This window comes from Bos taurus, chromosome 7, assembly GCF_002263795.3.
Source record: "Bos taurus isolate L1 Dominette 01449 registration number 42190680 breed Hereford chromosome 7, ARS-UCD2.0, whole genome shotgun sequence".
Lineage (NCBI taxonomy): Eukaryota > Metazoa > Chordata > Mammalia > Artiodactyla > Bovidae > Bos > Bos taurus.
Window position 1 is genome coordinate 61,792,255 of NC_037334.1, and position 135,563 is coordinate 61,927,817.

The 135,563-nt window shown below is 47.8% G+C and overlaps 1 protein-coding gene, 1 long non-coding RNA gene, 1 other non-coding gene and 1 pseudogene across 6 annotated transcripts in view; 3 read left to right on the plus strand and 1 right to left on the minus strand.

The window, feature by feature from the left end:
• LOC112447454 (uncharacterized) overlaps positions 1 to 10,147 on the minus strand; it is a 12,424-nt gene extending 2,277 nt beyond the window's left edge. For both annotated transcript variants that reach the window (XR_003035664.2, XR_009495308.1), the window contains exons 1-3: positions 10,052 to 10,147; positions 9,503 to 9,626; positions 3,145 to 3,282 (exon numbers count right to left, since the gene is read on the minus strand). This is a non-coding gene — a long non-coding RNA (uncharacterized lncRNA). The remainder of the gene's footprint in view (positions 1 to 3,144; positions 3,283 to 9,502; positions 9,627 to 10,051) is intronic.
• A 12,615-nt stretch (positions 10,148 to 22,762) lies between these two features.
• NDST1 (N-deacetylase and N-sulfotransferase 1) lies at positions 22,763 to 110,680 on the plus strand. 3 transcript variants are annotated; one of them, NM_001192361.3, is made up of 16 exons: positions 22,763 to 22,855; positions 23,735 to 23,793; positions 52,189 to 53,076; positions 61,432 to 61,926; positions 64,784 to 64,871; positions 82,075 to 82,229; positions 82,886 to 83,071; positions 84,820 to 84,948; positions 85,771 to 85,953; positions 89,973 to 90,069; positions 91,402 to 91,525; positions 93,672 to 93,846; positions 98,719 to 98,889; positions 99,479 to 99,588; positions 100,952 to 101,054; positions 105,968 to 107,213. In NM_001192361.3, the coding sequence occupies exons 3-16, from the start codon at positions 52,564 to 52,566 to the stop codon at positions 106,085 to 106,087; spliced, it is 2,649 nt and encodes an 882-aa protein (NP_001179290.1). In that variant the 5' UTR covers positions 22,763 to 22,855; positions 23,735 to 23,793; positions 52,189 to 52,563; the 3' UTR covers positions 106,088 to 107,213. The 3 variants fall into 3 exon arrangements, with proteins under 3 accessions (NP_001179290.1, XP_024849957.1, XP_059744117.1); XM_024994189.2 differs by lacking the exon at positions 22,763 to 22,855 and adding an exon at positions 23,179 to 23,300 and having other exon boundaries at positions 105,968 to 110,680; XM_059888134.1 differs by lacking the exons at positions 22,763 to 22,855; positions 23,735 to 23,793 and adding an exon at positions 35,369 to 45,829 and having other exon boundaries at positions 105,968 to 110,680.
• Positions 93,493 to 93,574, plus strand: MIR2461 (microRNA mir-2461). Its single transcript, NR_031213.1, has one exon. It is a non-coding gene; the product is annotated as a microRNA mir-2461 (primary transcript).
• A 3,963-nt stretch (positions 110,681 to 114,643) lies between the features above and the next one.
• On the plus strand, positions 114,644 to 121,631 carry LOC132345771 (large ribosomal subunit protein uL22-like; annotated as a pseudogene).
• Positions 121,632 to 135,563: the final 13,932 nt, after the last annotated feature.

Sequence of the window (135,563 nt, forward strand, 5' to 3'; positions counted from 1 at the left end):
ACAGAAAAAAATATTGTACAAAACAAATGCTAAAAAAAAGTCTTTGTCTAAGGAGGAATATAGATGTGAGAGTTGGACCATAAAGAAGGCTGAGGACCGAAGAACTGATGCTTTTGAACTATGGTGTTGGAGAAGACTCTTGAGAGTCCTTTGGACAGCGAGGAGATCAAACCAGCCAATCTTAAAGGAAATCAATCCTGAATATTCATTGGCAGGACTGATGCTGAAGCTGAAGCTCCAATACTTTGGCCACCTGATGCGAAGAACTAACTCATTTGAAAAGACCATGATGCTGGGAAAGATTGAGGGCAGGAGGAGAAGGGGGCAACAGAGGATGAGATGGTTGGATGGCATCACTAGCTCAATGGACATGAGTTTGAGCAAGCTCCGGGAGTTGGTGATGGACAGGGAGGCCTGGTGTGCTGCAATCCATGGGGTCACAAAGGGTCAGACACGACTGAGCGACTGAACAGTAACAACAAAGGATAAATACGGGCAAGAAACAACAGTGTGTGCATCAGGTTTAGCAACAGGCGGTGAGGGGGCCTATGGGGTCCCCGGGGGCAGCTCTGGCTTGGTCAGGGGCCTCCAGGCAGGTGCCTAGAGTAGGGGTGCAGAGGACGAGCAAGGGTCAGCCAAGACAGAAAGAAGAAGGTGGGGAGAGCTCCCAGGCTGAGATAACAGCCTGTGGGAAGCTTGAAGTGTGGGGAGGTGGGCCCTCAGGGCTTCGGGGTTAGGCCTCTGTGCTGTTGGGGAGAGGCTGAGGGCCTTGACGGGCAATGAGCAGCTCCTCCACTCCTAGGCCTAGCCATTTCTGCTGGGTGAGGATGGTCCCAAAGAAAGGCAGTGCCAAAGAATGCTCAAACTACCGCACAATTGCACTCCTCTCACACGCTAGTAAAGTAAAGCTCAAAATTCTTCAAGCTAGGCTTCAGCAATACGTGAACCGTAAACCGCCAGATGTTCGAGCTGGTTTTAGAAAAGGCAGAGGAACCAGAGATCAAATTGCCAACATCCGCTGGATCATGGAAAAAGCAAGAGAGTTCCAGAAAAGCATCTATTTCTGCTTTATTGACTATGCCAAAGCCTTTGACTGTGTGGATCACAATAAACTGTGGAAAATTCTGAAAGAGATGGGAATACCAGACCACCTGACCTGCCTCTTGAGAAACTTGTATGCAGGTCAGGAAGCAACAGTTAGAACTGGACATGGAACAACAGACTGGTTCCAAATAGGAAAAGGAGTACATCAAGGCTGTATATTGTCACCCTGCTTATTTAACTTGTATGCAGAGTACATCATGAGAAACGCTGGACTGGAAGAAGCACAAGCTGGAATCAAGATTGCCGGGAGAAATATGAATAACCTCAGATATGCAGATGACGCCACTCTTATGGCAGAAAGTGAAGAGGAACTCAAAAGCCTCTTGATGAAAGTGAAAGAGGAGAGTGAAAAAGTTGGCTTAAAGCTCAACATTCAGAAAACTGAGATCATGGCATCTGGTCCCATCACTTCATGGGAAATAGATGGGGAAACAGTGGAAACAGTGTCAGACTTTATTTTTTGGGGCTCCAAAATCACTGCAGATGGTGATTGCAGCCATGAATTAAAAGATGCTTACTCCTTGGAGGAAAGTTATGACCAACCTAGATAGCATATTCAAAAGCAGAGACATTACTTTGCCAACAAAGGTCTGTCTAGTCAAGGCTGTGGTTTTTCCAGTAGTCCTGTATGGATGTGAGAGTTGGACTGTGAAGAAGGCTGAGCACCGAAGAATTGATGCTTTTGAGATGTGGTGTTGGAGAAGACTCTTGAGAGTCCCTTGGACTGCAGGAGATCCAACCAGTCCGTTCTAAAGGAGATCAGTCCTGGGATTTCTTTGGAAGGAATGATGCTAAAGCTGAAACTCCAGTACTTTGGCCACCTCATGCGAAGAGTTGACTCATTAGAAAAGACGCTGATGCTGGGAGGGATTGAGGGCAGGAGGAAAAGGGGACGACAGAGGATGAGACGGCTGGATGGCATCACTAGCTCAATGGACATGAGTTTGAGTGAGCTCCAGGAGTTGGTGATGGACAGGGAGGCCTGGCGTGATGCAATTCATGGGGTCACAAAGAGTCGGACACGACGGAGCGACTGAACTGAACTGAACTGAGGATGGTCAGGGTGGGGTCCCAGGGAGCTGCCCCGCCCACCGTGAGGACTGCAGAGGGCTGGAATGATGTCTTTCCCCTGGGTGTCCACTAGATGGCGCCCGATCACCAGGCCTCTGGGGGGACAGAAAGGCTTTGGCTGGGGCTGGTACACTGGAGTGAGGAGTGGGGCGGCGGTAAGCTTTGTAATATCCGAGCCCCGAGCTTGCTTGGGGAGTGTAAACGTAAGTCAGCGTGTGTGTAAATCTTCACGTTTGTCAGGATATCTACTTGGGACACGGCTGTGATTCGGCTTTAGTGTACATTCTCCCTTAGGGCCTTGTCACAGCTCAGGAGCTCAGACTATTACTTCTCCAAAGTGGAACTGAGACAGAAGAAGGTTAGTGCCATGCCCAAGGTCACTTGGCTGGTTCAAAGTGGAGTAAATAGTGATTGCCACCAGGCGTCCTAGGACAGATACCAGCCACGTGGCAGGACCCACTGGTGAAGGACTTGCTCTGAGTCACTCTGAATGGAAGAACAGAGTCCAATGGGTTGGTGGTACTGGGATACGAATCCTGGGCATTTATCCATTTAGCATGTTTGTTGAACACCTACTACCATGTGCCAGGCACCGTGCTGGGCATTGGTGAACAATAAAGCAACTGGTAACAGACATGGAGGCTGTCAGGGAGACAGCCGGAGTTAGCCAGCTGATAAGCAGACCCAAGAAGGTTGGGGGGTTGGTGAGGGAGCCTCAGTCTTAGAAGGGCAGCAACAGGACTCAGGGTCAGAAGGTGCAACCATGAGGCGGGCAGAGAAACAGTTGAAGCAGAGGCTACAGCTCATGCAAAAGCTGCCAAGGCGGAAAAGTGTTGAGCGACTGCAGGGAGATGGGGGGCTTGGGGGGAGAGGGGAGGGAGGGGAGGTCATCCCTGGGGCGGAGTTGGGGGGTGGGGGGAGAGGGTGTCTGATGACTCTGGTGAGGGGTGTGTATTATCATCTACATACCGTAAGAAGGGAGAGGAGCTTTAAGTAGGGCTTGCACAGTGTGATTTGCGTTTCAAAGTCCACTCTGGCTTTGTTTAGGATTCGGGTGAAGATGACCACACAGGTGAGAGAAGATGGTGGCTCAGAGCATGCTGGCAGCTGCAAAGGTGGAGGACAGTATCTAGGTTTGAGAGGTACTTTGGAAGTAGAATCAGCAGGATTTTCAGATGGATTGCATGCAGGGGTGAGGATGATTCCAGGTTCCAAGCATGAGCAACGGGTGGACAGTGGGGCCATTTCCCAAGGTGGGAGAGCCTGGGGGAGGGCCTGAGCTGGGTGGAAGATGGGAAACAAGGTCAGGCTCTGTTATTTTTGAAGCCATCCCTGTGAAATCCTAGTAGAAAGATGGGGCAGGCAGTTGGGGCTCGTTGGAAAGGTTGAGGCCGCTGAAATAATCTCCAGAGCCTCTGTTGTTCATTGTTCAGTCGCTAGATAGCGTCCGACTCTTTGTGATCGCATGGACTGCAGCACACCAGGCTTCCCTGTCCTTCAGTATCTCCAGGAGTTTGCTCAAAGTCATGTCCCTTGAATCAGTGATGCCATCCAACCATCTCATCCTGTCACCCCCTTCTCCTCCTCCTGCCTTCAATCTTTCCTGGCATCAGGGTCTTTTCCAGTGAGTCAGTCAGGAGTCTGTATATTGTGCTTATTACTTATTAGTTTAAAAATATTTATTTATTTGGCTGCACCTAGACTTAGTTGCAGTGCTTGGGATCTGTCTTTGTTGCAGCACGCACACTCTTAGTTGCAGCATGTGGGATCTAGTTCCCTGACCAGGAATTGAACCTGGATCCCCTGCTTTGGGAGCATGGAGTCTTAAACACTGGACCACCAGGGAAGTCCCTAGATTGAACTTAATGTCAAGGGACTGGATGAGCTCACTCAGCCCAAAGTCCAGGCAGCTCAATAATGGGAGACTGTGAGGAAAGCCCCATGGCTTCAGGTGTGATGGGCAGCCTTCTGGATGTATTGATGACTGGTGGAGAGGGGCGGCCTCTGTGAGGGTGGTGCAAGGAAATGGCCCCTGAGGATGTGAAAGACCAGGATTCAGGTGGCCCTGGGGCCACGTGGAGGAGCCGGACTTGCTGACTCTGCCTCTTTGTCTGCTGAGACCTTCCTTCCCAGGAGCGCTTCCCCCACCACCATCTGGCAGATGGCCCCGGGGACACAGACCCTGGTCCCGGGCTAGGGGGGAGGGCGGCTTCTGGGATGGGGCTGTAATTTCAGTTGGGGGCCGGGCTCCTGGGTTTCAGTGCCACCTGGTGTGAGGTTCCTCTTTCTGGCACCTCCCCCACGACTGTCTCTGCTGACCGCCCCACCCCCCTGCTGCAGTTAGTGAGCCTCCTGCAGAGGAGGGGAGGCGGGCCAGGCCCAGGGAGTGCTCCCACCTGGAAGGGGCTGCCAAGTTTAATTAGTGCTTGTGAAGCCTTGGTATCTGCCTCTGAGAGCACCACCTCCCTCTCCCTGGACTTTCATCTTTGAAATTTCCCCACCAGCCTGGATGAAAGGGCCAGGGAGGGGCCAGGTATTAATAGTAATTATTAGTTTCACAAATAAAGAGGAGAAACGGGATTATCTCCGAGCCCAGCCAACTCGTTCGCCCCTCTTTGTGTGCCTGTCTCTCCTTCCTCTGGCTCCATTTCCTTTCTCTTTGCACTTTTCCTCCTCTTCCCCTCTCCTCCCTGCCTCCGGGCCTTGCCTCTTCTGTCTGTCCCCATCTCAAGGCCTCAGGATCCGCTTGCCCCCCTCAGTCTCTCAGCTCTCTGTGTTGGGATATCCGGAGCACCAGGACATTCAGGGAGCACTCCTGTGCTTCTCTGGGGTGCAGAGGCAGAGGGAGAGGCAACGTAGCGGGGAGATGGGGTAGAAGGGTGTCTGTGTCCATTCATTTATTCACTCACTGTTTTCCAAATAGCTACTGAACATCTGCCATGGCCAAAGCACTGGACTGGGCCCTTAGGACTCAGTGCTGGACAGGACAGACACGGCCCTGCCCTGGGGATCTCCCGGGGAGGCTAGGTAGTAAACAGTAAGCTGACAAGTTACACTTGAGGGCATAGATAGATGCCTGCTAGGAAGGGATAAACAGCAGCTATGATGCAGAGCTAAGGGTGGGGGCCCCGTGAGGCTGGGGGATGAGGGACGCATCCCCCTGAGGAGGTGGCGTTCCAGCTGAGAGCTCAACAATGAGAAGGACCTCATGAGAGAATTGTTGAGAAAAGTGTTCAGGGCAGGGAGAACAGCCTTTGCAAAAGCCTGGGGTGAAGACCTCAGAGGTGGACCTTGTGAGAATATGAAAGGAGGATGAGGTGGCAAGAGGTGGGGTCCAGAGAGCGAGGCTGAGGTGCGCTGGGGCGGGTGGGCCCACAGCCGGGCCCCTGTGCACTAAGCGGGGCTCTGTACCTCACTGAATGTCCTGCTGTCCCTGGTTTGGAACTCTTAATTTACTAATTTATTTGGCTTCATCAGGTCTTAACTGTGGCATGCGGAATCTTTCACGTGGCTCATGGGCTCCGGAGTGCTCAGAGGCTCAGTAGTTGTGGCACGGGGACTCAGTTGCCCTACAGCATGTGGGACCTTAGTGAAAGTGAAGTCGCTCAGTCGTGTCCGACTCTTTGCGACCCCATGGGCTGTAGCCTATCAGGCTCCTCCGTCCATGGGATTTTCCAGGCAAGAGTGCTGGAGTGGATTGCCATTTCCTTCTCCAGGGGATCTTCTCGACCCAGGAATTGAACCCGGGTCTCCCGCATTGCGGGCAGACGCTTTACCGTCTGAGCCACCAGGGAAGGCCCGTCCCCGACAAGGGATGGAACTTGTGTCCCTTGCATTGGAAGGCAGATTCTTAACCACTGGACCACCAGGGAAGTCCCTTTGGAGTTCTTCATTTTTAAGCAAGGGGTTCTTCTATGTTTGCATTTTGTACTGGGCCTCATCAATATGTAGCTGTCCCTGCTTGGGGAGGTCAGCAAAAGAAGTGACTTAAAAAAAAAAAAAAGTAAACGTGTATAGAAATTTGAAGGCTGGTGGGCTGGTGTTTGGTGAATGAATGAATGAACGGAGGAATTTGGGTGCACATGTGTGTGAGCTTACCTATGAGGCTGTCACCGGGCCATGTAGGCCTGGCCAGGAACGCTGCTGACACACAGCCGTGGCCCTGTCGTGCTCCCGAGTCCTGCAGCGCCTGCTACATTTCTCAGGGCCGTTGCCAGAGAGGCTCCAGGGGCTAAGCCCAAAGCGGCACCAAGCCCAAAGTGGCACTGTGAACAGGGGTGGTGTGGCCAGGCTTCTTCCAGGCCCCGTTTGGGGAAATAAGGTGACTCCTCTACCCCAGCTGGAGGCAGCCCTGTCTTCCCTGTGAGACCCGAGACTTTGGAGCCAGAAAGATTTGAGTTCAAATTGCCTTCACATCCTCACAAGTGGGTGTGTGGATGCAGATAACTGGACTTTGGGCAGGTGATTTGCTTCTTCAGTCCTCAGTTTCCTCATCTGTAGCATGGGGATCACTACTTAGAATTTCTAAGACGATTCAATGTGGTAACGAAAGGGAAGATTTTGGCAGAGTCAGAGCTTGGTGAATATTTGTAATAATAATAGTTTTTATACCCATACAGTCTCTGGAGACTTGGGTAAAGATTTGCTTCTGCCGCCAAATGTCTGCATAATCATGAACAAGTCTCTGAATCCTCCTGGTCCTCAGCTTCCTCTTGTGTTAAAATTGGGGTGATAACAAGCTAACTCGTCTCTAAGCAGGGTGGTCAGGACGATCCCACACATTCACTGCGGAGCTTGTTTGAGAACTGATGTGCCCATATGACTTGTTGGCACATTCCCGACCCCTGCCTCCCCCATCTCAGGGCAGATTTTCTCCAAATACGCCCCTTCCTCGGAGAGAAAAGTGTCCCCCCTCCCCACACCTCACCCAGTTCTTGGCAGTGCATGGAACCCAGTCCCTGGATTCCCAGCCCCGAGGGTGGTTGTCCTCAGGCTAGAAAGTCTGCCCGGGAGTGACCCTCCAGGTCAGGGTCTGAAGTTGGGCAAGGAAGAGGAAGGTCCACAGCTGGGGCAGTGTTGGCTCGGGGGAGGGGGCGGGGGGGTGAACTAAAGGCAGACAAAGGAGCTGGAGCCCCAGTCCCCGCGGTCTGGCTTCCTGCCTGCCTCTGGGCAGGAAGCAGCCAGAAAGCTGTGAGAATCAGTCTCTGACTAAGGGCCCAGGCGACAGTCTTGGAGTGGGTAGAGCCCCGACTTCATCTCCCACGTTCACCACCAAAGGCTGATTTTGGGGAGCCTCCAGAACCCATGGGAAGCCCTGAGCAGCACCCAACACCAGCCTGGGAAGGCGAGCCTCTCCTGATAGGAGTCCTGGCCAGAGGAGACAGGAAGGGAGAGCTACAGGGTCCTTGGCCACCCGCGAGTGCAGACCCGGTGGGCGGGAAGGTTGGGTCCATGTCCAGCTGCTGCGGTGAATCAGCAATGTGACCACAGGGTCACTGAGCCTCTCTGTGCCTCAGGCTCCTCATTGGGAATGTGGGGGTAATAGTCACGCCTTCTCAGAGTGTTACTGGGAGAACTAAGTGCCCTGAGGTTCTTAACAAAGCCTGACACATAGTGAGTGCTTTGGAGAGGGTAGTTATTATTATGGGCTTTTAAAAAATGAGGCCATGCCGTGAGCCACGACAGATTCTGTCGGATCTCTGGATGGACTAGTTTGATGCCTTCCCCATTTTGATTTTGAGTTTTTGGACGTGCTAGGTCTTCCTTGTTGTGCACCGGCTTTCTCTAGTTCTCTAGTTGTGAGTGGGGGCTACTCTTTGTTGCAGTAGGTGGGCGGGCTCCTTGTTGCAGTGGCTTCTCTTGGAGCACAGGCTGTAGGTGCACAGACTCTAGAGCGCGTGGTCTTCACAGCCACTAGAGTTGTGGCACATGGACTTAGTTTCCTCGAGGCATGTGGAATCTCCCCTGACCAGGGATCAAACCCGTGTGCCCTGAGTTGGCAGGTGGATTCTTAACCACTGAAGCAACAGGGAAGTCCAGCCTTCCCCTGTATTTTGCTCTACTCTTCGCTGGCAACAGTCATTCATTCGTTTATTCAAGAAGAATTTATGGAGCATTTTTGTGGCAGCAAAGTGATGGGGGACCCCAAAATGGAACGGTTCCTGGACGGGGCATTTGAGCGAGAACTAACTGTGGGCTTAGTTTCTGTATACTCAGACGCCCACTGCCCTGGAGCTGTGTGTCAGCCAGGTCACAGAGCAGGGAGCCCAGGGGAAGGCACGGACACACAATCACACAGCTACTGCTAGCAGTAATGGAACCGAACCCTGGCCCACATCAGTCCAAAGCCAGTGCCTTTCCAAATCAAGGTTCCAGGGCTGCCTCCCTGCAACACCCTTTGACTGCTGCATCTGCACCCCCACTTTGGCAGAGCCAGAGGCCACCCCCACTCCCTGGAGGCCAAAGGTTGGGCTGTATTCTGCAGCCCTCTCTAGCAGGATTTTTGTCATTTCCTCCCTGGTTCTCCTGACCATGCAGAACAACCTTGGGGCTTTCCCCAGAGGGGAAACCCAGCCTGGAAGCAGCCCAGCCTGGAAAATGTGGCTGTGGGTAACTCCTGATCTCCTTAGTTGCAGAGCATCTGAGTGCCTGGGAGTGGAGCAGGACCAGGGGCGGGAGCACGGTGGGGGGTGCTCCCTGAATGGGTGCTGAGCCAGTGATTCCCCTCTGGCTCTGTAGCCTAAGACAGGTCACAGCCCCTCTCTGGGCCTCAGTTTCCCCACCTGTGAGAAGTGGAACAGTAACAAAGCTACAGCACCAGGCCCTTGCATGGCCTTTGTGCTGGGAGTTGACAGGCTGATGGCAAGTTCTCCCGCCCATCTTTCCTCTTGGGCTTTTGTGAGGATAAAGAAGGCTGTGGCTACAAAAGGACTTTGAGACAGAGGACAGAACTGGATACCAGCTGATGCAGAAGCTGATGGCTGTTGACGGAGACCCTCCCCCACCAGGTCCAGCTTCTGCCTCACCCAGACTCTGCCTATGCCCAAGCTCCCATTCCCCAGATCCCCTGTAGAACCTGGGGCAGGAGGAGCCTGGGAAGAGCCTGGTTGGAACCAGGAAAGCCTGGGCCTGGCACAAGCATCCACAAGCTATGGGGTCACCCACTTGGCTGCAACCCCGCCATGGACCTTCCAGCAGCCTCACTGACACCTTGCCATGCCGGGTTTGTACCTTGACTTTCCCACAGGTAGAGGTGGGGCAGGGAGAGCAGGAAGAGGAGGCCTGTGGCTAAGCAGGAGGCCACCTTCTGGCAGATCACCACACTCACCTTATGCCTGGGTGGGCCTCAGTTTCTCCACCTGCATTGTTCAAACATACATCACAGGACCTCACAGCCTTCTGAGGTGCAGTGGGTGAGTCTCCGACTTCTGCCGTCCTCAGACCTCCAGGCCCTAGCCTCGAACAGATGGAGACCAGTTCCACCCTCAGGGCCTTCCATCTGGGATCTGAACCACAATTCCCAACCCCATCTGCTTGCAGCAGCCTCCCAAAGGCTCTCCAGAGTGGACGGAAACCAAGGGTGGGGAGGCAGGGGCATGCCCCCTCCCCAGGAGGACTCAGAGGCAGGAGTCTCACTGCCAGGCTTGTGCACACGGATGGAGAGCTGATGAGCCGGAGGGATGGTGGGAGAGGCAGCACCATGTGGAGAGGCCAGCGCCCTGGGCACACAGGCCCGCCCACCCCCGCTTCCTCCGGCTGGGCCAGATGGTGGGGGCGGCCGAGGAGAGGGATCCTCGCTCCTTTCTTCCCCCACCCAGGGGCTCTGCAGGGGCCTGGATTTCTTTCCACATAGAAGACACATGGGGAGAAGCCTTACCCACACGCAGACTTGGGGCAACACATTAATCTGGTGGAATCACATTTGAAGCGTTACAGAACCTGAGTATGCTGGAGAATTCTAGAATCTCAGAGGCACAGCATCTCAGAATTTTAGAAAAGTGAGTCATAGATTGTAGCTTTCTAAACTGTGCTGTGCCAACATTGTAGCCACTGGCCACGTGTGGTTATTGAGTCCTTGAAATGTAACTAGTCTGAATTGAGATGAGCTGTACATTTAAAATACATAGTAGATTTTGAAGACTTGGTACAAAAGAAAGACTTTTAAACATCTCATTAATAACGTATTAATTACATGTCAAAATGATAATATTTTGGATATACTGGGTAAAATACAATATTACTAAAATGAATCTCACTTTTTTTTGTTGTTGTTGTTTTTAAAACATGACTGCTAGAACATTTTAAATTTCATGTGTTTCATTTCAGAATTTTAAAGAGATGGAATTTCAGAACCAGGTCTCCAGATCTTTACATCACCAGCTGACTTTGAACCTTAGATATTAACTCCCAGAGCCTGGGAGAATCTGAGAAGAATCCTGGTCCTTCTCCCAGCACAGGGATCCTCTAGCCCACCCTGACCAACACTGACCAGCCTTTGCCTACCCATTCCCTCCTCCAGCAGAGAACTCAACTGCCACCATGGCTGCCGGGCTTTTAGAATGGCTACAGTTTCCGGGTGTCGGGTGGCATCTACTTCCCACAGCTTTTTCCACCCTCATGGTTGGTTTCCAGAGCCTCTTCCAGGGCTTCCCAGAACAGGTCTGCATCCTTCTTCCCCGTGAAAGGTGTGGAATTTGAGTTCTGACCCTACCCCCCACCCCAGGCCGCGTCCTACAGGCTGCAGGGTTTACCTCGACCCCTGTTCCCCTACAGGTGAGCTTCAGGGAGTTTCAGCTCCTGATGCCCCTATCTCTTAGCAGAACCTGGGACCCCAGTGATCAGGTGAGGGTCTTCCAGCCTCTCTCAGTCTATAGACTATCCTGTTTGTCTGTCTGGGGAACTGCCTTCCCTGTGCAGTCTCCAGGCCCTGCCCTGTTCCCAGCTCCAGAGGATGTATGATGGTGACTGCTGGTGCTGGGATGTTGGGGTGACACAGGAATCGGGGAGTTGATTCAGGGTGCCTTAAATCTGCCTGGAAAATGCTTTTTCTGATTTTAAGAGATGTTGGGGAGGAAAAAGGAAGAGGCTTTCTTACTGACAGACTCAGGAATTCCAAGGCAGTACTAATAGGTGACTCACTCAGCATCTGAGCAGTTCTGAGAAGGAAGATCATAGGTCAGTCAGGGAAGGCGTCCTGGAGGAAGTGGGATTGGAGCTAGGACTTGAAGGAAAGGAGGGGGTGTTAGAGTTGCGAAGAGGTGGAGATGAGGGCATTCTCCTCGGCAGGAAGAATGCTGGGCACACATGGCCGGGACCCAGGCCTTGAGGGTCCCAGGTTGCCTGGAGTAGAAGGGTGAGAGGGCAGTAGGGCTGTGAGGATGGGTCAGCTGGCTGAGGGCCTCTGGGGAGGTGTGTGTGTACAATAGAGAAAGGGGGAGTCCCAGTTAGCTGTAGGAGGACGTTGGGTAAAATAACAGTAACATCTGTAGCAGCTATGCCAGGCACGGTGCTAAGTGGTTTCCTAATATTTCATTTATTCTTATCAATAACCCTATGATGTAAGTACTGTTATTCCCATTCTACAAATAAACAATTGAAGCCACGGTAAGGGACAGTAAGTGATGACTGACCTTGGATTTCCACACAGGATAGTCTGGCTTCAAAGCTCTTAAGCATTGGATGGGGGGTTGTGGGGAATGGAGATTGGTGGGGTGAGTGGTATGTGCAGCGGGTAAGTGAATGGGTGTGACTCTGTTGTGTGTAAATAAGCGGGGGGGTGATCCCCACCGTTTCCCTCCTGCTTCCCTCACCCAACCCCAGCTCTGTCTCAGGATAGACTCAGCCCAGACAGGTCTATGTGAAGATGGGGCCTTGGAATGATAAGAATTTCCATGCCTGTTGGAACAGATCACCCAGACAAGAGTCTGGTCACCATGGCAGTTTTAGAGCCAGCTTCCCACTGGGGTCAGCACTGCCCTTCCCTCCCCTCCTTATGTGCTGGTGCAAGTCCAGGACCCGGGAGCGGTGTCTAGACTTGACCCTGGGGGCCACCTCCTTCTCAGCTTCTGATGCACACACAGCCGGGCAAGTGGGAGAGTTACAGGCAGGCGCCTCCTCCGGCTGTCCTGGCTTGGCTGCATCGCTGGTGATGGAGGCAGGCCCCTGTTCCTCTCTGGGCCTCAGTTTCTCCATTTCTGTAAGCAGGCAGATTGCATTCATTCAGGAATCATAAACTAAGGTGACAAGGTGGCCCAGGAGGAGAATGCAAACGAATGAGGTGAGGTGGGCAGGGGTGTGGATGTGTGTGTTAGGGGTTGAGGACCCAGGAGAACTGGAGGCAACCTCCCAACCAGGTGACTTGGCCCATCCTCCCTGTTTCATTTGGTGGAGCCCCCAGGACCCTGAGACACAGTTTCTTTAACTGGGAGTTGTGGTGCCCACCCCATGGGAGTGGTGAGAATGAACTGATGAGAATAATTGATGGGAATCTTGAGGAGAAATGCCCGCTCCCCTTTGATGAATGTAATCTTTTTATTTGAGTCATATTAAAAGTATTTATGTTTAAGCTCATATAGCTCAGTATCAAAAAACAAACAATCTGACTAAAAGATGGGCAAAAGACCTAAATAGACATTTCTTTCTCCAAAGATGATATATACATGACCGATAGACACATGAAAAGATGCTCAGTGTCACTGATTTTTAGAGAAAAGGAAATCAAAACCACAATGAGGTATCACCTCACAATGGTCAGAATGGCCATCATCAAAAAGTCTATAAATAATAAATTCTGGAGAGGGTGTGGAGAAAAGGGAACCTTCCTACACTGTTGTTGGGAATGTAAATTGGTGAAACCACTATGGAAAACTTCTCAGGTGGCTAAGAAGGTAAAGAATCTGCTCTCAGTGTGGGAGATCCGGTTTCGATCCCTGGGTCAGGAAGGTCTCCTGGAGAAGGAAATGGCAACCCACTTCAGTATTGTTGCGTGGAGAGCTCCATGGACAGAGGAGCCTGGTGGGCTACAGTCCATACGGTCAAAAAGAATCGGATACGACAGAGCAACTAATACACAACATGGAAAACAGTATAGATGTTCCTTAAAAAACTAAAAATAAAGTTTCCATATGATCCAGTGATCTCACTCCTAGGTGTACATCTGGGAAAAAATGAAAACTCTAAACTAAAAAAGATACATGTGCACCAATGTTCATAGCAGCACTATTTACAATAGCTAAGACATGCAAGCAGCATGTGTCCATCACAGATGCCTGGATAAAGAAAATGTGGTATGCACGAACTGTTGAATATTACTCAGCCATAAAGAAAGAAAGAAATAATGCTATTTGCAGCAACATGGATGGACCTAGAGATTGTCCTACTAAGTGAAGTCAGAAAGAGAAAGACAAATGCCATGTTATCATTTATATGTGAAATCTAACAAAATAATACAAATTAAATAAAAAAAACAAACAGACTCACAGATATAGAAAACAAATTTATGGTTACCAAAGAGTAAGGTGGGGGAGGAATAAATTAGGAGTATAGGATTAACAGATATATACTACTATACATAAAATATATGTTGTTGTTCAGTTGCTCAGTCGTGTCCAACTCTTTGCGACCCCACGAACTGCAGCACGCCAGGCTTCCCTGTCCTTCACCATCTCCTGGAGCTTGCTCAAACCTATGTCCATTGAGTCAGTGATGCCATCCAATCATCTCATCCTCTGTCATCCCCTTCTCCTCCTGCCTTCAGTCTTTCTCAGCATCTTGGTCTTTTCTAAGGAGTCAGCTCTTCTCATCAGGTGGCCAGAGTATTTAGGCTTCAGCTTCAGCATCTGTCCTTCCAGTGAATATTCAGGACTGACTTTCTTTAGTGTTGACTGGTTTGATCGCCTTGCAGTCCAAGGGACTCTCAAGAGTCTTCTCCAACACCACAGTTCAAAAGCATCAATTCTTTGGTGCTCAGCCTTCTTTATGATCCAACTCTCCCATCCATACATGACTAGTGGAAAAACCATAGCTTTAACTAGACAGACCTTTGTTGGCAAAGTAATGTCTCTGCTTTTTAATATGCTGTCTAGGTTTGGCATAACTTTTCTTCCAAGGAGCAAATGTCTTTAATTTCATGGCTGAAGTCACCATCTGCAGTGATTTTAGAGCCCCCCAAAATAAAATCTGTCACTGTTTCTCCCGACAGTCTTGATCCCAGCTTGTGCTTCATCCAGCTCGGCATTTCGCATGATGTACTCTGAATATAAGTTAAATAAGCAGGGTGACAATATACAGCCTTGATGTACTCCTTTCCCACTTTGGAACCAGTCTGTTGTTCCATGTCCAGTTCTAACTGTTGCTTCTTGATCTGTATACAGGTTTCTCAGGAGGCAGGTAAGGTGGTCTGGTATTTCCATCTCTTGAAGAATTTTCCACAGTTTGTTGTGATCCACACAGTCAAAGGCTTTAGCATAGTCAGTGAAGCAGAAGTAGAAGTTTTCCTGGAATTCTCTTGCTTTTTCTATGATCCAACAGATGTTGACAATTTGATCTGTGGTTCCTCTGCCTTTTCTAAATCCAGTTTGAACATCTGGAAGTTCTCAGTTCATGTATTGTTGAAGCCTGGCTTGGAGAATTTTGAAAAAATTTTGAAAAATATATGTAGCAATAACAGTTTACAGCTCAGGGAATCATATTCAATATCTTGCAATAACCTACAATGGAATATAATCTGAGGAAATATATATAACACTTTCTGTACATCTGAAACTAACACAATATTGTAAATCAACTTTACTTCAATTAAAAAAATGTATTTAGCACCTGGGGATCAAATGAAGAGAACTAAAGAATGTGGAAGCCAGATAGAGGAGGAAAGTGAAAGTGAAGTCGCTCAGTCGTGTCCGACTCTTTGCGACCCCATGGACTGTAGCCTACCAGGCTCCTCTGTCCATGGGATTTTCCAGGCAATAGTACTGGAGTGGATTGCCATTTCCTTCTCCAGGGGATCTTCCTGACCCAGGGATCAAACCCGGGTGTCCCACATTGTAGACAGATGCTTTACCGTCTGAGCCGGAGGAGTGGATGAGAAATGGCCTGGGGGTGAAGGCAAGACCAGTGCAGAGCCCCTCTGGAGAGGTTGGCCAAAGAACAGATTGCTTATGACCCTCGGCTTCTGCCCCCAGATCGGCAGGCTGGAACTGGGCCCTGCCTCACCCTCAGAGGACTTTGAGCCTATTGCAGTTACCAATTTATTTACCAATTTATTACAGTTTAGAGACCACAAGTACTTGTGAGTTTTTCTTTTGCCAGGTTGTAACTGGTGCATCACAATGAACACAGTAAAAAAGGGAAATTAACCGATTTACATTTGTTTGCAGAAGCCATTATCGTCTCTGTGTGAAGATTCTGAAGACCTTTCACCCTCCATCCCTGTTCTCTTGGTCAAGTTGAATCCTTTAAGGACTTGGAAGACTGCGGGCCAGTGGCCTAAAATCCCGTTCAGCTGCAGCTCAGCTCTTTGAACAGCCGAGGGTTATCTCCCACAGGTTGGCCAAACCTGCGTTTTCTCCTCTTTAAAATAGGGTGAAAAGTCCTCCACTGTGAAAAACTCTCAGGACTACTGTGGAGTCACCAGAAACTGCTTTACAGAATGGGAAAATGCTTTAGAAAACACGGGGAAAGTGCTGCACCTGCAGAGGATTGTGCTAGCCGCGACCTCGGCTCAGGCCGCTCCTGGGAGTGAAGGATGTGCTGAGGAAAGCAGGACACACATCCTTAGGTGGGCTTTGCCTGAAACAGGAAGCCTGGCCCCAGGGTCAGGACTCCTTTGGAAACCAGCTGCAGATGCTCTTCAGCAGCAGCAGCGTAGATGAAAGTGCGGGTGCATCAGGGAAGGGTTGGGAGGCCCGGTGAAGTGAGGAAGTAGGGCACGGAACCCAGGTGGTCCTGCACAGTTTGGGGACTCATTGCCCCTGGGCAGTGAGGGGTGGGTTAAATGGTAAGAATGTAGCCTTTGAGTTGGGTGGACCTGGATTTGAAAACTCCTCTGCCACTCCTGTCCGGGAGACCATGGGGCAGTTTTTTTTTTACCTCTTTGAGCTACAGCTCTCTGGGCTGCTCAATAACAAATGGAAAGCAGGTAGCATGCCCCAGAGTGAATGATTAAGTGCTGTTAATTGCTCCCATCTCCCACCTCTGACCATCTTTTGTTCCATTCCAGGACAGTTTATATCCATTTTCCATCTGATAACCCGCCCATTTCACAGATTTTTTTCCTTCATTTGTTTAACAGAAAGCAAATAGTCCCCGTACTTGAAGAAGTGTGTGACTGTGTGTAGGACAGAGAGAGGGAGAAAGACAGGAAACTCTTACAGCATGTGGTCAATGCTGTAATTACGGTGACCATGTTCTCCAAACCACAAATCAGGTCACGTGGTCAGACAGAGGCTATTTTCTGCCTCCACTGAAGTCCAAACATGAAATCACACGTAGTTACACATTCATTGAATGACCTTTTACTTTTTTAGAGAAGCAAATGACATGAAATTTGGATTCTCTGTGACAAATCCCATCATCGTCCCAGAAAATCGCTAGACCTGTGACTAAGTCCCATACAGAGAGCCCTGGCAGAAGCAGGAAGACTTCCTGTAGGAGGTGCTGCTTAAGTGGGGTCTTGATGTCTGAATAGGAGGTCTCCAGGCAGAGAAAGATGGGGTGACCTTAGTGCCCTTGGGACAGGACCTACCCTTTCTGTTCTATAGAAAACCTTGTTAGAAACTGGGGGTGGAGGTAAAGTAGGCAACAGTGTCTGTTTTTAGTTACTTTTCACTTTCATGTTCCAAAGATCTCCTGGGAAATAGAATTGTTACAGGCCAGTACAACACAGTTATAGTGTGTCATATCTTGTGATGCATTTACATGTTTGTCTCTGCAGTGGACTGTACATTTCTTAAGGACACGGGCCACATCTGTCTTGTTCATCTCTGTGTCCCTCTACTTCTCCTCCCCCACCAGGATGGTGTGAGGAAAACTCTAGGAGAGGTGCTGCTGCTGCTGCTGCTAAGTCGCTTCAGTTATGTCCGACTCTGTGCGACCCCACAGATGGCAGCCCACCAGGCTCCCCCCGTCCCTGGGATTCTCCAGGCAAGAACACTGGAGCGGGTTGCCATTTCCTTCTCCAATGCATGAAAGTGAAAAGTGAAAGTGAAGTTGCTCAGTCGTGTCCAACTCTTAGCAACCCCATGGACTGCAGCCTACCAGGCTCCTCCGTCCGTGGGATTTTCCAGGCAAGAGTACTGGAGTGGGGTGCCATTGCCTTCTCCGAGGAGAGGTACTAATCAATGTAAAATGAAAAAAAAAAAATGTACAAAATGCTGTAAATGGGCATTTTGTAGGCAGACATTGTTCTTTGTTTTGTGATGAATCTGTTGACTTTTATTTTGTTTAGTTAGCAAATATGTGCCGGTTGCCGGCCTGCCCTGTGCCCTGTACTGTCTGGGGGTCCAGAGCTCAGCTGGGTCTGAGACAAATGTGGTCCTGCCCCTGCACAGCTTGCCCTCTAGAGAGAGGCAGCCCACAAGTAACTACGAGGGTGATGAAGAGGGACTGTGACAGGTAGACCTGGAAGTAGTTTTGGTTAGGGGCACAGGGAAAGCCTCAGGAGGAAGTGAGATTTAACCTGATGTCCCTCAAATAAAAATTAACCATTTAGCTAACATTTTCAGTTCAGTTCCATTCAGTCGCTCAGTCGTGTCCAACTCTTTGCAACCCCATGAACCGCAGCACACCAGGCCTCCCTGTCCATTACCAACCCCCAGAGTTTACCCAAACTCATGTCCATTGAGTTGGTGATGCCATCTAACCATCTCATCCTCTGTCGTCCCCTTCTCCTCCTGCCTTCAATCTTTCCCAACATCAGGGTCTTTTCAAATGAGTCAGTTCTTCGCGTCAGGTGGTCAAAATATTGGAGTTTCAGCTTCAACATTAGTCCTTCCAGTGAACACCCAGGACTGATTTCCTTTAGGATGGACTGGTTTAATAGAGCTTATTATGTGACAGGGGCTTCCCTGGTGGTTCAGTAATAAAAGAATCCTGCCAATGTAGGAGACATAGGTTCAATCCCTGGGTCAGGAAGACCCCCTGGAGAAAGGAATGGCAACCTAGCCCAGCACTCTTGCCTGAGAAATCCCCTGAACAGAGAATCCTGGCGGGTTACAGTCCATGGGGTTACAAAAGATGTCAGACACGACTTAGGGACTACACAACAACACCTTCCTGTGACAGGCACCATTCTGAGGGCTTCTTTACATGTTTAACTCATTTAATTCTCACAATGGCCCTGTGAAGTGCAGACTACCATTATCTCCTTTTAGAGATGAACACAGAAAGTTTGAAAAACTGGCCCATGGGCACACAGCTTGTAGAGCCAGAATTCAAGCCCAGTTAGTCCACACACTTAACAAGGAATTAGGTAAAGGGGAAGGCCAGGCATATCATTCAGGACAAGAGATAAGGCTGGGCAACAAGTTGGGGAATTTATCGTGAGAGCAATGGGAAGCCATCGATGGCTTTAAGTAAGAAATGAGCATGGTGAGGTTACCTTAGAGGAGGCAAAGTGGGGGGCAGGGAGCTGTTAACACGGGCCAAGGCAGACAAGATGGTGACTTGGACTAGAATGGTAGTGATGAAGAGAACGGGATGGGATTGGGTTAGAGAAACAACTGGAGGCAGAACCAATGGAACTGGCTCATGGATGGGATGTGGGGAGAAGAGGCTTGTGTCAGATTTCTGGGATGGACATGTGAACTGGACATGTCCATGGAGGAGGGGGAGAAGCAGATTTGAGCAGATGCAAGTTTGGAAGTTCAGCCTTTGATTTATGGCGTTGGATAAAGGGGACCTTGGGACAACTGAGGAGCATGTCAAGTGGTCAGTGAGGGGAACAGTTGGACTGAGGAGAGGGTGTGGGCAGTGGGGGTTATCAGAACAAAGAAGGTCCCCAAAGCTCTGGGAGATGTGGTGGGTCCTGAGGGGATGGAGAAGCAGGGCATCTCTACAGTCCTCCTCAGAACCCCCCAGGGTATGGTCAGAAATGGGAGTCCTCGGCTCCACCTAGACCCTCGGCCCAGGGAGGCCAGTTCCCTGGGTGGGGCCTGGGCGTGGCCTTTTTGCAGGCTTTCCAGGTGACACTAAGCAGGAGGGCCTTGGGCCCAACTTGGTGAACAGTAACTCTGAGGACTTGAGAAGAGTCGGAAGAACTGTCAGGGATGGGGAGTTACCCCAGCTCACAGCCTACCTCCCCCCAACCCCTCAGCTCCATTGATGAGATGCTGGCCTTGCCCAGCTTGGGCAGGAGGATAGCTGGTGGCCTGACCGGCCTCACGTAGCCTGTCTCCTATCACCTCCTTCACTTGCGTACAGCCTGCTCACTCCAGCTGGCCCTCAGGATAACATCCCTTCCATTGGACCCCTCATAGCAGGTCACCCATAAAGCGCTCCCAATCCACCTCTCCAGCTTTCTGGCTCATTCCTTCCTTCCTGTTTCCTCCCCATTCCCCCTACTCCTGTCCATGCAACACTCAGCTTTTCCTGAATGCTTTCCATGTGGCCTGTAACAGTTGTTCCTTACACGAGGAATGTCATCTCCTCACCCTGATCCCTTCCGGTTTCTCTGGATCCTGCTCAGAGGCTGCTTCCCCCTCAGAGTCCCTTGTTCTTCTCCCCTCTTACTGTGGGCCATAGCACTTGCCCTAGGTTTGAGGGGATGGAGGAGCAGGGCATCTTGACAGTGTCCCTCAGAACCTCCCAGGGTATGGATTAGAAATGCGAGTTCTCAGTTCCACCCAGACCCTAGACCCAGGGAGGCTGATTCCCTGGGTGGGGCCTTTTTGCAGGCTTTCTGGGTAACAGTGAGCTGGAGGGCCTTGGGCCCTCAGCTCAGAAAGCCTCTGGACACAGAGAGGGACATGCAGATCATCTCCAGACACACCCGGGCACTTCTTGAGAGTGCAGATCTATCTATGTCCTTTCAACCCTGTATCTGTTACCAAGAACACAGGGCTTGACGCAGGGAAGACGCCTGCAGGACCTCATGTGGATGAAAATGGTCTTCTAAAGCAGATTTGAGCATTAGATTTTGGGGCTTGTTTAACCTGCCCAAGACCCAGACAGTATTCAGGGATTTTAGATCGTTGACTGCAGGAACATGGATCATAAAAGAGAATGTGTTGGTGGATGCTGATTTCCCTGGCTGAACTGATGGCATGGCTGGAGTATGCCCTAGGAAGTCACAAGCCTGTCTTTGAATAAGGCCTGCGGTTTGGGCCTGTGGTCACCAACCCTAGGCTAAGTCCTACTGACTGTGCTCCATCTAAACCTGTCACATGGACATGACTGATCTTGAGCCTGGTCCCACCCCCCAGCAGCATACCTTGCTCAGGCCTTTGAGTCTTTCCCTCTCTGAGACACGAGTGGGCTGGCTGAAATCCTTCCTCCCTCTCAACCCCCCCACCAGCACAGGGAGGTTACTCTTTAGGGAAATTGGGGTGAGTCTGTCTTACTCTTAAGAGTCCGGCTTAACTTTTCTACCTCTCCTGGCTTTGCGATTTTTTTTTTTCACTTATATTTTTTGTTTTATTGCAAGATATTCACTTTACAGTATTGTGCTGGTTTCTGCCACACATCAACATGAATCAGCCACAGGTATATATTTGCCCCCTCCCTCCTGAACCTCCTTCCCATCTTCCACCCCATCCCACCTCTCTAGGTTGTCACAGAGCGCTGGGTTGAGCTCCTTGTGTCACAAAGCAAATTCTCACTGGCTGGCTGTTTCATGTAATGGATATGCTTCCATGCTTCTCTCTCGATCCTTGCCACCCTGTCCTCCCACACCATGTCCACAAGTCTGCTCTCCGTCTGTCTCTCCACTGCTGCCCTGCAGACAGGTTTCTTTCTAGACTCCATACACGTGTGTTAATATACAGTATTTGTCTTTCTCTTTCTGACTTACTTCACTCTGTAAAATAGACTCTAGGTTCATCCACCTCATTAGTACTGACTCAAATGCCTTCTTTTTTAAAGCTGAGTAACATTCCATTGTATGTATGTACCACAGCTTCTGTATCCATTCATCTGTCAGTGGACATCTGCTGCTGCTGCTAAGTTGCTTCAGTCGTGTCTGATTCTGTGTGACCCCATAGACAGCAGCCCACCAGGCTCCCCTGTCCCTGGGATTCTCCAGGCAAGAACACTGGAGTGGGGTGCCATTGCCTTCTCCCAGTGGACATCTAGGCTGCTTCTATGTCCTAGCTACTGTAAAAAGTGTTGCAACGAATAATGGGGTGCATGTGTCTTTTCCAGGTATGGTTTTCTCAGGGTATATGCCCAGTAGTGGGATTGCTGGGTCATATGATAGTTCCATATATTTTTTTTTTTTCTTTAAGCTTTGCTCCTACAGTGAGGTAATCTTGAGCCTCTGAAGGCCCTTAGGAAACCACCAATCTACTGCTTTCCAAATTTGCTTTAGTCTTACTCCAGGCCTGTGAGTCAGACCTGTAGGGTAGGGTAGGGGCCTGGTGATCTACATCATTAAACAAACTCCTTATGGCTCCTAATCAACCAATCAACTAATGACCCAGCCCCTCATTTTACAGACAGGCTCATGGATGGCAAAAAGCTCTACCTGGAACAAACACATCTGTGTGCAGGCTCCAGCTCTCAGCCACTTAGGAGACTCCCAGAAATCATTTTGTCTTTCTGGGCCTCAAGGTTCTCATCTATTTAATGAGGATGACCACTGTAATCCTGCCTAATTTGCAGGGTCCTTGAGATCCTTGAAATAACACTGGAGGTGGGAAACTGAGGCTCAGTGGGAGAAGAGATTTGTACAATGTCATCCATCTCTTCATCTGCCTGTTATGTGCCAGGCGCTGGGAATTCAGCTGGGAACAACTTGTTGGGGGAGATGACATTCTAGTAAACAATGAAACCAGTAAATGAACAAGATAATCACGGTAAAGGGAATAAAGGGGTTTTCGAGAGTAAGGGCAAAGGGGTAGGGGGTGCCGGGAAGAACTGCGCACGCAGGAGGGGTCCACTCCAGCGGAGACCTGGTTGTTGGGGAGCCATCAGAGGAGGCCCTGGAGGGCTGTCACAAGCCTAGTGGCGGCAGAGCCACGAGGCCCCCTCGGGCCCGGCGGGCCGCTCCCAGGGCCCTTGGAAGCATAGCGGGCGCGGGTCTTTGTCTCCCTCGGTCTCTCTGCAGCCTCTCCGACCCCTCAGTGCTGTTCCCTCCTTGACCCCGAATAACTTGTTGGCTTCACTCAGGCTTTGTTTCCTCGAGGTCACCGCCTCCGGGACTCCCGGCAGCCGCCTCGGGCCCTCGTGGGTCCCGCATCTGACACCCCCTCCCGCCCCCGCCCCCTACCCGCTCCGAGACTGGGGTCAAAGGCAGCCCGCGTCACGTGGTCGCCGAGCAGCACCGAATCGGCCGGGAGAGCCGAGGGAGAATCCGGGTGGAAGCCGAGAAATCCAGCCCCGATAGCAGCGCCCAGTCCCGCCCCGGCCCCCGCCCCGGGGTGCTCGCCGCACGCCCGCCGGCCGCTCGGGCCTCCGGCGCCGATCTCCGGCCGGCACCCACGCTCCACCAGGGGATCGAAACCCGCCTCCACCGCCGAGATTCGGGGAGGTAGGCGCTGGGGCCGGAGGGTGTAAGGGGAGGCAGGTGGGGGGGTCCCTTGGCGCGCGGGTTCACCCCTCTGTGCTCCGCGGGCCCGCGCGGGGGCGAGGTGGCGCGCCCCAACTTCCAGTCTCCTGGGAGACCCCCCCACCTCCCACCGCGGGATGAGGGGGGAGGCTGAGCGGTGCCCCAGCGCACTGCCGGGGGCCGGGACTGGGGGCTGGGCACCGGGAGGGAGGGCCTGGGGGTGGAGAGCCTGCGGAAGGCGGGGCGGCGGCGGCGGCGGCGGCGGCGGCGGCGTGGAGCGGGGGTGGGAGCGGCGGGAGGCGGCCGCGAAGGGGTTAACCCCGGCCCGGGCCAGAGCCCCGCGGCGCGCGCTCGGCCCGGGGGACCCAGGCGTCCGGCGGCTCGCCGGGAGCGCCCCCTCCCCCGGGTGGCGCCCTAGCCGAGGCAGGTAAGAGGCTGGAAGAGCCGGGGCCGGCCAGTCCCCTGTCGCCGAGCCGGCGGGGCCCGAGTCGAGCCGGGCGTGCAGGCCGCGCGGGGCCCGAGTGACTGCCGGCTCAAGTTTGGTGCGGGCGGGCGCCGGCCGGGCTCGCAGCGTCCGCGGGGCCCCGCGCGCGGGGGTGGGAGGACAAAGGGGTGGGGGACCGCGCGGGGGCCCGGGGCAGGCCGGGGTGCGGGCGAGGGCAGCGCGGCAGCTGTAGGTCACGGATAATGTCACTCACGAGGAATGCCCCCTCCCCCTCCCCACTCCCGAACAGGGGAAACTTTTGTCTGGCGAGGGAGGGGGTTAGAGGCCGGGTCCCCGTTTCGGGAAGGGTAAGGCAGCCGGACCGGTTTTCCCTGGGTAGTGATCCGTCTGGTCTCTTAACTCCCCTCCTCCCTCAGGTTCTCGGGAGCAAGGACACCCCCGCTTTGAACGCTGCCCTTTAACAACCTGGGACGAGGTAAGAAGGGGGCGTATGTGGACGCGAGGGCTCGGGGACAAACTGGGAAATTGGGGACTGGCCTCCTGGCTCTTTCCCAGACTCAGGCTCCCGTGGGTCAGCGAGGAGCCATGCCAAGCCCAGGGGATACAGAGCCCCACCATCACACCCCGGTGCTGTACCCACCCGCCCAGAGCATTTGGAATGGCCTGGGCATTATTTTCCCTGGTTTGAGGTTCAGATTGACCCGAGAGCCTGTCATACAGCCCAGCTGTGTAAGCTTGGGCCGATTCCTTACCTTCCCCTAGCCTCAATTTTCTCACCTGTAGAATGGGCAAAGTGTAAGAACGGGCCAGGATAAGAACGAAATGAGGTACCTTAGTAAACAGGAGCATGCTTATATTCAACAAGTATGTGTCCTATGTGTACTATACGCCGGGCCCTGGGCTAATTGCCTTATATACTTCATCGCGTTTAATTCTACCACGTGACTATCAGCAACATTTTACAGAGGGGCAAACTGAGGCACAGAAATTGGGAAGGTTACACAGGTGAGAAGCAGTGGAGCTTGGATTTGACTCCCCTCCCCCAGCCTGAGTCTCAACTACAGGGCTCTATAAGATCTGCTGTGACTGATCTCATTTTCCTTTGAAATTATCAGGACACCCTCGGCCTTTCCCTTACCCCCAGGTGTTGCTCCTGCCTTGGTTCTTATTATTGTGGGGGGCTGGAGCCTGGGCCTGGCGCTGGATAATGGTCCAAGTTCTGTTGCTGGCTGGGACCATGGCAGCAAGTCGCTTGTGCGGGTGGTGCAGGGAGGTGCTCTGCCCGGCTCTGGCTGGGGAGAGCTGGCGGCTGTCTCTTCCCAGCACCCAGGGGACCGAAGAGCTTTCCAACTCCATTCGGACCAGGTCACTTTCAGATCAGCAAGGGGCAGAGGTAGGGCCAGGAGCGGAGCCCTTGGGGTGATGAGAAACCTATGGCCAAGGGACTTACGTTCAAGGTGTCCTCTGGTGTGACTCATTGGCAGGGTCCTCATTGCAAAGGTGGTGGGCTGCTTTGGAGCCCCAACCCCAAGCATCCTTGAGGATAGTCATGAAGGGTGGAGTTTGAGCCCATGTCTCGATTGCAGAATCCTCATGGAAACTGCATGGGTTTCTGAGCCTAGAGGACACTGTAGGCCCTCAGTAAATAGCCCAGGAATGAATGTGGGGTGGCCTAGACTTTGACTTGCATAAGTGCTCTGTGCTAGCCCAGTCTTCTAGTGGTGGTACCATTCCATGACTATGGATCAGGCTCTGAGCAGGGACCTTGAGAAATTTATTTAAAAATGGAAAACAAATTGCTGGTTAGTAAATGACATATTAAAACAATAGAGTGGGAGTAGATAATGAATAAAGTTTTGGGGAGAGGAAAGTTTGTGCATTACTGTTCTAACTGCTCCAAGGGCTGTTCCAGCACTGAGTCTGGGATTTGCAGTGTCAATAGGCTTTTCCTGGACCCTGAGAGTAGGGGGTCGTCTGACTGACAGTTCATTGCCAGTTTGTAGGAACAAGACTACTTAGCTAGACTTTAAGGGCACTCAGAAATGTGGGGGATTGAAAAGAGTCCTGAGGGATGGGAATGACCCTTGGTGTGTGGTCAGATTCTCCTTGTCATGATCAGAACAAGAGAATCAACAGGTGAAAGGAGAAGAAGCCAGCAAGAATGAAAAGATGGATGGCGAATCTCCAGCCACAGGGGTATGCAAAGACAGTTTTACAATCACAAGTTGAGGATGTGGTTAAAGGTATGAAATCATAGGCTGGGGGTTGACCTAGGGGCAACTGAGAAACCCTGCATGTGAGACACTTAGGAATGGACTCTGGTTTTTGCAGCTTAGAGCTTTCTCTGCCCTGGGCTGTGGACCTGCGTGACCCGTCTTGCAAACTTTGAGGTCAAAAACAGGCCTGTAAGTCCCTGGAGTCTGGGCAGACTTCTGCTGGCTTGGGATTTGGTTTAGGATATGGCTTGAAATATCTGGACTGTTTGGAGAACTTGGACATTCTTTACTTGAAATGGAACGTTCGGGTAATTTGTTAAATATGTATGGAAAATGTGGATGGGGGTGACTGGGAAATGAAATGGGGTGAGGTGCTGCTGCTTTCTGACTGGAGAATCTGCTAATCTGATGGGGGAGGGAAGGCAAGGATCAAGTGATGGCGAAGAGGCAGGATGTGATCAGTGATAGATGGGCTTTGGAAGGTCAGTGGAGGGGAAAAGCTCTTTTGGTTATTAATGTCGACAGGGCTTCCTGGGGGAGGAAGTGCTTGTGAGGGTGCAGGCAGCGAGAAGGGGGGCAGTGGGAGGCAAGATCAGGTCATGGGGAGCTTGCAGTATCTTGCTCAGGAGTTTGGATCTTATTCTGTGGCTGGTGGAGAGGACAGAGGGTTGTAAGCAGCTCATTGAGTTGGTGCCTGTTACTGTGTCTTGTGCCAGGCTCCTTACAGACGCTTCATTGAAATCTCACAATACCCCTGCAAAGTAGCTGCTTGCTGCTCACCCCCAACCCCACCCCATCTTCAGATGAGGAAATGGAGGCTCAGAGGGGTTGAGTCACTTGCAGACCTGTGATTGAGCCCAGGTTTGAACTGTTTCTGCCCTCTTGTGCTGCTTCTCTTGGGGGTCATTTGGCTGGAGATGGTGGCAAGACTGGCAGGGTTGAGACCAGCTCAGAGATGATGCTAATTGTGGTCCAACAGAAAGTTGACCGGAGTCTGACTCAGGCCACAGGATGGACTGAGAGGGAAGGAGGGGGAGGCTACAGGACTTTGTAGGTGCCTTGGGGATGGCGTCATCACAGGTGGCCTAAGGTTTGGGGAAGGACCCATAAGTGGCCGTGTCACTGCTTTCAATTCCCTACAGGGCTGTCTCTGGGCAGAGGGCATAATCTTGTCCTGTGTGGCTCTCAAAGGCAGAGACAGCACCGAGGGTGACAGTGACACTAACGGGCATAAACTGCCTGGGAAGACAGCAAGGTCCCGTTGCTGACAGCACGCAGAGAATCTGGAGAGGGTGCAGAAAGCATGTGCCAGGCCAGTCAGGCCTGGGTGACTTCTCTCAGTTCCCTTTTCACCCGAGAATCTCAGCGTTTAGGGTGTGCTTGACCCACTTCCACTTCATTTTTCTCATTGCTTTTCAGAACTGCCCCTTCTGTGCGTTTCTAGAAGTTCCTCTGCGGCGCTCTGCCTGGGAGAGCCTTTGCCCCATGGAAACCCTCAGCCCAGCTGCCCTTTCGGAGGCCCCTCAGGATTTCTATCTAGATCAGCCACCAAAGCCTGAATTGCCAGGGCCTGTGGTTTCACATAGACCTGGAACCTTCTGCCTTCCTTTCTCAGTCTGTGAAATGGGTTCAGTCTGTCTTTCCTCAAATATGAGGAAATAAGGCTGAATCATGAATCAGGCTGACTCAGTTAGGGGTTGGTTTGAAAGTGAGGAATGGATGGGGTGGGATGTGTGTTGAGGGGGCCAGGGGTATCTGCCTCCTTCCCCTCATTAGAGGTTAAAGTAGAGTCTCCCAGTCTCAGGGCTCACCAGCCAAGGTACTTTCTTCTGCCTGTGGGGCTGTCACAAAGCTCTGTCAGCTTCAGCTTGGAGGTTGGGAGCTTGGAAGAAGGGGTGGATGGGGGTGTTTGGACTGTGTGGTGTTGGGGGTAGAGTCAGTCTGTTACCAAAGGGATTATAGAGGTCCCCAATGGCTCAGTGAGCGGTAAAGAATCTGCTTGCAATGCAGGAGATGCAGAGCTTTGGGTTCGGTCCCTGGATTGGGAAGATCCCCTGGAGGAAGGCGTGGCAACTCACTCCAGTATTCTTGCCTGGAGAATCCCATGGACAGAGGAGCCTGGCAGGCTACAGTCCATGGGGTCACAAAAGAGTCAGACATGACTGAGCGTACACACACACACAGTCTAATGCTCTTATCTCAATGAAGAAAAGTTTGTGTCCAGTTGCCTCCTGCACCTTTTTATTCCTGCTTGTTTTATTTGTTGATACAGATTTGATTAGTCTAATTTTAAATGTGCACTGCAAATGAACACTTATTTGAGGGCCAGGTATGGGAGGTGGGTGGCTTGCTATGTGACCACAGTGCCCTATCTCCCAATCCCCCTTGACCCTCACAAAGAAACTGTCCCCTTTCCCTCCCTGTGTGCCCAGTCCCTTCCTGTCTCCACATCTCTGCTCACAGAGAGGACGCTGCTCCCCAGTCACTTCCGCTCACCCACCCCAGAGTCCCTCCCCAGCCAGTACCCAGCTCCAGCAGAACCTCTTTCTAAATCCACAGAGCTGGCACTGCCTGCTGCCTGCTTTCCATGCACAGTCTGTTATCTGGGCCTCTACAGGGACCTTCATACACCTGGTTTTGAATTCTGGCTCCTTAAGGACATGTCTCCTCTCCTCCAGGCTCCATGCTCTGGAGGCAGTAGCTGCAGGCAGCCCCTTTCTGCCCCAGTGGATTTGGACAGCTTTGCACAGTGGAGTCAGAAGTCCCAGGTTCACGTCCCAACTCTGTCATTGTTAGCTGTGGAATATAGATCACATTATCTAAATCTCTCTGGGCATGGTTTTCCTCAACTGCAGAATGAGGATAGCAATAGTCCTGTTTTGCGGGGAGATGGTGTAAATCTGTGCCTGACCCAGTGTCAGAGCCCAGTAAGTGGGAGCTGTTCGGAGATAACAATGGTTGTCATAATTATTGTGAGGTGATCTCTCTTTCCAGAGATGAAGGGCAGAATCTCTGGGGTTTCTAAGCTTTCTGTCTAATGACTTGAGGCTTGTATGGATGAGGAAACTGAGACTGGAGAGAGAGGGCAATTTGCATGGGGTATGGCAGCTGCCCGTCTCATTCTGGAAGCCTCGCAGGATCTCACTCTCTTGGTTACATCTGATTTTCCTTTTTTTTTAAACTAACTTTATTTTTTACTGTCCTGGGTCTTCATTGCTGCACAGGCTTTTCTGTAGTTATGGAGAGGGGGGGCTCCTCTCTGGTTGTGGTGTGTGGGTTTCTCATTGTGATGGCTTCTCTTGTTGTGGAGCACAGGCACGAGGGCCTCAGTGCTTGCATCTAGGGGACTCAGTCATTGCAGTTCCTGGGCTCTAGAACACAGGCTCAGTAGTTGTGGTGCATGGGCTTTAGTTGCTCAGTGACATATAGGATCTTCTCAGGGGATCGAACCTGTGTCTCCTGCATTGGCAGGTGGATTCCTTATCGCTGAGCCACCAGGGAAACGCGTTCTTCTCTTCTTTCATCATTGAGATGCTCAAGTTCTATAGTCCCAGCCTCCTCCTTGGTGGCCCTGTTGAGTGGTACCTGAAACTTGTGCCAGATGGATTGGCCCAGCTGGCAGGCCTCCTGACCGCCTTCAAGACCAGGGGCCCATACCCTAGACTGCGGGCCGCTGTGGAGGCTGCAACCTCTGTAGGCCTTCTGCCCAGCCTCCCTGTGCCCCAGGAAGGGGGAGAGGATGGTGGCAGGGAGAGGTGACCTGGGCTGGATCTCAGGGTGGGCTGACGGGGACACGCATTGAGAAGAGGCTGGAAACCAGGCTCTGGAGCAGGATAAGCTGGGTTCACATCTCTGCGGGGCCACTTCCTACTTGGTGGGACCCTGGGCGAGCTGTTGTAGGTTCTCATCTGTACAAAGGGGATAACTGTCCTCATCTCATGGCATTTAGAAAGAAAACACAAGGAGGATGCTTAGCTGCAAGCCCAGGCCAGAATAGATATGGTTATTGTAGCTGATGATGTAGCTAATGACCAAGGACCCCATTTTCATTCTCGCAACAACAGAAGGAGGTGGGCACTGTTATCACCCCCTTTAGCAGATGCGGCGACTGAGGCCCAGCGAGGTGGGTGACGTGGCCTGGAGAGGTTCAGACTTGGCAGGTCTGTCCTTGCTGTCTGGTGGTTTCTGAGGGACTGCTCCGGTCAGATGAAGCTGACTTGCAGAGGCACTGGAGATGCGGAAGCAGTCTGAGCTGGCCAAGATGGAAAGGGATGTGTCTGGAGGTGTGGAGCAGAATCCTGCTGCTCCTCGCTGAGAAGTAGTGGAGACCTGAGAGGTCTGGCTCCATGAGGCGTAGCATGGATTCTCTTCACTTGTGGGCCGGCCAAGGATGGGCCTGTCAGGGCAGGTCTGGGGTGGCGGTCGGTAGAGGTTTGCTGTGGTTATTACGCAGCCACCTCTGGTTTATGCTGCCTGCCCAGGCAGAGGCCAGGTGAGGCGAAATGAAAGTCGTCCTCGCAGGGCCTTCTCTCTGGCTGCACCGTCTGCCCAGGTCCCCTTTCTCCTGCCCTTACCCTGGGCAGCTCCTGCTAGTGTGTTTACAGGACTGTTAGCATCACCTGTTCACAGACGCTTTCCCTTATTCACCTGCATGTTAAGTCAGTGGTTCTCAAAGTTGGTTTCTGGACCATTGGCATCAGCATTACCTGGGAACTTATTAGAAATGCAAATTATCCAGCCCCACCCCAGACTTACTGAATCTGAAACTGATGAGTTAGGGAGGGGGGAATCCAACAATGTAAGTTTCTCAGGTGATTCCGATGCATGCTCACCTTCCAAAAGTACTTGGTTGGGTAATTAAAAAAAAAAAAAATTGATGCTTCTCTGGGCTCTGAACATATACAGACACCAGCAAATGCAGGGGACCCAAAGGAAAGCCCAGTTTCTCTCTAGCCTGACTTCAGAGAGTCTCCATCTTGTAACAGCTTCCTCTGACTGGGAAACAGTCTTGTGCCACAGTGATAGGGTTCAAGAGAACCCCAACATGCTTACAGGAGACAGTGCCAGGGCCACTTGGGAGGTTGGGGGACTTGCAGGTGGCAGACTCTGTGGGTGGCAAGGATGGGTGCCAGGGATAGGCTGGCTGACTGTGTTCTAGCACTGGGGGCAGAGAGTGGTTCCTGCTGCAGAGAAGGGTGTGTGCTGGGGTCGGGGGCACATGCATGCATGTGTGGTCACAGTGACCAGATGTGGTCCAAGAGGGCCACGGGGCCTTAGCTGTTACCAGTCCAATGGTTTTAAAGTGTCTCAGTCATTTTAATGATGGTGATCGTATAATTGCCACTCACATTTGTGGAGAGCTTGTCAATGCTTGCTAGGCACATCCATGTAATCTCTGGAGTAATCCCCAGAGTAATCTTATAAGGTTGGCATCATTATTGGCCCCATTTTACAGATGAAAATACTGAGGGCACATAGTCATAGGTGGTAGAAATCTAGGAATTTTATTGTGGGGGCCTTAGAAGCATGATCTCCTTGGAAGAGAGGCTATGGAGGATTGTTTTGGTGTGTTTGTGTAGCAGGCTTTATAGAGCTGCATTCTATCATAGGAGTAAGTCAGGCTTTACTGAGGAGGGGTAATGGGATTGTGTGGGGGTGGTTAGGGCTCAAGCCTCCAAATCATGGCCTCCACTACAGACACTATCATTCTCCCTGTCTCATGGATGGGCCATTTGAGGCTCAAAGAGACGCTGACCTGAGTTCCAGGCCCCACAGCTAGAGCAGGAAATAAAATCAGAGAGAAAAAACCCGGGTCTCCTCTGGTTTTAGCAGGAGGGTTTGGGGAGTTGTGATCAGAGAGCCCAGTGTGCACCCTGCTGTTCTCATCTGCCTCCATGTCTTTGGGTGCAGTGCAGGAGCATCCCTGACACAGTATAGGAAACCCTTCATCTCTCAGTGGGGAGCAGGGACCCACACAGGGCCACCCACCGTGTCACGATTGGGACCAGACCTGCAGCGCTCTCTGTTCTGACCAGGGGAGGCTTTGTTTCCTGAAAACTGTCCCTGCCCCCCACCCCTCCTTTGGCAGGCTGGGTAGCCATAGCCCTCAGGCTGGCCCAGACCAGTGCTGGGCTGGGGGTAGAAAAGGGTGTGTCCGGAGGAGAAAGCTGCCAAGGAGGGTGGGGCGGCATCCAAGGGGAAGAACACCAAGAAGCCCAGACCCCAGACGGAAACCAAATGTATTTTCTAGGTCCTGAGAGGATATTTGAAACAATGGAAGTAGATTGGGGGAAGTCAGACTATAAAAAGGGCTTCTTGATATCCTTACAGGAAAAAAAAAAAAGTCTTTAGGTTTGACTTTTGTTTCTCCGAAGGATGTTTATGTAACTTCCTGAAAGCAGGATCCCAAGGCTCTGTGAAATTTGTCCAGTGCTGCTGTTTATAGACTCGGGGCTGTGGCGCTGGGTAGGACTTGATACGTTCGTCTTCCCACTTTATAGTTGGTGAAACTGAGGCTCTGACAGGTGGGGGTGCTGCCTGAGGTTGCACAGTGAGGCAGCGGGAGACTTGGGACGGGAGCCCGGGTCTTGCAGTACCTTGTAAGGGGCAGTTGTCGTCACCTCTTGCTCCCATGGCACCAGCTGGCCTGGAGCCCAGTGGAGACTGTGGAGGGTCCCCTCTTGGAAACAGAGCCGCTAGATCCTGGGCAAGGCCAGGTCTAACCTATAGACAGGTGACCCATTGAATGGTGACTCGCAGGGTGGGGAAGCATGGTGGTAAGCTTGGCGATGCCACCCCCCGTCCAGATGCTGGGGCCCAGCTGTGCACTGTCTGCCTAGCAGCTGGGAGCTGTGAGTCACTCCCAGTGGGTGCAGAGGCGGGGGCTATTGTATATCGTGATTCATTCTCTTCTCCCAGCCCTGAAGAAATGACTAGGCCCTGGGCCCTAATGCATGCCCACGCCTGTGGACTAACGTGGCTGTCCATCTGGGCTCCAAGTTTAGAGATGAGGGGCTCAGAGAGCCTCGGGGAGTCCCCTTCCTCCTCTTCCCCCCAACTTTGGAGTATTCCATGCTTTGGATCCGCTTTGCTCCCCAGCTCAGGGCTGTGTGAGCCCCTCAAATCTCCTGCAATGTTTTGTAGGCATTTCTGTGGATTATTTTTCTGCAGAGAGAATCTGTAGGTTTCATCAGGTTGTCAGAGGATTCGGTGGCCCCCAAAGTGCTGACAGGAGGGCAGGGGGCTGCATGCATGCCCTGAGGGCTTGAGAGAAGGAAGCTGAAAGCCAGTATGGTTCTCGCAGAAAGTAGCCTGATGGCAGTGTAGTTTCATGGTTCGTTGTGTGGTCTTGGAGGCCACTGTTGGGTTCTGAAAACTGGCTCCTCCTCTGAGCCAGCTCTGGCATCACCTTGGGTAAGTTAGTATGCCTGTGCTTCAATTCCCCATCTGTAAAGTGGGAAAAATGAGAGTAGTTATCTACAGGTGTTGTGGACTTTTTATATAAGATAAAGATAATATGTGTAAAGGATTTGTGCTCTGCCTGGCACAAAGTAACCACTTGGTTAAAGTTTGCTGTTATTATCAGTTTCAGCTTTGCTGCTAATTTGCTGTGTGATCCTGTTAAGTGCCTTATCTTGGGGTCTTAGTCTCCACCCACAGCTCTGTTGAGCTTTTCAGGAGCTGCGGGGCAGGGTTGAAAAGCAGCAGTGGGCAGGGGGAGGCGGGGGAACCTTCTGCATCCTGGGTCTCCCCAGCCCAGGCCCTCACAGGTGCCTTGAGGCAGGATTATGTAACAGGTGGGGCCTGGCCAGGCAGGACGGGATTCTCAGCCTCATTTTGTCCTCCATTGTCTCTTCCTCTCCCTTCCCCCCCGTGGGGCTGTTACATTAGCTGACCTGTTCCTCAAGCTCCAGGGATGAAATCAAACCCGTGCTATTCTGCCACCGACTGGTTTAGTTAGGAGGTTTGCCGGGCAAGTGGCCCCTCCTGCGGCCACCTAGGGACAGACAGAGATGATGCCTCTGTGCTTGCTTTGGGGATGGAGACCAGGATTCCTTTTTAGGGGGATGGGCAGGCTATAGGCTGGCGGGTGGTGCCCTTGACCCATGGTCCTTATGGCTTGAATTGGTACGCCGCCTGCCCCCCACCCCGCTATGACTCCCTCCCCAGGAGTGACCTACCCGTTCCTGCAGCCCAGCGCCAGGCCTCCTCTCCCAGGAAGCCTTCCCTAGTATCTCGGCTACAGGAAGCCGCCTCTTCTGAGCTTTGCATTCTGTTCTCTTTAAGAAAACAGAGGCCGCAGACTGGCAGGCCACATCCACCCCAGGGGCAGATTTTACTTGGCCCACACCAAATATTGGGCTAGTTGCCAACAGGAGATTTTACGTAAGATCTCAACTTCTGGCTTTACTTCAAAAATGAGAAGATTGTAAAACTTTGAGCCTAGTTCTCCAATGGCCACTACTGGAGATGCAGCACGTAAGCTCCACTTTGCCCCATCCCTCCCAAGCCACTTGGCACACTTGCACAGTCTTTCTAGCCTCCTAGGCATCTGAGTTTTCGACCCTGTCCTGTAGGCACGGCTGGCTCGCTCTCCTGTGCTGTGGTATGGTGCCCTGTCTGTCAGCTTTGTGGGCTCTTTGAGGGTGGTGGGGGGTAGCTGACACCTCTCTCTGTCCCTTCAAGCACTGTGCTCAAGCTCAGGACTGCATACACAGCAGGAGCATAATAAATGTTTCCCTTATGAACGAAGGCGGGGCATTGCTGAGCCTCACCAGCTGTGAAGATTCCATTTAATGGAAGCCTCTGGATCAGCCTGCCCCGTGGCCTGAGAATCCTCCTCCCAGATAAGCTGTGACTGCTTAGCCACTGACCCCGGCAGCTTCTTAAGCTGGGGATAAACAGTCACTCAGAGAGTCATCCCCATGCTGCAGTATATGCAAGGAGAGGGACATTTCCCCTGCAGCTGTCTCCACCTTCCACTCTCCCCCGGGGCTTGGAGGAGCTTCGGGGCAGAGGGAGGCTGGGATCAGCAGCCTTTGGATGGCATCAAGTGCAAACCTCTGCATCCTGGGGAGATGGGAGATGGTGGGGGAGAGTCAGTTCAAGTGTTTACTGGACTGGGTTTTCCCTCCTTCAGGCCTTTCTCTGCTTTATTCTTCTCCTAGAGAATGTGCTTTAACCCCCAGCTTCTTTGTTCAGCTATCTATCTGTGTAAGGCTTATTTTACTCTCTTAATGGAAATCCTAACCTTCCCTGGAGACCAGCTAAGATGTCCCCTTTTGGAAGAGGTCTTAGCTGAGAGGTCACAATTGTTCTGGGTACAAGAAAAATCTGGGAAGCTTTTTTTTTTTTTTTAAAGAAAAAAAGCATGCAGGTTTCTGACCCTCATCTTTGAGTCCTTCAGTACAGAGTATAGTATCCCCCTCCTAGAGGATTTAGATGCGAGGCTCTATAGACATGCCTTGAAGACCCTATCTTGGCTTAGGGAGCCCAGGGCTGGAAGGGTGGACCTCTGGGTATGTTTGTGCTATATGACATCTCGTGCCCCTTTCCCTCTCTGGGCTGCTTGTTCACCTTTTGTGCACTGACACGCTGGGCTCCTCTGGTGGTTGTGACTGAAAGTGTCTGGAACACCATCCTGGGAGAGGTTCACGGGGGGATCTGGGCAGGTGTCAGAGTCTGGGCCAGGCCCAGAGGGATTCAACACTGCTCAGGTGACAGACAGCTCAGGAGAGGAGGGCCCTGATGGCAGGGGAGGAGGCAGGCTGGAAGCCCGGGTCCCAGTGGGCAGGGCCTGTGCCCAAGAAGGTTGGAGGACTGTCCTGGGCTGCCAGTGACCTGGCCACAGGCTCAGAGGTACCTCACTGGGTGGTCTGGTGGCAGACAGGCTGAGGCTTCAAGCACAGGCCGGCAGAAGTCATTTACAGGTGGGTACATCAAGATACGCAGAGGGAGGGACGTCCCCTCCCTCCCACGCGTCTCATGTGGTTATGTGGAAAGCCAGGCTTGGACCCAGGTCTTCTGACTCTCAGGCGAGGATCCACTCCTCCGTCCTCACCTCCCTCCTCAGGGTCAGTGCCAGCACCCCCCACCCCCCCACCCCCCCCACCCCCCGAGCTGGGACAATCATCTGGTTGTCTGTGACAACCTCGAGGCTTGGCCTGGAAAAGCGAAGCCACCATCGTCATAGCCACCCTGGAGGCATGAAACCTGTTGGGTGTGCAGATTACCCCTCAGACATCCTCCATCCCATTTTTTTTTCATTTTTCCTTAAACTGTCTCCAATGGGCCAGCTGCCTCTGTGCCCGTTTCCGCCTGGCACTGGGATTCTTGCTCTTTATTCTGAGAACAAAGCTTCCTTCTGAAGGTCCTCCTGCTGACAACAGGAGAAGGGCAGGCGTGGCACTGGGCCTCCCTCCTCCACCTCCCCTGGCTGGGGGCCTGGGGCAGCCTTTGTCAGATGCCAGACCCCGGCAGCACTGGCAGGCTGGCGGGGGGGAGCCCAGCTGCAGCCCAGTCCGTGTTCCCGCTGGGATGGGAGCTGCCCCATGGGCCCAGCTGTCAGACCCAGAAGTAGCCAGAAGAGTGGGCACAGGCATCGATAGGGACCAGTGTAAGTCCTGTTCAGGTTCAAGGAGTTACTTGTTCCAGGACTGCCCATGTGACAACTGTCAAGATTCCAGCTGGTACAGGCAGAGTCTCACTTCACCTCCAGGCTCTCCTGGTCTCCTCGGGGCTGAAGAAACCAACAGATGCTCAGATGAGGGCAGTCATAGTCCTTCCGCCAACACATTTTTATTGAGCATCTACTTTGTCCCGGGCACTTTTCTGGGCACAGCAGTGAACAAACAGACCGGTCCCTATTTTGGACTTGGGGGTGACATTCTAGTGGTGAGAGTGAGTCAACAAACTGATGAATAGTGGCTATTAGTCAGGTGGCCAGAGTGCCTGCCACAAAAACAAAGCTGTGTTGAGTGAGTGGCTCTGCTGTGTTAGGGGTGGGGGTCATGGAAAATCTCTGGTGAGGGGACGGGAAACTCCAGGAGGGAGCTAGGGAGCCACAGGGTGTGTGGGGAAGAGCATTCCAGGCAGAGGGCGCAGCTGCACAAGGCTTCGCGGCAAGAGGGTTTGGGATGTGCTTGAGGAGCAGAAGACTGGCGTGGGGAGGGGCAGAATGAGAGCGGCCCTAGGAGGAGAGGCGGCCAGCGCGGGCCGGGGAGGACCGCCTAGGACCTCTTGGGCCTTCCAGAGGACTTTGCTGTTGAGTCTGAGTTAAGGGGAAGCTGCTGAGGGGCCAGGGCCGGGGCCGAGGGCTGACTCACGTTTGCGGGCGGGGAGAAGTCAGGAGGGTGGAAGCAGGACATGGCCAGGCCGGGAGGGAGCGAGGTGTGACGGTGGCAGTACAGCTCAGCGTGGCAAGGGGTCGGACTCCTAATGGGTGTCTCAGGATGGTGTGCTGATGGATCAGATGGGGGGTGTGGGAGGAAGAAAGTGTCAGCGGCAAGGTTTCTGGTCTGAGGGACTGGAAGGACATTTATGGAGATAGGGAACGCTGCAGGATGGCAGGTTTAGGGAGAGAAATGGAGATTTCAGATCAGATATGCTAGTTAGGGGCACGCCTGGGGGAAGGGAGACGCACGGGTAGAGGTTTGTCCTGGGCATTCCTATTGTTGGAGGGGTGTGGGGGTGCCCTGGAGGACCTTCCAGACTCTTGAGAACCTGTCTGTAAAAGCAGCATTTCCTGGGCCTTTCATGTGCTTTTTCTTTCTTTGTAAACCTGCTCCTTTCTCCCCCTTCCTTCTGGACAGAGGAAGAAGGCAGATTCTGAGGGCTCATTGTCTTGGCGGTGGTCCTGGCCTTTCTGCCTGGTGTGTTTCCTTGGGTGGGGGTTCCTCCTAGGGTGGGTGGCGTGGGGGGAGTCCTCGAAGAGGAGGCCAGAGGCCTCAGGCCTTTCCCTGTCTTGGTTACCAACAGAGAGGCTTTTCTCTGTGCTTTGGTTTCCCCTCAGGCATATAGAAGTGTTAAGCTGGCCCCAGGGTTCTGAGGGTGGCAGGGAGCACTTGAGTAGGCTGAACTCAGAGGTTAAGAACCTGGCTTAAAGTCCAGTGTGGATCAAGTCCTTGTTCTGCCACCTGGCTGTGAGACTCTGGGCCACTGGCATAACCTCTCTGAGCCTCAGTTTTCTCATCTGTGGAAACAGGCCAACCATGGTACCTGCATCCTGCATCAGAGTTTCTGTGAGGGTTAAACGAGAAAACGCACACAGCCACGGCCTCGGCGGACACCACCCGCAGTGAACAGAGGCTATTAGTAACAGTGGCTGTGCAGTGGGTCAGGTTAAGGGGCTTTAGGTGGTGGGAGCCATGGCAGGCTGTAGAGCAGGAGACGTTCACACGTGCTCTGAGGAGGCAGCTGTGAGTTTGGCTGAACCCCGTCCACCTGCAGGAGTGACAACTGAGGGCCACCCCAATGGACTCTCCGCCCTTCCTTTAACTGGTGGTCTTCACTGACGTGGCGTGGGCAGCTTCTGCCTTGCACACGTCCCGTGGGAATGGAGGTGGTCATTTTCCCTAAGATCTCCTACAGAACCCCTTGTCTCTGCATCCCAGTGGCTGACCTTGGGGAATGTGAGTGTGGGGCTTTGAGAGGTGGGTGACGTTGAGTGTCCTCAGGTTGTCTGGACAGGATCAGGGCAGGGCAGGCCTGGAGTGACATTCCACTGGGCACTTGGATGTGACCTCGGTTCCTGGTCTGGGTCCAGCCCGGCTGCTTACTCCACTGGAGCCATGGAGGGGTTGACAATGGGTGGAATGTGGCCCCCTTAGGACCCACACTTCAGTGGTGCCCAGGCATGCTGACCGAGCCCTGTGCTTTTGCAAGCCTGTTACCCAGCAGTTGAATCGTGCCAGGACAGCCAAGGACATTTCAGATTCCCCCGTGGCTGGCAGCCAGGCTGTCACCAGGCATTGCTTGTTTTCCCAGGGTCCAAGAGTTTTTCGAGGTGGAGAGGGCTCTGGAGATATTCCAGGGACTTTTCTTAACAGCTGGGTAAATTGAGATCCAGAGAAAGCAAGGCACTTGACCAAGGTCTCACAAGGCCGCCCCCCTCCCATCTGTCACCTCCCTCTGTTCCCATGTCCCCTGCTCAGACTCCTGGCCTCCTGCCTGGACGTTTGTAACAGCCTGCATCTTCTGGGCTCTCCAAGAGCTTTGTTTGTCTTCCTGTTATCCTAATCTCGCCATAACCTGCAGGCACACGTGTTGTTTGAGTGTGTCTGCTCTCCTTTCCCCTCTGGTCCCAGAGCGAGCACAGAGATTCCAAGGGCAGGCCTCAGAGCCAGACTGACTTCCGGTTGAATCTCCTCTCTGCCCCATTCTAAAATGGTGAACCGGGGAAGATACGCCATGTTTCTGAACTGCAGTGTCTGAAATGAGAACAGTGGTAGTAGTTTGTGAAGCTGTGTTGATGGTTAAATGAGATAATAACGTGAAGTGTGGGTGTAACACCGACTCAATGGACACGAGTTTGAGTAAGTTCCGGGAATTGGAGATGGACAGGGAGGCCTGGCGTACTGCAGTCCATGGGGTTGCAAAGAGTCGGACACGACTGAGTGACTGAACTGAACTGAATACCTGCACAGAATGAGCTCTCAGAAACGTTCGTTAGTGGGAGCTCCTTGGTGGTCTAGTGGTTAGGAGTTAGTGGTTTCAGTGCCATGGCCCAAATTCAGTCCCTCATCAGGAAACTGAGATCTCACAAGCCATGCAGCATGGTTAAAAAAAAAAAAAAAAAAAAAAGCCTTTGTTACATAGGCCCATCAGTGCTGGTTGAACTGAAAAGGGCATGGAGGAGTAGACAGAGCTCCAGACCTGAGGCAGAGGGTGTGGGCTTCAAGTTCACTGCCAAACATTGCCTCACTGTGTACTTCTTGGGAAGTCACTCTTCCTCCAGGAACCCCACTTTCCTCATAGCAGAAAGAGGGAAGAAATCCCTGCCATGATCTTAGAAGCTTGTCATGTGATGCCAAAGCAGCATCTGTGAAAAAGCTTTGCATTTGTGTGATGATTTAAAAATGGCACAGTGGTGGCGGTGGTGTGCTGGTGGTGACGAGGACTTTATGGTCACAGTAGTGGACAGCTGGCCAGGCTGGAGGCTGGTCAGTCTGCAGATGCTCAGCACCCACACAGGCTTCCCGTGCCTGCCTCTGCTCCCGCCACCTCCGGCAGCCCGCCTTTTGCATTAGCCTCAGCATTGCACCCTCAAAGACGTGGGAGGTGCAAAGACCCAGTAGCATCTTCTGAGCCGTAGTGAGTTCTGGGTCATCTGGCGGATCCCGTGGAATGCAGGATTACAGCCAGGCCCTGGTTCGAATCTCAGCTTAGCACTTCCCGACTGGAAGCTTGAGCCAGTTGCTTTACTCCCGTGAGCCTCATTTTCCACATTTGTGAAACGAGGGCTTGACGAAGCAGAGGCCAAGCATATAGGAGAGGACAGAGCACACGGTTACATAGAGGTGTTATACCATGCTTTCTGCCTGGAGCATGGTGCCTGATGGGCTTCTGGATGGCGGGAGTGGCCGCCACTGTGCCCGTTTCTGGGGCTGAGAGGGGAGGTCGGTTATGCTCCCTGCAGAATTGCCCAGCTTGGGGTTAGGTTGGCCCATGGAGTCATCTGGCACCATTCCATTTTACTGGTGAACACAGCAAGGAGAGAGTGCTTGGCTGGGCTCACTGGCAGGTTAGTGGGAGGCTGGGCCTAGGGTGAGGTGAGGGAGGCACTTAGAGGCAGACTGAGAGGAGCACTCAGGTGCCGCAGTGAGACTCCTGGTGCCGGGCAGGTGCCCGCCAGCACCAGAGAGCGGGCGCCTGCTGCCTGGATGCCTCGTCCTGGCTCAGCAGAGGACTAGAACACCAGTCTCCCGACCCCAGGAATCAGCCCCCAAGCCTTGCGGGTGTGCAGACACCTGCAGGGTACTTTGTAGAGCCTCACCCAGGCCCCTTGGCCTCTTTAAAAGGGGCCTTGGATAAGTAGTCACCTGCCCGGTGCTGTTTACTCTGTCTCTGCTCTCTAGCTGTCTGTGATCTAGAGAGAGCAAGGCCCTCCCCCTCCCCCACCTGCTGCCCCTTCCCCTGCCAGCTGCGCCTCGTGTGAGCATCGAGCCCTCACCCGGGAGGGGAGGCATGTTGGCAGCAGACTCCTGTCGCGGTGACAAGCCCCAGCGAGTCTGGAGGGATGAGGGTGCTTTCATGTGGGCCCTGATGAAGCCTCCTTGGTATCAGCAGGCCTGGCTGGTACCCACCAGACCTCCAGGAGATTAGGGGGCTTCTGGGTCTCCAAGTGCCTCAGGCTTTCCTTTCCTCTTTGTTGACCCCAGAGCTCCTGGCTTCCCTCCACTCTGGCCACGGGGCCCGGAGGCTTCTCAGCATCCCCCAGGCTTTTGTGCCTCTAGGCCAGTCTCCCCATCACTACCGCTGAGCCACAGGTGACTTGTTATGAGGTGGCCAAGGCTGCTTATCCCTGCAGGAGTTCCTGGGATCACTGCGGGCTGGCAGGAGCTTGGGCCACCCTTGTGGTGTGATGTGAGTAGCCTTGGACAGTCAGCAGTGTCAATCCCCGGACCCTATACGTTCAAACATGTCATTAACGCCCCCCCACCCAACTGCTACTCTTGGAGCCCGAAATTCTATCCTCTCGTGCTCTCCTTGGCATCCTCTAAAAAGGCAGATATGTTCGCAGGTGGATGCTCTTACATGTTTGCAGCTGAAGAGCAAACCCAGGCTAGCCTGGCCCTTGTCCAGCTGCTTATGTGACCATGGCCCAATTGCCTCTCCTCTCTGGGCTTTGTTAAGGCCCTTTTCTGCTCTAGAGCCTCCACGCTCTGGCAGTTATCCTTCTTTCTCCTCTGTTGGGGTTGGTGGGGGCAGTGACAAGGGCCTGGCAGCTGGGGTGGGGGCCAAAATGAGGCACTTTGACCACCTGCTGGCCCTGTAGGGGCTATCAGTCCTGCTTCCTCTTCATCTCAGGACAGGTGGGGAAACTGAGATTTGGATTGGGGGACGGGCCCTGCTTTGATCACATAGGAAGTCAGGCAGAGCTGCAGTCAGAGCCCAGTTACCCTTGCTGACGGCAAGGGCTCATCCACTCCGGGCTGCCACCCTTGAAAGGAACGTGAGGGCCATCGGCATAGGGTCAGGGACATACTTTCTCCTCTTCTGTGGAAGCCACCTCTCTCAGGGCGGGGGTGAGGGTGCGGGGTCCCTGCCTGCTGTAGGGTCCCCTGGCGTGGGATGGAGTCAGACGAGGCATCCTCTTCCTGAGGTTCAGGATGGTAGGGATTGGTGGCCTCTGGCAAGGGATGCAGTATGGGGGAGGCCTGGAGGCTTCCGGGAATATGGTTGGTGGCGCGGGGTGCCCTCGGGCCACCCCCTCCCAGGGAGGGGACTGGGCTGACAGTAATGCCATTTGTCCTGGCTCTGGGATTAGGCGCGGCTGTGTTAAGTGAGGAGCAGGGAGCCATTACAAGGACACGGCGACATAAAGCGGAGCGGAGCTGAGTGGCTGCCTGGAGCTCTGGTGGGTGCTGTCATTTTCTCCCGGCCTTCCTGCCCCATCTGACCACAGCCTCGTGTGTCCGCCCTCCTGTGCAGTCCTCCCCGGTCTTTCTGATGTGTGCGTGCCCACAGTGTGTTCATGCTCATACCACGCAGGACGGGGCCTGGGGTGCAGCAGTGGCCCCCACGCCTGGCCCTGGGGGTCCTGTCTGCATACAGGACCAGAAGCGGGTACCTCAAGGATCTCCACTACCAGGACTGCCCCAGGGAGACAGCCCAGGGCCAACCTGGCAGACTCCTGACTGAGGAGAAGGAGAGTGTGGCTGAGGGGTGGAAAGGACGGGCTCAGCTTCTCTCTGAGCTTCTCCTGACAGCTCAGCAAGTCCACAAATCCACCTGAGGCCAGCAGGTCTGGGAGTTAAAGATTTACCACAGGCCCTGCGGGCGCTGGGGTGGTGAGGTCCCCGGGTGCTCTGACGATACCTTCGTGGCTTCAGTCCTGTCTAGATGGTGAGGATATGGCTTGTCAGAGTCAAAAGGCTGCTGCAGACTTTCTGTGTTCGTTCTTTGTTTTGGCTGTGCCAGGTCTTAATTGGGGCATGTGGGATCTAGTTCCCTGACCAGGGATCGAACCTGGGCCCCCTGCATTGGGAGCACGGAGTCTTAGCCACTGGACCACTAGGGATCCCTCTATGTTCTTAACTTGACTTTTGGGGAGAGGGTCGTTCACAGTCTCTGTGAGTTTGTGTGGAATGTGGCATCTGTCTGCAGAGAGTCTGCTGACAGCCTTCATGAGATTCTCAAAGGGTGCCGTAACCCCCAGAGGTCACAAACTTCTGATCTAATCTGTACCCCTTGCTGTCCAGTTGAGGAACAGGCTCAGAGAAGGAAAGATATTGCCCAGAGGGAGCCGGTGGACACACTGGGATGCTGATGGTACTCCAGGCCCATGTGGAGTTTGCTACTTCCTCCAGGAGTTGGAGGCCCCCATCCCATCCTGAGTACACATGTTTCTCAGGATCTGTCCAGGGGTCATATGGCAACCTGGGATGGGCAAGAGAAGGTGGGCAGGGGCTGGGGTTGGCCAGCGTTTCCCAGCTCCCCTGCAAGGCTGGCAGACGGGGAGGAAGGAATAACGGTAAACTCGTATGTACTTCCTTGAAAGAAAACGACGAATAACTGAGATCATGGTTGGGCGGTGCTTGCCGTAGTATCTGGTGTGTAGCAGACCTGTGAGGCATGCTGGTCCCCATGATCCTTCGAGTTGGCCTTGTTAACTCAGATCTCCTGCTTCTGACCCTCACCACCCAGCTCTCCTCTTCCTCAACACGAGGCCTCTGCCTGGGGCATGGAGGCAGCCTTCCTGTCTCATGTTGTGGGTTCTCTGCCTGTCTGGGATGGGGCAGGGGATGGTCAGGACCCTCAGGCTGAGGTCCTGCCTCTCTGGGGACCTGTGGTGCCTCATCTGTCCATGAAGGAAGGCTTTCCTGTTGCTAGGGATGCCGATCAGCCTGCATTGAGGCAACTGGGGCCGGTCACCTGCAGGGAGCAGGAACCTACCCGTCCCTGGGTAGGTTCTGGGCTGCAGACCTAGTTTAGGAATGGTGTGGAGTGCTGGGCAGCTGCACAGAGGCTGGGGCTCCAAGTGGGCCGGCTTCGGGTAGTCCTAGCTCTGCCCTTGCCCAGCTGTGTGACTTTGAGTCAGTTGCTTCATCCCCTCTCTGAGCATAGATTTCCCCTCTGTGAAGTGCACGTATCAGTGACACCACCTCTCAGGGTGTGAGGATTGGGTGTGATGAATCAGGGGAAGCCAGCGTCTGGCTGGCAGGGTACCAGGAGTTCAGTCAGTGTCGGCTGCCATCAGCGAGGGAGGTTAGGATATTTGCAAAGAAATATCTTACTGTTTTTTTTTTTTTCTTTCCCCCAAGTGCCAGTGATCCAAGCCTAAGAGAAATAGCTGGGAATGAATTTGACTGCATAGGTGGATTTGGGCGTTGGGTGGAGACAGCCCTATTTTGAGGAGCTCTGTGGGCTAATGAAGAGCGTACTCCGTGAGGGTCCTGCCCGCCTTGGTTTGCCTGAGAGCTCCAGTGGGGCCAAAGGGCAGCTGCTCCTGCGCCCTCTCACTCCCCACTTTGCTGCCCTGCTGTCTTGTTTGTTTGCTCAGTAAACCCTATTTTCAGAGCTGGTGCAAAGGTACACTCTCAACTCAGGCCTTGCGGAAGAAAGACAAATTCTCAACAAGTAGGAGGTCTTGGTTCTTGAGATTTTTGTTGGGCATTCCCCTCTGGGGAACCCAGAACAGATCCTAGGTTGGGTGCTGGGGAGTGAACCAGTGCTTTATGGTTTGTTTGCTTGTTGATTGATGCGTGATTTGTGGGTCTGCTTGCAGGCAGGATCGTGAGAGGCTGCTTTTGATGTTAAAAGACACATAAGATGCTTGAAAACAAAAACAGAAAGTGCAGCATTTGAAGGGAACAGAGGACGGGGTGTGCAGGCGCTGGCCTGTGTCAGCTGTCCTCAGTGGACTTGGAGGGCACGTGCTGCTGAAGGATGGATGGGCTGGGGAGATTCCCAGTTGCCACTCGTTAGCAAGCCCCAGACTGCTCTGGGCCTTGGTTTCCTCATCTGTCAAATGAAGGGAATGTTGTTCATAGTGGTGTAGTGAGGGGTAAATAATAGCATGTAGTACAGGCATATCATGTCTAATACATGAGAGTTCATGCTTTAATACGTTTAGCTTGGCAGTTCCTTGTAGCAGATTGAAAAAGGGAAAGGTCATTGGCAGGGGTTCTTCACTCTTATGTACCTACCATGGGTGGGTGATCACTTCTGTCTTGGAAAGCTTTTGGTGAAGTTGGGGCCCAGTGTGCTAGTCTTGATTGCAGCTGACATCTCTGGCACATCAGTCTGGCCCTGCATGCCCTGCCATGGTACAGGGCAGGAGAGCTCATCCAGGACTTCTGAAATTCAGAGCTGGTAGAGTCAACTCTCAGCTGAGGCTGGCCTTGGAGGAGGATGTGTAGGCTTTCTTTGTGGATAAGAAAATGGGCCAAGGCAGGTGGGGGTGGGGCAGGCCTGGCAGGGCAACCCGAGGTGGTCCTTTCATCTCTCTGGGCCTCCGTGTCCCCGTGTGCTCACTGCAGGGTGGGCCATACACTCTGCAATCCTGAGACCCTTCAGCCAGACTGCCGACCGTCCCTTGGTGGCAACCGTGGACTCCAGGGTGACGGATAGGCAGCCCTTTGGCCCCCAGCCAGGCGGCACTGCGGGGCTGTGGGGGGTGGGGCGTGCGGCAGATTCCAGCAGAGGAAGGGATTTGCTTCTGGTCTCGGCCTCCCAAGGGTGTGATTGCGCCAGAGAAACTCCTGCACAGCTGGGAAGCAAATGTGAAGGATTTTCTTTGCTATACATGTGGTGGGTGGGGCAGGCTGGGGCAGGGTAGCTGGTGGAACAGAGTGACTGTGGGGTGTGGCTGGGTAATGGGTGGTGGTGTGACTATGCTGGGGGTGTGACAGGCTGGGAGGGGCCGAGTCAGCTGTGGGGAACGGCCCTGGGATTGCGTGTGGGGCTCCCAGTGGCCAGCCAGCAGCCACTTCTCCTCCCTGAGGCTGAATGCCCATTCACATACTTTTGAGCCTGTTTGCGGGCTCTCCCCGCACTTCTTCTCAACTCCCCACCCCATCCTTGTGCCTGTGGCCCAGAGGCCCGTGTTGACCCATTTGAACATCTCAGCACCATGTAAGTTTGCTTGTCCATTCATGTGCCTGTGAGTGTGGAGGAAGTAGGGGGCATGGTCAGGAGTGACCCAGGCAGGAAATAAAATCTGGGCTGGGTGACCGTGCGGGGCTCTGGGTCCTGGCCTCCATTCAGCCTGCAGCAGCAGCAGCACGCCAGAGACCTAGGACCGTGGAGCCCAAAGGCCTGCACCTTCAGTGCCCAGTGCCCTGCTTGGTACCTGTCGGGGCTCGGTAGGAACCAAATGAGGAAGCAGAGAATGGATCATCTGCTTGTTCCCGACTTCCAGTGTGCGCCCAAACCTGACCTCTCTTCCTGTTTCTGGATCCACTATCAATTTGATATGTGGTCTTTGGCCAGTTCTTTCTTGAGTTTCAGTTTCCAAATCCATTAAGTGAATAATCATCTTGTTAGCCTGTAATCACCATGTGCCAGGCACTGAGCAGTTTTACACAGATCATCTCTCTCAGTCTTGGCAATAGCCCTGCAAGATAGATAAGTAGTATAAACCCCATTTTACGCTGGGGAAACTGAGACTCAGAGAGGTGGAGAGATTTGCACAAAGACCTTTAACAAGGATGCTAGCAGCTACTGCATCACTGCCCCACAGATGTTTGGGATGACACAGCATGATGCATGCAGCTCTTCATGGGAGGCTGCTGCACATGGAGGCAGCAAGTGCACGGGAGCTGGGTTGTTAGGTGCACTTCACCGTCAAAGGCTCAGGGGGCTCTTGGTCTCACTTCAGAGCCCACCTGTCCATCCAGGGCAGAGCTCAACCTCCTCCCCAGTCCTCCTCTCTAGACAACTTGGTTTCTGAGAAGTTCCTTGTAGCTTCTGCCTCTTTTCTCTTTGCGTCCTAGAGAGGATTCTGGGGGCACCTGAGCATTTTGGAGTGGGGGGTGGGGTCATGAGTGACTTTGAACAGAGCAGTGGCCACAGTTACCGTGGTATTTCCCGAAAGTGCAGCGTTGCCATGGCATCTCCATGACAACCAGAGCATCTCATTCATTATCCCCAGCACCTTGGCAGGGAAAGCTGGGCCTAGGGCTGAAAGAGCACAGTTGGAGGCTTGGTTGAGGGCTTGGTAGCTGAGGTCCCCTCATGCTCTCCCCTGTCCCTGCCAAGATTCCCCTATAGGCTCTGGAGCCATCACCATTTCATGGGGTTTGGGTTCAGATTTCATTTCTGCCACTGACTAGCTGTGTGGTTTAAGTGGCTTAACATCTCTGAGCCTTATTTTCTGCAACTGTAAATGTGAATGACAGTATTAGTTGTAAGGATTAATTGAGATAAAGTATGTAAAAGTGCTTAGCACACTGCCGGGCACAGGTCATAAGTTCCGGTCCTGCTGCCATCTGCAGGCTCCAGGGTACAGAGCCATGTGTAGAAACACTCAAGTCTGCTTCTCCTGGACTGCATGCTCGGGTGTGCTCAGGGGTTGGTATGTGTGTGTGAGTGTGTGCACTTAAGTGCTTAATTGCTCAGTTGTGTTCCACTCTTTGCAACCCTTTGTTGCTTTTTACTTTTTATTTATTATTTTATTTTTGGCTGTGCCGGATCTTCGTTGCTGTGTGTGTTTTTCTCTAGTTGTGGTTTTAAGGGGCCACTCTCTAGTTGTGGTATGAGGGCTTCTCATTGTAGTGGCTTATCTTGTTGCGGAGCATGGGCTTTAGGGCTTGCAGGCTTCAGTAATTGAGGCATGTTGGCTCAATTGTTATGGCTCCCTGGCTCTAGAGCACAGGCTCAATAATTGTGGCACACAGGCTTAGTTGCCCTGACTGTGGGATATTCCCAGATCAGGGATTGAACCTGTGTCTCCTCCATTGGCAGGTGGATTCTTTACCACTGAGCCACCAGAGAAGCTCTTTTTGTGACCCAGTGGACTGTAGCCCACCAGGCTTCTCTGTCCATAGAATTTTCAGGCAAGAATACTGAGTGGATTACCATTTGCTTCTCTGGGGATCTTCCTGACCCAGGGATTGAGCTTGCATCTCCTGTGACTCCTGCATTGTAGGTAGATTCTTTACTTGTTGAGCCATCAGGGAGCTAAATGAGGGAGGGAGGTCAGCTATGGGACTGTGTTCACCCACCTGAGGCCGGAGCTTGAAGTATAAGCTACAAAGGTAGCCAGTGGGTGTGCATGCCCCATGCTGAGTTCAGCCATTCAGTCGTGTCCAACTCTTTGCGACTCCATGGACTGTAGCCTGTCAGGCTCCTCTGTCCGTGGGATTTCCCAGGCAAGAGTACTGGGGTGGGCTGCCATTTCCACAGGCGTAGTGTCACTAAAACGTGTTTTGTTTTTTAATGGACTTTTTCTTTTTTATTTTGCCACACCATGCAGCGTGTGGGATCTTAGCGCATCAACCAGGGATTGAAACTGTGCAGAGTCTTAATCACTGAACTGCCAGGGAAGTCCCTCAAATGTGCTGTTTTTCAAGAAGTTGGAAGTTCTTTTTTTTTTTTTGCCAGTAAACAACTTAGTCTTCTATTTGCCTAAGGCCAGCTGTTGCAGGCGCTGAGGCCCCAAGACTTCCAGAAGGGATGAGGGGTGGGGTGGCGAGCCATCCTGCCTCCCAGCTGCTGCCTGCCCCATCCTGCTTCCTGCAGGAGATGGGAGAGTGGATGAAATGTACCCTTTTGCCATCAAGTATCTCCTCAATTTTGTGTGTGTGTCAGTAGCTCAGTCGTGTCCAACTCTGCCACCCCATGGACTGTAGCCCATCAGGCTCCTCTGTCCAAGGGATTCTCCAGGCAAGAGTAGTGGAGTGGGTTGCCATTTCCTTCTCCAAGAAGTTGGAAGTTCTGACTTTTATATGAAATCTCCTGATTTTAAGATGCTGATAGCTAGTCTCAAAGAAAAATGCTGTCAAAGAATTTTGCATCCTGTTTTGGCTGGGGGGTCCTGGTTCTCAGCTTCTATGCTATAGAGTAGGGATGGGGCGGGAGCCCGAGGAATGGGACGTGAGGGCAGGAAAGGGGTTGGTGGGTGGAGATGACTTCAGAGACATGATGATATTGGAACTGGGGTCTTGAAGGATGAGTAAGTGTCCCAAGGGGTAGGGGAAGACATTCCAAGCAATGGGAACTTCATTAACAAAGGCCTAGATGCATGACCAAGACTGGTGACTGGTTGGGCGAGGCTGGAGTTTAGGAAAATGGCTGGTGATGTCGGCAAGGCCCAGGGCAGGAGGGAAGTGTTGAGGCCTCAGCCCCTAGATGTCCCTGAGGCCTGCGTGGCTCCACAGAGGTTTGAAAGCTTTGGTTGGCATCCCTTGAGCCACAGGAGTGCAGGAATTCAGGCAGACATGGAGGGCCTTGGATGGCTGGTGCCAGGCCCTTGAGGGGTTGCAGTGGGGGCCGCACTGGAGGCCCCCGTGGCCAGCTCGATGGTGGTCAGCGATTTGCCAGGATACTCGGCCTTCTCTGGGGCCAGGGGCCAGTCGGTCACCCGCTTTCCCCCTTTACCCTTTCTTGGGCTTGAGCTTTGCATGGCCTTCTCTCTAGCCTTATGGCTTCTATATGGCCTCTGTTCATCCATCCAGTTCCCCAGCAAGGCATGGCTCCTGAAAGTGGGGATTTGGGATTCCAAGGGCCGTTAGAGACTTAGAGAGTGCCCGGAGCTTCACGGTGCTTTGTGGGCTCAGGTGTTACCCACGTTATGAGTACGTTAAATAGGAATACATGAAAACAGCAGCTGGGCCTTCCTCAGGGTTGTGTGCCAGGCTTGACACTTCCTATGTATCCACTCATTTAATTTTCACAACTTCGGAAAGTATGTCAAGTTTTCCAGTTTTACAGATTAGGAAACTGGGGGCACTTAAAGAACTTGCCCCAGATGACACAGTTACTGGGTGGTAGGGCTTGGGTTTAAACGAAGCTGCCTAGCTCTAGTCTGCTCGTTAAGCTCTATTGACCTAGGGCTTTAGGGAGTTGGAGGCCCTGGGTTTGGACTATGAAGTTGTTGCAACATTTCCCAGCATACGTGCATTTTTTTAAATAGGGAAATGTCTGATTCCCACAGGGGTCGGTGACCCCAAGACGCCTGAGACCGCTGGTTGTGTCATTAGCACACATGTTGAAAGGCTGTTAATGCAACAGGCTGAAGGCCGGTGACCAGAGCACCCAGGCCAGCAGGGGAGGTGGGGTTAGATGGCCTGAGTAGGCAGGTGCCTCCCCACCCACTGTGCTCCTGTCCTGGCCCTGGGCCAAGGGGTGGGGCTCGCTGTGGCTGCAGGGCAGAGGGCTGCCCTTATCAAAGGGGATCAGGACATGGGTGCACCCTGGGAATAAGCTGGACCAGTTGCCCCAGCTCTCTTGGCCCCACCCAGGAAGCCTGTCCCGCCTTGCCCTGCCCTCAGCTGGAATTGCAGGGACTCCCTGGAAAGCTCTGCCTGTTCCCTTACGTCTGAGCTTCGCTGTGTGTCCCTCCCTCTTCCTACCCTGGGTCAACCCTTGCTTGGCTTTCTGGCCAGTTCAGGTACCACTTCCTTCAGGAAGCCTTCCTTGATCCTCCCCCTTCCTCCTCCAGGGGGATTAAGTGCCCCTCAGTTCCCTCAGATACCCTCCCTGCTGTCACACTCGCCTGTTTTCTTGGCCGCCTTGGGTTCCCTGTGATGCTGGTACATCGTAAAAGACTGAACTGTAGAATATCAGAGGTGGAAAAGTCCCCAGACGTCATCTGGCCCAGGCCCCTCGCTGACCAACAAGAGGCCCAGAAAGGGGCAGAGTGTGCCGAGGCCACACAGCGCATTATGGCAGAACTGTGAGCAGACCCGGCGTCTGAGACACGTCCTCGTTTCATACCCCTGCCTCTTTGCTGAGCACATCTCTTAAAAATATTTGTTTTCACGTATTCACAAAATAACAAATGATTATTATAGGAAATCTAGGAAACAAAGGAAAAGAAAAGTCAGAGATAATTGTTACTGTTTTTTGTTTTGATTTTTGGATTTAGTACCAGTTTCTGGCTTACGCGTAAAATTTTTCACAAAAATAAGACAGTATGGTCTTATAAAAATGTTTTCTACTTTAACAATATATATGGTAATTCTATTTCTGTGTCAGTAAATGCCCTTCTTCAACATACTATAAATGGCTGCCTGGGATTCCATCACATGCTTGCATTATAATTGCTAAAGACAGTCCCCTATTGTTGGGCATTTGCTATTATAAACAACACTCTGGGCTATTATGCAGCGCGGGGATTCGTTTTCTTCTGGGGAAATCTTTGCACACTTCTGCAATTACTACCTCTAGGATGAGTTCCTAGAAGTACAGCTTTAGGGTCTCTGGTAGACTGTACCCACGCTGAGCAGACCATATAGTCTGGGGGCTGGGAACGTTTTTGCGGGATCTTCATCCCTGCCTCTGGGTCTGAGACTCACATTCCCCTCCGGGCTGCGCCAGCCCAGTCCCTCACTCCTGTCCTTATCCCCATCTCCCATCCTGCATGGGAGCTCTCCTGCCAGCTTTCAGCAGCTGCCTCCACTTACGTTTAAGGGAGACTAGAGGGCCGTGGTCGGGGTGCTGTTTGGGTGAGGATGTTGGGCGAGCTTGGGATCCTCAGGGCAGGGGGTTTGGTCGCCTGCTGTGCTGGGCTGGTGTGTGCTGCTGCGGGCTTGTGCCCTGAGGATGAGAGATGCCTGTTGTATTTGGGGCAGATAGCGGCAGCTGCCATCTCTTACATGTGGCTTACTCTGTGCTCCTCCAGTAGGTTTCCTCGGTTACCCCTCGGCCCCAGCCTGGTGCAGCAGGCCTGGCAATGTCACACGTGAGATCGCTGATGCTTGAGAGGCCTTCTCGCACAGCCAAGCCGCTGATGCCTCACAGCCTAAGTCTGAATCCTGGTCTGAGCCTTAGGCTTTAATCTGTCAGATGGCGCTGCTGGGCGCATTCCGAGAGAGAAAGGGGTGGGAAGCATGCGGGTAAGGGAGTGGGGGAACGCGGTGTTGGGTCGTGATTTAGAATTCCACCTCTAGCTGCCAGGCCTTGCGAACGTTTATTGTCCCGCTTTATTCTTCCTGCTTCTGGAGTCTTCTTGGTGCAGTCTTGGGCTCTGGTAATCATGATAAACAGCATCTATCACTGAAGACACCATATGCAGGTAACTGCTCAGCGTGATGTATACATTATGGGATGAAACCTCCCAGCCTCTGGTGAGGCAGGGACTGTTGTTAACACATGGAGAGACTGAGGCTCAGAGAGATGGAGAAGCTTGCCCCAAAGCATGCACCCAGGTCGAGCGGCAGTAGTCGAACTCGGGCTGGCCTAGATCAGGTCCTGTGGGTCCACAGTCGGTGGAGACCCCCAGGGCCCACACTCCGACTTTCTACCTTCTGACTCTCCTTCTCTCTCCACAGCCTTGGCCCCGGGGGCCCCACTGAGCGAGCGGCATGTGGCCCCCCCAGGCCTGCCCAGCATCCTTCTGCCCGCTGCCCAGCCCCCCCAGGAGGCCCTGACGCCCTGGGGCACTTCTGCTGTGCACAGGACCACGTGGGGGGTTTGCCATGGTGACATAAAGGGGTGCGGAGGAAGGAAGGAGCGCAACCAGCCGTGGACTGCGCCCCTGGCTGGGAGGAAGGGCCAGGGCCCGGATCCTCCTCTCCCCTGCCCACTGCGGGCCTCACTCACTGAGTCTCTGTGAATCTCTTGGCCGGTGGACAACTCGGGCATCTCCTCCTGCGTGGGGCCTTGGGGCAGGCCGGGGCCCTGGTGGCCACGGTCTGGGGGCCAGGATGCCCGCCCTGGCGCGCCTCCGCAGGTTGTGTCGGCACGTGTCCCCGCAGGCCGTCCTTTTCCTGCTGTTCGCCTTCTGCCTGTTCAGCGTTTTTGTCTCGGCCTACTACCTTTATGGCTGGAAGCGGGGCCTGGAGCCCTCGGCGGACGCCCCCGAGCCTGACTGTGGGGACGCTCCTCCCGTGGCGCCCAGCCGCCTGCTGCCACTCAAGCCCATCCAGGCGGCCACCCCTTCCCGCACGGACCCTTTGGTGCTGGTGTTTGTGGAGAGCCTCTACTCGCAGCTGGGCCAGGAGGTGGTGGCCATCCTGGAGTCCAGCCGCTTCAAGTACCGCACGGAGATTGCACCGGGCAAGGGCGACATGCCCACACTCACTGACAAGGGCCGCGGCCGCTTCGCCCTCATCATCTATGAGAACATCCTCAAGTACGTCAACCTGGATGCCTGGAACCGGGAGCTGCTGGACAAGTACTGCGTGGCCTACGGTGTGGGCATCATTGGCTTCTTCAAGGTACGCGGGGGCAGGTCTGAGCAGTGAGGAGCTCCAGCTGAGCTCGATTCTCATCCCACACTCGCTGGCTGAGTTCCTGACTTTCCCATCTGTACAATGGGGGTAATGACAGCGCCTCCTCCCAGCTTGCTGGTCGTGAAGGGTGAGCGGGTGAGTGTAGATAAGGTGCTTGGGGCACATGGTGCCTCGTGCCTGGTAGGTGCCTTTTAAGTATTAGCTTTATTAGGAGCATTGCCTGCGTTGCACAGGCCTTGCACGCTGCTGGCCCACTCTTAAGAGTGGCCCTAGGGATGGGGTGCAAGGGAGAAGAGCATGTGCTCTGCTGGGTCATTCAAAACCTGTCACGGCAGTTCTCCCAAGGGCGGGGGTATGTCCCTGTTTTGCAGATGGGCAAACCAAAGCTCAGGAGGGTAAAGTTAGGTTACAGGAAGCTGTGCTGCCTGTAAGTGAGAGAGCCAGGCTCTGAGCCCAGATTTAGATGGTTGGGGCTCTGGGTCCTATACCCTTTCCTCTTGGCTGTGGAGGGGTATATGGAGTTCATGCACCCCTTGGACCAGAGCCATTTTGCGTTGGAAGAAGGAGGGGAAAGAAATCCCAGAGGACAAGTGAGCTACTCTGGGCTTGGTGGGGTACCCGGAGCGACTGCTGGGACCACGGTCCTTTCTGAAATTGTCATGGAGAAGCTGTCCTTGGGGAGGAGGTTGGGGACAGCCGGATAGGAGACCCAGAGGCTATGGCCAGAGAACTCTGAACTGCAAGGTGGGTGACTGGGACTAGCTGGGTGCTTGAGGGTGTTTGTTCCTTCATTCAGCAAATATTTACGAAGTGCCTACCATGTTTGTTCTTCGGTGGACACTGGGGACACAGTGGTGATCGAAGTGTGCCAAGTCCTTGCGATTGTGCTGCTGACATTTCTGTGCAATGGGTGGGGTGGGTGACTAGACAGTGAGCAAATGAACATACCAGGTGGCAGGTGGTGATAAGTACAAAAAAAAAAAAATAAATAAGCAGGAAAGGGCACGTGGATGATGGGTATGGGCAGTGATGCTGGTTTTGATAGACTGGCCAGAGACGTTTTCTTTGATTAGGTGACTGGAAGGGCATGAGAGGAGCCCATGGCTCTGTGCAAAGGGCCTTCCAGGCAGAGGAGATAGTAAACACACAAGCCCTTGTGTGGCGTGAGTGGAGAGAGGAGCAGGAGATGGGTCAGAAGTAGCAGTGTGCGCCGGTGGCTACTCGTTTGTGCCCAGGCGTTGGTGGCACAGCCACGCCCTGGCCCTGTGCCCTGTGCTGGGAGGACTGTGGTCTAGATGAGGGTGTCTTACGGTGTGTTCTTTCACGCACTAATGGAGCAGGATGCTCTTCCACTAGAAAAGGTTTTGTGGGCCAAGAAATTGAAGGCCCGTAGAAGTCCTGCAGTGGACCAACCCGGTGAGCTTTGTTCCCCAGCTGGCTTGATGACAAAACCCTTTATTTCACATCTCAGCATCTGGGAAACGCTGGCCTGGTTTATGGCTGGGCAGTGGCGTAGCGTCAGACGGCTTCATTGTCTGCTTTCCCTTTGCTCCTGGACTGTGTTCCGTTCCTGCCACGAACTTCATTATGCTTGATGCAGAGCCCCACGCCTGAGAAACGTCGGCGTGGCTGACAGTTATTGAGTGCTCATGCACAGCCCCACACATGCTATGCACTTTATGTGAGCTAACACATTTGGCACTCATAAACCATCCTCCAAACCAGGCGGAGGTCATCCTGATTTGAGAGAGAAGAAAACTGAGGCACGGAGGGGCAAAGCAATGTCCCCGCACTCAACACCTCTAATGAGCATAGGTGTAGTATTTGAACCTAGGTGATCGGGTTCTACAGACTTTATTCCCAACACTGGGATGGGTCCAGGAGCATTGAAAACCACGTATTTAGTAGCATTTGCACCAGAGCCCACGCCCAGTGCCCAGAGCTCCCCTGGTTTCTGGGGACCAGTCTATGGACTCTGGTCATTGGGCGCAGTGGGTACAACAGAGCTGGGATCCTCTTAGGCCCTGGTTCCTTGCTATACAGAAGGTGAACATTTGGCCCAGGGAGGGGCAGTGGTATGCCGAGTCTCCTGTGGGGGGCCTGTGGTCGCTCCAGTGCTCCATGCTCTTTCCACCCTTCTGTGTAAGACAAGACCCCTCCTTGGTTTTCATCAGGGGCCGGTGACTTTCCATTCCGACTGGAGCCATCTGGTGGTCAAGCTGCATGTTTCTGCTCTTCTGCAAGAAACATGCAGGTTGGGGATTGGGACTCCAGGGGTCTGGAAGTGCTCACTTTCTAATGCCCACAGCACTGGACTCCGTGGTCAGTGGGAGAGCAGGGGCTGGAGAGTCCAGACTGTGGGTCAGTTCTTTCTGTCACTTACAGACAGAGTGACCTTGGGCAGGATATTCAGCCAGTCTGTGAAACGGGGACAATCACAGCACCCGCCTTTGTTGCACCACATTGAAGATAGGACAGTGGACAGGAAGCACTAGCACAGTGCTTGGTACCCAGAGCCACCAGGAAGTGGCAGCTGGCTGGCCTTGCACACATGACTGGGGGTGGCTGTCTGTCTTGTGGCTCAGCCAACATGTGCCCCTGAAGTCCCTGAGGGCAGAGTCGGTCTTCGTCCGTAGCCCTGTTTCCTGGCTCAGCCTGGCAGCTCCAGGTTCCCCCGGGGTTGAGCACATCCTGGCAGAGGCCTGACAAGGGCCACTAATGCTTTCTGTGCACACTTGTGTGTGTGTGTGTTAAGTTACCTCAATCGTGTCTGACTCTTTGCAACCCCATGGACTGTAGTCTGCCAGGCTCCTCTGTCCATGGGGATTCTCCAGGTAAGAATACTGGAGTGGGTTGCCACGTGCTCCTCCAGGGGACCTTCCAGACCCAGGGATCAAACCCCTGTCTCTTTTGTCTCCTACAGTGGCAACTGGAGTCTTTACCACTAGTGCCACCTGGGAAGCCCTGTTTGTACGCTTACTCTGTGCCGCACCCTCAGCTCATTGCCTTGCAGGCCTTGTTGTTCAGTTGCTCAGTCATGTCCAACTCTTTGTGACCCTATGGACTGCAGCACACAGCACGCCAGGCTTCCCTGTCATTCACCATCTCCCAGAGATTGCTCAAACTCATGTCCATTGAATCGATGACACCATTCAACCATCTCATCCTCTGTCACCCTCTTCTCCTCCTGCCTTCAATCTTTCCCAGCATCAGGGTCTTTTCCAAAGAGTCACCTCCTCCCATCAGGTGGCCAAAGTGTTGGAGCTTCAACCTAAGCGTCAGTCCTTCCAATGAATATTCAGGGTTGATACCTTTAACATTGAGTGGTTTGATTTTCTTGCTGTCCAAGGGACTCTCAAGAGTCTTCTCCAGCACCACAGTTCAAAAGCATGAATTCTTCAGCGCTCAGCTCTCTTTATGATCCAAAACTCACATCCATACATGACTACTGGAAAAACCATAGCTTTGACTAGACAGACTTTTGTTGGCAAAGTAATGTCTGTGCTTTTGAATACCATGTCTAGATTTATCATAGCCTTATTTCCACAGAGCAAGCGTCTTTTAAGTTCGTGGCTGCTGTCCCCATCCCCAGTGATTCTGGAGTCCAAGAAAATAAAGTCTGTCACTGTTTCTACTTTTTCCCTATCTTTTTGCCATGAAGTGATGGGATGGATGCCGTGATCTTAGTTTTTCGAATGCTGAGTTTTAAGCCAGCTTTTTCACTCTTCTCTTTTACTTTCATCAAGAGGCTCTTTACTTCCTCTTCGCTTTCTGCCATTAAACTGGTACCATCTGCATATCTGAGGTTGTTGATATTTCTCCTGGCAATCTTGATTCCAGCTTGTGAGTCATCTAGGCCAACTTTTCACAGGATGTACTGTGACAGTATACAACCTTGATGTACTCCTTTCCCAGTTTTGAGCCAGTCCATTGTTCCATGTTCGGTTCTGTTGATTAAAGGTGGTCTGGTATTCCCATCATTTTAAGAATTTTCCACAGTTTGTGATCCACACAGTCAAAGGCTTTAGCATAGTCAATAAAGCAGAAGTGGCTTTTTTTTTTTTTTAATTCCCTTGCTTTTTCTAAGATCCAACGGATGCTGGCAGTTTGATCTCTGGTTCCTCTGTCTTTTTTGGATCCAGCTTGAACACCTGAAAATTCTTGGTTCACATACTGCTGAAGTCTAGCTTGAAGAATTTTGAGCATAATCTTGCTAGCATGTGAAATGTGCAGTTGTGTGGTAATTTGAACATTCTTTGGCATTGCCCTTCTTTGGGATTGGAATGAAAACTGACCTTTTCCAGTCCTGTGGCCACTGCTGAGTCTTCCAAATTTGCTGACATATTGAGTGCAGCACTTTAACAGTATCATCTTTTAGGATTTGAGATAGCTCAGCTGGAATTCCATCACCTCCACTATCTTTGTTCATAGTGAGATTTCCTAAGACCCACCTGACTTCACATTCCAGGATATCTGGCTCTAGGTAGGTGATCACACCATCGTGGTTATTTGGGTCATTAAGACCTTTTTTGCACAGTTCCTCTGCGTATTCTTGCCACCTCTTCTTCTTCTCTTCTGCTTCTGTTAGGTCCTTGCTGTTTTTGTCCTTTATTGTGCCCATCTTTCCATGAAATGTTCCCTTGGCATCTCCAGTTTTCTTGAGATCTCTAGTCTTTTTGTCGTATTCCTTTATTTCTTTGCATTGTTCATTTACGAAGGCTTTCTCATCTCTCCTTGCTATTCTTTGAAACTTTGCATTCAGTTGAGTGTATCTTTTCCTTTCTCCTTTGCCTTTCTCTTCTCTTCTTTTCTCAGCTATTTGTAAGGCCTCCTCAGACAACCACTTTGCCTTCTTGAATTTCTTTTTCTTAGGTATGGTTTTGGTCACTACCTCCTGTACAGTGTTACAGACCTCCGTCCATAGTTCTTGAGGCATTCTGTCTACCAGATCTAATCCCTTGAATCCATTCATCAGCTCCACTGAATAACCAGAAGGGCTTTGATTTAGGTCATACCTAAATGTTCTAGTGCTTTATCAAATATATCACTTTATCAGATATATCACCTATCACTTCATAGGTCCTGTGAAGTGAGTACTTTGTTTTTAGGTGAGGAATTGAGGCTCCAAAAGTAACCTGGCTGTCTAGACTGACACAGCTCATAAGTCTGAGCCAAGATTGAGCCAGCATGCTCAGTTCTTCTAACCCACTTGTAGGAGCAAACTAACCGATAGCTGTGAGACCTGAGGCCCTAAGAAGTAGTGCCTTGGGAAGCAGGGCCCTGAGGTTCCCAAGGTCATGCAACCAGTTACTCTCAGTCGGTACTGCTGCTGCTGCTGCTGCTAAGTTGCTTCAGTCACGCCCGACTCTGCGACCCCCTAGACGGCAGCCTCCCAGGCTCCCCTGTCCCTGGGATTCTCCAGGCAAGAATACTGGAGTATTGCCATTTCCTTCTCCAATACATGAAAGAGAAAAGCAACTCTTAGCGACCCCATGGACTGCAGCCCACCAGGCACCTCTGTCCATGGGATTTTCCAGGCAAGAGTACTGGAGTGGGGTGTCATGTACTAGGCCTTCCCATTCCTGGGTCAGGGCTATTCCTTCCTCTGCCTGGTGACCCCACTGGAAGACTTGGTGTCTCCTGTATGGGTCCCCAGTGCTGAAGAACAGGAGGGATTCCCCTCCCTTGGGGCGAGGCCCACAGTGGGAGTTCAGTCTCTGCCATGCTTATGCTTACTTTCCCTTCCCTTCCCAGATGGTTGCTTTCACTGCAGGCTGGGGTGGACAGCCAGTGACTTGGCTCTCTCCCTTCCTCGCCGTGTCCTAGCTGGCCAGCTGCCTGAGCTGCCAGCGCCTGGCAGTCAGTTCAGGATCGGGGCTTTGAAATGGGATCCCCCAGTGCCTGTGGTCCACTGTGGCCTCCCCGGCCACAGCAGGTGATAGACAGGGTCTGAGATGTCACTGGCCCCCACTGCCTTTGTCCCCGGTGCTGGCTTAACAGTCCTGGGGACCCTGGGGCTGGGGGAGGGGCCTCTCAATTTGGGACTCTCATCACAAGGGTGGGGAGTTGGCAGGTGTTCCTGGTGTGTGGAGAGTGGAACACAGGCCCCTTACCTCAGCTTGTGAGGCCAGGGCCCTCCAGAGCCTTCACGGGAATTACAGAAAAGCAGTTTTGCATGGAGGTTATTACTGAAAGGTGCCCTGGCACAAGGCTTGGCCCTCAGCAAGTGTCCTTGCACGGCGCTCACAGGCCAGCTCTCCAGGGCGGCCCAGCGCACCACCCTGCCTCCCTCTCCAACCTCATTTGGCGCCCTTTGTCCACTCTTGCTTTGTCCCACCCCACACAGTGGCCAGATGGACCTTTAAAATGCAAATAGGAACCTGTCATCCCTCTGTTCAGATCCCTTTGATGGAGTCTGTTGGCTTCCCAGTGCCACTTCCAGCCTCCAGGGTCCTGCAGGTCTGGCCCCAGCTGACCTTTCTGCCTCTTCTCCCTGTTGATCACTCTGCTGGCCTTTCCATGTTCCTTGACTGTGCCACACTCTGTCCCATCTCAGGACCTTTGCACTTGCTGTTCTTTGAACTTGGCTCCCACTTCTGCCCTAGTTGACACTTACTCATTCTTTAAATCTTAGTTCAGAAGTCTGTTTCCTAGCGAAGCCTCTCTTGAGCTAGCTGACTATGCTCAGTTACCTACTCTTCTAGAGCTCTGAGCCTCTTCTGTGTAGTTGTGCCACATTGAAGTTTTATGTACATTTCTGCTATTTTGATTTCTCTCTCTCTTCTCTGCTTGCCTTTATAGTTCATAAGGGCAGGAGCAGTGTCTGTTTTTCTCACCACATGCCTGTTACTTAACACAGTGCCTGGAATAGTGAATAATTGTGGGATAAACAAATGAAACGTGTAATGAATAGCTGTCATGTGCCAGGTATTCGGGATCTGTTCTTTCTTTTTAAAAATTCAGTTACTCATCAAATATGCCTTTTCTCCCACTGGGTGTCAAGCCTGTGCTGGCACCAGGAATCCAACGTAGAAATGACATCGTCCCTGCCCTTGAGAGGGCGTGGACTGGCAGGGAGACTCTGAACAGATAGTGCTGCAGCCGAGGTGAGAAGTGCTGCAGCTGAGGCTTTAATGTGGTCCCAGGGATGAGAAGAGAGGAGATGCTTTGGGTTTTGAAGGATGAGCAAGAGTTTGTCAGGCCAAGAAGACTCAAAGGAGGTGGCACAGGGACAAAGACAGATTGTACTACAACCAGAGGAATGTGACTGGGAGGGTGAAGGACAAGGGGCAGGGGCTGTGAGTCCAGGGAAGAGGAAGGAGAGGGTGCTTTGGGTACTGTCTGAAGGTCCCCAGAGAGCTGGCAGCGGTGGATCCTGGGAGGAGACAGAGGCACCGGGAGCTGGACTCCTGTGGGGCATGGCCTCGGGAGTGCTGGGGCGTCTAGGGGTTGGGAGCACTCTGCGGCGGAGTGTCTACTCCTGCACCCCCAGCAGTTTCCTGCTCCTCCAGCAGTCTCCTGCTCTCTGATCTCTTCTCCATGGGCATTCGCCCAGGCTTTCTCCTGAAGAAAAGATGGTGTGGCAAAAGCCAGCTTGGAAAGCCCAGGCAGGAAGCCTGGTGGTCAGGTGGGTGGGCTCTGGGGTCAGCCATGTGGCTGTGCAGTGCGGCTCATCCTGACCACTGTGTGACCCAGGATGGCACTGCGCTCGGAGCCTCGGTGTCCTTGCCTGTGAAGCGGGATGACAGAGGCTGATGTGAAGACTGAAGGCGCGATGGTGATGCTGCCAGTCCTGTTCTGATCACTTTGCCAGGATTAATGCTCACTCTCCTCCACCAGCCCTGAGGGACTTGCTGCCATTCTTGGCCATGTTTTATAGCAGAAGAAACTGAGGCGTGGGGAGGTTACATAACTTCCTCAAGGTCAGGCAGACTGGTGGCAGAATCTGTGCGCTCCACTGCTAGCTTTCCCGTGTGTGATTTTGGACAGGTTACCTAGCCTTTCTGGGACTGGTCTCCTTGTCTGTATAACGGAGATGCCTCCATCGTGGGGCTGCTGGGAGGATTACAGGGCCTCTTCACGTGAAGTATGCAAGCCTGGTTCCTGGCTTTGGGAAGCCGTCCCGTGTGTGAGCTGGTGTGGTACTGAGATGGGCAGAGTGGGGTGTGCTATGTTCACAGAGGCTCAGGAGTGTGATGAGGCCTCCAGGAATGAGAGCGGGTACTGCTGACATTACTGTTCTCTGCCCATCTCAGTATTACACCTGAGATTCCATGGTCCCGGGGGCTGTGGATCTGATGGCTGTCTTTCCCCTCCCCTCCTTTCCCCTCCCTGCTGCAGGCCAATGAGAACAGCCTGCTGAGCGCACAGCTCAAAGGTTTCCCCCTGTTCCTGCACTCGAACCTGGGCCTGAAGGACTGCAGCATCAACCCCAAGTCCCCGCTGCTCTATGTGACCCGGCCCAGTGAGGTGGAGAAGGGCGTGCTGCCCGGCGAGGACTGGACCGTGTTCCAGTCGAACCACTCCACTTACGAGCCGGTGCTGCTGGCCAAGACGCGCTCGTCTGAGTCCATCCCGCACCTGGGCGCGGACGCCGGGCTGCACGCCGCGCTGCATGCCACGGTGGTCCAGGACCTGGGCCTGCACGACGGCATCCAGCGTGTCCTCTTTGGCAACAACCTCAACTTCTGGCTGCACAAACTCGTCTTCGTCGATGCCGTGGCCTTCCTCACGGGCAAGCGCCTCTCACTGCCTCTGGACCGCTATATCCTGGTGGACATCGATGACATCTTCGTGGGCAAGGAGGGCACACGCATGAAGGTGGAGGACGTGAAGGTATGGCTGGGGTGCCAGCGGGGGCAGGGGAGGCCTCACCACCATCAACCTCTGCTGTCCCCACTGTGACTTTGCTCTTTGTACTCCTTTATGCTGTCCGTCCCCCTCCCTTGGCCATTTGGTTCTATTGTCTTCTTCGCAGCAGGTAGCCATTTAAAATTATTTGAAGTACTGAATATAGAGGAATTTTGCATCTGGATATGTGGGGCTCAGGAACATAACTACTGAGAGATGGGAGCTGTGCGGAGTTGTTTACCTACCTCTTAATCCAGACATGATTTTTAACTCTCAAAAATGTGTATGTCAGTATCAAAGCTCCTCCAAAACTCATAAAACAAGAATTAGAGCTTAAATCATACACAAGGCATACTTTAACTGAGCTCTGTATAGATGGTGGAAGGCATGTATTTAATTCAAAAAATGTTTACCTAACTTAACTAACTATATGTAAAAGCATTTTGCAAGCCATGAAATTTTACACATGTTTCACTGTAAAAGAGACACCTACAAATTAAGACCGTTAAGCATTCTCTAAAAGACAGCTTCCGTCTACTCACTATTTTACTCAGGGTTATATGCAGAGGGAACAACATCACTTGTGTAAATGGGGAAATCAGTATCACATGCCATAAATAGAGGGCAACCATAACAATAGATCCAGTGAAAACAAAACAGGGGATTAAATTCTACTGAAGTACTGCTGCCTACTGACCGCCTGTCCTCTCTTATGTGAGATTAGTGAGAGTTAGAAATGTATTAGCACCAAACCAAGACTTTTTTTTTGATGTTAGGAGGAGGAGTGAAAGAGACTTTACAGCAATGCTTTCCTCCCATGGGTGCTATGTTGGGATTGGCTGTAGGTCCTGAAAGGGCCATAGCGGGTGGGGCCCCCGGGTGAGGAGCAGGGGGATGTGTTGACCTTTCCTTGGTCCAGAGTGAACTCTCTGCTCCTCCTTACACCTCCAGAGGAGAAGAGCAGAGCAGAGGCTTCTGGGGAGCAGGCAGTGTCTGGGGAGTCAAGACCTGGGTTCAAGTCCCAGTCTGCCCCTAAGTGGGTGACCTGAGCACACCCCTTCCCTTGTCTGAACCTCAGCAGTGAAATGACAAGATGGGGTGGGTGGGAGGGGCCTGGATGGCTGGGGTTGGGGTCGGGGGCGTGTGCAGGTGCCAGGCTCTGAGCCCTCTGCCCCACTTTTAGGACAGGGCAGTATTGCTGTTTTATGTGTCTGCTTCTGAGATTTCACCTCCTCGAGGGCTCCTCTGTTGGAAGAAAGTTTTGCGACAGCTCCTCTTGAGCCTTCCAGCTGAGGCTTCATACGATGCCACGATCCACCTCCAGCAAAGCAGATTACTCTGTTTTCTACCTAGGTCATTCTTCTGGTGGCCCAGCCTTGCTCTCTCCTCTGTAACTTAGGTCTTTGCTCCCTGTCCAGGATGAGTCCTTGAGAGGTCCAGTGTTGGCCCCAGAAGGAAATCAGGCTGCCAGGCTCACTGTGTCTCCCATGAACCCCAGACTTGGCCTCTTGGTTCTTATTTTCCCCATTTTTAGAGTGAGAAGAATGCTAGCAGTTTGGAGCTGTTTCTGTAGAAGAGTACCAACAGAGATGCCCTCTTCCATGCATGCAGCTCAGTGGAGACTGCCGAGCCCTCCAGCAGCCAGGTCCCATTTGCCTTAAGCATCCTTTTTTGAGTCAGAATGGACAGTTAAAAAAAAATTTTTTTTTCTTCAGTCCCAAGCACTGGCGACAACTGAGCTTTTCTTTCAGAAACATGAATGTTGCCTCATTAACTTGTACAGTACGGGCTGTCCAGTACAACTTAAGTAATACCAACAGCAGCTTTTATTCAAGGCTTGGCAAGCGCCAGGCTCTGTGCTCAGCCCTTTCTATGTGTTGCCTCATCTGATCCTCACAGCAGCTTTGTGAGATGGGTGTTGTTTTAAATCCCGTTTTATGGAGGCAGACACTAAGATTCAGAGAGGTGAAGTGACTGGCCCAAGGCAGCACAGCTAGGGCATGGATGTCCATGAGGTAGTGCATGGCCCCAGGAGAGCCAGGACTTTCTGTTTGCAAAGTGTTCTGATAGCAGGCTCTTCTTGCAGGTTTCCCAGCAGCCTTGCACATCATGCCTGGTAGGGACTTTTTCAGTCCCCACTCCAGAGGACAACTGAATGTTTGTTTCACAAGGGTCAGCATCCCTTCTCTGACATGCAAAGCACTGAGTGTGCCGTGCATGGAAACGCTGCATTGCTGGACACACAGTATATCTTTAGAAAAGTTGTGGTCCTTTGGTATCAGCCTTTTAGTCACCAGTGATGTGAAATCCCCCTCATTTGACAGATGAAGACATGAGGCTAACAGTGGCAGTGACTTCAGACATGACAATGCTACCATTTTTCATCATTTGCCAAAATGCCAGGCTGTTTTACATGTAGTATCTCATTTAGAGTCCCGTGAGAGAGCTGTTGTTAACCCCATTTCACACCTAGGGAAACTGAGGCCTGGAGAAGTTGCTAAACTTTCTCAAGGACACAGCAGTATCAGGCTAGGGTCTAGGCCTTGTCTTGCCGGAGGCCTGGTGGAGGTGGTAGCACAGGCTGGCTTCGTGGGAATGGGGCCTGCACAGTCACACAGGGCCCCATGCTTGGAAGATGCCCACACAAGGTGATCCTCCGCTGTTCCCTTCCTGACATTTTTAACAATTTTTGTGCAGACATCCCTATTCTTATTTTTCCCTGGGCCCTGCAGCCTTTGTAGCTGGTCCTGTAGGAGCCAGACCCTTGATGTGGGCCCTCATGGGAGGAGCAGGGAGCTCCTGGCTTCCTCTCACCGCACTGTCCCCACTCTGCCTATCCTAGGCCCTGTTTGATACACAGAACGAACTACGGACACACATCCCAAACTTCACTTTCAACCTGGGCTACTCAGGGAAATTCTTCCACACAGGTAAGTGGGCCTGGCTCTGCCCCTACTCACAACTTCCACGGGCCCTCAACATCCAGACCCTCGGAGTGCAGTGCCGTGGGGACAACAGGAGGGTGCATGGGCCCACTGAGGGTCACATTTGACCTGACCCCTGTGGCCTCTGCCAGAACCAGACAGCCCACAGAGCAGTCGCAGCCCCAGGTAGAGGGCACTTGGGGGTAGCAGTGACGCGACGATAGCCCCCAGTTCGTCCCCGGCGCTCAGGCTCTGCTGCCCTGGGGTTGGGCATCTTCTCCCTCTTGTCTGTCTCACCCCCACCTTTAATATTCTTTGTACTACTTCTGCCTTACAAAGGAATTGTTGAATTATAAGAACATTACAGAAATATATAGCAGAGAAAGTGAAAAGGCACTATAATTGTACCCCCCAGAGACGAGCACTGTCATGAGTTTATTTTCTTTCTTTCTTTTTAAAATTTTATTCATGTATAGTTGATTTACAATGTTGAATTAGTTTCAGGTGTGCAGCAAAGTGATTCAGTTATACATATATACGTGTTCATTCTTTTTTAGATTCTTTCCTCATATAGGTTACCACAGAATATCGAGTAGAGTTCCCTGTGCTGTACAGCGGGTCCTCGTTGGTTATCTGTCTTATTTATGGTCATGTGTACATGTTAATCCCATACTGCTGATTATCCCTCCCCCTCCATTTTCCCCTTTGGTAACCATAAGTTTGTTTTCCATATCTGTAACTGTTTCTGTTTCGTGACTAAGTTCATTTGTGTCATTTTGTAGAAATCTGATTCCGCTTATGAGTGATATGATATTTACTTTGGCTTATTCAGTATGATAATCTGTAGTATCCCTGTGGCTGCATATGGCATTATTTCGTTCTTTTTAATGGAGCAGTAGGTACTGTCAGTTGCTCAGTCGTATCCGACTCTCTGTGATCCCATGGGCTGTGCCCACCAGGCTCCTCTGTCCATGGGATTCTCCAGGCAAGAATACTGGAATGGATTGCCATTCCCTTCTCCAGAGGCTCTTCCTGACCCAGGAGTTGAACTTGGGTTTCCTGCATTGCAGGCAGATTCTTTACCGTTTGAGCTACTACATGTGCCTCTTCTTTATCCGTTCCCCTGCTGGTGGATGTTTAGGTGGTTTCCTTGGCTCAGCTGTTGTAAATAATGCTGCAGTGAACATTATGGTGCATGTATCTTGTCAAATTATGGTTTTCTCTGAATATATGCCCAGAACTGGGATTGCTGGATCATATGGTAGTTCTATTTTAGTTTTTTAGGAAACCTCCATAACATTCTCCCTAGTGGCTATACCAGTTTACATTCCTACCAACAGTGTAGGAGGATTCCCTTTTCTCCACACCCTCTTCAGCATTTATTGTTTGCATATTTTTTCGATTTTTTAATTGGAAGAGAATTGTTTCAGTGTTGTGGGGATCTCTGTCTTACATCAGTGCAAATCAGTCATAATTATATATATATATCTCCCCTCCCTCTTGAGCCTCCCCACTCCCTGACCTGTTCTCCTCCTCTGCATCATCACAGAGCGCCATGCAGAGCTCCCTGTGTATGGTTCACATGTTTTTTGATGATGGCCATTCTCACTGGTGTGAAGTGATGCGTCACTGTATTTTGCTTTCCTTTTCTCTGATATTTAGTGATGTTGAGTATCTTTTCATGTGCTTTTTGGCCATCTGTATGTCTTCTTTGCAGAAATCTCTGATCTTCTGCCTATTTTTTTTATTGGGTTGTTTGTTTTTTCGACCTAGAGCTTCATGAACAGTTTTGTGTATATTTTGGAGATTAATCCCTTGTCAGTCACTTTGTTGGCAAATATTTTCTCCTATTTTGTGGATTGTCTTTCTGTTTATGGTTTCCTTTGCTGTGCAGAAACTTTTGAGTTTGAATACCATTTGTTTATTTTTGTTTTTATTTTCATTACTCTGGAAGGTTAATTCAAAAAGATCTTGCTGCGATTTGTGTCAAAGTGTTCTGCCTATGTTTTCCTCCAAGAGTTATAATGTCCAGCCTTATATTTAGTTTTTGATCCATTTTTAGTTTATTTTTGTGTCTGGTATTATTTCATTCTTTTGCATGTAGCTGTCCAGTTTTCCTAGCACCATTTATTGAAGAGACTGTCTTTTCTCCAATGTGTAGTCTTGCCTCCTTTGTTATAAGTTAATTGAGCATAGGTGCGGGGTTGTATTTCTGGGCTTTGTGTCCTGTTCTATTGATCTATATTTCTGTTTTTGTACCAGCAGCATACGTCTTGGTGACTGTGGCTTTGTAGTGTAGTCTGAAGTCAGGGAGCCTGATCCCTCCATCTGCATTTTCCTTTCTCAGGATTGCTTTGGCTATTCAGTCTTTTGTGACTCTGTACAAATTTAAATTTTTGTTCTAATTCAGTGAAAAATGCTATTGGTAATTCAGTAGGGATTGCATTGAATCTGTAGATTGTCTTGGGTAGTGTAGTCATTTTGACAGTATTGATTCTTCCAATCCAAAAACATGGTGTATCCCTCCATATGTGTCATCTTCTATTTCTTTTCATCAGCATCTTATAGTTTTCATAGTACAGATCTTTTGTCTTCTTACATAGGTTTATACCTAGGTATTTTATTCTTTTTGATGTGATAAATGGGATTGTTTTCTTAATTTCTGTTTCTGACCTTTATTGTTCGTGTGTAGGAAAGCAAGTGATTTCTTTGTATTAATTTTGTACCCTGAAACTTTATTTACCAAATTCATCGATGAGCTGTAGTAGTTTACTAGTACCATCTTTAGGATTTTCTGTGTATAGTATCATGTCATCTGCAAACAGTGGCAATTTTACTTCTTCTTTTCCAATTTAGATTCCTTTCATTTCTTTTTCTTCTCTGATTGCCGTGGCTAGGACTTCCAAAACTATGTTGAATAAAAGTGGTGGCAGAGGACATCCTTGGCTTGTTCCTGATTTGTAGGGAATGGTTTCAGCTTTTCACTATTGAGAATGATACTAGTGGGTCTCCCACATTGTAGGCAGATGCTTTACCGGCTGAGCCACCAGGGAAGTCTGAGTTTGTCATATATAGCCTTTATTATGTTGAGGTAAGTTCCCTTTATGCCCACTTTCTGGAGTGTTTTTTTTTTTTCCATAAATGGGTGTTGCATTTTGTCAAAAGCTCTCTCTGCATCTGTTGAGATGATCATATGGTTTTTGTTCTTCAGTTTGTTAATGTGGTGTGTCACATTGATTTGTGGATATTGAAGAATTCTTGCATCCTTGAGATAAATCCCACTTGATCGTGGTGTGTGATCCTTTTAATGTGTTGTTGGATTTAGTTTGTTGCTATTCTGTTGAGTGTTTTGTGTGTCTGTTCGTCAGTGATATTAGCATGTAATTTCTTTTGTGCGTGTGGTATCTTTGGTTTTGGTGTCAGGGTGATGGTGGCCTCATAAAATGAGCTTAGGAGTATTTCTTCTCTGCAATTTTTGGGAATAGTTTCAGAAGGATAGGCGTTAACTCTTCTCTAAATGTTTGATAGAATTTGCCTGTGTAGCCCCCTGGTTATGGACTTTTGTTTTGGGGAGTTTAAAAATCACTGTTTCAGTTTCAGCACTTGTGACTGGTCTGTTCATATTTTCTGTTTCCTCCTGGTTCAGTCTTGGAAGGTTGTGCCTTTCTAAGAATTTGTCCATTTCTTCTAAGTTGTCCGTTTTTTTTGGCAAATGGTTTTTGTGTAAGCGTGTGGTCATCTTATGATCCTTTGTGTTTCTGTGGTGTTCATTGTTACTTCTTCATTTCTAATTTTATTGATTTGCCCCCTTTGCCACTTTTTCCTTATAAGTTTGGCTAAAGGTTTATCAGTTTTGTTTTATCTTTTCAAAGAACTAGGTTTTAGGTTCATTGATCTTTTTTATTGTTTTCTTTGTCTCTATTTCACTGATTTCTGCTGTGATCTTTATGATTTCTTTTCTTGTACTAACTTTGGGTTTTGTTACTTCTTTTCACTAGTTGCTTAGATGTAAAGTTAGGTTGTTTATCTGAGATTTTTATTGTGAGGTAAGATTGTATTTGCTGAGTCCCATAGGTTTGCTATTTTTTTATTTGTCACTTGTTTCTAGTTATTTTTTTATTACCTCTTTGATTCTTTCATTGATCCATTGGTCGTTTAGTAACATATTGTATAGTCTCCACATATTTATGTGTTTTATATTTTTTCCCCGGTAATTGATTTCTAATCTCATAGTTTTGTGGTCAGAAAAGATGCTTGATGTGATTTCACTTTTCTTAAATTTACCAAAGCTTGATTTTGGCCTATGGTGTGATCAGTCCTGGGGAATATTCCATGAATACTATAGAAGAAGATTTTTCTATTTTCTATAGATATCAACTAAGTCTATTTGGTCTAATGTTTCTTTTAGGGCCCGTGTTTCCTTGTTGATTTTTTTCGTCTGGCTGATGATTGATGAAAGTGGGGTTTAAAGTCCCCCACTATTGTGTGTCACTGTTTCTGTTTTTATGACTATTATCATTTACTTTATATATTAAGGAGCTCCTGTTTTGAGTGCTTATATATTTACAACTTAAAAAAAAAGACAAGAAACAAGGAAGGGGGCACCATGTAATAATGATCAAGGGGTTAATCCCAAAACAATGTGTAACAATTGTTATATTCACATGCCCATTATCCTCTAAACTCTTTCCCATCCAGGCTGCCATAGAGCACTGAGCACAGTTCCATATACCATACAGTAGGATTTGGTGCTTATCCATTTTAAATATAGTGTGTTCACATGTATCCCAGACTCCCTGCAACCCCTTCTCCCTGCCCTTCACCCCTGGCAACCATAAGTCATTCTTAAGTCTGTGAGTCTATTTTGTTTTCTAAATAAGTTAGCTTGTATCCTTTCTTTTTAAATTCCCCATACAGGGAATATTATGTGGTATTTCTTTCATCTCTGTCTGATTTTCCTTACTCAATAGGAAAATCTCTTGCTGCAAATTGCATTACTTCATTCTTTTTAATGGCTAAGTAATATTCCCCAAATAGGTGTTGCACTTTTCTTTCTCCATTCCTGTGTCGATGGACATTTAGGTGGCTTCCCAGTCTTGGGTATTGTAAACAGTGGTGCAGTGGACCTGAGGTGCAGGTTTCCTTTGGAATGCTAGTTTCTTCTAGATGTGTGCCTTGGAGGAGGATTGCTGGATCATAGGGTAGTTCTGTATATGGTTTTATAAGGAACCTCAGTGGTGTTCTCTGTAGTGGGTGTACCCATTTACACTCCCTCCACCAGTGTAGGGGGCTCTATTTTCTCCACACTGTCTCCAGCATTTATTGTTTGTAGATTTTTTTTATAATGGCCATTCTCACCCATGTGCAGTGGTATCTCATTGTAGTTTTAATTTCCATTTGTTTAATAATTAGTGATGTTGAACATCTTTTCACATTCTGTTGGCCATTTGTATGTCTTCTTTGAGACATGTCTGTTTAGGTTTTGGGTCCAGTTTTGCATTCTGTTGTTGGCATCTTTTATATATTCTGAACATTAAACCCATAGGAGGCCTATGGTGTTCCAACATTTTTGCCCTCCTCTAGGTTGTCTTTTCACTCTTGTGAGAATGTCCTGTGATGCGTGGAAGTTTTTTATTTTTTGTTTTTTTTTAAGGCCAATGTCTGATTTTCGTTGTTTTCTGTGCCTTAGGTGTCAAATCGGAGGTTCCAGCACCAAATCGAAGGTCTGGGAGATATTCAGCCTTTTTTTCTTCTACAGTTCTATAGCTTAGTTCCAAAATTTTAGGCCTTGATTCATTGTGCATTAAATTTTGTCTATGGTGTGAGGGAAGATCCACTGTAAAGGTTTTGCACATGCCATTTGTTGCATCTGCAGTTCTTGCCTGGCAGATCCCATGGGCGGAGGAGCCTGGTGGGCTGCAGTCCATGGGGTCACTAGGAGTCGGACACAACTGAGCGCCTTCACTTTCACCTTTCATTTTCATGCATTGGAGAAGGAAGTGGCAACCCACTCCCGTGTTCTTGCCTGGAGAACCCCAGGGACGGGGGAGCCTGGCGGGCTGCCAGAGTCTCTGGGGTCGCACAGCGTCGGACACGAGTGCAGCGACGTAGCAGCAGCAGCAGTGCCATTTGTTGGATCTGTTCTTGGCCCAGTGACCAGTCTTAGCACTTCTATCAGCAATCAAGTGAAATTAGAAGTGAGGGTTTGTTTCTTGGTTCTCAAGTCTATTCCATGGTCTGTATGTCTATGCTACTGCAGTAATACACATCTGGAATACTATTTGGCTCTTCAGTGTCCCTTGGAATTCCATGTGAATATTATGATGTTTTTACCAATTCAGAAAAAAAAAAATCAGATTGAGTAGGAATGAAATGAATCTCTGTTTTTACTGAATAGTATTATTATTTGAACATTACTAGGCATTCTAATATATTTAAACATGTTGTTTTCCAATTATTTAGGTTTCTTTAAGCAGTGTTTTAGAGTTTTCAGGGTAGAAGTGTTTCACTTCCTTGACTGAATTCTGAAATATTTTGTATTATGTTTAAATTTTTTTTTGGAGTATAGTTGGTATTCAGTGTTGTATTAGCTTCAGGCATACAGCAAATTGAATCAGTTAAATTATTTGTATATCTACTCTCTTTTAGATTCTTTTCACATAGGGGTTAATGCAGGGTACTAAATAGAGTTCCCTGTGCTGCATAGTAGGTTGTTACTAGTTATCTATTTTATGTAGAGTAATGTGTATATGTTGATCCCAGTCTTCTAGTTTATCCCTTCCAGCCACCCCTCACTTTCCCTACTGGTAACCATAGGTTTGTTTTCTGTATCTGTGTTATCAATAATGGCATTTATGGCAACATTTTAGATTTTGGATATAAGTGACATCATATGATATTTGTCCTTTTCTATCTGACTTACATCACTGGCTGTGAGAATCTCTATGTCCATCCATATTTTGTTCATTTTTATGGCTAGTAATACTCCATTGTATATATGTACCACTTCTTCTTTACCCATTTGTCTGCCAGTAGGTATCTGTGTGGCCTCCGTGTCTTTCCTGTTGTAAACAGAGCTGCCGTGAACCCTGGGGTGCATGAATCTTTTTGAATAATAGTTTTCTCTGGATATATGCCCTGGAATGGGATTGCTGGATCTTATGGTATTAGTAGTTCTGTTTATTGTTTTTTAAGGAACCTGTATTTTCTTCTCCATCATGGTTATACCCACCTACATTCCCACCATTCGTGTAGGAGAGTTCCCTTTTCTCATTACCCTCTCCAACATTTATTTATAGATTTTTTTTTTTAACTTTTGTATGCATTTATTTTTTGCTGTGTTTATTTCTGGACTATCAATTTTTATTTCTTTACTTTCTTCTGGGATATCTTTTTCTGCTGCACAGCCTCCTCTTCTGGTTTAGGAACAATGTTTTCCTCCAGTTAGCATCATCTCAGTGTGGCAGGGAGGGCTCACTTGTGGGTCGATCTGACCATGAGTCTCTAAGTCCTGTGCTGCCTCCTGGGGTCTTTGTTCACCTGAATGTGCTCAATGACCAGAGAATCTATATCTTTGCCCTTAAGTTCAGCACTCTCTGCATGTGCGTGAGCATGTGCAGTAAAAATTCGGCACTTTTTTTGGGTCACTGACCCTGCGTCCAGCCCCACTGTTTGGCTTGTGGACACCGACCAGCTCCACACTGGAATGATGGAATGGCACACATCGCTTGTTTCCTGTGACATCCTTCAGATACTTGGTGGCTTTTCAGATACGCATACACTTAATGGCCTGGAACCTCTTGATCTGCATGATTTGTGGGGTTTTCTGGGTCAAGTGTATTGTGCTCCATTTTTAGAGATCACTTCAGACCCCGTTGGTTTTATGATGATGGCCATTGTGACCTGTATGACAACATCTCATTGTAGTTCTGATTTCCATTTCTCTAGTATTGGTGGTATTGAGCATCTTTTCATTTGCTGTTGGCCATTTGTATGTCATCTTAAGAGAAATGTCTGTTCAGATTTTTGGACTACTTTTAAATTGTGTTCTTGGCATCTTAAACCCGTAGCAGGCCTCTGGTTTGTAAATATTTCTGCCAACCTCTAGTTGTCCTTTCACTCTCATGAGAATGTCCTGTGACACATGAAAGTTTTTAACTTTTTTGATGACCACTGTATCTAATTTTCATTGTTTTCTGTGCCTTTGGTGTCACATTTTAGGACCCATAACCCAGGCCATTGTCATGGAGATGCGTGTCTGTTTTCATCTGTGGTTCTTAGCTTAGGCTGAGGGTTTCTTTCTGTGTTCCAAGTAAACTCTATGGTTTGTATGTCTATTTGAATGCAGTAGCACACTTTCGCAAGGTAAATTTGACTCTTGAGCATCCCTTGAAATTCCAAATAAATATTAGGAATTTTTCTTCCACTTCAGGGGAAAAAAAAGTCTCTGATTGAATAGGAATGAAATGAATCTGTATATTGGGCTGACTGCTGCTGCTGCTAAGTCGCTTCAGTCGTGTCCGACTCTGTGCGACCCCATAGATGGCAGCCCACCAGGCTCCCCCGTCCCTGGGATTCTCCAGGCAAGAACACTGGAGTGGGTTGCCATTTCCTTCTCCAATGCATGAAAGTGAAAAGTGAAAGTGAAGTCACTCAGTCGTGTCTGACTCTTAGCGACCCCATGGACTGCAGCCCACCAGGCTCCTCTTTCCATGGGACTCTCCAGGCAAGAGTACTGGAGTGGGGTGCCATTGCCTTCTCCATATTGGGCTGACTAGTATTGTTACTTGAGCAAGAGTAAGCATTCTAATATTTAAACATGGGTTGCTTTCCATTTATTTAGGTCTTCCTTAAGCAATGTTTTTGAGTTTTCAAGGTAGAAGCTTTTCATTTTCTTGATTGAATTCTGAAATATGTTATATTATGTTTAAATTTTTATTAGAGTTTAGTTGGTATACTGTGTTGTATCAGTTTCTGGCATTCAGCAAAGTGAATTAGATCTGTACCTGTATGCACTCTGTTATAGATTCTTTTCACATAGGGATTAATGCAGAATACTGAATAGAGTTCCCTGTGTTATATAGTAGGGCCTTATTGGTTATTTGTTATACAGATATAGTATAGATATATTAGTGTGTATATGTTGATCCCAGTCTCCTAATTAATGCCTCCCAGCCACCCCTCACTTTCCCCTCTGGTAACTATAGGTTTATTTTCTATATATGTGACTCTATGTTGTAAATAAGTTCATTATACCAACTTTTTAGATTTTGCATGAGTGATATCACGTGATACTTGTCATTTTGTGTCTGACATATCACTGACTGTGAGAAGCCATGTTGCTGTAAATGGCAGTATTTCGTTCATTTTTATGACTAAGACTCCATCGTGTATGTGTACCGCTTCTGCTTTACCCATTTGTCTGTCAGTGGATACTTAAGTTACTGCCGTATCTTGGCCATTGTGAACAGTGAACCTTGGCATCCATGTATCTTTTTGAATAATGGTTTTTTCTGTACTCTTGCCTGAAAAGTCCCATGGACGGAGGAGCCTGGTGGGCTGCAGTCCATGGGGTCGCTGAGTCGGACACGACTGAGCAACTTCACTTTTCACTTTCATGCATTGGAGAAGGAAATGGCAACCCACTCCAGTGTTCTTGCCTGGAGAATCCCAGGGATGGGGGAGCCTGGTGGGCTGCCATCTCGGGGGTCGCACAGAGCCGGACACGACTGAAGCGACTCAGCAGCAGCAGCAGCTGGATATATGTCTTTGAGTGGGATTGCTGGCTCATATGGTAGTTCTGTGTACAGATTTTTAAGGAACCTGAATATTCTTCTCCATCATGGTTGTATCCATTTACATTTACACCAGTAGTGTAAGAGAGATCCCTTTACTCCTCACCCTCTCCAGCGTTTATTGTTTGTAGATTTTTTGATGATGGTCATTCTTTGTTTTTTTTTTTTTACCTTTTTATTTTGTACTGAATTGTAGCCGAATAGCAATGTGATAGTTTCAGGTGGCTAGCAAAGGGACTCAGCCATACATATAAATGTATGCATTCTCCCCAAACTCCCCTCCCATCCAGGCTGCCATGTAACACTGAGCAGAGTTCCATGTGCTACATTATAGGTCCTTGCTGGTTATCCATTTAAACTATAGCAGCGTGTACTTGTCTATCCCAAACTAGTCATACCCTCTATCCTTCCCGCCTGGGAGTTACAGGTTCATTCTCTCAAGCCTGTGATTCGGTTTCTGTTTTGTAAAGGAATTCATTTGTATCATTTCTTTCTAGATTCCACATACAACAGATGTTATGTGATATTTCTCCTGTGTGTTACTGTATGACAGCCTCTAGTTCCATCCATGTTGCTGCCAATGGCATTGTTTCATTCTTTTTAATGGCTGAGTAGTATTTAATTGTACATGTACCACATGTTCTTTATCCATTCCTGTCAGTGAACGCTGCAGTGCATCTGTCTTTTAGAGTACTGTTTTTTTCCCGGATATATGCCCTGGAGTGGGATTGCTGCATCATATCGTACATAGTTCTATACATAGTTTTTTAAGGAACCTCTATATTCTTCTTCACCATGGTTGTACCCATTCACATTCCCACCTGTAGTGTAGGTAAGGTCTCTTTTCTCCGCATCCTCTCCAGCATTTATTGTTTGTAGATTTTTTGATGATAGCCATTCTGATCCGTGGGAGGTTGTATCTCATTATAGTTTTGATTTCCATCAGTCAGTTATATTCTGCATCTTTTATGTGCTCTGGGCCACTTGTATTTCTTTTCTAGAGAAATGTTTTTTTTAGTTTTTTGCTAATTTTTAAATTGTGTTGTCGACATCTTTTACCTATTCTGGATATTAATCCCATAATCAGTCTGTGGGTTTGCAAACATTTTTTGCCATTCTCTTGCTTGTCTTTTCACTCTTTTGAGAATGTCCTGTAATGCGTGAAGGTTTATTTTTTTGAAAGCCAATGTATCTATTTTTCATTGTTTTCTGTATTTTGGGTATCATATTTGGGTATCATATGAACTCTGAACAAAGCCAAGGTCATGGAGATGTTCACGTATGTTTTTCCTACATAACTGTAGGTTCAGTTCAGTTCCATTGCTCAGTCGTGTCCGACTCTTTGTGACCCCATGAACCAAGCACACCAGGCCTCCCTGTCCATCACCAACTGGAGGGAGTCTACTCAAACCCATGTCCATTGAGTCGGTGATGCCATCCAGCTATCTCATCCTCTGTCATCCCCTTCTCCTCCTGCCCTCAATCTTTCCCAGCATCAGGGTCTTTTCAAATGAGTCAGCTCTTCACATCAGGTGGCCAAAGTGTGGAGCTTTGGCTTCAGCATCAGTCCTTCCAGTGAACACCCAGGACTGATCTCCTTTAGGATGGACTGGTTGGATCTCCTTGCAGTCTAAGGGACTCTGAAGAATCTTCTCCAACACCACAGTTCAAAAGCATCAATTCTTCAGCTCTCAGCTTTCTTTATAGTCCAATTGTCACATCCCTACATGACCACTGGAAAAACCATAGCCTTGACTAGATGGACCTTTGTTGACAAAGTATTGTCTCTGCTTTTTAATATGCTGTCTAAGTTGGTCATAACTTTCCTTCCAAGGAGTAAATGTCTTTTAATTTCATGGCTGCAATCACCATCTGCAGTGATTTTGGAGCCCGAAAAAATAAAGTCAGCCACTGTTTCCCCATCTATTTCCCATGAAGTGATGGGACTGGATGCTATGATCTTAGTTTTCTGAATGTTGAGCTTTAAGCCAACTTTTTCACTCTCCTCTTTCACTTTCATCAAGAGGCTCTTTAGTTCCTCTTCGCTTTCTGCCATTAGGGTCATGTCATCTGTGTATCTGAGGTTATTGGTATAGCTTCTGTCAATCTTGATTCCAGCTTGTGCTTCATCCAGCTTGGTATTTCACATGATATACTGTGCATATAAGTTAAAACCAGAGTGATGATATTCAGCCTTGTTGTACTCCCTTGCCAATTTTGAACCAGTCTGTTGTTCCATGTTTGGTTCTAACTGTTGCCTCTTCACCTGTACACAGGCTTCTCAGGAGGCAGGTAAGTTGGTCTGGTATTCCCATCTCTCTAAGTGTTTTCCATAATAGGTTTGTTTTCTATATCTGTGACTCTAATTCTGTTTGTAAATAAGTTCATTTGTATCAACTTCTTAGATTTTGCCTATAAAGAGATATCATATGGTGCTTGTCATTTCTGTTTGATTTAATCACTGACTATAAGAGTCTCTTGGTTTATTCATGTTGCTGCAAATAATATTATTTTGCTCATTTTTACTGCTGGGTAATACTCCATTGTATATATGTACCACTTCTTCTTTACCCATTGGTCTGTTGATAAGTTGCTTCCACGTCTTGGCTGTTGTAAACGGTGGTGCAGTGAACCCTGGGGTACATGTATCTTTTGAATAATGGTTTTCTCTGGAATATGGCCTGGAGTGTTATTGCTGGATCATGTGGTATTAATAATTCTGTATATAGTTTTTTAAGAAACCTCTGTATTCTTCTTCATCATGGTTGTACCCATTTATATTCTCACCAATAGTATAGGAGCATTCCCTTTTCTCTGCACCCTTTCTAGCCTTGATTTTTTGTAGATATTTTAATGATGGCCATTCTGACCTTGTTGTTGTTCAGTTGCTCAGTCGTGTCCAACCCTTTGTGACCCATTGGACTGCAGCATACCAGGCTTCCCTATACTTCACTGTCTGCTGGAGTTTCCTCAAACTCATGTCCGTTGAGTCAATGATGCCATCCAACCATCTCATCTTCTGTTGCCCCCTTCTCTTCCTGCCCTCAGTCTTTCCCAGCATCAGGGTCTTTTCCAGTGAGTCGGCTGTTGACATCAGGTGGCCAAAGTACTCGAGCTTCAGCATCAGTCCTTCCAGGAAATAATGAAGGTTGATTTCCTTTAGGGTTGACTCGTTTGATCTCCTTGCTGTCCAAGGGACTTTCAAGAGTCTTCTCCAGCACCATAGTTCGAATGCATCAATTCTTTGGACCTCAGCTTTCTTTATCGTCTAAATCTCATATCCGTACATGACTACTGGAAAAACCATAGATTTGACCAGATGTACCTTTGTTGGCAAAGAGATGTCTGTGCTTTTTAATACAGTGTCTAGGTATCATAACTTTTCTTCCAAGGAGCAGGCATCTTTTAATTCATGGCTGCAGTCAACATCCACAGTGATTTTGGTGCCCACAAAAATAAAATCTGTCATTGTTTCCATTTCCAGCCCCCCCCCCACCCCCCCGCCGCCCGACATCTATTTGCCATGAAGTGATGGGACTGGATGCCATGTTCTTTGTTTCTTTTGGTCTTGAGTTTTAAACCAGTTTTTCACATTGCTCTTTCACCTTCATCAGCAGGCTCTTTATTTAGTTCCTCCTTGATTTCTCCTGTTAGGGTGGTGTTATCTGCATATCTGAGGTTACTGATATTTCTCCCGGCAATGTTGATTCCAACTTGTGCTTCATCCAGCCCGGCGTTTCACATGATGTACTCCGCATATAAGTTAAATAAACAGGGTGACAGTGTGCAGCCTTGACGTACTCCTTTCTCAATTTTGAACTAGTCTGTTGTTCCATGTCCAGTTCTCACTGCTGCTTCGTGACCTGCATACAGGTTTCTCAGGAGGCAGGTAAGGTGGTCTGGCATTTCTGTCTCTTTTAGAATTTTCCACAATTTTTTGTGACCCACAGTCAAAGGGTTTACTATAGTCAATGAAGCAGAAGTAGATGTTTTTCTGGAATTCCCTTTCTTTTTCTATAGTCTAATGGATATTGGAAATTTGATCTCTGGTTTCTCTGCCTTTTCTAAATCCAGCTTGTACATCTGGAATTTCTTGATTCATATACTGTTGAAGACTAGCCTGCAGGGTTTTGAGCATTACCTTTTAGCATGTGAAATGAGTATAATTGTGTGGTAGTTTGAACATATTTTGGCATTGCCCTTCTTTGAGATTGGAATGAAAACTGACTTTTTCCAGTCCTGTGACCTCTGCTGAATGTCCCAAATTTGTTGGCATATTGAGTGCAGCACTTTAACAGCATCATCTTTTAGAATTTTAAATAGTTCACCTGGAATTCCGTCACCTCCACTAGCTTTGTTTGTAATAATGCTTCCTAAGACCCTTCCTAAAAGAGTCTGTTGTAAATAGCATGTGTGTATATGGGTCTTATTTTTGTATCTATTCAGCCAATTTATGTCTTTTGGTTTGAGCATTTAATCCTTTTACGTTTAAGGAAATTATCAATATGTATGCTCTTAATGCCATTTTGTTAGTTGTTAGATTTATTTCTAAAAATTTTTTTTCTTCCTTTCCTCTTTTGTTCTTTTCTCTTGTGATTTAATGTCTATCTTTACTGTTGTATTTGGATTACTTTTCCTTTTTTGTGTCTTTACCTTTTGTAGATATTTTGTGTGTGTGATTTCCCTGAGGTTTTGATATACTAGTCTACATATGCACAAGATTGTTTTAAGTTGTTGGTCTCTTACTTGCCAATATTCTTCATTTGTACTCTCCTCTTTTCTAGATTTATGGTTTAATATCAGATTTGTATATGAATGATTTCCTGCCTTTTGTTTGCCTTTACGGTGAGCTTTCCCATTTTGTACTTTTTCTGATTCTCATTGTCCGCCCTTTATTTTCTGCCTAAAGAAGTTCCTTTAAGATTTGTTGTAAGGCTGATTTGGTGGTACTGAATTCTCTTAGCTTATGCCTGTCTGTAAAGCTTTTGATTTCTCCATTGAATTTTAGTGAAAGCTTTGCTGGATAGAGTGTTCTTGGCTGTGGATGTCTCCCTTTTATAACTTTAAGTATATTGTGCCATCCCTTCTGGCCCCCAGAGTTTCTGCTGAAAAATTAGCTGATAACTCTGGGGAGTTCCCTTGTATGTTATTTGTTGCCTTTTGTTTTCAATGTTTTTTTGTCTTTAATTTTTGTCTGTTTTATTAATATGTGTTGGGGATTTATTCAAAAGCAGAGACTTTTACTTTGCCAACAAAGGTCTGTCTAGTCAAGGCTATGGTTTTTCCTGTGGTCATGTATGGATGTGAGAGTTGGACTGTGAAGAAGGCTGAGCGCCGAAGAATTGATGCTTTTGAACTGTGGTGTTGGAGAAGACTCTTGAGAGCCCCTTGGACTGCAAGGAGATCCAACCAGTCCATTCTGAAGGAGATCAACCCTGGGATTTCTTTGGAAGAAATGATGCTAAAGCTGAAACTCCAGTACTTTGGCCACCTCATGCGAAGAGTTGACTCATTGGAAAAGACTGATGCTGGGAGGGATTGGGGGCAGGAGGAGAAGGGGACGACAGAGGATGAGATGGCTGGATGGCATCACTGACTCGATGGATGTGAGTTTGAGTGAACTCCGGCAGTTGGTGATGGACAGGGAGGCCTGGCGTGCTGCGATTCATGGGGTCGCAGAGTCGGACACGACTGAGCGACTGAACTGAACTGGGGGGTTTATGGTCCTCCTTGGGTTTATGTTGTATGGGATTCTTTCTGGACTTGGGTGATTATTTTCTCATGTTAGGAGACTTCTCAGCTATAGTCTCTTCATATATTCTCAGTCCCTTTCTCTCTCTCTCTCCTCCTTTGGGACCCTATAAAGCGAATGTTGGTGTATTTAATATTATCCCAGAGATTTCTGAGACTGTCCTCATTTCTTTATTTTTTTTTCTTTATTCTGTTCCATGGCTGTGATTTCTATCATTTTGTCTTTCCACTCACTTCTTCTGACTCAGTTACTCTGCTATTGATTTCTTCTAGTGTATTTTTCATTCCAATTATTGTATTGTTTTCATCTCTGTTTGTTCTTTACATCTTCTAGCTCTTTGTTAAACATCTTTTGTATTTTAATGATCTATACCTCCATTCTTTTTCCGAGATTTTGAATCATGCTTACTATCGTTACTCTAAATTCTTATTCCCTGGTGGCTCAGAGTAAAGTATCTGCCCACAATGAGGGAGACTTGGGTTTGATCCCGGGGTTGGGAAGATCCCCTGGAGAAGGAAATGAAAACCCACTCCAGTATTCTTGCCTGGAGAATTCCATGGACAGAGGAGCCTGACAGGCTACAGTCCATGGGGTCGCAAAGAGTCAGGCAAGGTTGAGCAGCTCACACTTCAGCATCTTTAAATTCTTCTTCAGGTTGCTTGCCTATCTCCACTTCATTTAGTTGTTTTTGTGGGGTTTTATCTGTTCTTTGCCTGGAATGAGTTTATTTTCATGTCTTAAGGGTTGAGGTTGAAGGCTGAGGGCTGTCTGGTTCATACTTGCCCTCCTCTTGGTGACTTTCCCTTGCTCCTCACATGCTACCCTTCAGGACTGGGCAGGAGGGAAGAGCCCATGAGTGGTCATCTGTAGTGAGTATTCACTTGAGCTGCCACCTGCTTGGGCCACAGTGAGGACAGCCTCTCTTAAATCCTAGGCAAACCCTCCTAGTCTGCAGCTCTGGGAGGAAAGTCTGCAGCTTAGCGCCAAAGCCAAAGAAGAGCAACACTGCGTTGTTTGTCAGCATTTTTATGTTCTTAACCCTTAACGGGGCTTCCCGGCTGGTACTAGTGGTATAGAATCTGCCTGCTCATGCAGGAGACACAAGAGAGGCAGGTTCCACCCCTTCGAGTAGGAAATGGCAACCTGCTCTAGTATTCTTGCCTGGAAAATTCCATGGAGAGAGGAGCCTGGAAGGCTGCAGTCCATTGGGTTGCAAAGAGTCAGACATGGCTGAGCCATACACACACAACCCTTAGCATATCAGAGGTAGTTGTGGTGATATACACAAGACAGCTTAAACATCCTGTATATATATATACAAGAAACATCTATAAGTTAATAAGTAAAAGATAGCCCAACAGAAAAACAGGAATAAAATCACAGCAAGCAAGTCAGAGCTAGAGGAAACCCTTGGGATCATTGTATCTGAACTGCATATCACACAGACAGACCTTGAGGGCCCAAATACGGGGAGAACTTGGCCGAAGTCATCCACTGACTCAAGGCCACATGGTTCCAGGACCTGGACTGGGGCTCTGTCTGTGCTGCCCTGTAGCTCTTAGAACTGCTTTGAGAAACTTTTGGGTGGGCAGTGGCCTTCCACGCCCATCCCTGGGCCTTGAGGCAGGTGGGCTGGGCTGAGCAGCCTGTGCTTGGGCTATAGGTACTGATGCTGAGGATGCGGGGGATGACCTGCTACTGTCATACGTGAAGGAGTTCTGGTGGTTCCCCCACATGTGGAGCCACATGCAGCCCCACCTTTTCCACAACCAGTCCGTGCTGGCTGAGCAGATGGCCCTGAACAAGAAGTTCGCTGTCGTGAGTAAGATTCCCTACAGGGCAGAGCCGGGTGGGCTTGGGGCTGGACTGGGGGTCAGAACTGCTGGCCTCCCGCTGCTTTTGCAGTTCCATGTGACAGCTTTTTATTAACATCTTTATAGCCACTGTCTCATTGAAGACTCATTGATACCCAAGAGCCTGGTATCTCGATAGCATCATTTTAGATAAGAAACGGAAGCTCGGGGAGGCCACCCCAGCTTATAAGAGGTCTAACCAGAACTTAAACCCAGGACTGTTGGCTTCCAGAGCCCAAGCTCTTGTCTTGGGCTAGACTAGGAGCCCTGGACAGCTCCAGGACGTGCCCAGCAAGGAGAGAATAAGGCCTGGTTCTGGTGCCCCCTGAGCTACCAGCCAGTCATAGAGACCACAAAGGCAGAAGGGTGCCCATCCTTGCTTCTCACTCCTGGAGCAGGAGGAAGTGAGTGCTGGGCTGAGAGCTCAAGCCCCGGCTCGGCCGGTTTCCTCCTAGACTCTGGGCCCTGAGCCTCAGCTTCCCCATCTGCACCTCGAGGTCTCGGACCTGCCGCCTTGCCTTGCCTAGTCTCTGATTTCTCTCCCCTGCCCTACAAAGGGGAAGTAAGGCCCAGAGGAGCAGGAACCCTGTGCTCACCCTGCCCTGGGCCTCCTCTCCCCAGGAGCACGGCATTCCCACAGACATGGGGTACGCGGTGGCACCCCACCACTCGGGCGTGTACCCTGTGCACGTGCAGCTCTACGAGGCTTGGAAGCAAGTGTGGAACATCCGCGTGACCAGCACGGAGGAGTACCCCCACCTGAAGCCAGCCCGCTACCGTCGTGGTTTCATCCACAACGGCATCATGGTGAGTGTGGCCCGGAGCCTGAGAGGCAGGACTTTGGGGAACTGGTTAGGGGTTTCTGCTGTCCTCTCTGTCACCTGAGGCTCTCTATCCCAGGCAGGGAGGAGGCCAGTCTGCCTCTTTAGTGAGCGACTCTTATGCTTTTGTGACAGGATCAGGTGGATGAACATTTTTTAAGAGGCCTCTAGGGGACAGGCCTCTGTCTCATCCATTTGTTGGCTTACGTGAAATGTATCTGTCCCTTTTTTACACACTGGGAATACTGAAATGCACAAAGTCAACAGAAGTCCCCACCTTTGTAGACCTGACATTCTAGTGACAGGAGACAGTGCATTCATAAGTGTGTAACGTGTATAATGGTCAGATGGTATAAGTGCTGTGGAGAAGAATCAAGCAGGGGGATGGAGACAGGGTGTGCTCAGAAGAGGAGAGGGCTTCCCAGGTGGTGCTAGTGGTAAAGAACCTGCCTGCCAGTGCAGGGAGACGTAAGAGGCACGGCTTTGATCCCAGGGTCGGGAAGATCCCTGGAGGAGGGCCTGGCAGGCCAGGCCAGTATTCTTGTCTGGATAATCCCATGGACAGAGGAGCCTGGAGGGCTGTGGTCCGTAGGAATTACAGAGTCGGACACGACTGAAACGACTTAGCATGCGTGCTGCAAGAGAAGACACTTAAACAACATGGTTAGGGAGAGCCTTTTGGGGATGGAGCCATGCTGCTGCGCGAGGAAGAGCATGCATGGCAGAGAAAACACGCGCAAAGGCCCTGAGGCAAGCTTATGCAGGTGGTTTTGAGGACCAACCAGCAGGCGACTGTGGCTGGAAGACAAGTTGGGAGGTGGCAGGAGATGAGGTCAGAAGGGTGATTGGTGGACCAGGTCATGTAGGGCAATATAACACCCCTGGATGGACTTTAGCTTTTAGTCTGTGGTGGGAGGGTTTTGAATGGAGTGCTCTGATGACTTGACTCATATATTAAAAGGATTTCTATCATTCTGGCTGCTAGGGGATAAAGTGGGGAGCAGGTGGAAGCTGCTGCAGTCTTCCGGTTGAGGTACAGTGGATGGCCCAGGGTGCGGTGCTGGAATGTGATCAGATTCTGGACTTATTTAGTAGTTAGAGCATACAGGAACTGCTGATAAGTTGGATATAGCAAATAAGAGAGAGAAAGATTATTCCCAGTTTTTGACCTCAGCCTCTGGAGTGGCTGGATAGTTCTCATCAGTCCAGATGGGCAGCTATGGGAAAGCCAGAGTCACACCTCCATCCATCTGTCCACTGACCTCCTCCTTTAAGGCATTCCTACTGACTCTGGGGATGAAGGTGGTGATGGAGAGGGTGGATCACATAAGAAACAGCTAAATCAGTGCACAGCCAAGAGTGCCATGAGGCAAGTGCTAAAGCCAGGAAAGGAGTCACAGAGCATGCCTGGGGGTGCTGCTCTAGAGAGGGAAGGGGCCCTTGCTGGGCACACAGGCCAGGTTGCCAGAAAGAGTCTCCCTTGCCAGTCCCTATTACCTTGGAGTCTGCTCATTTTGTACAGAGAAATATGAAAAGTATTTACGTATGTAAACGGGCAAGGCCGGGTGGGCTCACTTGGGGGACTGTCACGGGCGGCAGACGTTCTGTCGTGGGGAAGACCCCCAAGGGTGGGGGCTGTGTGGTCACACAGGAGGCTGCCTCTCTGAGGAGACACCCTGCCTGCCACCGCGCGGACCTGGTGAAACCATAGCTCCTCTCCCGCCCCATCCCCAGGTCCTCCCGCGGCAGACCTGCGGCCTCTTCACACACACCATCTTCTACAACGAGTACCCGGGTGGCTCCAGTGAGCTGGACAAGATCATCAATGGGGGCGAGCTCTTCCTGACCGTGCTCCTGAACCCTGTGAGTGCTCCCCAGCCCTTGGCTGGCGGTGAGGAGGGGCTGCCGGCCCCCATCCCTGGGGGAGGGCAGGAGCAGGTGTGCAGCTGGGAGTTAGAAAGCCCGCCTTCCGGCCCCGGCCCTGCCCCCACTTGCTGTGCGACCTTGGCAGAGAATCTGAGCAGTCTTAGTTTCCTTCTATCACCTTGCATTTCTGTACAGTAGTGTTGGCATTTTTGTTCATGTTCTTTTTCCAATCCTTGTGTGTATAAATATATAAATATTGCATATTAACATACATAATAAACTGAGTATGTTAAACTATATATCACTATCCATCTGTATACATTTATATATATGTACTGATATATATAGAGATTAAAAGGCACTCGCTATAGATGTAGAGTGCATTTTAAACTTTTCACCTCTTTTCCTAGGCCTCTCTTTCCTTATCTGTAAAATGGAAATAATCGTCCGTGCTTTGATAATGTTAGATAGATATCAAGTGGTGGTCTTATCAGCTTTGTGGGGTAACTGTGTATTCCTCATGGTTCATGTACCCCCTCACTTTCCTGCCAAAAAAGTACAAAAGAGCACCCACGTGTCTGCACAGGAGGTCTGCTTCCCTCTCGGGGCTGCTGTGCTTGGTGTCAGACTGGATTCTCCTGGTGCACATAGTCCAAGGTCACGTGGCAAGTTTACTGATGACCCTGGTAAACTGTGGACTGGTCATCGAGTGGCACCATAAGCTTAAGCAAGGCCAGCGGGTCAGAAGTGGGGGTGAAGGTAGTGAGGGAGGCTCAGAGGCTGACAGCCCGTGCCTCCCATCTTCCCTCCCTGGAGCAGATCAGCATCTTCATGACACACCTGTCCAACTACGGGAATGACCGCCTGGGCCTGTACACCTTCAAGCACCTGGTGCGCTTCCTGCACTCCTGGACCAACCTCCGGCTGCAGACGCTGCCCCCGGTGCAGCTGGCCCAGAAGTACTTCCAGATCTTCTCCGAGGAGAAGGACCCGCTCTGGCAGGTGAGTGGGGCTGGTGGTCTGGATGCCTCGCTGCAGGGAGGGAAGGCCCACCACCCACAGGCCTGCACTCCAGGCACAGGCTCAGGGACTCAGTCCTCAGGCCCTCATACTCCAGTACACTTGCTCACCAGGTGTATGCTTGCTCACCAGGGGTACACTTGCTTACCGGGCGTACACTTGCTCACCGGCTGTACACTTGCTCACCAGGGGTACACTTGCTCACCGGGTGTACACTTGCTCACCAGGGGTACACTTGCTTACCAGGCGTACACGTGCTCACCGGGTGTACAATTGCTCACCGGGTGTACACTTGCTCACCCGGTGTACACTTGCTCACCAGGGGTACACTTGCTCACCGGGTGTACACTTGCTCACCGGGTATACACTTGCTCACCAGCGGGGGCACTGTCACTTGTTATTGTGCACGTGAGACCTCCCATGCAGAACCTATGTGAATGCACACTCACACACAGCCTGTGAAAAACAGCATCGTAGAACTTCTCAATCCAGCAGGCTCTGAGCCTGGGAAAGGGAAAGTTAGAGAGCTTAAGGGACAGTCCTTTGGGAAGTCTGCCCCAGTTGTTCAGTTGCTTAGTCGTGTCCAACTCTTTGCAACCCCATAGACTGTGGCATGCCAGGCTTCCCTGTCCTTCACTGTCTCCTGGAGTTTGCTCAAACTCATGTCCATTGAGTCCATGGATGATGCCTTTCAACCATCTCATCCTCTGTCACCCCCTTCTCCTCCTGCCCTCAATCTTTCCCACCATCAGGGTCTTTTCTGATGAATCTGCTCTTTGCATCAGGTGGCCAAAGTATTTGAACTTCAGCATCAGTCATTCCAATGAATATTCAGGGTGATTTCCTTTAGGATTGACTGGTTTGATCTCCTTGCAGTCCAAGGGACTCTGAAGAGTCTTTTCTAGCACCACAGTTCGAAAGCATCACTTCTTTGGCCCTCAGCCTTCTTTATGATCCAGCTGTCACATTCGTTCATGACTACTGGAAAAACCATAGCTTTGACTGTATGGACCTTTGTTGGCAAAGTGATGTCTCTGTCTTTTAACATACTGTTAGGTTGTCATGACTTCTCCCAAGGAGCAAGCGTCTTAATTTCATGGCTGCAGTCACCATCCACAGTGATTTTAGAGCCCAAGAAAATAAAGTCTGTTTTCCATTTTTTTCCCTATCTATTTGCCACGAAGTGATGGGACTGGATGTCTTGATCATAATTTTTTGAATGTTGAGTTTTAAGTCAGCTTTTTCACTCTCCTCTTTTACCTTCATCAAGAGGCTTTTTAGTGCCTCTTTGCTTTCTGCCATTAGGGTGGTGTCATCTGCATATCCCAGCAATCTTAATTCCAGCTTGTGCTTCATCCAGCCCAGCATTTTGCATGATATACTCTGCATGTAAGTTAAATAAGCAGGGTGACAATATACAGCCTTGACATAATCCTTTCCCAATTTTGGATCAGTCTGTTGTTTCATGTCCAGTTCTAACTGTTGCTTCTTGACCTGCATACAGGTTTCTCAGGAGGCAGGTTAGGTAGTCTGGTATTTCCATCTCTTTAAGCATTTTCCACAGTTTGTTGTGTTCCATACAGTCAAAGGCTTTAGTGTAGTCAGTAAAGCAGAAGTAGATGTTTTTCTGGTTTTTCCTTTTCTTTTTCTATGATCAACAAATGTTGGTAATATGATCTCTGGTTCCTCTCCTTTTCTAAATCCAGCTTGTACATCTGGAAGTTCTTCATTCACGTACTGTTGAAGCCTAGCTTGAAGGATTTTGAGCATTGCATTGCTAGCATTTGAAATGAATGCAATTGTGTGGGAGTTTGAACATTGTTTGGCATTGTGCTTCTTTGAGATTGGAATGGAAACCAACCTTTTCCAGTCCTGTGGCCCCTGCCGAGTTTTCCAAATTTGCTGGCATTTTGAGTGCAGGACTTTAACAGCATCATCTTTTAGGATTTGAAATAGCTCAGCTGGAATTCCAAGACCTCCACTAGCTTTGTTTATAGTAATGCTTCCTGAGGCCCACTTGACTTCACACTCCAGGATGTCTGGCTCTACATGAGTGATCACACCGTTGTGGTTATTGGGTCATTAAGATCTTATTTGTACAGTTCTGTGTATTCTTGCCACCTCTTCTTAATATCTTTTGCTTCTATTAGGTCCATACCATTTCTATCCCTTATTGTGTCCATCTTTGCATGAAATGTTCCCTTGATATCTCTAATTTTCTTGAAGAGATCTCTAGTCTTTCCCATTCTATTGTTTTCCTCTATTTCTTTGCATTGTTCACTTAAGGCTTTCTTATCGCTCCTTTCTATTCTTTGAAACTCTGCATTCAGGTGGGTGTATCTTTCCTTTTCTCCTTTGCCTTTCCCTTCTCTTCTTTTCTCAGCTATTTATAAGGCATCCTCAGACAACCATTTTGCCTTTTTGCATTTCTTTTTTCTTGGGGATGGTTTTGATCACTCTCTCCTGTACCGTGTTACAAACCTCTATCCATAGTTCTTCAGGCACTCTGTCAGATCTAATCCCTTAAATCTATTTGTCACTTGCACTGTATAATCATAAGGGATTTGATTTAGGTTATATCTGAATGGCCTAGTGGTTTTCCCCACTTCTTCAACTTAAATCTGAATTTGGCAATAAGGAGTTCATGATCTGAGCCACAGTCAGCTCCTGGTCTTGTTTTTGCTGCCTGTATAGAGCATCTCCATCTTTGGCTGCAAAGAATATAATCAGTCTGATTTTGGTATTGACTTTCTGGTGATGTCCATGTGTAGAGTTGTCTCTTGTGTCGTTGGCAGAGGTTGTTGGCTATGACCAGTGTGTTGTCTTGGCAAAACTCTGTTAGCCTTTGCCCTGCTTCATTTTGTACTCCAAGGCCAAACTTGCCTGTTACTTAAGGTGTCTCTTGACTTCCTACGTTTACATTCCACTTCCCAGTGATGAAAAGGACATCTTTTTTTGGTGTTCTAAAAGATCTTGTAGGTCTTCATAGAACTGTTCAAGTTCATCTTCTTCAGCACTAGTGGTTGGGGCATAGGCTTGGATTACTGTGATGCTGAGTGGTTTGCCTTGGAAACGAACCGAGATCTTTCTGTTGTTTTTGAGACTGCACCTAAGTACTGCATTTTAGACTCTTTCTTTGACTATGAGGGCTACTCCATTTCTTCTAAGGGATTCTTGCCCACAGTAGTAGATACAATAGTCATCTGAATTAAATTCGCCCATTCCCATCACTTTAGTTCACTGACTAAGATGTTGATGTTCACTCTTGCCATATCCTGTTTGACCATGTGCAATTTACCTTGATTCATGGACCTAATGTTCCAGGTTCCTGTGCATTGTTGTTCTTTATTGCATCAGACTTTAATTTCACCACCAGACACTTCTGCAACTGAGCATCATCTCCACTTTGGCTGTCTGCCCCAGTGGGGATTGTCAAAAACTAGGAGCAGAAGCTTGAATTGATGGTCTCACAGTTCAGACCAGGAGTCTATAACCTAGCTTTTAAGTCAGTATGGCCTGTGGTCTGTTTTTGTAAATAAAGTTTTATTGGGACATGGCCATGCTCATTCTTGTACATACTGTCTGTGACTACTGTCAAGCTCCAATAGCAGAGTTGAGTGGTTGTGACAGACCGGATAGTACCCAAGCCTAAAATATTTAATAAACATTTCAAAACATTTACTATACTTGATAGAAAAAGTTTTCTGACCTCTTGCTGAACTTTTAAATTCAACAGTAGGAGCCTGTGAGCTCCTGTTATGTGCCAAGTGCTGGGGTGAGCATTTTTTAAGGCTTTGTCTGGGAGCAGGAGACTGACCAGAAATCGTTGCTGCCTACCAGTAGCTCAGTGTCCTGAGGGGGGGATGTGGCAAGGACATGTGTAGTTACACTTGTCACTCAGGGCTGTGAGAGCCACACATCCATGTGCAGCGGGAGTCTGGAATCCATTCACTGAGTCCATTCTTCCGCCCGCCCTGACGTCTCTTCCACTGTCATTTTAGGATCCCTGCGAAGACAAACGCCATAAGGACATCTGGTCCAAGGAGAAGACGTGTGACCGCTTCCCAAAGCTCCTCATCATCGGCCCCCAGAAAACAGGCAGGTCTCTCCACTCTTGACCAGCTTCCCCTACTGTCTTGACGGCTTCCCCTACTGTCCCAGCCACAGAATTCTGGAGACCATCATGCCCTGGTCCCACTCCCCAGTAATCTACACGCTGTTTCCCAGGAAGTGGGACCGAAGCTGGGGTGACCATGAGTTGCCCATCACTGTGGAGGTGGGAAGGGTAGAGGTTGGGCATTGAATTCTCCTGTTGTGAACCACAGCCTCAGGGAGCTCTCTTGGTGTCCTCTTGGGAGTTTCTGAGTCCAAGCAGAGAAGCCCAGATCAGATGCTCTGCAAGACTGAGCAGTGCCTGGCAAAACTGGGTCAGGGCAGAGAGGCTGTGACAAGTTAGTCATGTCTGCAGTGGTGACATGCACACCTTTGGTATGGATGGCTGTTCCCACGTTACAGACAAAACACTCGAGGCTCACAGAACTTGTCACTTTCTCTAACACATTTAGTTAGGAGATGGTATATCCAGGTCTGGAACTCTGGTCTCTGTGCGCCCAAAATATATACTGTGAACCACCGAACTCTGTAGTCTCTTCTCTTCTGAAACCTCTCATTAGAGCATGTTAATTGTAGATCCGTGTAGGAAAGGAAAGGGAGGGGGTCAGCCCTGTACTGTCAAATGGGGAGGGAGTGTGAGTGAAGGAAGGGTACTCAAAGAGGAGGCATCTGGGCCAGATTTCTTAGCCCTTCAAGAATTTCACACCAGCAGACTGGTGAGTCTGGAACTCCCTTGTCCTTGAGTTCCTCCCAAGTGCCAGAGAGGACCAAGGCCCAGGGCTTGAAGGGGCCAGCAGAAACCATCTTCTTCTGGGGTTTTGAGGGGACCGTAATCAAGTGGATGTGAATGCCACAGTACAGTGCTGAGAAGGATTCTGAGGCCAAGTCTTTGTGATGAAGAGTGCTGTGATAGGCTTGTGATGTCTGCAGTGGTGATGAAGAGTGCTGTGGTGGGCTAGTGATGTCTGCAGTGGTCTGAGGCCAAGTCTTCGTGATGAAGAGTGCTGTGGTGGGCTAGTGATGTCTGCAGTGGTCTGAGGCCAAGTCTTCGTGATGAAGAGTGCTGTGGTGGGCAAGTGATGTCTGCAGTGGATTCAAGAGTTGGGGCGCCCACCTGCAAGCTCTGTATTTGCCTGTCCTGAGTTTATTATGTTTCCCTCATGGTAGAGATGAGGAAGCTAAACCCAGAGAAGAGAAGGGACTTTTCCAGTGTCTCCCAGTGAGTAACGGAGAGCCAGGACCAGAACTCAGGATTTCAGACTCTGTCTTTTCGCTGGGGGCCTGGGCCCAGGTCTCACCCGCCTTCCTTCCCTGCAGGCACCACTGCCCTCTATCTGTTCCTGGGCATGCACCCCGACCTCAGCAGCAACTACCCCAGCTCTGAGACCTTTGAGGAGATCCAGTTTTTTAACGGCCACAACTATCACAAAGGCATCGACTGGTGAGTGGGTCTTTCTGTCAGCAGTGGGACAGGACGGCCGCCATGGAGGCTGCCAAGGAGGAGGTCTGCTGAGGCCACAGCAGGAAGCAGCTGGCGCTTGCTCACACGCAGCCAGTTCCTGTAAACAGGGACAAAGTCCAGTGACCCTTGAGTCATGATGTTGGAGCCTGCACACAGATGGGACACTTGATGAGGAAGCCCTTTGCCCCTTTATATTATTGCCTGGACTCAGGGAATACTAGACGTTAGAGTCCATCCCCTTCCTTGCCTTCACGAGTCCAAGAAGAGAAGAGGGACACGACTGAGGCCCTGAGAGCTGAGGACAGAGCAGGGGTTAAAATCCAGGTGTTCTGACCAGAAAGCTGGCCCTTTCCACTGTGTGTGACTTTCCACTGTGTGTGAGCAGGAGGCGTTCTTGTGAGCCCTTCAGAGGTGGCTCGTTAAGTCTTCAGGGAGTCTCCTGGGAACGTGGCTGGAGTTGCAGATTCCTACCAGAAGCTGTCCCCAGAGGCTACCCCAGGGTGTGGGTGCTAGGGGGATGCTTTCACACCGTGTTTCTTATGTTTACCTCTCTCTTATTTGTCTTTTCTAACCTTATACATGTATTACTCTTGTTTATTATTTTTATGTCTGTGGTTTACCTGAGTAGAGACCTCATGGGCGTTATTCTGTTTGTTTTCTGGTACTTCTCTGTGTATTTCCATCAGCTTATTTCTATTTCTATCCTTCAGTCTTCTGTCAGGCAATCTAGCTGTCTTTTTCTCTCTCCGATATTGCCACAATCTCTTATCTAAAATCCACTGTAACCAGATGCATGATTGGAAGTCACCTCTTTCTGGATTTAGAGAAACATAAAGCACCTTCACCAAGGTCTGGGGCAGCACCCATTAGCAAGTCTATTAATGTATCTGTAGCAAAGTATGTGAACATTTATGCCAAGTAAGATTCTTAAGTCAGGGTTTGCTGCCAGATGGCTTTGCTACAAGCTTAGCAAAAAAGCTTCTTTCTCAGAGCTTTCTCCCTTTAGGTACAACCAACAATGAATTGTGAACATAAAGGTGCTGTTTTGTAAAGAAATTTTGGAAATGTGAGAGAACTAACAGTTTCTCAGTTCCACTCCAAATATTTTGTTTGTAGGGGTACAGAAATCCCCTAGGCCCCCAGGTAACTCTGAATTCTGATAAATGGGTCCCTGGGACCACCCAGGAGAAACCTCACCTCACAGGGTGGAGTAGGGCTCCTATGCCCTTAACTAAGACGGGCTCTGTGGGCTTTGATTCCCAGAAAGTTCTGAAGCTGTAGCTCCGTCTTGCATGAGTAGGTGCCCCTGGGAGGGTCTGGAGTGTTTATTTTGTTTTCTGCTGCTGCTGCTACAGCTGCTAAGTCGCTTCAGTCGTGTCCGACTCTTAGTGACCTCATGGACTGCAGCCTACCAGGCTCCTCCGTCCATGGGATTTTCTAGTCAAGAGTACTGGACTGTTTTCTGAGGGGCCCTCAACCTAGAGGTGATCTCAGAGGACTGGTGTGGACAGTCACTCTGGGCGGGATGTGGGAGGTTCATCTGGGAAGCTGTGAGGTTCACCCATATGAGGCAGGCGGAGTCGGGGGTGCACAGATGGTAGGCAGTCAGTCGCCTCCCCTCCTTGTCTGCTGGTCTACAGTAACAGCTTAGAAAGTACTATCAGGTCAGGAAGGAAACCCTGCAGCCTGGAGGCAGCAGAGGGCGTTCTTCCCCTCAGTGCTGGGGTTCCCGGGTCAGAAGCGTCCCCGCTCGCCCCCTAGTGGCAGTAAGGGTTAGGGCCCTGTCAGTTTCACTCCGGGAGCATCCCATTTAAGAAGAGAAGACACAACCCCTTCCCATGCGTACACACCTGCCCCCCACCCCCACCCCCGCCCCACCCGCCACATACATCTTCAGATCCTCTTGATCCCAAGTCTCCCCGAAAAAGGAGCTGATTCATAAGATGGAGTCTGCCAAGTGGCCACTCTGTCTCGGATCCTGGCAAGTAAGTCCTTGTCAGACTGAGAGCAGTGTGCCTGCTTGCTTTCTCACGTTCCACGCCCAGTGAGCCCGGCCCTCCTGGCTGCGTTCCTCAGGCCCCTCCTGAATCTTGCCTGTGAGCCCTCTTCTGTGGGCTTCCTGCAGGTACATGGAATTCTTCCCTATCCCCTCCAACACCACCTCCGACTTCTACTTTGAGAAAAGCGCCAACTACTTTGATTCGGAAGTGGCTCCCCGGCGGGCAGCTGCCCTGTTACCCAAGGCCAAGGTCCTGACCATCCTCATCAACCCAGCGGACCGAGCCTACTCCTGGTACCAGGTGAGCTGGGTGGGGCCCTGGGCAGTGGCACAGGCTGTGTCTACCACTCAGCCACTAATAAACATCAGCAAACATTTATCCTGTGTCATCTTTGCGCTCGCCCTCAGCTGGGCTCCTGCAGTGCACTGGTGGGTAAGAACAGGGTCCCCTCCACTGTGCGTCCAGCCCAGAGGAGCAACCGGGCAGAAATCCACGCTGAGTCCCAGCCAGGTTACCTGCTCCCCCTCCCAGCTTCATCTGGGGACCTGTTCTGACTCTGATTCTCCAAGTAGAGGTGGAGGCTGGTTTTGTCTTGCTGAAGCCAGGATTTGGTGAATAGTGATCTGGGCTTCATGCTATCTGTGGCCTCCTCACTGGGCTCTGGGTGGGGGTGGGAATTCAGAGAAGGACAGAACACAGGACCTGCCATCCCTAGTGGAGGATGCAAACGCCTGATCAGGTAAGGAAGTTACCTGGACTGTGGTTTGTGTGAGGGAACGCAACTTCTAGTTTCTACTTGACTGTGTAAGAACTAGAATTTTCTTTAATATCAATGACCTGACTTAATTTTTTCTGAGCACCTTTCCACTGGGCTTATAGGAAAGCTTAGGCTTAGGTCTTTTGGGGGGTTTCCTCCCCTACCTTCCAGTCTTGCTGGAATTATGCTTATGCCAGGGTGGGGGGCTTCCTGCTGTAGAGCTGGTCCTACTGTAGGCCTGGCCACACTCTGAGCTTCCTTTCTGGGGCTTCGTTGTGACCACAGGCTGGTAGAAGTCCGGGTGCAGATCCCCCCACAGACCTCTCCCCCTCCTCTCCCTCCCAAGCCTGGTTACCCTCCTCATCTGGTATGCAACCCCACTCTTCCTCTCTTCTCTAGGACTTTCTGTCTATACCCCAATATTCTCCTTTCCTCTGGGCTTTGATCCTGGGGGAACGGAAGCCATTTCTCTTGCATGCCCTGCCGCCCCCTACCCTGTGCCCCAGCAGAGACTGACCATCTGTATTTATGGGGGGAGGAAGGAGGAAGGAGAGGGAGGCAGAGGGAAAGCAGCCCTGGGTGGAGGCGTCCGGGTTCTGTCCTAATGCACCTCCTCCTCCAGAGGGCGGAGATGTCTCCTCTCACAGACAGAAGACCAAGGTTCATCAAGCCGGGTGACTAGCTCAAGTTCATGTGCTGGCGTTTTGAACCCAGCTCCTCCAGGTCTAAGCCCCTGTTCTTTCTTCTGTCTGTGGCTGAGGCGGGATAAGGAGAAGGGGAGCTGATTCCTCCCAGGATGGTCCAGGGAGGGGCTGGAAGGAAGGGAAGGGTGATGGCCTGCCTCAGAGGGGAGATCAGGAGGAGGGGGGCTGTCCCCCCCACCCCTGGCCCAGGCTGTGTGTGATGCTCAGTGAGGGTGTGGGGGCTCCTGAGGGTCATCCCTGGTGAGCAGGCTCGTGATCTCTGGACTTTGGCTCTCTGCAGATGCTGACTGCCCGGGGCGTTATTTCAGGTGCTTCAAACCTGGTGTTTTCCCCTTTCCAGTTCTTCCCCAGTCCTTCTGTTTCAGTCTGCTTGGGCTGCCACAGCAAATATTATAGATTGGATGGCTTAAACAGCAGCATTTTTTTCTCACAGTCCTGGAGCCTAGAAATCTTAAGTCCAAGACTGAGATACCAGTCGATCTGGTTCCTGGTGAGAGCTCCCTTCCTGGCTTTTAGACAGCCACTGTCTCACTGTACCCTCATGGCAAACCACCTCTGTGGTGTCTCTTCTTACCAGGACACCAATCCTATCACAGGGGCTCCACCCGCCTGACTGCATCAAGGCTTAGAGCAGATATTTGTAAATGCCTGGTGTGCGAACATATAGCTTTATTTTTATTGTGAATGATTTTACTTATTTTTATGAGTAATTACCTTTATTATCTTTATATATGACAGCTGATTCTAGTTTTCTGTCTGTGAAGGCAGTATTAAGTTTAATTTTGAAATACATTTACGTGAATAAGATGTGTCCACATAAAGAAAATTCTGTTGATTTGGCATGCACAGATGGACATGGCAGAGACCACAGAGATGGTGCAGAGTGACCAGCATTTGGAAGCCCTGACCTAGTCTGACTCCCATCTTGCAAAGACGGGGAAACTAGGGCTCCAGGGGCTGTGACTTCCCTGAGGTCAAAGGGTAATGACAGGTAGAGCCAGATCTTGAGCCCAGGCCTCCTGGTTCCAGCTCGGTGTCTTCTGGCCACCTCCTAGTTCAGATCAGATCAGATCGGTCGCTCAGTCGTGTCCAACTCTTTGCAACCCCATGAATCGCAGCACGCCAGGCCTCCCTGTCCATCACCAACTCCTGGAGTTCACTGAGACTCACGTCCATCGAGTCAGTGATGCCATCCAGCCATCTCGTCCTCTGTTGTCTCCTTCTCCTCTTGCCCCCAATCCCTCCCAGCATCAGTCTTTTCCAATGAGTCAACTCTTCTCATGAGGTGGCCAAAATACTGGAGTTTCAGCTTTAGTATCATTCCTTCCAAAGAAATCCCAGGGCTGATCTCCTTCAGAATGGACTGGTTGGATCTCCTTGCAGTCCAAGGGACTCTCAAGAGTCTTCTTCAACACCACAGTTCAAAAGCATCAATTCTTTGGTGCTCAGCCTTCTTCACAGACCAACTCTCACATCCATACATGACAACAGGAAAAACCATAGCCTTGACTAGACGAACCTTTGTTGGCAAAGTAATGTCTCTGCTTTTGAATATGCTATCTAGGTTGGTCATAACTTTCCTTCCAAGGAGTAAGCATCTTTTAATTTCATGGCTGCAGTCACCATCTGCAGTGATTTTGGAGCCCAGAAAAATAAAGTCTGATACTGTTTCCACTGTTTGCCCATCTATTTCCCATGAAGTGATGGGACCGGATGCCATGATCTTCGTTTTCTGAATGTTGAGCTTTAAGCCAACTTTTTCACTCTCCTCTTTCACTTTCATCAAGAGGCTTTTTAGTTCCTCTTCACTTTCTGCCATAAGGGTGGTGTCATCTGCATATCTGAGGTTATTGATATTTCTCCCGGCAATCTTGATTCCAGCTTGTGTTTCTTCCAGCCCAGCGTTTCTCATGATGTACTCTGCATATAAGTTAAATAAGTGGGGTGACAATATACAGCCTTGATGTACTCCTTTTCCTATTTGGAACCAGTCTGTTGTTCCATGTCCAGTTCTAACTGTTGCTTCCTGACCTGCATACAAATTTCTCAAGAGTCAGATCAGGTGGTCTGGTATTCCCATCTCTTTCAGAATTTTCCACAGTTTATTGTGATCCACACAGTCAAAGGCTTTGGCATAGTGAATAAAGCAGAAATAGATGTTTTTCTGGAACTCTCTTGCTTTTTCCATGATGCAGCGGATGTTGGCAATTTGATCGCTGGTTTCTCTGCCTTTTCTAAAACCAGCTCGAACATCAGGAAGTTCACAATTCACATATTGCTGAAGCCTGGCTTGGAGAATTTTGAGCATTACTTTACTAGCGTGTGCTGCTGCTGCTGCTAAGTTGCTTGTCATGTCTGACTCTGTGCGACCCCATAGACGGCAGCCCACCAGGCTCCCCTGTCCCTGGGATTCTCCAGGCAAGAACACTGGAGTGGGTTGCCATTTCCTTGTAGTGCAATTGTGTGGTAGTTTGAGCATTCTTTGGCATTGCCTTTCTTTGGGATTGGAATGAAAACTGACCTTTTCCAGTCCTGTGGCCACTGCTGAGTTTTCCAAATTTGCTGGCATATTGAGTGCAGCACTTTCACAGCATCATCTTTCAGGATTTGGAATAGCTCAACTGGAATTCCATCACCTCCATTAGCTTTGTTCGTAGTGATGCTTTCTAAGGTCGCCTTGACTTCACATTCCAGGATGTCTGGCTCTAGGTCAGTGATCACACCATCATGATTATCTGGGTCGTGAAGCTCTTTTTTGTACAGTTCTTCTGTGTATTCTTGCCACCTCTTCTTAATATCTTCTGCTTCTGTTAGGTCCATACCATTTATGTCCTTTATCAAGCCCATCTTTGCATGAAATGTTCCTTTGGTATCTCTGATTTTCTTGAAGAGATCTCTAGTCTTTCCCATTCTGTTGTTTTCCTCTATTTCTTTGCATTGATCGCTGAAGAAGGCTTTCTTATCTCTTCTTGCTATTCTTTGGAACTCTGCATTCAGATGTTTATATCTTTCCTTTTCTCCTTTGCTTCTCGCTTCTCTTCTTTTCACAGCTATTTGTAAGGCCTCCCCAGACAGCCATTTTGCTTTTTTGCATTTCTTTTCCATGGGGATGGTCTTGATCTCTGTCTCCTGTACAGTGTCACGAACCTCATTCCGTAGTTCATCAGGCACTTTATCTATCAGATCTAGGCCCTTAAATCTATTTCTCACTTCCACTGTATAATCATAAGGGATTTGATTTAGGTCATACCTGAATGGTCTAGTGGTTTTCCCTACTTTCTTCAATTTAAGTCTGAATTTGGCAATAAGGAGTTCATGGTCTGAGCCACAGTCAGCTCCTGGTCTTGTTTTAGCTGACTGTATAGAGCTTCTCCATCTTTGGCTGCAAAGAATATAATCAATCTGATTTCGGTGTTGACCATCTGGTGATGTCCATGTATAGAGTCTTCTCTTGTGTGTTTGGAAGAGGTGGTTTGCTATGACCAGTGCATTTTCTTGGCAAAACTCTATTAGTCTTCGCCCTGCTTCATTCCATATTCCAAGGCCAAATTTGCCTGTTACTCCAGGTGTTTCTTGACGTCCTACTTTTGCATTCCAGTCCCCTATAATGAAAAGTAGGAAGTCCAGAAACCTCCTAGTTACTGCCCCACAAAAGCCTGTCCCTTTGGTGCCTCTGTGTGACAAACTGACCCTCCCTTGGCTTGTCTGCAGCACCAGCGAGCCCACGATGACCCGGTAGCCCTGAAGTACACGTTCCATGAGGTGATCACTGCTGGGCCCGATGCATCCTTGAAACTGCGCACCCTCCAGAACCGCTGCCTGGTGCCTGGCTGGTACGCCACCCACATCGAGCGCTGGCTCAGCGCCTTTCACACCAACCAGGTAGGCCTATCCCTGACCCTCGGAAGGGCAGCCATAGCACTGACTTGGGGCAGTTAGCTGAGGACCTCAAGATCTCTTTTACCAGTGACAGGGCCAGAAATGTGGTTGTTGGACACTTAGGTCTTTCCCAAGCCCTTGTCCCATCACAGCAGGCTCTGTAACCTTAAGGGGACCCAGAAAGCCCTGGGATAGGCCCTGGGAGGGAGGGAGAGCCCAGTTGGAGAGGTAAACGGCCAGGTTGCTAAGGCATTTTAGGAAACCCTTGGAGGGTTTAGGCAGGAGAGTGACATGTAGTGCAGAAACTTGGAGAGAGGCGAGGGGTGTCATAGGGGCAGGAGGGAAGGCAGAGTCTTGGTGATGGATTAAATGCTGGGAGAGGACGCATCAGTCAGAAGAAGCTGGCAGAAGGCAGGGAGAAAGACTGCCCAGCACTGAGGCACAGGGACTCCTCCTGTCCGAGGAGGAGGAGGAAGCACTCTACAGAGCGTAGGGGCCCCAGCCCATAACCATGGCTGCTGAAGACTGGGGGCCTGCTGGCCCCTGGAGTGAAAACGGATTCAGATCACGCTCTCCTTTTTCTTTTTTCCAGATTCTAGTCTTGGATGGCAAACTGCTGCGAACAGAACCTGCCAAAGTGATGGACACAGTGCAAAAGTTCCTTGGGGTGACAAACACCATTGACTACCACAAAACGTTGGCGTGAGTGTTATCTTGGCCTTTCAGCAGGGGGATGTCCTAAACAGGCACATGGGCCCAAAAGCCAGAGGCTGGAATGATTAGGAGAGAGACACAGATTAGAGTCAGCAAGTATGAGGAAGTAATCGTGGCCTTGAATGCAGTTTAGCAGAAAAGTTAATATGACTTGAGTCATATAAACAAAGGTATTGACTCAAGAAAAAGGGAGGTGATGACTCTGTTCTCTTCTGGTAGTCCTTCCCCTAGGGTGTTCTTTTCAATCTGGACTGAACATTTTCAGAGTGTTTAAGTTAGACCAGCAATGAGCAACTCTAATACCCTTAAGGGTTTCTCAGCATTAGTTTATGACTTAAATATAATTTAAGGGAAAAGATACTATAAATATTGTCAACAGTTAATAATTTTCATCACTTAAAACCCCATCCAAGGACACTGAGGATGCCCTCCCAAGATGAATAAGTGCCCGCCTGTGTTGAGGGACTCAGGGCTGAGGAGAGGCTGTCTTCGAGGGTGAATCACAGGTGATGCACACAGCTGGATGAGGCAGTCTCAGGAGGAGAATAAAGTCTCCTTCCCCAGCTACCTTCTTCGGAAAGCCCTGCAGCAAGAATATCCCCATCTCCCTACTTTGGAGGATGAAGGTAGAAAAGGAAAGTCAGTCCTCTGCTCTGAGGGTAGAGAGGAGCAGCAGCTAAGGGCATAGCTGTGGCAGCAGAGATGCCTGGGTGAGGATTCTGGACCCATTACTTCTTTAACTGTGGGACTTTGAACTTGTGTCTTAGTTCCTTCAAGCCTCACTTTCCTCCTCTATAGGTTGGGGGTACAGATAATAATAATTCCTACCTCCCGAGGGTCACTATCTTGTGGAGCTCTTGGCTCAGTGCCCAGCATGTACTAATCTCAGTAAATGACAGCTGCCCTCAGCATCACCATGCCTACCCTGTGACCCATTCAGAAACCCCCATCTCGCTTTCCTGCCAGAAGGAAACTGTTCTGCTGTTCTCATGCCCAAGAATCTCCAGATAGTTGCTGATCTGGGACTGAATTCTGATGTCATTATGCCTCCCCTCCCGGTAACAGCACCTTCTCTCCCCAAAATACCCTGGAAAGCCCAGCATGACTTCAGATTCTGAAGGCAGCCTTGCTTTGTCAGTTCTGGAGTTTACTAAACAACAGCAACTTTACAGTGATACACATGCTTAAACACAATTATAGATAGAGCATTTCTTGATAAAGATTGAATTTATTAAAAAGCAAAAGAACCCCTACTAAACGTTCTTCTCCTACTGGGTCTGGCCCCTGAGTTGGAGAGTGCCAGGAGGGTTTCCAGGCTGAGGAACGATGAAGCCTTTCCCCACCCCCACAGGTTTGATCCAAAGAAAGGATTCTGGTGCCAGCTGCTCGAAGGAGGAAAAACCAAGTGTCTAGGCAAGAGCAAGGGCCGGAAGTACCCGGAGATGGACTTGGATGTAAGTAGCAGACATGCCGCCTGTGGCAGGGGAATAAATGATGGGGGTCCCGTACTGGAGAGAAGCTTCTCTTTACCTGACACCCAGTGCTCAATGCATTGCCTTGACATTTCTTGGATAGCATTCTTAGGAGGAAACATGGGCTAGGATTTAGCGACTCAGAGTTGATTTAGTCAGAGTATTTCCTTTCGCAAGGGCTGAATGCTATGGGGCTTTGAGAATGAATCAGACATGTTCTTTGCCTTCAGGGAGCTCCTAGTCTAGGAGGAAAGTGAGTCACACATGCAAATAAGTAGAATACAAGGCAAAAAGTGCTTTGTGTAATTAGGTATGCACGTGTGTGATGGCACTTCAGAACAAGGACGTGCCATGTGAAGCTGGACGGGTAAAGGCTTCTCACATGAGGTGGGGGCTGACTCTGGAGTTGGGCCTGGAAGGATGGAGTAGCATTTGGACCTATGGCATGGATGGATGAGGCATTCTTGTAGGAGAGGACATCCTTTATGGTATAAATGAATGGTAAAACATACATAACTGTGACTGTGGTTATGTTTCCGAGTTTTTTCATTACCCCTTGCTCATTTTTTAAAAATCCAAGTGTAGTTGATTTACAGTATTGTATGTTTCAGGTACACAGCAAAGTGATTCAGTGTTTATATATATACATATATATATATAAATTTTTCAGATTATTTTCCCTTGTAGGTTATTACAAGATATTGAATATTGTTCCCTATGTTATGCAGTAAATCCTTGTTACTTATCTATTATATATAGCATTGTGTATCTGTTAATCCCATACTCCTAATTTGCCCCACCCCACTCCCTTTCCCTTTGGTAACAAATAAGTTTGTTTTTTGAGTCTGTTTCTGTTCTGTAAATAGACTTGCTTTTTAGATACCACATATGAAGTGATATCATACGGTATTTGTCTTTTTCTGTCTGACCTCACTTAGTGTGATATCCTGTAGGTCCATCCACATTGCTGCAAAGGGCAAGAGCGCGTTCTTTTTAATTTTCTAGTGTGTATATACACGTGCCGCATCTTATCCATTCATCTGTTGATAGTCACATGGGTTGCTTCCACATCTTGGCTATTGTAAACAGTACTGCTGTGAACATGGGGTGCACACATCTTTCCATTGCACGTATGTGAAAAGATACACGCACCCCAAGGAGTTGCTTTCTTTCTGGATGTATGGCTAGGCGTTGGATTGCTGGATCATATTCTAGATCTAGTGTTAGTTTTTGTTTTTAATCGGAGGAAAATTGCTTTATGGAGTCGTGTTGGTGTCTGTCATATATCAACATGAATCAGCCATAGGTATACATATGTCCCCGCCGTCTTGAACCTGCCTCCCACTCCTCACCACATCCTGCCCCTCTCGGTTGTCACAGAGCACCACACTGGGATCCTGTGTTACTCAGCAGCTTCCCACTAGCTATCTGTTTAACATATGGTAATATATATGTGTTAATGCTACTCTGTCCCACCCTCTTCTTCCTCCACTGTGACCACAAGTTTGATCTCTATGACTGTGTCTCTATCCCTGCCCTGCTAATATGTTCATCAGTACCATCCTTCTGGATTCCAGATATATATATATATATATATATATACGATATTTGTTTTTCTCTGACTTCACTCTGTATAACAGGCTCTGAGTTCATCCACCTCACTAGAACTGACTCAGATGCATTCCTTTTTATGGCTAATATTCCATTATATATATGGACCACAACTTCTTTATCCATTCAACTGTCAATGGAGATCTAAGTTGCTTCCATATCCTACCTATTATAAATAATGCTGCAATGACTAGTTTTTTAAAAGGAACCTCTCTATTGTTCTCCATAGTGGTTGTGCCAATTTTTACATCCCCACCAACAGTATAGGAGGGATCCCTTTTCTCCACATTCTCTCCAGCGTTTATTTTGTGTAGGCCTTTGATGTTGTCTGTTCTCATCCTTGTGGAGTGATCTCATTGTAGTTTTGATTTCCATTTCTCTAATACTTAGCCATGTTGACTGTCTCTTCATGTGCCTGTTGATCATCTGTATGTTCTCTTCAGAGAACTGTCTGTTTAGGTCTGCTCTTTCAACTGAGTTGTTTTTTTTTGATACTGAGTTACATGAACTATTTGTATATTTTGGAAATTAACTCCTTGGTTGCATCGTTTGTACATATTTTCTCTTTTCAGTTTGTCAGTGGTTTTCTTTGCAGCGGCTTTTAAGTTTAGTTTGGTTCCATTTCTTTATTTTTGCTTTTATTTTTTTTGCCTTGGGAGACTGACCTAAGGAAACATTGCTATGATTTATGCCAGAATGTTTTGCCTGTGTTACTCTTCTAGGAGTTTTGTGGTATCATGCCTTACGTTTAGGTCTTTATATCATTTTGAGTTTATTTTCATATATGGTGTTAGGGGGTGTTCTAATATGTTTCCTTTTTTTCTAAATTTTTATTTCATATTGGAGTATAGTTGATAAACAATGTTGTGTTAGTTTTAGGTATACAGTAAAGTGACTCATTGGTACATATGGATACACCTGTTCTTTCTCATCCCATTTAGGTTATTACAAAATATTAAGCATAGTTCCCTGTGCTATACAGTAAGTCTTGTTGGTTATCTATTGAAAATATAGCAGTGTAAATATATCAATCCCAAACTCCCAGTTTATTCTCCTCCTCCTTTAGTAACCGTAAGCTTGTTTTCAAAATCTCTGAGTCTGTTTCTATTTTGTAAATAAGTTCATAAATGCTGCAGTGAACCCTGGGGTGCATTTTTTTTCCTTCTCATTATGGTTTCCTCTGGTATATGCCTAGGACTGGGATTCCTGGATCACATGGTAGGTCTATTTTTAGCTCTCTAAGGCATTTCCATACTGTTTTCCACAGCGGTTGCACCAGTTCACCTCCCATCTACAGTGTAGGAGGGTTTCCTTTTCTCCACATCTGCTCCAGTATTGTAGACTTTTTGATGATGGCCATTCTGACTGGCATGAGGTGATACCCCACTGTAGTTTCGATTTGCTTTTCTCCAATAATCAGTGATATGGAATATCTTTTCATGTGCTCTATAAGCTATCTTTGCTTATGTCTTCCACCCATGTTTTGACTGGATTGTTTGCTTTTTGATATTGAGCTACATGCGCTGTCTGTATATTTTGGAGATTAATCCCTTGTCATTGCTTCATTTGCAAAGATTTTTCTCCCATTCTGAGGGTTGTCTTTTCATTTTGTTTATGGTCCTGTTTATTTTTGTTGTTATTTTCCTTACTCTAGGAGGTAGATCAAACAAGATCTTGCTGTGATTTATGTCAAAGAATGTTCTGCCCATGTTTTCCTCTTAAGAGTTTTATAGGATCTGGCCTTACATCTAGGTATTTTATTCTTTTCAATGCATTGGTAAATAGGATTGTTTCTTAAATTTATCTCTGATATTTTGTTGTTAGTGTATAGAAATGCAGTAGATGTCTGTGTATTAATTTTGTATCCTGCAACTTTACCGAATTCACTGACGAGCTCTAGTAGCTTTCTGGTAACACCTGTAGGATTTTCTTTGTATAGTGCATCATCTGCAAACAGTGATGGTTTTACTTCTTTTCCAATTTGGATTCCTTTTCTTTCTTTTTTTTCCCCCTCTGATTGCCATGGCTAGGACTCCCAAAGCTATGTTGAATAAAAGTGACGAGAGTGGACATCCTTGTCTTGTTCCTGATTTTAGAGGAAATACTTTCAGCTTTTCACCATTGAGAATGATGTTAGCTGTAGGTTTGTCATTTATGGCTTTTGTTTTGTTGAGGTAGGTTTTCTCTATGCCCACTTTCTGGACAGATTTTAATCATAAATTGGTGTTGAGTTTTGTCAAAAGCTTTTTCTGCATCAATTGATGATCATATGGTTTTTATTCTTCAATTTGTTGATGGGGTGTATCACACTAATTGACTTGAAGATACTGAAAAATCCTTGTATCCCTGAAATAAATCCCACTTGATCATGGTGTATAATCCTTTTACTATATTGTTGGATTAGAATTGCTAGTATTTTGTTGAGGATAAAGATCAGAGCAGAAATAAATGTAATAGTGATGAAGAAAACAGTAGAAAAGATCAATGAAACTAAAAGCTGGGTCTTTGAAAAGATAAAGTTGATAAACCATTAGCCATGCTCATCAAGATAAAAAGGGGAAAAGGTGTAAATCAATAAAATTAGAAAGGAAAAAGGAAAAGCTACAACTGACACCACAGAAATTCAGAGGACCATTGGAAACTACTCTCAGCACTTACCTAAATACCAGCAAAATAGACAACCTAGACGAAATGGATAAATTCTTAGCAAGGTACAACCTGCCAAGACGGAATGAGGAAGAAATAGAAAATATGAACACACCAATCATAAGTACTTAAATTGAAATGGAAAATGTGATTAAAAAACTCCCAACAAACCAAAGTCCAGGGCCAGAAGGCTTTACAGATAAATTCTATCAAACATTTAGAGAAGAGTTAACCTTCTGAAACTCTTCCAAAAAATTGCAGAGGAAGGAACACTCCCAAACTCATTCTGTGAGGCCACCATCACCCACCCTGATACCAAAACCAGATGAGGATACTACCACAGAAAAAGAGAAAATTATCAGCGAATATCACTGATGAACATGGATGCAAAAATCCTCAACAAAATACTCTTGGCTAATTCTCTCTCTCTCCTCCCAATCACGAGTTTCGACCTTGTGCACTATAGTTTGCTGCTTCTACTATATGTTTTCTTTTGAAGGTTACCATTTTGAAGAAGGCTGTGAATAAATAATGGGAGTGGGGGATAATGGCAGCGGGGTGCTGGTTTTCCAGAGGCGGGGGCGGGGGTCACTCGAACCAGCACATGACCAACGTCTGAGCTTCCCTTCCTGTTGCAGTCCCGCGCCTTCCTGAAGGACTATTACCGGGACCACAACGTCGAGCTTTCCAAGCTGCTGTACAAGATGGGCCAGACACTGCCGACCTGGCTCCGGGAGGAGCTGCAGAACACCAGGTAGCTGCGGCCCCCACCGCCGGACTGAATGTGACGGCAGGGACATCCCGCCACACGCTGAGCCAGACTGACCTGCAGAGTGGGGAGTGGGGCCCGGCTGGCCAAGCACTCACAAGCAATACTCCGCCGTGGCCCGGGCCAGCCAGGAGGAGAGCCCAAGCAGGTGCCCACGTGCCTCAGAGCATCCAGCACGCAGTCGGTGGCCTCTCGGACCTCCCTTGCCACCTGAGGTCCATTCCGCTTACAGTCTTTCATGGAGAGGCCACTTCCTGTTGGTGGAGGACCACAGGCTGGTAGGAAGGAGTCTACAAGACTCTGTTCTCTGGCCCTCACTGTGTCTACCCACTGTGCTCTCTCTCCATCCATCACTCCCTGCCCCTGTAGGGCGTCCACTCAGTATTAGCTGCCACATCGTCTCTGTCCTCCCGACAGCAAGGACAAGGGTCCAGCTGGGGCCTCTGGCAAACCAGGGAGAGAAATTGGATGTTTCGCTGATGTTTCAAGCCAGGCTCTTCAGAAGGATCAGCTGGAAACCCAGAGGCAGCCATAGGCAGGGTGTGAGGGTGCCACCTTGAGAGAATGCTGGACCTCCACACCCATTGCAGCTCATACCTTTGCATCTCACCTTCCCGCTTTGGGGATAGAACCGCTGGTTCATACAGTACCCACCCGGTTCTCAAGGCCACCTTCAGGGCCCTGGGGGCACTGCCATGCCATTTGGACCCAGAGACCCAGTCCTCAACCCTGCTCCCTCTCTCCTCCTGGGACATGACATGCGTGGTGTTTCCTGTGGTAAGAGACTGAGGCGGTCATGGGGCCGGCTGTATACATGCTCCAGTGTACATTTGTTGCCCCCAGGCCCCTGCCTTGACCCCAGGCGGATGCTGGACAGAGTTGGTGAGACCACCACCTCTTCCTGATGCCAGCTCCCTGGGGCCGAGGGTACCTAGAGCCCCCCTTAACTTCCCAAGTACTAAGAAGCTAAAGTATTTTAATTTTTTTTTTTTCTTGGTGCCAGAGTTTATACCCTGGGTGCTGGGGTTGCACTGTGTTACATATATATATATAACTGTGTGTATATATATATATATATATATATATATTATATTATATTTTTTTGGTTGGGTTTGTTTTTAATTCAGTCATACAGAATGGTGGCAAGCCCCAGTCCCAAAGGGTGTCCTATCTCAGTGCTAGAGCATGGGATGGGGGCGTGGTATGTATCTTCACGTGTGGGGGCCTCAAGGACACAGGATGGATGTGCCCTTGGAGAGGTCAAGTGCCATGGCTGCCCTGCAGCTACTCCAGAACAGGGGTGGTGAGATGCAGAGGGAAGACCTACTGTCTCCAGGAAGTCTGGCTTCATGAAGTGCGGTGATCCCAGGGGACTTCTGATCAAAGCAAACAGCCAGGCTGAGGTAGGAGACCCCGGGGCTAAATGCTGGCCTGTCCCCCTTCCCCTCACATGGTGCTAGGTTGGGAGCTGCCCTGGGAGCTTGGGGGCCCCCAGGACCCCCCAGAGCTGTCTCCAGGCCCCTCTGCAGACAAGGGGATCTCTGGGCTAGTTTCTGGTGGGGGCCTGCTCCTACCCTCCTCCTAACAATGTGAAGTGACTAAGGCTGGGGTGCCTCTTCCCCAGTCCCTCCCACTGCCAGTTCAGCTTTGAACTGATGCCTCGGAAATCCTTTCTAGAGAGCCTGGTCTTTGTTCATAGGATGTTGGGGCTGAGGGGTCCTTCAACGGGTGTGGACACAGCTCCAGAAAGGGGAGGTGGCCTCCTGGGCTGACGTCACAGAATTGACTGGGAGCAGGGCCAAGAAGCAAACTTGAGGCTCCCGCTTCCATGCCCAGAGCTCTTCTTCCAATGCCACACTGCCTCTGAGCCCATCCTTGGGACCCTGCTCTGCCAGGTTGCTGTCCCTCCCTTGGTCACGCCTTTGGTCATTCCAGGATATGGGGACAAACCACTCCTTCCCAGCTCGGTGCCTTCTCAGTCCCAGATCTGCATCCCTGTTGTGCTCGCCCCACCTCAGAAGGCCCTTCCCCAGCCTGGAAACCCGGATCTTGGTTCCCAGGGTCTCCGTGGAATGGAGAAGTGGAGTGTTCTGCGGAGCCGGCTGCATGTGGTTCTACCGTCCCCTAAGGGAAGTGTTCCCATTATGCTTTTCATGGGGCCTTAGAACCTGGCGCTGCCAGCCCAGCGGGGGCTGAGGAGCGGAGTGTCTGAGGACTGGGTGGCACGCCTGCGTGCATGCTCGTGAGGACTTCCTTGCACCAGGAACCAGGCTCCCAGAGCTGGCAGCGGCTTCCGCAGTGCAGAGCCCAGCCTCCCTTCCCGTCCTTCAGTGTGAGGCTTGTGTTCTGTGATGAGGACCTCACAGCTCCCACCATCTGAGGTCTGTCTTCGAGGGGCGGGTGGGTCCGGTCCCCTTGTCCTCCAGCCTGAGGAAGAGACAGGCAGGTTTGAGACCCTGGGGGAGCAGAGGAAATCCCAGGGACTTGACCTGTCACGTGTTGTAAGTCTGTCTTGTCACTGCTACTTTTTCCCTTCCCACTAAAGGAATCTGTCTCAAGGACCCCCTGCCAGGACTTGGAGGTACTGGGGAGGGAAGAGAGCCCTAGGGGCTCTTTGGCTACTGAGTACACAGATCCCCCTGAGAGGGGAGAAAACCAGAGGTCAGTGGTGCAGCGTCCTCTGCATCCTCCATGTCACTAAGTCACTGTCTGGCCTGAAAACAAGAGCAGAAACTCTGTCCCCCTTCTGCCATCTCCTCTGCACGCCTGTGCCCCAGGCTGGGAGCAGGTGTGCTGTGTCCCCGGGGTTCTACAGCTGCCCACAGCAGGCGTCTTGCACTTGGAGAAAGAGTCTGAGGTGTAAGGATGGGTCTCTCCCGCACCTCTCAATAGGAGCAGCCAGTGCCTCTAGGGCCCAGCAAGGGAACAGTGGTCTGTTCCCAGCAGGTGGAAACTGCTGGGCTGACCTGCAGAGACCAGTTGGTCCCAACATGGAGCTGTCCCCACAGGTATGTTAGAAAGAGCAAGTAAATGTTGTACCAAATATTTTATAACTAACTCCCACTACCCATGGTTTAGACTTACAGTGAACATTTTGCCACGTTTTTTTTAATCTTTTTGTCTGTACGTTTTTTCTGAACTAGTTTAAAAGTTGCAGTTATCATTAAGACTCCACCCCAAATACTTCAGCTTGCATCTTCTAAGAGGTAGGTCATTTTTCTTCAGTTGGCCCGCCATCACACCCAAGACAACAGTCATTTCCCAGCAACATCAGTCCCTATTTAAAGTTCCCCCAAATAATTTATGCCTGGTTTTAGAATTAGGACCTAGTTAAGGTACACAAGTTGCATCTTGGAAGTGTATTTTATAAAATCTCTTTCAAGGCAGTGAAGTTTCCATTCTGCTCACTTTGGTTTTTTAAATGACGTTATTTCTGAGGCTTGACGTCCCACAAGCTAATCTGTTTCTTCAAGGCCCTGTACTGGCAAGGGCAATCTAGGCTATGGGGAGTGTTAGCTTCTGTTGCTGACTTAAGACTTCAGTCCTTTCGCTGTCACCTGTACCAAGTGCCAGGCCAACAGAGGGGTGGGGGAGGCAGCTTCACGACGGGGCTAGGGGAGTCTGGAAGGAAGAAGCTGCACGCGTGGAGGCTGGGCCTGTGGGAAATGAGGCATCTTGGACTCAGAAGGTCCTGTTCTCCTTCTGATCCTGGGACTGGACCACAGGGCACCAAGTAGTATCTCTTTCTCTGTTTCGCATCTCTGGGTTTTCGCTTCCTGGAGGCCCATGGTCTGTGTGCATGAGGGCAGAGCCGCAGGAACGCACCAAAGAAGGGGGGTGGGGCACCTTGCCCAGGCCGCGGTTGCGGAGAAAGAGCACTGGGCTGGAGGCAGATGTGAAGTTGTGTCCAAGTTGTATGCACTGAGTAGCTCAGTGACAGTTTTCCTCCCAGGGACTTAATTTCCCCATCTAGAACAAGCAGATGGGGCTACAGCGTGGGCTTTTCAGACATCAAAGAAGAAAGGGAGTCTGCTCTCGAGGTGGGGATGGAGGTCCCCCTGCGCTTGAGGCAGTGCCGGGCTTCCGGCTTGCTTAGCTGGCTGGGGCTGCCTGTCCCCACGGCTTCCCTTCGCCAGCTCCCACCAGGGAGAGCCGTGGGCCTTGTGCGGTCAGTGTCGAGGGCCCAGGGCAGACTCTGGCTGTGTTTCACCCTAATAAGTTCATCCCTCCCTCCCTCCTCTCTGTGGCCCTTGAGGAGAAGGAGGGCGGTGAGGGTTTTCTATGACTGTGCTAGCTTTTATTATCAGCAAGAGGGCTCCTTTTGTAATTTGTGCATGAAATTCATGTCATTTCCTGGGGAGAGAGGAGAGGGCTGACTGAGGGGCGGGGGGCAGGTTAGGGGAACAGGCAGAGGTTTCCTTCCTTTGTCAGTGGGGAGGAGAGAGGAGAGTGCTTCCCCACTCAGCTGATCAGGGCTCTCAAACCAGCCGTTTTGGGTTGTGTTGAACGTGAGAACCTTCCTCCATTAATGTACAATCTCGAACTAACTGCTAATAAAGTGGGGTTCTGTTTGTACACCTTGGTCACATCTGTCTGTCTGACCTTTTTTCAAGGCCCACAGGAGCAGTAGAGAGAAGGGTATTCACACGATGGCCAGTGTGGCCACCCCTGTACACACAGTAATGATCAGATCAAAGACCAATCCCACAGACGATAAACCGCAGCCTTTCTAGACGGTAGGGGCCTGTCCCAGGACAGCCAGATGGGGTGTCTCAGGTGACAGCTCTCAGGCACGCTGGACAGTTAAGTGCTAGAGTTCTGTAATGCGAGGAGCCTCTGTCTAGAGAGAGTTCTGCCATAAGCGTGTGATGTGATTGAAGACAAGTCACTCTTAGGCTTGGATCCTCAGTTTCTCTCACCTCTTAGGGGCGTGGAAGGTGCTGGGCTCAGCGGCCACTCTGGAGAGCTTGATTCAAATGCAGATTCCCTGGCTGTGCCCCCAAGTATTCCTCTGTGGCAGATGCGTGTGTGGCCCGAGCATCTGCATTTTAACAGCCTCTCCAGCACACCGAGGCGCCCCACTCAGGGAACCCAGGTTCAGATAGGTGGCTCCTGCGGGTTCTAATTAATGACTTCTAATTGATTGCTCCTCCTGCCCAAGAAATGAAAACTTTGGATGAAATGAATGACTTCCTAGTTCTCCCTGCTTGGTTGAGCTCGAGTTTGCCGGAGTGGGGCAGAAGTGGGGAGCAGAGAGGCGAAGCCGCTCCCTCAGAGGCCCCTGGGGAACTTGACAAAATGCACATTCCCAGCCTCCCCCAGTCCCATCCACTCAGAACCTCTGGGAGAGAGATCCAGAGATGTGGCTTTTAAACAGTCCCTGCCTCACAGGAAGGTGTGGGAACACTTGAGGCAAGCCACCAAGGGTCATCCTGAGAAGCTCCCCAGAATTGTGGATGGCTGCCTTGGGGTCTTCTGGGACACCGCTGGGAACATACGTGCTGCCTCGGTGTGGACACTGCCGGTAACAGCAGCTCGGCCCTGAACATTACAAGGCCTGCAGCCCCAGCTCTCAAGAAATATCCGGGGAGAGGTAATCAAAAAAGAATTCAAATCAGGATGACTCTCTGGAGGCCAATTTCAAGAGGTAAATATTAGTTTCACTATTATTTAAAAAAGAAAAAGCACAGGAAAAGATGGTTAACATGGCTAATGATTAGAGATAAGGGACTCAAAATTGCAACAAGGTATCACCTCCCACCAGTCAGTGATTATCTTTAAAACATCTACTAAGGATACATGCTGAACAGGATGTGGGGAAAAGGGACACCTACAGTGTCCTTGAATGCAAAGTGTAAAGAGCCACATGGAGAACAGTACCACGATTCCTCTGCTGCTGCTAAGTCACTTCAGTCATGTCCGACTCTGTGTGACCCCAGAGACGTCAGCCCATGAGGCTCCCCCGTCCCTGGGATTCTCTAGGCATGATTCCTCAAGAAACTGAAAATAGAGCTACCAGTTGATCAGGTATTCCCACACCTGGGGATGCATCCGGAGAAAAGACACAGGCACCCCAGCGTTCACCACAGCACTATTTAGAATAACCAAGACACCAGAGTGGCGAGAATGTCGTGGACTGATGAATGGATAAGGAAGAAGAGAGACAATGGAATCTTAGCCATAAAGAAGAAGAAAAGAAGACCCTTCTCAGCAACATGAATGGACCCAGAGATGATCATACTAAATAAAGCTAACCATCATGTGATGTCACTTACAGGTGGACTCAAAAACTCATCCCATATGAACTAATTTGCAAAAAAAAAATAGAGACTTGGACAAGAAACATGCTTACCAAAGGGGAAAGGTGAGAGGAAAGGATAAATTAGGTGAAAGAAACCTATACGCACATACATATATATATATAATATGATAGTTCATCAACAAAGACCTACTCTATATCACAGGAAATTCTATTCAGCATGCTTTAATAGCTTGTATGGGAACAGAGGCTGAGAAAAATGGCCATGTAGAGATGTATAACTGAATCCCTTTGCTGCACACCTGAAATAAAACATTGTAAATCAACCATACTCCTAGAAAAACCAAAAGTAAGAAACACCAACTCCATGAGAATTCCCTGGTGGTGCAGTGTGGTTAGGACTCCATGTGTCAATGCTGAAGGCCTGGGTTTGATTCCTGGTTGGGGAACTAAGATCCCACAAGCTGCATGATATGGCCAAAAATCCCCCCAAAGGACAGCAAAAACACCCTCGATGGCACGAGGGTAGCACTTTCAGACACTTGGGGTTTGTTGGCTGGGAGCTTGGTAAACGTCATGGAGCAACAATAAGAACATGGGTGGGAGGTTCCCTGGTGGCCCAGTAGCTAGGACTCCGCACTCCCATTGCAGGGGACCGAGGTTCAATCACTGGTCAAGGAATTAGATCCCACATGCTGCAATAAAGATCAAAGATCTTGTGAGCCCCAGCGCAGCTAACAAATTTCTATATATAAAGAGCATGGGTGTAGCATTAACAGGACCAGTGGGTATGCATGATACAGATGGGATTCCTGGGCCAGGTAATGAGTCAAGCCGTATCAGAGTTTTGAATTAAGAATTTTTTTTAAAGAAACGTAATTGAAACCCAAGTAGAGGCAGAGACTTCTCATTGGATTTGGGGTGAGTATCCGGACTCACCAGCTCACCACCTCCATGTCCCTGCACTATTTTGGAACCAGAAGAATCCTTGAAACACCCCAGGGAAGCCCAGCCCAGGTATTCTCAGAGGTCCCAAGAGTCCTGCAGTTCTAACAGAACAAACGCATCGAAACCTCCTCATCTCCCACGTGAGGAGTCCTGACTCAAGCATCATGCCCAAGGGGCAGTGTCAGATCCTGAAAGTGGGTACTTCCCTCAGAAGCCCTGGATCTGGTGCACGGGGCAGTGTGTTTCATCGTAGCAAAGCCCTGTAAACAGCCTAGATGTCCATCCAGAGGGCATCGGCTAAGTAGCCACTGCTGTGGCCACGTGCTGGAACATGGTGATGGAGGAGAAAGTGAATAGCTCAGGCCCCAGGTCCCCATCCAGGGAAATTTGAAGAATGACTGACATCTGTGGAAAGAGGATGCCATACAGCTAAGTACACGTACATACTCTGCTGGCTCCAGCTACTTACGCCATTCTGCACTATTTTTCCTGGCAATGTAGCCAGCTCTCTGTCTCACCAAACTGATAACTGGCTACTTCTGGAAGAGGGAGAAGGAAATGGGGAGGGGGAAGATTTCAAAGGGGACTTTAGCTTTGTCTCAAATATTCTGCTAAAAACAAAAGAGATGTATGTATCATTTGTGGAATGAAAACATCATAAAGGTAAGAAACAGAAATGGGCAAAGCAGAAAATGAAGTCCAGAGAGCAGCTCTGTTGTGGGATGCTCACAGTGAAAATAGCCCTGCTGCTCTCCCAGCCCACAGGCACCCAACATGCAGGGCTGGAGGCGGCCCTGGCTGCGGGGGGAATTCTTGCCTTTCTGCAGGAATCCTGAGCACCTGTCAGGCTCCTGACCGGGGGATCCTGACTCGCTGTGTGACTGTGGGTGACTTGGCTCCACATGCTCACACGGGGGAGTTGGAGTGAACATCAGCCTAGCACCTGTGAAATTCATAACATGAATCTAACCAAGAAGAAACAGCTGCACATCCATGTTGAAGGACATTTTTGCAAAATAACTGGACTGAACTCTCAAAATGGTTGAGGTCATGGAAGGTCAAGAAAGGCTGAGAAACGGTTCAGGAGATTAAAGGATACCAAAGATACTAAAGAGCCCTGGCAAATCAACCATCATTTATAATCCAGGAGAGTTCCTAGACTAGGAAAGAGTTACTTGTAAAGAACACCATACTAACAGCTGGCAAAATGTGAATGTTTCCTGTGTGGATTGGATAATACTATTTACTTTATTATACTGTTATATAAGAGTATATCGTTGCTCTTAAGTAGTACATGCTGAAATATTGATGGGTAAAAGGGAAGAAATAAAGCTGAATTTTGACCCCTGCGCTTTCTCTAATGGGTCAAACTTATCTGGCACAGTTCAGAACATGTCCACCAGGGGACACTGTCGCCCCACCCTCTGACAAACCAGAGTTGGCTTGAACCTCCTCTGGGAAGACTGGGCTGGGGATCAATGGTGGTGAGGTAATGAGACTATAAATAGTTCAATGACAGGATTAATTAAAAACTTTCTCACTCTGTCAGGGAGGCCTTCTGCTCGTCAAGTGCTATCTCTTTTAATCCTTGCCACAACCGTCTGAGGTAGGTATTATCCTTACTCCCACTATGTAAATGAGGAGTCTGAGATTCGGAGAGGTCGAATAATTCTGGGAGTCCTTGGTCTGTGAGATTCCACTGCCTTCAGCCCCCTGAGTGGTCCTGCCTCCTGTCATGAGTCAGCGTGGGGAGAACTCACTGAGCCTGCCCCTGCCCGTCTGTAGGCTGAGCACTTAGAAGTGTGTGTGTGTGTCCCCACCCGTGAGTATAAAGCAGACACAACACTGCCTACTGTGAGATCTAAGTCCAGTTCTAAACAGCAACCCCCCCACCCCCACCTTTCCAAGGGAACGACTACCACCAGTTTCTCTGGGTCTTCCCAGAGATTATTTTTCAGATATGCCAGCTCAGTACATACACATCCTCTGCTGACCTGCCCTGCTCACGCATGTTCCGCACTGTGCTTCTTCCCTGGTACTGGGCACTGTGTGGCAGGTACTTGCTGCTTCTACAGCAGTGGATGGAGATTCTGTGGTGGAGGCACTGAGGGGGCTCCACTATCAAACCTGTGGAGGAGGAGGGAGGGAGGGATAAGCTGGAGCCTAAGCTCTCTAGGAGCTGTTCCCGTTCCAGGGAGCTGTCCCTTGGGAAGGGAGGAGGCTGTGTAGCATAGTTGCTGAAATATGCACAGATAGCAGGCCTGATTTCAAATAGGTCCACATTGGTTTTGTGACCTTAGGCAAGTACCTTATGTCCCTGAGGCTGTCTTATTGGTAAAATGGGAACAGTGATGGGTGGCAGGTGCCAGGGCTGCTGTGAGGAGTAAGGCCTGCTCCACACTGAGTGCTCGGTAAACCCTGGTCCAGTTCTAGGCACCCGACTTTGGCGGCTCCCATGCCTTGGCCTGGGGCTGGCGCTGCCACCTTTGTCCTGAGGCTGAGGAGGATGGGGCTGAAGAGCCAAGAGGAACGCCCAAGGGGGAAACTCATCACGTGTGATCTCTCTGGGAACCCTGAAATCAAATCGGTTAGGTGATCTAGGACACTGAGAATGACCCCTCAAAATATACATCCCCTCAACTACCAACTTCACACAAATGCAAAGGATCATAAAAGAATACTATGAACTGCATGTCAACAAATAGCTTAGATGAAATGAGCAAATTCCTAGGAATACCCAAGCTACCAAAACTGACTCAAGAAGAAAGAGAAAATCTGAATAGAACTGCAGGTCTAGAGATTGGACTTCCCTGGAGGTCCAGTGGTTAAGAATCCCCCTGGCAATGCAGGGGACACGGGTTCAATCCCTGATCCAGGAAGATTCCACAAGCCGCAGGACAGCTAAGCTCATGCACCACAACGAATAAGCCCATGTGCCCTGGAGCCCATGCTCTGCAGCCAGAGAAGCCACTGCAGTGAGAAGCCTGCAACGAGCTTCTGAAAAACTGCAACATCCACTTACGATAAAAATTCTCCAGAAAGTGGGCGTTAGGGAGCCTACCTAAACACGATAAAGGACATCTACAAAAAATGCACAGCTAACATCATTCTCAATGGTGAAAAGTCGAACATTTCCTCTAAGATCAGGAACAAGACAAGGATGTTTTGCCACTCATACAACATAGTTTTGGAAGTCCTAGCCACAGCAGTCAGAGAAGAAAAATAAAGAATTCAAACTGTAAAAAATAAAACTGTCCCTGTTTGCAGATGACATGATACTATATGTAGAAAATCCTAAAGATACTACCAGAAAAGAGTATCAATAAAGTCAGTAAAGTTGCAGGATACAAAACTAATACAGAAATCTCTTACATTCCTATACACTAATGATGAAAGAACAGAGGGAGACATTAAGGAAACAATTTTGTTAACCATCACATCAAAAAATAAAATAATGCCATTTGCAGGAACATAAAAGGACTGAGAGATTCTCATACTAAGTGATGCAAGTCAAAGGAAGACAAGTATATGGTATCGCGTATATGTGGAATCTAAAAAGATGGTACAGATGAACTTATTTACAAAACAAAAATAGTCACAGATGTAGAAAATGAGCCTATGGTCACCAAAGGATGAAGGAGGTCGGCAGAGAGTGAAATTAGGAGATGTGTAGGGAGATCAACAAATACACAATACAACATATATAAAACATAATAAGGACCTACTGTACAGCACAGGGAACTCAACTCAATATTCTGTCTTAATCTATATAAGAAAAGAATCTAAGAGTGGATATACATAATGCATATGAATAATTCACTTTGCTGTATGCCAGAACTTAACAAGATATTATCAACTAACTTCAATAAAAATTAAAAATATAAAATATTTCAGGATTTATAAAGTGAAAGGACTGTACCCTGAAGCCTCTAAAAACATTGCTTAAATTAAAAGGACCTAAATAAATAGAAAACAACACATGTTTAAAGATTAGTATGCTTAATATTGGCCTTCCCTGGTAGCTCAGTTGGTAAAGAATCCACCTGTAATGCAGGAGACCCCAGTTCAATTCCTGGATTGGGAGATCCACTGGAGAAGGGATAGGCTACCCACTCCAGTATTCTTGGGCTTCCCTTGTGGCTTAGCTGGTAAAGAATCCGTCTGCAATGCGGGAGACCTGGGTTTGATCCCTGCATTCGGAAGAACTCCTGGAGAAGGGAAAGACTACCCATTCCAATATTCTGGCCTGGAGAATTCCATGGACTGTATAGCCCACGGGGTCACAAAGAGTCAGACACAACTGAGCGACTTTCACACACTCACTCATACTTAATATTGTTCAGATAATAGTATTTTCCAGAATAACATATAGATTAAATTCAATCCCTGTTAAATCTAAGAGTTTCTTTATTTTCCAGTTTGTATTTAATTTTTAAAAACATTTTGTGTTGGAGTATACTTTATTAACAATGTTGTGATAGATTCAGGCGGACAGCAAAGGGACTCAGCCATACATATCTATGTATCCATTGTCCCCCAAACTCCCCTCCCATCCAGGCTGCCAGATAATATTGAGCAGAGTTCCATGTGCTATATTGTAGGTTTTTATTGGTTATCCAGTTTTAATTATAGCAGTGTGTACATGTACATCCCAAACTCCATAACTATCCCTTCCCCCCATCCTTACCCTCCTCCCCAGCAAAAAACAAGTACCTTCACTAAGTCTGTGAGTCTGTTTCTGTTTTGTAAGTTCATTTGTATCATTTCCTTTTAGATTCCACATATATGGTATGTCTACAACATTTCTCCTTCTCTGCCTTACTTCACTCGGTATGACTATCTCTAGGTTCATCCATGTTGCTGCAAATGAACAGCAATAATTTGCTGCTGCAAATTATTCCATTTTTTAAAAAAGACTTTGAGTAGTACTCCATTACATAATATACCACATCTTCTTTATCCATTCCACTGCTAATGGACATTTAGGTGAACTCCATGTCTTAGCTGTTGGAAACAATGCTGCAGTGAATATTGGGGTGAATAGATCATTTTGGATCATGTTTTTCTCTGGATATATGTGTAGGAGTGAGACTGCTGGATCATATGACAGCTCTATTTTTAGTTTTTCAAAGAACCTCCATACTGTTCTCCATAGTTCAGAGTTACTTTATCTTTTTATTTTAAAAATGGGGGGAAATCCTAATATTCTTTGGAATTCCAAGGGACACCAAAGAGCCCCAAATCTTGCAAAACAGTGGTAATGCATTAGAATAGACTTACAGACCATGGGACAGATATGAGAATCCACAAACAAGACCTCACTTCTGTTTTCACTTGATTTCTGATGTACTAAAACTGGTCCCTGGGCCAAGAACATTTCCAACAAATGACATTGCAAAACCTGGACCTCACGGGCAAAATCTTGAGGGTGGACCTGACCTCATACCATCCACAAAAGTTAACACAGGATGAGTCACAGCCTAAATTTTGGAGCTAACCTATAGATAAGTAGAAAAACATCCGTGAACATCTCCATGACCTGGGCTTGTTCATAGTTCATTAAATATGATACCAAAGGCACAGGAAACAATCAAAAATAGATACACTTGCTTTCAAAAAAAATGCAAAACTTCCATGTGTCACAGGACATTGTCAAGAGAGTGAAAAGACAACCAAGAGAATGGCAGAAAATGTTTGCAACCCACAGGCTGCCTATGGGATTAATATCCAGAGTATACAGAAGATGTCGACAGCACGATTTAAAAATGTGAGACAGCAAGAGACGCAGAGATAAAGAACAGACTTTTGGACTCTGTGGGAGAAGGTGAGGGTGGGATGATTTGAGAGAATAGCATTGAAACATGTATATTACCATAGGTGAACTAGATTGCCAGTCCAGGTTCGATGCATGAGACAGGGCACGTGCACTGGGACAACCCTGAGGGATGGCATGGAGGTGGGAGGGGGGTACACCCATGGCTGATTCGTGTCGATGTATGGTGAAACCCACTACAATATTGTAATTAGCCTCCAATTAAATAAAATTTTATAAAAAAGAACATTTAAAAAATGAGCCAAAACCTAAACATTTCTCAAAAAAGATGTACAAATGGCCAAGAGCACATAAAATATGCAGGATATAACTGATTATTAAAGAAATGGAAATCAAAACTATGAGATACAACCTCACACAGGTCAGAATGGCCATCATCAAAAAATCTACAAACAATTAATGCTGGAGAGGATGTAGAGAAAAGAGAACTCTCCTACACTATTTGTGGGAATGTAAAATGGGTACAAGTGTGATGAAGAAGAATATACAGATTTCTTAAAAAACCATATATAGAACTACCATATGAGCCAACAGTCCCACTCCAGGGCATATATGCAGAGAAAACCATTATTTGAAAATATACGTGCACCCCAGGGTTCACTGCAGCACTATTTACAATAGCCAAGACATGGAAGCAACCTAAGTTTCTATAGACAGACAAACGGGTAAAGACGAAGGGGTACATATATGCAATGGAGTATTACTCAGCCCTGAAAATGAGCGAAATACTACCATTTGCAGCAACGAGGATGGACCAGGAGATTCTCATAGTCACTGACGTAAGTCAGACAAAAAATGATATCATATGATACCACTCATATGCAAAAGCTAAAAAGTTGATATAAATGAACTTACTTATAAAGTAGAAATAGAGTTACAGATATGGAAAATAAACCTACAGTTACCAGAGAGGAAAGGGAGGGGTGACCAGGAAGGATAAATTAGAAGACAGGGATCAAAATATACACACTACTCTATGTATAATCGATAACCAGTAAGACCTACTATAGCACAGGGAACTCTATTCAGTATTCTGCATTAATCCCTACGTGAAAAGATCTAAAGCAGAGTGGCTATACGACATGTCGAACTGATTCACTTTTCTGTATGCCTGAAACTGATGACCATTGTACACCAACTATACTCCAATAAAAATTTATAAATAACATAACATTTCAGAATTCAGTTAAGGAAGTGAAAGGCTTCTACGCTGAAAACTCTAAAACATTGCCTAAGGAGGACCTAAATAATTGGAATACAGTCCAAGTTTAAATATTAGAACGCTTCAAATAACAATACTAGTCAGCCCAATATACAGATTCATTTCACTCCTATTCAATCTGAGAGCTCTCCCTCCTCAAATTGGGGGAAAAAATCCTAATATTCATATGGAATTCCAAAGGACATGGAAGAGCCAAATTTATCTTGCAAAAGTGTGTTACTGCATTCGAATAGACATACAGACCATGGAATAGACCTGGGACACAGAAACAAACCCTCAGCCTAAGCTAAGAACACTGACGAAACACGAACACACATCATCATGATCTTGGCTTGGGTTTTGGGTCCTAAAATATGACACCAAAGGCATAGGAAACAATGAAAATTAGATTCACTGGTCCTCAGAAAAATGAAAAGCTTCTATTAGTTGTGGAACATTATCATGAGAATGAAAGGAAAACTAGAAAATGGTAGAAAATGTTTGCAAACCATAGGCCTGTTATGGGTTTAAGATCCAGAATATATAGAGGATGCCAAGAACACAATCAATAGTGATCCAAAAATCTGAACAGACATTGCTCCTAACAAGACATACAAATGGCCAACAGCACGTGAAAAGATGCTCAACACCACCAATTATTAGAGAAAATTAGAACTACACTGAGATATCATATAGGTCAGAATGGCCATCATCATAAAATTTACAGGGTCTGAAGTGACCTCTAAAAATGGAGCACAATACACTTGTTCCAGAAAGCCTCACAAATCATGCAGATCAAGAGGTTCAAATCTTCGTGTTCACTTTAAGAACACTCGAGAAACCGCCCAGACCATTAAGTGTATGCATATCTGAAAAGCCACCAAGCATCTGAAGGATGTCACAGTAAACAAGCGATGTGTGCCATTCCATCATGCCAGCGTGGAGCTGGTCGGTGTCCACAGGCCAAACAGTGGGGCTGGACGCAGGGTCAGTGGCCTGAGAAAAGTGCTGAGTTTTACTGCACATGCTCAGAAACGCAGAGTGCTGAACTTAAGGGCTTAGATGTAGGTTCTCTGGTCATTGAGCACATTCAGGTGAACAAAGCCCCCAGGAGGCGGTGCAGGACTTACAGACTCATGGTCAGATCCACCCACATGTGAACGCTCCCTGCCACACTGAGAAGGTGCTAACTGGAGAAGTACATTGCTCCTAAACCAGAAGAGGAGGTTGTACAGAAGAAAAAGATACCCCAGAAGAAACTGAAGAAATAAAAATTGATGGCCCAGGAATAAATGCAGCAAAAAATAAATGCATATAAAAGTAAAAACTACGAATAAATGTTGGAGAGGGTAATGAGGAAAGGGAACTCTCCTACACTAATGCTGGGAATGTAGGTAAGCACAACCATGATGGAGAAGAATATACAGTTTCCTTAAAAAACAATATACAGAACTATTAATACCATAAGACCCAGCAATCCCACACCAGGGCATATATCCAGAGAAAATGGTTATTCAAAAAGATAGATGCACCCCAGGGTTCACTGCAGCACTGTTTACAATAGCCAAGACATGGAACCACTCTGTCAATCAGCAGACAAATGAGTGCAGAAGAAGTGGTACATGTACACAATGGAGTATTGCTCAGTCATAAAAATGAACAAAATACTGGTATTTGCAGAAACATGGGTGGACGCAGAGATTCTCACAGCCAGTGATGTAAGTCAGACAGAAAATGACAAATATCGTATGATATCACTTATACGCAAAATCTGAAATGTTGCCATAAATGCAGTTATCAATAAAACAGAAATAGAAACACAGATATAGAAAACACACCTATGGTTACCAGAGGGGAAAGTGAGGGGTGGCCAGAAGGGATAAATTAGGAGACTGGGATCAACATACACGTATTATTCTATATAAAGTAGATAACTAATAACGACCTACTCTACAGCACAGGGAACTCTATTCAGTATTCTGCACTAACCCCTGTGTGAAAAGAGTCTAAAAGACAGTGGATATACGAATATATTTAACTGACTGACTTTGCTGTATGCCTAAAGCTGATATAACACTGAACACCAATGATACTACAATAAAAATTTAAACATAATATAAAATATTTCAGAATTCAATCCAGGAGGTGAAATGGTTCTACCCTGAAAACTCTAAAACACTGCTTAAAGAAAACTTAAATAATTGGAAAACAACTCATGTTTAAATATTAGAATGCTTAGTAATGTTCAAATAACAATACTATTCAGTAAAAATAGATACTCATTTCATTCCTATTAAATCTCAGAGTTTATTTTTTTCTGAATTGGGAAAAATAATATTCATATGGAATTTCAAGGACACCAAAGAGTCAAAATAGTCTTCCAGATGTGTGTTACTGCATTGGGAGAGACATACAGACCATGTAATAGACTTGAGAACCAAGAAACAAACCCTCTCTTCAATTTTTACTTGATTTCTGATAGAAGTGCTAAGACTGGTCACTGGGCAAAGAACACATTCAAAAAACAGCACTGCAAAACCCTGACCTCACGTGCAGAATCTTGAGGGTGGACCTGACCTGATACCATACACAGAAGGTAATGCAAAATGAATCAAGGGCTAAATTTTGGAGCTAAGCTATAGAACAGGGCAGGGCAAAGGAGCAGGCAAAGGCTAATAGAGTTTTACCAAGAGAATGCACTGGTCATAGCAAATACCATCTTCCAACAACACAGAGATGACTCTACACATGGACATCACCAGATGGTCAATACCAAAATCAGATTGATTTTATTCTTTGCAGCCTAAGACAGAGAATCTCTATACAATCAGCAAAAACAAGACTGGAAGCTGACTGTGCTCAGATCATGAACTCCTTATCGCAAAACTCAGACTTAAAGAAAGTAGGGAAAACCACTAGACCATTCAGGTATGACCTAAATCAAATCCCTTAGAATTATCCAGTAGAAGTAACAAATAGATTCAAGGGATTAGATCTCATCGAGTGCTTGAAGAACAACAAGCTGTGGAAAATTCTTAAAGAGATGGGAATACCAGACTACCTTACCTGCCTCCTGAGAAATCTGTATGCAAGTCAAGAAGCAACAGTTAGAACTGTTGCTGGAACAGACTCGTTCCAAATTGGGAAGGGAGTATGTCAAGGCTGTATATTGTCACCTTGCTTATTTAACTTATATGCAGAGTACATCATGCAAAATGCTGGACTCTATGAAGCACAAGCTGGAATCAAGATTGCAGGGAGAAGTATCAATAACCTCAGATATGTAGATGATACCACCCTTTTGGCAGAAAGCAAAGAGGAACTAAAGAGCCTCTTGATGAAAGTAAAAGAGGAGAGTGAAAAAGCTGGCTTAAAACTCAACATTGAAAAAACTAAGATCATGACATCCGGTCCCATCACTTCAAGGCAAATAGGTAAACAATGGAAACAGTGACAGACTTTTTTTCCTTGGGCTCCAAAATCACTGCAGATGGTGACTACAGCCATGAAATTAAAAGACATTTGTTTCTTGAAGAAAAGCCATGACCAACATAGACAGCATATTAAAAAAGAGACATTACTTTGCCCACAAAGGTCCATTTAGTCAAAGCTATAGTTTTTCCAGTAGTCATGTATGAATGTGAGAGTTAGACCATAAAGAAAGCTGAGCACTGAAGAAGTGATGCTTTTGAACTGTGGTGTTGGAGAAGACTCCTGAGAGTCCCTTGGACTGCAAGGAGATCAAACCAGTCAATTCTAAAGGAAATCAGTCCTGAATATACGTTGGAAGGACTGATGCTGAAGCTCCAATACTTTGGCCACCTGATGCAAAGAACTGACTCATTGGAAAAGACACTGATGCTGTGGAAGATTGAAGGCTGGAGGAAAAGGGAACGACAGGGGAGATGGTTGGATGACAACACCAACTTGATGGACATGAGTTTGAGTAAGCTCCAGGAGTTGGTGATGGACAGGGAAGCCTGGCATGCTGCAGTCCATGGGGTCACAAATAGTCGGACATGACTGAGGGACTGAACTGAATTGAACTGGTTTGGTGGTTCTGAATTCTCTTAACTTTTGCTTGGGTTGTGGATCCAAAAGTATGACACCAAAGGCATAGAAAACAATGAAAATTAGATACACTGCTCCTCAAAAACTTCATGTGTCAAAGGATGTTCACACAAGAGTGAGAGGACAACTGAGAGAATGGCAGAAATGTTCACAAACCATAGGCTATTGGTTAAGATTCAGAATATATAAAGGATACCAGCAACACAATTCAAAGGTGGTCCAAAAACCTGAGCAGACATTTCTCCTAAGAAGACATACAAATGGCCAACAGCACGTGAAAGATGGTCAGCATCACTCATTATCAGAGAAACAGAACTTAGAACCTCAGTGAGATATCACATCACAAGTCAGAATGATCATCCTCAAAAAATCTACAAACAACAAATGCACGATAGTGTGCGGAGAAAAGGGAACTCTCCTACACTGCTGGTGGGAACGTACATGGGTACAACCGTGATGGAGAAGAATATTGAGGTTCCTTAAAAAACTGTATACAGAACTACCATGTGATCCAGTAATCCCACTCAAGTGTGTATATTCAGAGAAAACCATTATTTGAAAAGATACACGCAGCCCCACGGCTCACTGCAACACTACTCACAAGAGCCAGAACGTGGACATTTCTGCCGACAGACAAGTGGAGAAGAAGCAACACTCAACAGGAAAACTTGTAATCACGCTTTAAAATCAAGACACAGAACAGAATTACCTTGGAATATTTTGAAAAATGCAAATGCTCAGGTAAAGCTATTTTTCTCCAAGGCTTCTGGCAGCCATGTTGAAAGGCTTCTGGACCACATGCTGGTCATTCACCTTTATCTAGTCTGTTTCGCTTTTTCTATTTCATGTTCAGTGCTCCCACTTCATTTATGTTTTCCAATTTCTCTGTCTCTTTTTGTGTTGTTGTTCTTTCTCAAGCACTTATCAAGTGTAGTAGTAAAGCTTTTGTATACAAATACATATACAGTATGTATAATAAAATGGATATATATCTTTAAAAATAAAAATTCATGAATTTTTGCCTAGCTAAAATTTTTTTTGACATTTTGATTATACTTGTTTGACTCAGCATGACTAGAATGCTAGATTTTAATTTATATTCACTCAGAACTTTTATATAATTCCACGTATTTTGGCATCTAGTATTAGTGCTAAAAATTTCTTAGTGATTTAAAAAAATTTGAATGAGACTTGAAACTTCTAATCCAATTTTAGAATATAAAGATATATGATGTTAAAAAAATAGGAAATAAGTGATACAGTATTATTAACTAAAGTACAGATTTTGTTCAAATATTACAAAGTTTTATGCCAGTGTCCATTATATGTTTTAATCCTTATCAAGATTCCAAATTGTATTTAGCTGTGCCTTCAGCTGGATGCCACAAATTCTGATAAATTCTCTTTTCATTTTTGTTTTATTACAAATATTTTCTCATTTTTCTTGTTTTGGCTTCTTAGATACAGGCATTATTCAAGAGTGGACATTTAATTTCTAAATACATGGGATTTTGTTTAAAGTATCTTTAATATTAATTCTCATTTCGATACTAATTTCTCATTTTAATGATTTCTTCTCTGCCATTACCCTCTGTTTTTCTCACTCTAACTTTATTGAGGCTTTGGATGGCTAAGTCAAAGATCTCTCTTGATAAATGTCATGTTTTATATGAAAATATGTGGGTTGCTTTCAAATATCTTTTGATATTCATTTCCAACACAATTCTACAGTGATAAGAGAACATGCTCTCTACGAGTTCAATACCTTTAAGACCATGAGATTTTTGCACCTTGTGCTTTGTCCCTGGATACGGTTGGTTTCTGATAGACATGCTAAGACTGGTCACTGGACGAAGAACTGATCCAACAAATGGCACTGCAGAACCCTGACCTCATGTGCAGAATCTTGAGGGTGGACCTGACCTCATACCGTACCCAGAAGGTAATGCAAGATGAATCAAGACCTAATATTTGCAGCTAAGCTATAGAACAGTAGAAGGAAAAACAACTGCACATCTCCATGACCTTGGATTTGGTGATGGTGCCTTAAGTGTCCGACCAGAGGCACAGCATACAACAACAACAGCAAAACATAGATACAGTGGCCTTCAAGGAAAAGATGAACACTTTCCATGCATCACAGGACATTCTCACGAGGGTGAAAAGGCAACCTAGAGAAGGACCAAAAATGTCTGCAAACCATAAACCTGCATGGATTTACTCTGCAGAATATGTAAAAGACACTAACAACAATGTAATTCGGAAATGGACCAAAAACCCAAACAGACATTCCTCAAAGGAGACATACAAATGGTCAAACAAACATGAAAAACTGCTGAACACCACTAATTATTAGAGAAATGGAAATTAAAACTACCGTGAGATACTACCACACAAGGGTCAGAATGGCCGTCATCAAAAAATCTGCAAACAATGACTGCTAGAGAAGATGCAGACAAAGTGGAGCCCCCCTACACTGCTGGAGGGAGTGTAAATGGGTACGCCATTTATGGAGAACAGTATGGAGTTTCCTTAAAAAGCTCTGTATAGGATTACCATATAATTCAGCAATCTTTCTACTAGGCATACATCTGGGGGGAAAAGTCAGGATTTGAAAAAAATACTTTCATTGAAGGGTTCACTGCAGCATTGTTTACAATAGCCAACATGAAAACCATCTATATGTCCATTGACAGAGGAATGGATAAAGAGAAAGTGGTGCATCTATGCAGTGGAATATTTCTCAACCATTAAACAGAATGTAATAATGCCATTTGCAGCAACATGGATGGACCTAGAGATTTGCATCCTGAGTGATGGAAGTCACACTGAGGAGAGATATTGTATGACATCCCTGGTACGCAGAATCTAAAAAGAAAGGATACAAGCGAATTTATTTACAACACAGAAGCAGACTCACAGACTTATGGAACGAGCTTATGGCTGCTTAGGGGAGAAAAACAGGGAAAGGGATAATTAGGGAGTTTGGGATCGACATGTACACACTGCTATATTTAAAATGGATAACCAGCGAAGTCCTACTGTGTAGTATGGGGAATTCTGCAGGAAGGGAGTTTGGGAGAGGATGGATACATGTATATTATGTATGGCTAAGTCCCTTTGCTGTCCACCTGAAACTATCACAACATTGTTAATCGGCTATACTCCAGTATAATATAAAAAGTATATTAAAGTATAATATAAAAACTAAAAACAAAAAATAAATTAGATACTACCATTTGCAGGAACATGGATGGACCTAGAATTTCTTATACAAAGGAACATTAAGTCAGATAGAAAAGAGAAATATCATTTGATATCTTTTACATGCAGAATCTAAAGAGATGATACAAATGAACTTATTTACAAAAGAGAGAGAGAGGCATTTATATAGAAAACAAACCTATGGCTATAAAGGGGAAAGTGAGAGGGTGGCAAGGAGGAATAAATTAGAAGATTGGGATCAACATATATGGACTACTGTATATGTATTAGTAAGGTTCTACCATATGGCACAGGGAACTCTACTCAATTTTCTGTACTAACCTACATGAGAAAAGAATTTAAACAAAGTAGATATATGTATAACTGGTTTACTTACAGTGCTTATTCACTTATTCACTTCAGGTGCTGTACACCTGAAACTGATACAACGTTGTTCATCAACTGTACTCCAATAAAAGTTTAAAAATAATAAAAAGTATTTCAGATTCCGAACAAGGAGGCGAAAGACTTCTACCCTGAAGACTTTAAAACACTGCTTAAATTAAAGAGGACCTAAATAAACGGAATACGGTCCATGTCTGAAGATTAGAACACTTAACAGTGTCCAAAATAGCAATACTCTCCAAAACAAATACAGATTTAATTTGATCCCTATTTAGCTCAGAGTTTCTTTTTTTTCCTGTTGTTTCTCAAATTGGGAATAAATTCTAATATTCATATGAAACTCCAAGGGACACCGAAGAGCCAAAATTACCTTGCAAAAGTATGTTACTGCATTCCCATAGACATACAAACCATGGAATAGACTTGGAACCCAGAAACAAACCCTCAGATTAAGCTGAAAATCATAGATGAAAACATAGACACACATCTCCATGACATCGGCTTGGGTTATGGGTCCCAAAACATGACTCCAAAGGCATAGAAAACAATGAAAACTAGATACACTGGTCCTCAAAAGAATTAAAACTTCCGTGCATCACAGGACATTATCAGGAGAGTGAAAGGACAACCTAGAGAGAGGCAGAAACTGCAAACCATAGGCCTGCTGTGGGTTTAAAATCCAGAATATGTAAAGGATGCCAACAAAGCTATTCAAATGTAGTCCAAAAATCTGAACAGACATTTCTCCTAAAAAGACATAAAAGTGGCCAAAGGCACAATGAGAGATGCTCAGCACCACTAATTATTAGAGAAATGTAAACTAGAACAGATGTTCAAGCTGGTTTTAGAAAAGGCAGAGGAACCAGAGATCAAATTGCCAACATCCACTGGATCATGGAAAAAGCAAGAGAGTGCCAGAAAAACATCTATTTCTGCTTTACTGACTATGCCAAAGCCTTTGACTGTGTGGATCACAATAAACTGTGGAGAATTCTTCAAGAGATGGGAATACCAGACCACCTGACCTGCCTCTTGAGAAATCTGTATGCAGGTCAGGAAGCAACAGTTAGAACTGGACATGGAACAACAGACTGGTTCCAAATAGGAAAAGGGTATGTCAAGGCTGTATATTGGCACCCTGCTTATTTAACTTATATGCAGAGTACATCATGAGAAATGCTGGGCTGGAAGAAGCACAAGCTGGAATCAAGATTGCTGGGAGAAATATCAATAACCTCAGATATGCAGATGACAGCACCCTTACGGCAGAAAGTGAAGAGGAACTGAAAAGCCCAGGTAATACTATTTTTTCCTGAAGCTTCAGATGTGTTTCTAATGAGCAGCCACGTTTAAAAACAACTGGACTATATGATGATCTTTTACGTTTAACTAATTCATTTCACTTTTTCTATTTCATATTCAGGACTCCCATTTCATTTAGTTTGTTTTCCAATTTGTCTATTTTTGTTGTTGCTGTTCTTTCTTGAGCCTTTATTAAGTGTAGCAGAAAAGCATTTGTATACATATGTATAGTATGTATAATATTTGAAAATTTATGAATTTTTTCCTAATTAAAAATTTATGACATTTTGATTCTACTTGTCTGATGTAGTATGACTAGAATGTTAGATTTCTAATTTATATGCACTCAAAACTTTAATATAGTTGCATGCATTTTGGCATCTAGTATTACTGCTAAAAGTCTAGAAAATTTATTATCTTAGTAACTCAAAATAAATTTGAATGAGGCTTGAAACTTCTAATCCAATTTGAGAATATAAAGAAATATTATGTTGTTAAAAAAAAACACCATGAAATTAACAAGTGATACAGGATTATTAACTAAAAAGTACTGATTTTGTTCAAATTTCACAAAATTTTATGCCAGTGTCCATTATTTGTTTTCATACCTCACTCAAGACTCCACATTGTATTTAATTACACTGAACAGCTTCAGTTGCATGCAACAAACTCTGACAAATTCTCTTTTCATTTTTACTCTATTACAAATATTTTCTAATTTTCCTTGTTATGACCTCTTAGGTATACCCATCACTTAAAAATGGACATCTAATTTCTAAATACATGGGATTTTGTTTAAAGCATCTTAATATTAATTTCTTATTTTGATATTAATTTCTCACTTAAATGCTTTCTTCCCTGCAATCAGCCTCTGTATGATTTTTTCTGGCTAACTTTGTTGAAGCTTTCAATGGTTAAGTCAAAGATCTTTCTTGGTAAATGTCATGTTTTGCACTTGAAAATATGTGTGGGTTATTTTCAAATATCTTTTGATACTGATTTCTAATGTAATTCTACAGTGATAAGACAATAGACTGTATGATTTCAGTACTTTTAGACCATGTAATTTTTGCACCTTGTTTTATGTCCCTGGATATGTTCCAGTGTCTCCTAGTTTACAGTCGATGGGAACTTGAATTTGTCTCCTACTGTTGTGTGAAAATTGTATAAATCCTAATTATGTTGAAATGGTTCATAATTGCTCCCAGGTCTACTATATCTTTCAACTTCTCTGTATATACATTCTATTAATTTTGGAGAGTATGACATTGAAACTGTAACTAAAAAACTTATCTAAGTAAAAAAATTATAATATATAGTGGAACTATATATAACCTTATTCTGAATTTCTAACTCTTTTGTAAATGTGTTATACTTTCATAATTTAAGCACTAAATTACTCAGCCATAAAAATGAGTGAAACACTACCATTGCAGCAACGTGGTTGGACCTAGAGATTCTCATAGCCAGTGATGTGAGACAAAAAATGACAAGTATCATATGACATCGCTTATAAGCAAAATCTAAGGCGTTTATACAAATGAACTTATTTACAGAAAGAATTAGAGTCATAGATATAAAAACAAACCTATAGTTGCCAGAGTGCAAAGTGAGGGCTGGCTGGGAGGGATAATTTAGGAGAAGGGGATCAACATATAAACACTACTCTCTATATAATAGATAACTGGTAAGGACCTACTCTACAGTACAGGAAGCTCTATTCAGTATTCTGCATTAACCCCTATGTGATGAGAATCTAAAACAGAGTGGATATCAGTATATGTCCAACCGATTGCTTTTGCTGTATGCCTGAAACTAATACAACACTGAACACTTACTACACTTCTATAAGAATGTAAAAATAATATAAAATATTTCAGAATTCAATCAAGGAGGTGAAAGGCTTCTACACTGAAAACTTTAAAACACTGCTTAAAGAGGACCTAAATAATTAGAAAACAACCCATGTATAAATATTAGAATGCTGAATAATGTTCAAATGACAATACTATTCAGATCAGTATGGAGCTTTATTTCATTCCTATTTGGTCTCAGAGTTTCTTCTTTTCAGAATTGGGAAAAACATCCTAATATTCATATGGAAATTCAAGGGATGATAAATAGCCAAAACTGCCTTGCAAAATGTGTGTTACTGCATGAGTGTAGACATACAGACCATGGAATGAGAACTGGGAATGAGAACCCAAAAACAAACCCTCTCTTCTATTTTCACTTGATTTCTGATAGAAGTGCTAAGCCTAGGCACTGGTCAAAGAACGGATCCTACAAATCGTACTGCAGAACCTGGACCTCATGCTCTGAACCTTGAGGGTGGACTTGACCTCATACAATAAACAGAAGGTAATGCAGGATATCAAGGCCTAAATTTTGGAGCTAAGCTATAGAACTGCAGAAGAAAAAACAGCTGCACATCTCCATGACCTTGGATTTAGAGATGGTGCCTTAAATATCAGACCAGAGGCACAGAAAACAACGAAAAATAGACACACTGGCCTTCAAAAAAAAGAAAAACTTCCATGCGTCACTACAACAGAATCTTAGCCACTAAAAAGAATGAAATAATGCAATTTGCAGCAACACAGATGGACCTAGAGATTTTCATATTGAGCAAAGGAAGTCAAACAGAGAGGGAGAAATATTGGATGGCATCCTCTGGATACAGAATCTAAAATGAAAGGATATGAGAGTATGATATTGAAACTCCAACCAAAAATCTTAATTTATCTAGGTAAAAAAATTATACTATATAGTGGCTTTATATAGAACCTTGTTCTGTATTTTCCAAGTCTCTTGTGCATGTATTATCATACTTTCATAATTTAAACAATAAAAATTTTTTAAAAAGAAAAAGTGATACATACATACAATGGAGTATTACTCAGCCATAAGAATGAGTGAAATATTACCATTGCAACAACATGGTTGGACCTAGAGATTCTCATAGCCAGTGATGTAAGTCAGACAAAAAAATGACAAATATCATATGATAACGTTTATAGGCAAAATCTAAAAAGTTGGTACAAATGAACTTCTTTACAAAAAGAATTAGAGTCATAGATATACAAACAAACCTATAGTTACCAGAGCAGAAAGTGAGGGGAGGCTGGGAGGGATAAACTAGGAGACAGGGATCAACATATACCTGCTACTCTATATATAATAGATAATAAGAACCTACTGTACAGCATAGGGAACTCCATTCAGTATTCTGCATTAACTTCCATGTGAAAAGAATCTAAAACAGAGTAAATACATGTACATGTCTAACTGATTCACTTTGTTGCCTGAAGATGATACAACAGTGAACACCAACTATACTCTAAAAAAATTAAGAATAATATAAAATATTTCAAAATTCAGTCAAGGAGGTGAAAGGTTTCTACCCTCAAAACTCTGAAACATTGCTTAAAGAAGACCTAAGTAATTGGAAAATAAGCCATGTTTAAATTTTAGAATGTTTAGCATTGTTCAAATAAAAAAATATTCAGACCAATATAGAGATTCATCATTCTTGTTAAATCTCATCATTTCTTTTTTTTTTCTGAATTAGGAAAAACATCCTATATTCATATGGAATTCAAGGGATGCTGAAGAGACAAAATTATCTTGCAAATGTGTGTTCCTGCAGTAACAGAGACATACAGATCATGGAATAGACCTGAGAACCCAGCAACAAATTCTCACTTCTATTTTCACTTGACTGCTCATAGAAGTGCTAAGACTGGTCACTGGGCCCAGAACAGATCCAACAATTGGCACTGCAGAACCCAGACTCCACGTGCCAAACCTTGAGGGTGGACCTGACCTCATACCATACACGGACGTTAACACTAGGCGAAACAAGGCCAAAATTTTGGAGCTAAGCTACAGAACTGTAGAAGGAAAATCAGCTGCACATCTTCATGACCTTAGACTTGATGATGGTGCCTTAAGTATCAGACCAGAAGCACAGAAAATAATGAGAAATAGAGACATTGGCCTTCAAAAACATAGTGAAAAAATTTCCATGCATCACTGAATCTTCTCATGGGATTGAAGATACAACCTAGTGAAGGGCAGAAAATGTTTCCAAATATTAGGCCTGCTATGGTTTTAATATGCAGAATATGTAAACGGACCAGAAACCCAAACAGACATTTCTCAAAGGAAACATACAAATATCCAGCCGCTCATGAAAAGATGTTCAACATCGCTAATTATTAGAAAAGTGGAAATTAAAACTACAATGATATACCACCTCACATGGGTCAGAATGGCCAGCATCAAAAAATCTATAAGCAATAACTGCTGGAGAGGATGCAGAGAAAAGGCGATCCTCCTATACTGCTGGAGGGAATGTAAAATGGGTATACTAAAAACTGAGAACAGTATGAAGATTCCTTTAAAAACTATATATAGAATGGCCATATAATTCAGCAGTTCCATAGCAAGGCATACATCTGGAAATAAAAATTAGCATTTAAAAAAATACATGCACCCCAGGGTTCACTGCTGAAGAGTTTACAATAGCCGAGACATGGAAGCTACCTAAAAGTCCATCAACAGTGGAATGGATAAAGAAAAGTGGTGTATCTATACAATGGGATATTACTCAGCCATTAAAAAGAATGAAATAATGCCATTTGCCACAACACTGATGGACCTAGAGATTTCCATACTGAGTGAAAAAAGTCAGGTAGAGAAGGAGAAATATCGAATGACCTCCCCTGTATGAGTAATCAGAAAAGAAGGGATAGAAGTAAACTTATTTACAAAACAGAAACATTCACAGATGTAGAGAATGAACTTATGGTTGCCGGGGTGAAGTATGGGGAGGACAGACAGGGAGTTTAGGATTGACATGTAGACGCTGCTATGTTTAAAATGGATAGCCAGCAAGGTACAGCACAGGGAACTCTGCTCAATGTGTTGGGGCAGCCTGGAGGGAAGGGGAGTTTGAGGGAGAACAGATACTTGTATACGTGTGGCGGCGTCCCTTTGCTGACCATTGAAACTATCACAACAGTGTTAATTAGCTATACTCCAATAAGCAGTTAAAAGTAAAATAAATAAACGAAATAGAGCCAGGTGCAGCAACATGGATGGACCTAGAGATTCTCATACAGAGGAACATTAGATAGAAAAGAGAAGTATCTTTTGATATCTCTTATAAGTGAAGTCGCTCAGTTGTGTCCAACTCTTAGCAGCCCCGTGGACTGGAGCCTACCAGGCTCCTCCATCCATGGGATTTTCCAGGCAAGATTACTGGAGTGGGTTGCCATTTCCTTCTCCAGGGGATCTTCCTGACCCAAGGTTTGAACCCAGGTCTCCCGCATTGCAGGCAGATGCTTTACCTTCTGAGCCACCAGGGAAGCCCCTATATGCAGAATCTAAAAAGATGATACAAATTAACCTATTTACAAAAGAGAACTAGAGGCACAGGTATACAAAAGAAACCCTTGGTTACTAAAGGGGAAGGTGAGAGGGTGGAGGGTTGGAATAAATTAGGAGACCCGGTCAACATATATACATTAATACACATAATAGATAACAAAAAAGGACCTACCATATAGCACAGGAATTCTACTCAGTTTTCTGTATTAACCTATATGGGAAAAGAATCTAAAACAGAGTGGAAATAAGTATATGCATCACTGATTCACTTATCAGTGCTTATTCACTTATTTACTTGAGATGCTGTACACTTGAAATGGATATAACACTGTTAATCAACTGTAATCTCATACAAATTAAAAAATAATGTAAAATATTTAAGAATTGAAATCAAGAATATCAAAAGGCTTCTACCCTGAAAACTCACATTGCTTAAATGAAAGAGGACCTGAACAAATAGAAGACAACCAGGTATGGAAATGAGAACACTTAATATTGTCTAAGGAGAAGGCAGTGGCACCCCACTCCAGTACTCTTGCCTGGAAACTCCCATGAGAAGCCTGGTAGACTGCAGTCCATGGGGTTGCTAAGTGTCAGACACGGGACATGACTGAGCGACTTCACTTTCGCTTTTCACTTTCCTGCATTGGAGAAGGAAATGGCAACCCACTCCAGTGTTCTTGCCTGGAGAATCCCAGGGACGGGGGAGCCTTGTGGGCTGCCGTCTGTGGGGTCGCACAGAGTCAGACACGACTGAAGCGACTTAGCAGCAGCAGCAGCAGCAGCAATATTGTCTAAATAGCAACACTATCCAGAACAATATACAGGTTCAATTCGATCCATATTCA

Coding starts and splice junctions, on each gene's coding strand:
- NDST1 (NM_001192361.3), top strand. CDS start 52,564: ATGCCCGCCCTGGCGCGCCTCCGCAGGTTGTGTCGGCACGTGTCCCCG. Junction 84,949..85,770: donor TGACCGTGCTCCTGAACCCT/GTGAGTGCTCCC, acceptor TCCCTGGAGCAG/ATCAGCATCTTCATGACACA. Junction 99,589..100,951: donor GACTACCACAAAACGTTGGC/GTGAGTGTTATC, acceptor CCACCCCCACAG/GTTTGATCCAAAGAAAGGAT.